The sequence below is a fragment of the Vipera berus genome, assembly GCF_964194415.1.
Source record: "Vipera berus genome assembly, chromosome: Z".
Classification (NCBI taxonomy): domain Eukaryota; kingdom Metazoa; phylum Chordata; class Lepidosauria; order Squamata; family Viperidae; genus Vipera; species Vipera berus.
In genome coordinates this window covers 18,969,329-19,113,507 of record NC_138205.1, presented here as the reverse complement: position 1 = coordinate 19,113,507, position 144,179 = coordinate 18,969,329, and the positions used below count along the sequence as shown (strand labels likewise).

Below are 144,179 nucleotides of genomic sequence, written 5' to 3'. Positions count from 1 at the left end.
GAGGAATTCTGGGAGTTGAAGTCCACAAGTCATAAAAGGGCCAAGTTTGAAGACCCACTGATTTAGAAGAAAGAAATTGGGCAAGATACGGAACAAACAGAACCAGAGAGACAGACTGATTTCCCAAAGGTGAGGAAGAATGAGGAAGCTGGTCCCTGAGATCCATGGAACATGCCTCAAGAGGCTGGGTTGTTGTTCTTCTTGTTGTTTTTAAGAATGCCTTTGAGGTTTGAAGCTTGGATGGGTGGAAGAGTGATCACCCTACAGCAGGGGTAGGCAACCTCGGCTCTTTTATAACTCATGGACTTCAACTTCCAGAATTCCTGAGTCAGCTGACTCAGGAATTCTGGGAGTTGAAGTCCATGAGTCATAAAAGAGCCGAGGTTGCCTACCCCTGCCCTAACAGCAATGAGCAGAGAATCAGATGTCAGCTGAATGCCAACACAGCAGTTTTCTGAGTGTAGAATATTGTGTATTTGTTTGTGTGTGTTTTTGTTTTAAATGCCTTCCAGTCAGTTTTGACTCCTGGCAACTGTCTGGACTGGTTTCCCTGGCAAGGTGTTTGAAGTGGTTTCTCATGCCTTCTTCTTCCCAGGACTGACAGATAATGACTGGCCTCCAAGTCTCCCAGATGGCTTTGTGCCTAAAACAGGACTAGAACTCATGCTTTCTCAGTGTCTAATCTGGTGCCATGGCAAATCTAGACAGCACACTAAAAAGCAGAGACATCACCCTGCCAACAAAAGTGCGGTATAGTCAAGGCTATGGTCTTCCCAGTTGCAATGTATGGCAGTGAAAGTTGGACCATAAAAAAGGCTGAGTGCCAAAGAATTGAGGCCTTTGAACTATGGTGCTGGAGAAGACTCCTGTGAATCCCTTGGACTGCAAGGCGATCAAACCGGTCAGTCCTAGAGGAGATCAACCCTGACTGCTCTTTAGAAGGCCAGATCCTGAAGCTAAAACTCAAATACTTTGGCCACCTAATGAGAAGGAAGGACTCACTGGAGAAGAGCCTAATGCTGGGAAAGGTGGAGGGCAAGAGAAGAAGGGGACGACAGAGAATGAGGCGGCTGGATGGAGTCACTGAAGCAGTAGGCGTGAGCTTAAATGGACTCCAGAAGATGGTAGAGGACAAGAAGGCCTGGAGGAACGTTGTCCATAGGGTCGCGATGGGTCAGACACGGCTTCGCAGCTAACAACAACAATCTGGTGCTTTAACCACTACATCAAACCCCACTTTTTTTTTGTCTTCCCAAGAAAGAAAGAACTGAATATGCAATAAATGATTCCATCTGTACTAGAAATAAGCAGGGTGGGCATCCTAGTACATAGCTGATCACAGTAACTCAAAAGCATACGTATGGGGTATTTTAATATTAATCATTTTAATATTAATTGTATTAATTTTTATTGTAATTGGGTGACATTATTTAATTATTTCTTAACTTTTGTATACTGTATTTTTATTGTATTTGCCCTGTACACTGCCCTGAGTCCTTCGGGAGAAGGGCGGTATAGAAATTAAATTAAATTAAATTAAATTATTATTACTATTATTATTATTATTATTATAATTATTATTATTATTATTATTATTATTATTATTATTATTATTATTATTATTATTATTATTATTATTATTATTATATGACTCGGACCGATACGTGCCCAGCTGCCTCCCTTATACTAAGGATGGGCCAGAGAAAAACCCAAAACAGTCTTCCTGAGTCTGTTGCAAACATGGCCCCATAGCTACTTGTGCGTAAGAAAGGGACCATCATGTTTCCATCTGGCAACGTTATGGGGCCTGGCAAGAGAAATAGGAAGGGTGGTAGTTAAAAGACAGAACCGTGAAGTTGCTTTTCTCATCCCCTCCACTTACTCCATTATGCCAATTGTTTAATTATCAAGCCCGGTGCAACCTAATTGCTATGTTCGTTGAAAACTGTCGGCTGCTAACAGCAGGGGTGGGGAAATTGTCTGTTCCAGGAAAATGCAAGAGAGCCACTTGCACCAAAGTAACATCGCTCTCTTCCTCCCCCTCCCCAATCCTCAATTCATGCTAAAGCAGAGACGGCAGCTAGAACCATGATTGGCAATCTGGTGCCCTCTGGTTGCTCTGGATGACAACTCCCAGAATTTTTTTGCCGGCGGCCATACTGGGTAGGACTGATGATAGCTGAAGTCCCAAACATCTACAGAGTACCAGACTGCCTGTCTCAGTTACATAAAGAAATTCACAAACGCAGCTTGTATTGCATGGAAAGGCACCATCTCCCACATACCCTTTTGGGTGCTGAACAATGGGATCCTACATTTGGCATATACAGCAGGGATCTGCAACCTTGACAACTTTTAAAGACTTGTGGACTTCAGCTCCCAGAATTCCTCAGCCAGCTATTAAGCGAACCACAGCACTTGTCAAGCGAATCACCCAGTCATTAAATGAAATCCAGCTTTCCCCACTGGTGGAAGCCAGCTGGGAAGACTGCAGATGGCAATCACATGACTCCAGGACTCTGCAGCTATAGAAATAAATACATGCCAGTTGCCAAGCACCCAAATTTTGATCACGAGACCCTGGGGAATGCTGCGATGGCCATAAATCACTTTTTTCAGGACGACTGTAACTTTGAACAGTTGCTAAACGAATGGCACTAAGTCTTTGGGATCTAATCCCAAGCATGAACTTCAAGACAAGCACAAACCTCAAGACAACCAATCAGGTGATGAGAAATAAGGAAATATAAAACAGGAGACGTAGGAAGTAAATGAAGGGTTAATCCAGGGGTAGGCAACCTTGGCTCTTTTATGACTCGTGGACTTCAACTCCCAGAATTCCTGAGCCAGCCATGCTGAGGGGAAAGGAAGAGGTTTCCAAGCTGAGCCATGCTGGCTCAGGAATTCTGGGAGTTGAAGTCCACGAGTCATAAAAGAGCCAAGGTTGCCTAACCCTGGTGTTAGTCAAAAGGACTCAGATATCTATACATTTAATACTTGAAGCATGAGGAACAAACAGGGCAAACCTGAAGTTCTAATACAGATTTACCCAACCTTTCCAGGTTTGCGGACTGGAGGGAGTGGGGGAGAGGGGATAATTCCACACGAGTGGCCAGCAAGCGTGTGTGTGTGCAGCTCCATTTGCATGAGCGGCGTACACGCAAGCCCAAATGGAACACGCATGGATGTACTTGTTCGCTGCTCACGCAAGTGGGGATGAAGATGTGCACTCTCTCCATTTCCACAGCCTGGTTGCAAACAGCTCATAGTTGGGAAGCCCTGTGCTAGTATACAAAGGCAGGTACAATACTGTTGCCATCAACGAAACTTGGTGGGTTGAGACCCACTGGAAGGTACTGCTAGAAGGATTTAAATTGTGCAAAAGAAACCGACCTAATAAAAGAGCACGTGGAATTGCATTATACGTAAGAAATAACTACACCTCTACAGAAATGCAAAAAACAAAAAACAAAAAAACCCCAACAACTCCAAGAATGAAAACCTTCTTGAATACAGTTGGGCTAATATAAAAGAAAAAAAAAGGAATGATGTTGCCATAGATGTATACTACTTACCACCCAAACAAACAGAAGAAATGTCAAGTTTCCGACGTATGGGCTTTTCAAGTGACTCTGAGGCATTGTTTACCTTAAAAGTCCTTTATTTAGCCTCATACACCGGCAACACTTGCTCGAAGGAAGCTGGGATCTGAAATCTCCACCCCTTGCACAATATAAAAAAGTAAAGGTAAAGGTTCCCCCGCACATGCGTGCTAGTCGTTTCCAACTCTAGGGGCCGGTGCTCATCTCCGTTTCAAAGCCGAAGAGCCAGCGCTTGTCCGAGGACGTCTCCGTGGTCATGTGGCCGGCACGACTAGACGCCAAAGGCGCACGGAACGCTGTTACCTTCCCACCGTAGTGGTCCCTATTTTTCTACTTGCATTTTTACGTGCTTTCAAACTGCTAGGTTGGCAGAAGCTGGGACGAGTAACAGGCGCTCACTCTGCTACGCGGCACTCAGGATTCGACCCGCCAAACTGCTGACCATTTGATCGAGAAGCTCAGCGTCCTAACCCACTGAGCCACCGTGTCCCTTTGCACAATATATTAAAACACAATTCTCCACCTTTCTAATGTTGTCATTAATCATATTCTCCAATTAATTTAAAGAATCAGTTTCCCTTCCGTCCAATTTCAGATGGCCTTGAAGGTACAGTCCTCCTCTTCCCCCCTCCCAACCTTAACGCAATCTCTTAAAGCAATACCCAAGTTTAACATATGAAATGGCTACTTCTTCATCTCTTGTCAAGCAATAACATTCGATGTTAGCAGCGTGGACAGGAAATAGGTGACCTTTTTGCTAATCAGCTGAGGTGTGGAGGAAGCACACCGCCGTAGTAATGGGGGGACTTTTAACTACTCTGACATCAACTGGAAGACAAACTGGGCATCAAGTGGAATATCAAACAAATTTGTTCCTGACAAATCTACCAAATAACTTTGTCATCCAGACATGTTTTACTTAGACTTCAGTAGGGCACTTGACAAAGTAGATCATGGCCTACTTCTTGATAAGACGGAATAATGTGGGATAGATAATGCCACCGCCAGATGGCTTCACAATGGCAGACCAATCGCACTCAACGTGAAGCTCTCAATGGAACTACATCAAAATGGAGGGAACCATGCAGGTTCTGTCTTAGGCCCAGACCTCTTCAAAAACTTCGTAAATGGTTTAGATGAGGGGTTAGAAGGGGAACTCATCACATTTCCAGATGACACCAACTTGGGGGAAAAAAAGACAACACTATAGAAAATAGACTCAAGATACAGAAGGATCTTGACCAGACTTGGGCATTTTACAGCCGTGAGCCACATCTGGTCCTTCGGCTATCCCTGTCCAGCTTTTGGCTCTAAGGCAGTGATGGCAAACCTTTTAGAGACTGAATGCCCAAACTGCAACCCCAAACCCACTTATATATCGTCGGGTGCCTGGTGGGCGTGGCCCATTAATGGGTGTGGCCCACTGGGTGGGTGTGGCCCATTGGGTAGGCGTGGCCCATTGGGTGGGCATGGCTGTGGTAGTAATGGCAGACTAGGTGGGACTAAAAAGTTCAATCAGTCAATTCCAACTTTGCGAGATCTTTTTTTCCCCGCAAGAAGTTGAAATTGATTGAACCTTCTTTTTTTTCTTTGGAACACGGTGGTGGAGGCCTAAAGCAAAAAGGTTTTATAAAACCCAGCTGAAGGCCTAGGACTGGGGTGACAGTGTGCGTGCCCACAGAGAGGGCTCTGTGCCACCTGTGGCACGTGTGCCATAAGTTCACCACCACGGCTGTAAGGTTTCTTGCAACCCTATTATTCTATGTTCTATGGTCTAAGTCAGGGGTGTCAAACTCAATTTCATTGAGGGCCGCATCAGCATCGCGGTTGCCTTTAGGGGGCTGGGTGGGTATTTTTTTTATTTATTTATTTATTAGTTTTTATAAACCGCCCTTCTCCCGAGGGACTCGGGGCGGTGTACAGAGGAAGGAATGTATACAGATTGAACAATAAAAATAATAAGAAACACTAATGAAAACAAACTGGGACCCCAATTAACGCTATCATGCCAGGCCGGACTGCTGGAACAGGAAAGTTTTTAAGTCGCGACGGAAGGTACGGAGGTCAGGGGCCATCCGGATTTCGGTTGGTAAGCTGTTCCAGAGGGCTGGCGCACCTACTGAGAATGCCCTCCCCCTGGGGGCCACCAGCCGACATTCCTTGAGCGGTGGCACCCTGAGGAGGCCCTCTCTGTGGGAGCGCACAGGACGGTGGGGTGCTGACATTGGGCGTGGCCTACTGGGTGGGCGTGGCTAGAGTGCATATGGCCTACTCGGTGGGCATGGCCAGCTCTACATCGTTCGCATCAAGGGTGCCTATGGGGGCCAGGGCAGGAGTGGGACAGATCTGAGGGTCTCTGGCAGAAGGAGGGTCTCTGGGCCAGGGCCAAGGCAGTGGGGGCCGTTCCCTCACTGTTTCCAGGATGGCTTCGGGGGCCACATGAAACCACTTCGCGGGCCGGATCTGGCCCCCGGGCCTTGTGTTTGACATGTCTGGTCTAAGTCGAGGACTACCTTTATCTTAACAGCACCATATTGTTTGCATTATAAAACATTTAATATAGTCTGTGATGCATAAGTCCATAAAAGTCATATTCCTGCATAAAGACAAAAACTAGTCTGTGGGGCTGACAGCAGAGAATCGGCAACCATTTTCTGCTCAGGTGATGGTTAGCTATGGGTTACCGTACTGGCCTTGGAGGTGAATTAGTGGATTTTTAGTGAAAAATTCATCATCCAACAGTGCAAATTAAGATGACTAAAGGCCTGGAGACAAAAACATATGAAGAACGATTGCAGGAATTGGTTATGACTCGTCTACAGAAAAAAGAACTAGGGGAGACATGATAGCAGTATTCCAATATCTGAGGTGACAAAGAGGAGGGGGTCAACTTATTTTCCAAAGCACCAGCAGACAAGACAAGAAGCAACGGAGGAAACTTAATCAAGGAGAGAAGCAACCTGGAATTAAGGAGAAACTTCCTAAAAGTGAGAACAATAAACCAAGCTTGCCTTGAAGAGCTGTGGGTGCTTTATCACTGGAGGTTTTTATGAAGAGACTGAACAGCCACTTGTCTGAAATGGTACAGGGGGTGGACTAGAAGACCTCTAAGGTCACCTCCAGCTCTATTCTAATAATAAGAGTACCTGCCCTCCAAAAAAAAAACACCTTCCAATTTTGATTTCTGAATGACTTGTTATTTTTAGACAAAAGTAAAGATTTTTTTCCCTGGATGGTTTTGTGCAATTGATTGACCACTGTGAGAACTGACTGCTGGACTAGACAGGAGAGAGTCCAATCCAGCAGGCACTGTTTATATTCTAAAATTACTTAGTAGGCTTCTTAAATTACTAAGCAAGCTGTCAACTAATCCAGTAAGAATACATTATCATCCTCGTTAGTTACATAATTAATTTTTAATCTTCATCGGCGTGATCTCTCCAGGACAGCTCTGTCTTTTGTCATCTTCCAGAGCGTTTTTTGAAAGGAGAGGCCAATGCAGTTTGTAAGGGCAAATATACAAATCTGGGGCCATCATGAAAAAAGCAGCACCTCTTTGATCAAAGCCTGCATGGAAGCGGAGAATAACCAACAGCCTGTCAGCCCAAGGCAGACCCGACTTGAACACCAGAGATATGAATACTGAAACGACTTTTGTTATACAGGTCGTCCTAAGGTAATCAGGACTGGAAATTTCCATCACTAAGCAACTAAGCAACTTTCTGATCGACAAGCTCAGCGTCCTAACCCACTGCGTCCCTATGAAGTACTGTAGTGACATCCAATCTTTATCACAACAAATATCAACAAGTTTAGTAACTGTAAGTGACTGGCCCAGACACCCAGATGGCTTTCACGACTAGGGAGGGATTTGAACTCATGGACTCTTGCTTTCTAGCCTGGTGCCTTAACTACTAGATCGGGCATGTTCAACTTGTGGTCCATGAGCCACATGCAGCCCTGGGCAGCTAGCACATCCCTACAAGATTGTAAACTTTTATTTATTATGTAATTTACATAGACTTTATTATGCATTTTATATGTGGCCCAAGACAATTCCTCTTTACTCAGTGTGGCTGAGGTAAGCCAAAAGGTTGAATGCCCATGCTCGAGACCAAACTGGGTCTTGATCAAATAAGACAACTTTATATTTCCTCCTTTTGCTTCTAATGGTCTTATTCTAATGCAATCAAATATTGTTAATTTCTCTTCAATTTTTCTTTGTCCCATTGCACAAAAATCCTTCAAGGGTTTTAAGCCTCTTTTGTTCATTTAATAAGAAAATGTTTTCCAGGTCATTCTCTTGGTTTATTATTTATACTTCCCTTTTAAGTTTTAAAACCTCAGTTTCTTTTGTATACCCAATAAAGCATCTTTTCCCACATTATTTTCTTGGCCTGTTATTTGTAGGTCCACTTTCAGTACTTTTTCTGTCTTGTCAGATAAAATTTGCTCCACAACTGTCATTTTTTCACTGACATCTTTTGGACATAATCCATAGAATGAGACATTATTACTGACATTGTTGATTTTGTAGCTACTAACTTCTGGCTTTGTTCTTCAAAGATCTCTCCTTTACTGTTTTTGATATTATAATATTTTGTGTCATTTCATAAATTCCAGGATTAACTGACATCAGTAACAGGCTGGTATTTTTTCCCTTCTGTTCAGAATCTGTAAGCCCCCTTTAAACTGATGTCCAGCTTCTAAAATCCTAAAGCAGAAGTCTTCAAACTTGGCCCTTTTATGACTTCTGGACGCTGGCTAAGGAATTCTGGGAGTTGAAGTCCACAAGTCATAAAAGGGCCAAGTTTGAAGACCCCTGTCCTAAAGTAACTTATGTAAGTTATGACTTACAATAGCCAGAATAGCCAAAATAAGTCAAGTTTCCCATGTGAAACTAATTTTTTATAGTCAATTCCAAAATCTTAGCAATATTCCAAATTTATCTGAATCGTTAATCCATTTATAACTTTCTTAGATCAAATTCTTAGGTCTTTTACTCTTCATTTCAAAGTCTTTTAAGCTCTTACGCATAACTTTTCAAATCTATTGTTCCAAAGATCTCTAATAACTTTAAAATGGCCAATAACCAATTTCTAAAAGTGATTAGAAAGTGAGGCTTGCACATATGGTGTTCTTTAAAAGGCTGTGCAACAGTTGCAAGCCAAGATGGCTGATCCCTTTGTCTCTCAACACTCAAACCCACAGAAACCGCTGTTCTGCAGTGACCTCACCGGAAGCAGCCATTCAGAGGACAATCACTTGTCTATTCTCCAAAGCACCTGAAGGCAGGACAAGAAGCAATGGGTGGACAGTAATCAAGGAGAAAAACAACCTAGAACTAAGGAGAAAAACAACCTAGAACTTAGGAGAAATTTCATGACATTTAGAACAATTAATCAGTCAATGACTTGCCTCCAGAAGTGGTGGATGCTCCAACACTGGAGGTTTTTTAAGAAAAGACTGGACAGCCATTTGTCTGAAATGGTATAGGGTTTTCCTGCCTGAGCAGGGGGTTGGACTAGATGACCTCCAAGATCCTTTCCAACTCTGTTATTCTGTTCTGCTCCTGTCCTAACCTTATCCAAAGAGATTCCAAGGTTCCTATTCACCTATTATTTGGTCTATTTTTTTTCTTAAAAAATATTAAACATATACACTGTCAGAATCCATTTATATCACATTCATAGATGTATGTTTAAAACATTATTCCCCCCCCCTATGGATTCTGCCATCTCCCGAGGAAGGAGGAGCGGATGTGGATTCAGCCTGCCTTAGGTTATTTCAAAGACCAAGGGAACCTTTTGAACTGGGGGGAACAAAAAAAAAGGGAGGGTTAGAGAAGAAGGCATCTGGCTTGTGTCTTCTTTAAATTCTGGAGAGGAAGAAGGCAATAACCATAAAGATTTGAAGTTCTTTTTTTTCCCCACGAAAGGGATGACACGAAGTAGAAGGATGGGGGCTGACCAAATGGGGTTGAGGGAAGGGGGGGGGGTTGAACCGGGTACCCTTTCTAAAATTTCAATTTGTAAAACAATACTAAGTCCTGTCTTGTATTCCCACAACCAAGCATGTCCTAGTAAAGATTCCTTTTGGACTAGAACTGACTCCCAGAGTTTTTATCTTCCTAAGACGTGGATTGGGGTGGGTCCTGACATACGCCCTCCAAATCAGCCTCTTTGCTGCATTATACTTCCTTGGAACCTGTTGTTTTCATAATTTTCAGCCTGGTATAGATGTTTATGTTTCCTCCTCATTTCTTTTTCTCAGATTTCTTCAGGCTAGCTAGCCCCTCCCCGTTTCTTGAACAATCACCTTTCTGGCCCACGTTATCTTACCCTGCTTTGCCACTCTTTATCAAAACGTACCTCAAGATGCTAAAAAAATAGCAGAGACAAAGTCTTTCTTGAGCATAAGAACAGCATCAGGTAACTGAAGAAGTGGAGGGGACGGTAGGAATAGCTTGACCCAGGCCTACCTGGAATTCTTCTTGATTTTTAAGCAGCTGACATCGTTCCCTTAGCAGTTCCTCCAGCGCTAATTCCGGCTCTTGGCACTCTCGCACACCTTGGGGGAAATCTGTTACCAGGCTGGAAAGTTCAAGGTGGGATACCAGTCAAACAGAGGGAAAGAAATAAGCAAGGTTTAGAGGTGGGCAAATGGGAAGTTAACAATCTGTTAAAAACACAAACAACCCCCCCCCCGGGGTGTCCTTTATTCATTTAATAAGTTAACGAAGGAGGGGGGGAAAGAGTAAAAGAAATAGAAGAAAAAGGAATACAGCATATTGTATCATGGTATATATTGATCATATGCATATATGGTACAGACATGGATAAGCAGCCATGTTTTTTTGTTGGCTGGGAGATAACCAAACATTTTTTGGTTTTATTTTGCCATTTATTTGTTTACGGCTTCATATGACCTGCCGACTCGCAAAAAATGGGAGTCTGGGCGGCGTACAATGATAAAAACAAAACTTGAAATAAGAAACAGTCAGAGCTCATCAATCATCCACTTTCCGGGGTGAGCTCCTAAAACATCTTGGGCCCTGATGGTGGAGGGAATAGCCACTTCTTCAGTGTCTTCTTAAAAGTTTAACAGGATCAGGGCCAGTCAAATCTCGGGGTGACTCAAAAGGCTTGTAAGCTAGCAAGGCTGGGCCAGCCGAATCTTGGGTTTTATTTAAAATGAAATCTGGAGCCCAAGAAAACACCAAGGACAAAGCTACATATTCACAATATTGTCTGTTGCATTTAGTAGGTTCTTCATAAAATAATGTTAACATGATGAAAGATCCCTGTGAGCTAATCTTGGATAAAAAAAGCCTAATATCCACGTAATAAATTAACAAACGCAATCAGGGCCTCAAAGAATGGAGAAAGAACGGTTTCCGCTCAATGCTCCTGCCAGCCATTCAACAATCACTAGTCTTTCTCCTACTCAAATGGTAAGCAGTATTTTATAATTGTGCAATTGCATGTTTTTAAATGTATGTATGTATGTATTGCATTTGTAAGCCATCCGGTGTCCACTGGCGTGTGCAGCTACAATAAATTTAAATAAAGAGCCAATTGGGTCTAGTGATGAAGGCACTAGGTTAGGAAGCAGGAGACTGTGAATTCAAGTCCTCATTAGCCAATGAGAGCCAGGTGGATGATTTTGAGCCAGTCACTCTCTCTCAACACAACCCACCTCACAGGGTTGTTGTTGTTGTGGGGAAAATGGGAGGAGGAAAAGTATGTTGGATATGTCAGCTGCTGAGTTATTTCTAAAAATAATAAAAGCGGAATGCATGAATGAATGAATGGATAAATGAATGAATGAATGAATGGAATAAATTTATTTCTATAGCTTCCCAGTCTCAGTCAATGATTCTGGGTGGCTTACAATACAAGAAATATATTACCATTCCAAATATTAAAAACATTTATTAAAACAATAAAAACAGTAATTTAGTTCTCAGCCCTCTAGTCCACTTAGGTTTTATTATTTAAGAGCAGCGTTTTTCGAACTTGGCGACTTTTCAAATGTGTGGACCTCAACTCCCAGAAGGCACCAACCAGCAACCTGGCTGTGGAATTCTGGGAGTTTTGAAAGTCCACACACCTTAAAAGCTGCCAAGTTTGAAAACAACGATTAGAGCAATATCTGGACTTGGGCAAATCTCAGTGGTTCCCCCTTGATGACGATCACCCTAATAACTGCAGCTCTGGCAATTTTATCCTTGTGGCTTTTTTCGGCCCTCTTCCTTGAGCTACCTCTTTTACACAAGATAGTCCTTCACCGGTTCTGCCAGGGACATTTTCCCCACATCCAAATCCCACTTCTAGTTCGCTGAACCTCACTCCTGTTGATACCTGCACAGGGCTCCCAGGACATGCTCATGGAAGGTACTGTGTTCAGATCGGACCAGAGCCACCAGCTGCTGAACCATGCCCATGGAACAGAGAGTCTCTGCAGGGGGACAAATGCAGAAGCTGTAACTCCTCAAATGAAAGTAAAGGTTCCTTTACAGCAAACTAGGTCAAACCCGGTCCAATTTATAGGTAGTCCTCGGCACAGAACCATTTGCTCAGTGATTGTTTGAAGTTACAACGGCACTAAAAAAAAAGGAGGGGGGACTTATGGCCGTCTTTCACACAAACTGTCGATCGTGCTCACGTGATCAAAATTCAGGCACTCGGCGACTGGCACGTATGTATGACAGTTCCGCTACCCCATTGTCACGCGATCATCATTTGTAAACCTTCCCAGCCGGCTTCAGACGAGCAAAGGCAATAACGCAAGCCAGATTCGGTCAATGACCGCCTGATTCGTTTAACAACTGCAGTGGTTCGTTTAAAAACTGTGGCCAAAAAAAAAAAAGGTCGTAAAATGGGGTGCAACTCACTTTAACAGCTGCCTTGCTTGGCAATGGAAATTTTGGGCTCAGCTGTGGTTGTAAGTCGAGGTCTATCTGTGCCTCTTTTTATGTGGCTCATAAGCCAACAATGGACAGGTAGGTGGCAGATCACCAGGTCTGTGTTGCAGTCACTCTTAGGGCAAGGGGCGGGGCTGTGGTGCCCTGGGCAACAGAAGCCTATCAGCAGCCTTTTTGTTGGTCAGCTCGTGCTGTCCAATGGCTACCGTGTTTCTGTCCCTACACAACTAGCAGCTGGGCCTGCAAAGGGAGAGGGGGGGCCGGATGAACCGTGGTGGTGCTGTGGTTAGAATGCAGTACTGCAGGCTAATTCTGCTGACTGCCAGGGGTTCGATCCTGACCGGCTCAAGGTTGACTTAGCTTTCCATCCTTCTGAGGTTGGTAAAAGGAGGAGCCAGATTGTTGGGATCAATATGCTGACTCTGTAAACCTCTCAGAGATGGCTGCAAAGCACTAAGTTTAAGTGCTGTTGCTATTGCTATCTGGCCCTTTACAAAAAAAAAAGCTAGGTGACCCTTGCTTTATGTGAGCATGTGCCGCCTGGCTAAGAATCAGGCTGAGTTTAGACCAGACATGTCAAACACAAGGCCCGGGGGCCGGATCCGGCCCGCAAAGTGGTTCCATGTGGCCCCGGAAGCCATCCTGGAAACAGTGAGGGAACGGCCCCCACTGCCTTGGCCCTGGCCCAGAGACCCTCCTTCTGCCAGAGACCCCCAGATCTGTCCCACTCCTTCCCAGGCCCCCATAGGCACCCTTGATGCCAATGATGTAGAGCTGGCCATGCCCACCCAGTAGGCCATACGCACTCCAGCTGCGCCCACCCAGTAGGCCGCGCCCACCCAGGCCATACCCACCCGTCCCCCCGAGGGCAACCACAATGCTGATGTGGCCCTCAATGAAATTGAATTTGACACCCCTGGTTTAGACAATATATTTAACCTGTGCTGAATTAACCCATTTTAAAGTTCACGCAATAAGATGAATACACAAAAACGATGGAGCTTGGCACAACACAGTAGACCACATAGGTACACTTTAAAAAAAAACACTGATCTGCTTATACGTAAGTGTGGGGAACCAGCTTCTCTTTTCTAATAGGTTTCTATTTTCCAGAAATAAAAATAATCCAGCACAAACATATTCTAGCAACATTCATTTTTTCCTGCCACGTCCCCATGACAGCGTCTTTATGTCATCCTCAACGTCTTTACGTCATCCCCAACACTTGAGGGAGACCTAAGGAGTCTTGACCAGTGTGAAAGCAGCATTTCTCTCCTGATTTTCACACCATCCAAGGGCCACTTCAAGGTGTCCAAAATCCACTGGGCTCAATGACCCATTACCAAACACGAAAGGCTGATCACTGCGGTGATTGGGGACAGAAGCACAAGAAATGGGGCAGGAATTGGCAACCAGAGAAGCACAATGCTTGCTGCCTTACTTTCCCGCTCACCAAGGGAAAGCATTTTATTTATTTATTTTGCTCAGAGCTGGGAAAGACCCTCAGCCTCATATTTCAAAACTCTATTTATAAACAAGTTATTCTAGGAACAGCCAAAGATTGATCCAAACATAGTTTCCCCACCCATGTCTTTCTTTATTAACAATCTCTGTATATGAGAGAGACAAGAGTTGAAAACTACTCAGTCATGAAATTCACGAACTCTGACTAGAAGCAGTCTCCTTCTGTCGCTGATACTACTCTACCAATTGCAGTGAGGACACAAAGAAGTATCTGAATCTAATGTGTACTGTGCTTGCTGATATCAAGAGCAAAGGAATAAAATATGAAGGAATATTGACAATGATGCACATTGGTTTGGAGAAGCAGGAGGACTTCCTAATGCATCCAACAACTGCTAACAGGGCTCTAGAGGGTCTTCACAAAGGTAGTCCTCCTTTAACTATGGCCAGTAACTTGGGCCATAAGTGACGTGGTTGCTAAGTGAAACTATGACTGCATTTACGATCTTCAGCTTTCCTTTGCTTTACAGACTGCAAAGGTTGTAAATGGGAGGATTGGTCGTCACTTGTTCATCATCGTCGTTAACTGTGAACGGTTGCTAAATGAGGCAGTCACTAAATGGGGATTGCCTGTAACCTCCAAGAAGCCGGTCTGTTCCAGGAAGAAATAGAGGTAACACACTCCAAAGGAAATAAAACAGACTTTACTCCCACCAAGAGCGAAGGACTGATTTTCTGGTGATGGCTGGTTTTGTTGTTGGGAGCAATCCTGATTAGAAACTATGGGCTATCAGAACAAGAAACTTTCAACAGTCATGACCATAAAAAACAAAACAGAGCACCAAAGATGGGAATTTTCAGACAGGTAGGTTGAGGAGATCACAAAAGAGGCAATGAAGGATTAAATATTTAAAGGTTGGTTAGATCGACATGATTCTTAAAATGAAGTGGGAGGAAGTCAACCAGACACCCAGCAAATCCTGCTAAGGACAGCTACTCCCTCCCTGCTCTTTGTCACCCATATCCCAATAAAAAAAGACATTCACCTTTCTGCTCTGGGTGGTTTATGAGAAGATTCTGGAGGAGGAAGGCCGACTTCACCTTCAGTTTCTGTACGTTACTCTGCATGGCCCTCATGAGTACAGAGAAGCCGTCAAGGCGTAAGAATTGCTGTAGGCCAGCTTCTTGGGCTCTTACTAAGCCTGGGAGCAGAAGGAAATATGGAAAAAGGATGGGAATGAGCAAATGCAGACTGAACAGTCGACTGGACAATGGTGGAGCAAGATGTGGATGATCCCAAGCGGTTCCCAGTTCATCTCAAGATTCACATCCCATCCACTTATTTCATCCCCTGAGAATATAACCCGGAACAAGAATCCTATTACCCAAGAATCAGGCTCAATACCTATACCTTTACAACATTCGTTAAATACCAAAATGGCCATAAAGGTAAAGGTAAAGGTAAAGGTTCCCCCGCACATGTGTGCTAGTCATTTCTGACTCTAGGGGCCAGTGCTCATCTCCGTTTCAAAGCCGAAGAGCCAGCGCTTGTCTGAGGACGTCTCCATGGTCATGTGGCCGACTAGGCGCCAAAGGCGCATGGAACACTGTTACCTTCCCACCGTAGTAGTCCCTATATTTCAACTTGCATTTTTACGTGCTTTCGAACTGCTAGGTTGGCAGAAGCTGGGACGAGTTAACAGGTGCTCACTCTGTTACACGGCACTCGGGATTCGACCTGCCAAACTGCCGACAATATACAATTAACCAAAACTTTGGTGTGTCCACTCCTGATGTGCCCTCGAAGTGGAGAGGCACTGGCTCATTTATAATAATAAGTCTTTATTGATTAGCCCTTGGGCCATATCAAAGTGCAAAGTTCCAGCAACAAATCATTACTAAAATTTGTTAAAAGGAATTTAAAATGGAATTTGATAAAATACAATTTAAAATGGAATTGGCATAAAATATGATTTAAAATGCAATTGGAATAAAAGACAATCTAAAATGAAATTGGAATAGAGTACAATAATTTAAGATAATAGATAAAATAGGATAAAATTATGTTTTGGAGTCACCCTTGCAATCTACCCCAATCAGTCCCACATATGCAGATCTCAACTGAACCATTTTGTTTAAGTACTGTGCTGCGTTAAATGTTATTTTCAGGTTCTGGCTGGACATAAGGTAAGTTGTTTTGATATGGGGATCCCAGTGGGTCATTCGTTTGATATATAGACCAAGATACCTGTCTCTCACCCTCTTGCAATCTACCCCAATCTACAGGCAACTATCAAATAGGATGTGAGCCAGGTCTTCTACCTCTGCCGCTCTGCAAATGCACAGACGCTCATTGTAGGGTATAGGCCCATGGTGGTGAACCTATGGCATGGGTGCCACAGGTGGCACGCAGAGCCCTCTCTATGGGCACGTGCGCTGTCGCCCCAGTCCTAGGCCTTCAGCTGAGTTTTATAAACCCTTTTTGCTTTAGGTCTCCGCCGCCATGTTTTTCCCTGCTGTAGAGCTAACTTGGAGAAATCTCCTGTATTGCTCTCAGCTTTGCTCTTCGTGGACTAAAGCAGCCACCGTTTTCCACTCACAAGAAATAGCAAAGAGCGCCTTGATCCGAACAGCCTCGCTGGGATCGTGATCCAGCAGCCGTAGCAGCTTCCTCATGCAGCCCAGCGCCAGGGCCTGCTCTTGGACCTTGGGCACATTCTGGGCACAGGTGCCCACCAGATGGGCAGCTCGCCAGCGCAGTTCCTGCTCTTCGTGTTCCAAGTATCGGTGGGCCAAGAGCCGCATGCCCTCCAGTTTGCAGAAATCTGGAAGATGATTGAAAGATTGACAGGTGGTCCTTGACTTACAATCACTTAGCAACAGTTCAAAATTATGACGGTCCACAAAAAAAGTACTTAGGACCTAAATGAAAAGTTCTGACACCCTCCCCACCCCCACGGTTACATGATTGCATTTTGGTGCTTGGCAACCAGACTGCATTTATGGCCATTTGGAGCATCTGATGCTCATGTGTTCAAAATTTGCCCTGTTTTTTTTTGCCAGAAATTGCTGTTTTCTTCCAGTTTCTAGCAAAAAAAACAGCCATTGTGGACAATGGGTTTGTTTAAACTCAGATCTGCTGGATGACCATAGTGATTCACTTAACAACTGAAATAAAAGAGTTGTAAAATTAGGTCAGTCACTTTTCTGAGCCGCTTAAAGACCAACATGACTTATAACAGTAATTCTGGGCCTAAGGAATGAATCCCTCTAACCAAAACAGTGATACTAGCAAAATACCTGCTAACTTCTCCTGGCCCTACTCACTCTGTCGTAGCACAAGGAGAAAGGATACAACTGCTTTCTCAACTTGAATGACCTCCAGATAGGTGGACTTTAACTCCCAGAATTCCACAGTAAATATGCCCATGCTGAGAATTCTGGGAATCTGAAGTTCAAGTAACAGGAATAATTTTGTGATTCCCCAGTGATGTCCATATTTTTGCATATTAAGGATTATATCTGTCAATGAACAGCACCCATGTGTACTTCCCATCCCAAAGTCCTTTGAAGCCCACCCAGATTATATTGCCCCAAACTGGCAGTAGATTGTCCATTTGCAAAGTGCAATTTCTCAGAAACAAAACAAAAGCAAGCCTTTGATTTGATTTTATACGCGCAAAACTATTAAAAACACATCTCTTTAAAAACACCTTTCCCAAACTGGCCTTTTCAATTTGGATTAACGGCATGGTCATGCCCCCAGTAGCCATAAAATCAGTGTAGAGGCTGGCTTTCAAAAAGTTACTCCCTTTTGAATGAAGCCTCCCGTTACATTTTCTTTGGGAGATGCTGATGGAAGGTTTTTTTTTCTTGGAGAAGTGACCATTGGATGGGATGGGGGGGAAAGAATTTTCTTCAGCTCAGTTGGCTTTGAATTCCTTATCTTGTGATAGCTTGGCTTGGTTGCAAGCATTAGGTTAAGTCAAAACTTTCCCAAACTTTTAAGAAGACGTGTAGATTGCAACTACTAGAATTCTTCAGCCATAAGTGCTGGCTGGGGGAATTCTGGGAGTTGAAGTCCACACGTCTTAAAGTTGCCAAGGTTGGGGAAACCCTGTGCTAAGTGAACTACCTTTTAGAAAGATATATCCTTCCTTTGCCTTAAATAGCTGAGTTGGAATCGGGAAAATAGTACTGCAATATGGACCTCTTATGCTCAAACAACCATTTCTCACCACACACACACACACACACACACACACACACATATATATGAGGTTGTTTCTGTACCTGCAGCGTTATCCAAGTTTTCGCACAACTCTGCCAGTACATCGAGGGCACTTTCCCTTCGCTCAAGGTCTGAATGCGTCTCCTCGGAACTTTCCCCACGTTCTGCTCCTGGGCTCAACACTTCCAAAATACGCAAACATTCCTTCATTCGCTCTACTTCATCCATCTGCCCACGAAACGCCTCAACCATGGCTTCCTGCAACCACTGTCTCCTCTGGGAAATTGGCCGTTAGATGGAGTGGAGAGAAGAAGAGGAGAGGAATGAAAATCGGTAAGTAATCTTCTCTTTTCCTGCTTAGGATGCCTCAAATGCCACATTAGAACTTATTTTTTCCCTCAGAGCACCATGCAATATGGTGGTGGCATAAACAGTTATCCCAAAGGCAATATAACAACACAATCAACTAATCAGTAAATTACAAAAAAAACCAAACGAAACTATAATACAACTAAATAAGAACCAGGAAAAAAATCAACAATAATCCTATCATCTAACTTGATTTGAGAGAGTCCAACAGGTCCAAAATTACCATGTCTATGAACAGATTAAACCCATCTTTTCCTAATTGCTAGGAAGTCTCAGTGCTTAATTTAGGATGATAACATCTCATTTCCTTGCTGAGGGCATCAGAAGTGTTTATATGTTTAGCTTTCCCCTTTCCCTCAATGAATTCTATTAAATGTAATTCTGCCATTAATGCATAGGCAAGGTTTGCTAGATATGCATACTTTAATTAATCTTTCTGTAATAATATACTCTGATAATCAACATTACCATCATCATCTAGATCAGGGGTCTTCAAACTTGGCCCTTTTATGACTTGTGGACTTCAACTCCCAGAATCCCTCAGCCAGGCATGCTGGCTGAGGGATTCTGGGAGTTGAAGTCCACAAGTCATAAAAGGGCCAAGTTTGAAGACCCCTGATCTAGATAAATGCTTCTCAACCTTAGCTGTTTTAAGACGTGTGGACTTCCAACTCCCAGAATTCTGGGAGTTGAAGTCCACGTGTCTTAAAACGGCTAAGGTTGGGAGACACTGATCTAAATTTAAAAGGTAGACTTTCCTCCAGAAACTCATACATTCTCTTCTCTATGTTTTCAACAAACAACACAAAACACATGATGTAGATTCCGCTAACTACCTGAAGCCTTCCAGCAAGCTTCCCTGTCTAAGGATGGACTTGAATCCATGCGTCCATTGTCCTTGTCCAACTTCCTACTAGAAATCTAGAACCTCTGCTTCAGTTGCTCACATCCCCAGTTCCTGCTTGGGTAATCAGGAATCCCTTATGTCTAAAGGTTGGACTTGAATTCCCTCTCTTGATGAGCCCAGCTGCACACCTCATCAGACATGGGTTCCATCTCATTGGGTTCATCGTTGCCCGCCATGACTGCCATCTGTAGCAGCCCCTGCAAATTGCGGGGATGCTCGCGCGGTGGCTGGTTCCCATCTGCACCCCCTTCAGCCATGGTTGGAGAACGTGGAGGCAAGTCACCAAAACTGTAAAGAAACTATAAAGAAACAAACAGAAAGAAGAGTAAGTAGAAGGGAGGGGAAAAAAAACACTGGGAGCCCAACCACGCTTTTACAGGATGAGCCATATCTTTGCTCCGGTCCTTTGTTGTTGTTGTTAGTTGCAAAGTCGTGTCCGACCCATCGCGACCCTATGGACAACGTTCCTCCAGGCCTTCCTGTCCTCTACCTCTACTCCAGTCCATTTAAGCTCACACCTACTGCTTCAGTGACTCCATCCAGCCACCTCATTCTCTGTCGTCCCCTTCTTCTATTGCCCTCAATCTTTCCCAGCATTAGGCTCTTCTCCAGTGAGTCCTTCCTTCTCATTATGATGATGATGATGATGATGATGATGATGATGATGTCCTTATTTTTCAGAAATACCACTGTTCTCTTTATAAGTGAAACCTTCACCCAAGTATTGCAATACACGTGTTCTTCACCAGAGTGCCAATTTACCAGCCTTAATTTCTCTCTCGAGTCAGAAGACACAATTCCATTCCTAGTTCTCCCACACAACAATCCAAGCTGCCAGCTAGGGCAGAGATTCCCAATCTCTAGGCAACTTTAAAATGAGAGAAATGACACATGGACTTCAATTCCCAGAATTCCCCAGCCAGCATGGCTGGCTGGAAAATTCTGGAAGCTGAAGTCTATGCATCTTAAAGCTGCCAAGATTGGGAACCCTTGTGTTAGGGCAGGGGTAGGCAACCTCGGCTCTTTTATGACTCATGGACTTCAACTCCCAGAATTCCTGAGCCAGCTGGCTCAGGAATTTTGGGAGTTGAAGTCCCTGAGTCATAAAAGAGCCGAGGTTGCCTACCCCTGTGTTAGGGAGTCAAAAAAGCCACAACCATAGCCATAAAATCAAAGCCCCATCTCTTCTTATGTGTGGTGTGTGATGCACCATCTTAACTTTTTTGACCTTCCCCTGCAGACAACTCTGCCAACAATCTCATGGTACACCTAGTACTTACTTCATGGCCACTGAACAAACTCAGCCCTTAATCAACTATGACACAAAAGTGATCACGGAAGACCAATTTCCTGCTCAATACAGGAATCCAAACTAAATAATCCCAAAGAAGGAAACGAAGCTACCACTTCTCTGAATAGGTAGCAACTCCACTTTTTGGCTGGATTTTTGAGTCAGAAGTTACACATGTTTAACTCTTCTAATTTTCTATTGCTTAGAGAATCATAACTAGCCTTTCCCCACTAGATGTCAGCTGTGCAGACTTTGCTAAAGATAGTTAGGATTTCTTTCATGGGAAAAGGGATGAGAACAGGATACTGTCCATAAACAGAAGTCACACTTTGGAAGATATGAGAATAGGAAGAAGAAGAACACAACACCGATGAGAAAACCCGTTCTGGAAAATGTGCCATCCCACAAGCTCCACCCTATTTATGTATATAACACCAGTGAAGAACTCAGCTCATTTATTCTATCCATTGATTCATTATTTATCCTTTCTTTTATAAATAATTCAAGGTAGCAAATATACCTAATCCTCCTTCCTCTTCCTCTTTTCTCTATAACAACCCTGTGAGGTAGATTGGGCCCAAAGTCACCCAGCCAGCTTTCATACCTAAGGGCAGGACTCGAACTCACTATTTCTTGGTTTCTAGCCTGGTGCTTTAACCGCCAGACCAAAGTCTGGGATAAATCAGGTCAAGTGTAAACTAGTTCCTGTCCCCAGTACAGCATCATATAATAGGAATATTGTCTCCAAATGTAGACCGACAAATTATGCTACTTTGGTTCCTAAGTCATGCATGGATCCAACCTAATAAGTGTAAACTCTGAACTAAGATTTGGGAATTATTGTAGAATCACCACAATGAATCCCAAGGTCAGGGGTAGGCAACCTTGGCTCTTTTATGACTCATGGACTTCAACTCCCAGTTGAAGTCCACGAGTCATAAAAGAGCCAAGGTTGCCTACCCCTGCCAAGGCCACTATTTTATGTACCTGGCGTAGCATAAACTCAAAATTACAGGTAGTCCTCAACTTACGACCACAACTGAGCCCCAAATTTCTGTTGCCAAGTGTGAAATTTATTAAATGAATTTTGCCCCATCTTACGACCTTCCTTGCCACAGTTGTTAAGTGAAGGACTGCAGTTGCTAAGTTAGTAATACCATTGCGAAGTGAATATGGCTTCCCCCATCGACTCTGCTTGTCAAAAGGTGATTGTCGGGCTCGACACGCCCGACACCCGGTGAGGCTGCGGAGTGACTCACCGGGCCCCGTGACCAGCTGCCGGCGTCTGCGGCCTTCCAACAAGCCGGGGAAGAGCGCGGCCGCCGGGACGGCCCAGCAGCCACCCGCGCTTCCCTCGATGCCCCAGCAGCCACCGGGGCCTTCCGGCAGGCCGGGGAGCAGCCGTGGAAACGTGCAGCCGGCCGTCGTCACCCAGCGCCGATGCAGCGGGCCGAGGAAGAGTGCCAGGGCGGCCCAGGAGGCAGCAGGGCCTTCCGGCAGAGCGGAGAGGGGCCAAGGACGCGCACCCGCGCAGCGTTCCCCTGGAAACCCGTCTCCGCAGACAGCTCGCTCCGAAGCCCTGCCGGCCTCTTTGCCTGCCGAGGGACTGCACGGCAAGCACCAACAGCGAATGGCCCAAGCAGCGCAGTTCGCGGCGGTCTGGGGACCTGTGGGGGGTGGCGAGGGTGTGCGGGCCCGAGGGGAAAAGGGGGGTGGTCTGGGCTGGGGGGTGGCTTACCCGCTGCAATGGTGGTGGGACGGGGAGGATACGTACCTGGGGGCGGGTGCCAAAGGGCAGGGGCCAAGGGGGGTGGTGGTTAAGTAGGGTGAGGGGGTGATTAGGCAATTAAGGGCGTGGTGGTGGGTGTCGGCCTTGCCGGCTATTTAGCAGCGTTGATTGTGCTGTGGAATCAACGCTGACTTCGTCTGTCTTCGAGTGACTGTTTATGAAGCAAATAAACGTGGCTCAGGAGAACCAGCTCTTGTTCCGGACTCATTCTTTCTGGTGATTCGACGGACAGGGGCTGAGAGTGATCACACAACCCCAGGACACTGCCAACTAATCATAAGCATGAGTCAGTGTCTGAATTTAGATCACGTGACCAAGGGCATGCTGCAACGGTTGTAAGTTTGAAAAACGGTCGTAAGTCACTTTTTTCAGTGCTGTTGTAACTTTGGTCACTAAATGAAATGTTGTAAGTTCAGGACTACCTGTACTTTGGGCATGCCCCTCCCTCTCAGCTTAATCTACCTTACAAGACTGTTGTTTCAAGGCTGAAATAAGGAAATAGAAGAACCACATACGGAAGAGGGCAGGCTGTTTAATGAAAAAAAAAAAAAATAAACAAAAGCAATAACTCATCCTACGCAGTTCTTGCTCCTAATAAAGGAGAATATTTGTAGCTGAGAGTTGACATGCGGGGGGTCCTTGGTGCTCTCTGTGCTTTTTGTTACCTAAACTAGATAACATCACCGGTGCAGCTTGCTGTCAGTTTATATTCTAATTCTATAGAACATAATTCTGTTCTATAGAATATAAACTGACAGCTAACCCCACTCCATACTGACACTGATGATGTTACCTAGTTTGGTAATGAAACGTCTGCAAGAAAACAAGCAAGCTCGGAGAGCACCAAGGACTCCCGAGTTCTTGCTCCCCTTTTCCAAAAGTCTCCAGAAATCTTTCTCTCCTGAAGCACTAGGAGTCAAAAGCCACAAATCAGAAAAGTCCACAGCTCTGAGCCAACCTGCTACGAAATAACTAGATGGGCCTTAGGCCTTTCTCTCCTTGCCACCCTCGTCTACCCCAGGCCAGGGGTAGGCAACCTTGGCTCTTTTATGACTCGTGGACTTCAATTCCCAGAATCCCTCAGCCAGCATGGCTCAGCTTGGAAACCTCTCCCTTTCCCCTCAGCATGGCTGGCTCAGGAATTCTGGGAGTTGAAGTCCACGAGTCATAATAGAGCCAAGGTTGCCTACCCCTGGCCTAGGCAGCTCCCAGCTTAGGTCAGCTTCTTCCATTTGTACAGAAGCTCCCTGCACTGATGCCCCGCAGATGTTCTAGGACTACAACTCCCAGAATTTCTGAGCCAGCATGGCTCAGCTTGGAAACCTCTCCCTTTCCCCTCAGCATGGCTGGCTCAGGAATTCTGGGAGTTGAAGTCCACGAGTCATAAAGCGGCCTAGGCCAGGGGTAGGCAACCTTGGCTCTTTTATGACTCGTGGACTTCAACTCCCAGAATCCCTGAGCCAGCATGGCTCAGCTTGGAAACCTCTCCCTTTCCCCTCAGCATGGCTGGCTCAGGAATTCTGGGAGTTGAAGTCCACGAGTCATAAAGTGGCCTAGGCCAGGGGTAGGCAACCTTGGCTCTTTTATCACTCGTGGACTTCAACTCCCAGAATCCCTGAGCCAGCATGGCTCAGCTTGGAAACCTCTCCCTTTCCCCTCAGCATGGCTGGCTCAGGAATTCTGGGAGTTGAAGTCCACGAGTCATAAAGTGGCCTAGGCCAGGGGTAGGCAACCTTGGCTCGTTTATGACTCGTGGACTTCAACTCCCAGAATTCCTGAGTCAGCACGGCTCAGCTTGGAAACCTCTCCCTTTCCCCTCAGCATGGCTGGCTCAGGAATCCTGGTAGTTGAAGTCCACGAGTCACAAAAGAGCCGAGGTTGCCTACTCCTGCCCCAGGCGACGTGTTATTATTACGGTACTGATCTACAGTGCAGGGCTGTTGTGATGTTTACAAATAGATAATAATCGCTCTGAACGTTGGGAAGGCCGACACCCATTTAAAGCCAGGCATGGGGGTCGGGGGTGGGGTGGCAGAGGCTTTCAGGAAGTAATTGAGGACTACATGATTTTTTTCTGGAGAAGCTAAAGGCAGTGTGACAGAGGAATGGCGATTTGCCTTTTTGAGAAGCGGGACTGGCATTTCCCTAAAGGCCAGATATAGGTTACAACCAGCTACAGGTTTCCAAGTAATTGACGGATTGAGCTCGGGGCGGCCCCAATTTCCCTGCCATCTTTCTCGCTTTTCTACACCCCACGATGAACCCCTTTTCTCCTGGGGGGGGGCATCTCTCTATTCCCTTCCTTCCTTCAAGCCTCCCCCCTTTTCTAGGGGTGGCCCTTCCTCCCCTGCCTGTCTTACTTGGCCCCGCCCTCCCCTTGTCCCGGTACCTCTCGGGGATGGCCGTTCCCCACGCCGATCTGCTCCCTTCCCGCCGGCCCTGGCCGCGTTTCGCCCTGCAAAGGACGCGCGTCTCCTCTCGCCAGCCCAGCTTCTGCAAGCGGCCATCGGCAACCACGTGCGAGGGGAAAGGGCGGAGACTGGTGGGCCGGAGAAAAAAAGACTCGGGAGCCCCTAGTGGCGGCTTTGGGGGATTACACCAAGGCGCGCCCCCCCCCCCGCTTTCTGCTTTCGCAAGCGGCGCTCTCCTGGCGTGTGACGAAGGCTCTCCGCGGACTCCCGCCCACGAGGAAAGCCGGAGCTCAGGAGGCTAAGAAGGCGGAGGGTGAGCGGACGCGCCCGGTGGGGGTCCCTCAAGTTCCAAGGGGTCCCGAGTTGAGACGCTTTTTTAAAAAAAAAAATTTGCTTCTTCTTTATTATGTTTCTTTATGTGTCCTTAAGCTTCAGCATATGGGACGCGGTGGCTCAGTGGGTTAGGAGGCTGAGCTTGTCGGTCAGAAGGTCGGCAGTTTGGCGGGTCGAATCCCGAGTGCCGCGTAACAGCGTTCTGTGTGCCTTTGGCTCTAGTCGTGCTGACCACGGAGACGTCCTCGGACAAGTGCTGGCTCTTTGAGCACCGGGGGAACCTTTACCTTTACTAGCTTCAGGATACAGGGAGTCCTCGACTTACAGCAGTTCACTTAGTGACCGGTTACAACGGCACTGGGGGAAAAAAGTGACCCGTGACCATTTTTCACACGGATGACCGTTGCCGCATCCCTGTGGTCACGTGATTTACCTTCGGATGTTTTGACAGCTGACTGGCGTGGATGATGCGTCGTGGTGTCCCAGGGTCGCGTGGTCCTCTTTTCCAACCTTCTGACAAGCAAATGGGAAATGGGAAGATCCGATTCACTTAACCATTACTAATGGTTACTAATTTAACAACCGCAGCAATTCACTTGACAGCTGTGGCAAGAAAAGTCGTAAGATGGGTCAAAACTCACTTAACAGATTTCTCACTTAGCAAGAGAAATGTGGGGCTCAATTGTGGTCGTAAGTCGAGGACTACCTGTAACAGAGTTGGAAGGGATTCTGGAGGTCTTCTCGTCCAACCCCCCTGCTCAAGCAGGAGAGCATTGGAGTTCATCACATTTTGGAAATCCAACTTACTTGGTGTGAGTGAAAGAGCATGAGGATAGTGTTATAACAGTTTCTGAAAGCAGCCCTAGAAGATAAGTACCATAGCAAACACAATATTTATTAGATATGTATCCCCCTTTTATTGTTTTTATAAATAACTCAAGACAGCAAATGTGCACAATATTTATTTTTCCTCCTATTTTCAACTTATATTTCTTATTTCCACTGCTCATAAAGTCTGATTAATATTTGTCCAACTGGCTCATAGATTGGAGCCCTATGCTTTGGCAATCCCCCCTCCTCAGATCTGATGCCTCGTTGGGCCCCCAAGCCAGAAGCTATGTAGATTTCCATGGCTATCCCTTACAAGGTGAGTATTGCAACACATTAAGACAAAAGCATCTTGCCTCTGATTGGTGCTATTTTTTAAAAAAAATCCCATAATGTGGGAGCCTTCAACAGGTATTGTTTAGAAAACACGGCATATTAGCTAGCTGTAACACAGATAGTCCTTGACTTACAACCATTTGTTTAGTGACTTCTTGAAGTCATGATGGTGTTGACAAAAGTGACTTACAACCAGTCCTCACACTTGAGACCATTGCAGAATCCCTACCATCATGTGATCAAAATCTGAGTGCTTGGCAACTAGTGTATATATACAAGAGTTGTGGCATCCTGGGGTCATGTGATTGCATAGGTGATCTTCCCAGTTGGCTTCCGACAAGTAAACTCAGTGGGGGAAGCCAGATGCATTTAAGAACTGCATGATTCACTTAGCCGCCATCTTGCTTAGCTATGGAAATTCTGGTCCCAACCGTGGTTGTAAGTCAACCCTAACCCTAACCTGTACAGTGGTCCTGCCTGCGTGGGGGAAGACTGGTAATAGCAGCTGTGTTCCCAAGACACTCACGTGGGGTGAAGATCTTGGGGATACACAGATTGTAAAGAAGCTGGGAAGCTAATAGAAGAGAGGTAAGCATAAGTAAAGGGACGCGGTGGCTCAGTGGGTTAGGACAGTTGGTCGGCAGTTTGGCGGGTCGAATCCCGAGTGCCGCGTAGCAGAGTGAGCGCCTGTTACTCATCCCAGCTTCTGCCAACCTAGCAGTTCGAAAGCACGTAAAAATGCAAGTAGAAAAATAGGGACCACTACGGTGGGAAGGTAACAGCATTCCGTGCGCCTTTGGCATCTAGTCATGCCGGCCACATGACCACGGAGACGTCCTCGGACAAGCGCTGGCTCTTTGGCTTTGAAACGGAGATGAGCACCGGCCCCTAGAGTCGGAAACGACTAGCACGCATGTGCGGGGGAACCTTTACCTTTACCTAAGCATAAGTAAGAGTTGGAAGGTCAATCTTCAGGATTTCAGTTCCACTCCTGTAACTCGCTGAAGAAAATCAGTTCCCCCCTGTACATGTTTAGTCTAGTGTGGTGGTTCTCCACCTGTACTCCGTGGACCCCCCTGAAGGCTTGAAGACATTTCATGATTTAAATCTTGAGTTACATCTTGGTGGTCCGTGGCTATGGTCCGTGGCCACAAAAAATATTGAAAGGGAATCCATGGTGCTGCCACAAAAAGGAGGGGGTCAACTTATTTTCCAAAGCACTAGAAGGCAAGACAAGAATCAAGGAATGGAAACTAACCAAGGAGAGAAGCAACCTGGAATTAAGAAGAAACTTCCTAACAGTGAGGACAATTAACCAGTGGAACAGCTTGCCTCCAGAAATCGTGGGCGCTCCATCGCTGGAGGTTTTTAAGAAGAGACTGGACAGCCATTTGTCTCAAATTGTATAGGGTCTCCTGCTAGAGCAGGGTGGATGGACTGGAATATCTCCAGGGTCCCTTCCAGCTCTATTTTGATTGATTGAAGAAAAGGTTGAGAACCATTGGTCTAGTCTAGTGGATTAAGGCACCAGTTTAGAAACTGTGAGAACTCACCAGTTTAGAGACTGTGAGTTCTAGTCCCACCTAAGACATGAAAGCCAGCTGAGTAACGTTAGGTCAGTCACTCATTCTCTCAAGCCCAACTCATCTCCCAGGTTTGGTACCAAATATGGTAACTGAGACCACATGAATTAATATTACAATTCATGAATTGCATTCCGAACAGTGAGACAATCTAATCAATCATAATTGCATGTTTTCTGGGGTATCCGCTATATTTTCAGTTGTAGTAACTTGATTTTAAATTGAAATGAAATTCATGTGAAATTCATATTTTATGAGCTGCCCAGAGTCTGCTGGAGGACCACCTTAAGGCATTTCATAAAATAATTAAATTAATGACTAGTTTTTCAAAACAACCCCTGCCTCTGATTTCCAAAAACAGGTGATTCAAGTTCGTTATTCCAAAAGTGGCAGAAATAAGATTAAGCAAGAGCATTATCAATCTATATCATTTCAGATATGGGGATAAGCTTAACTCTTCTTGATTTCCTTTGGTCTCTTCCAAATATGATTAAATTTTGAACCAAACCCCAACTTCTGGGGAAAGACAACATGTAATGGAGCTGGTTCTCTCTTGTTACTGTTCTCCAGTAACAAGATACAGGAGGATCTTGAACACTGGGTGCTATCTAACAAAATGAAATTCAATGGTGAACAAAGTAAGGTTCTACATTTAGGCAGGAAAAACCAAATGCACAGGTATAGTATAGGGCAGGGGTAGGCAACCTTGGCTCTTTTATGACTCGTGGACTTCAACACCCAGAATTCCTGAGCCAGCTGTGCTGGCTCAGGAATTCTGGGAGTTGAAGTCCACGAGCCATAAAAGAGCCAAGGTTGCCTACCCCTGGTATAGGGGGTACCTTGCTCAACAGTAGCAACTGTGAGAGGGATCTCGGAGTCCTAGTGGACAATCACTTAAATATGAGCCAGCAGTGTGCTGCAGCTGCCAAAAAAGCCAACACAGTGCTAGGCTGCATTAACAGAGGGATAGAATCAAGATCACGTGAAGTGTTAATACCACTTTACAATGCCTTTACAATCCCACACTTGGAATACTGCACCCAGTTTTGGTCACCACGATGTAAAAAAAGATGTTGAGACAATCCTCCTCCGTTCTCTTCCATTCTCCATTCCTACATAAATACAGAATATTATTAGACTAATGTCTTACATTTTTTAACATCTGATCCAGTTGTCCCAGTTCAGAAATTTGTGTGTATCATATGACAATGATAGTCCAATGTATACTTATAAAGCATCAAATTAGGGGAAAGTGATTTAGCTGGATTAGTGAATAACTCATCTCAAAGACGGTGGATTTGTACTGTATTTTATTTCTTAGTTTTTGTTATCCTGCCTTTTGTTATTTTTATAAATAACTCAAAAGGGGAAAACATACCTAATACTCCTTCCTCCTCCTGTTTCCTGATTCACAACAACCCTGTGAGGTGGGTTGGGCTGAGAGACAGTGACTAGTCCAAAGTCACTCAGCTGGTTTTTCAGGTTTAAGGCAGAACTAAAACTCACAGCCTCCCAGTTTCTATCCTGGTAGCTTAACCACTGGACCAAACTAACTATCTAATGTAGGCTTCTTGATTTCCCTAGCCAATCCAATACAGGTTTCTTGCTACATAACATCTAGCTTTTGCATCTAATACTAAGTACCCAAACTCTAAATTCAGGAACTTGTTCTTATTCTTAAGTTCAGTATTACATGTGTGTTTGGATTTAAATATGTTTGTACGTTAAGAAGAAAAGAGAGGTTCTTCCTTCCAGCAACTTTAGTAAAATTGGTGGCCTAGATTTTTAGGTTGAATTGAATCAAACAATAGTGCAAAGATGAAAGAGAAATAAAAAAAGAAAAACAGGGGTATTTCTGCCTTGCAGTCATCTTGAAAGTTCATTGTATCTTTTCACCAAATGTCAGCTGCTGTTTTTCCTATTTCCCAGATCTTTCCTTTTCCTGTTCCTTTATTTGTAGTTGCAAATACTGTATATGTGTCTTAATGCTCATGTGTGACACAGGATGTAAGGGAGAGTGCCTGTTCCCCCTCCACCCGGTAAAAAAAGTTTCTCCTTGGAGAAGCATTTTTACTTTTTAATTTCATCCTCTTTTTATTTTGCCTTGCCCTTTTCGCTGTAACAGTTTTGGCTGCCAGAATTTAAAAAGAGAAAAGAAGCTGCAGAGGTATTTATTCTGTTTTGTTGTGCATTGTTCCAGGCTTTTCTTTAATAAAAGTGCTTGATTTTTACTTTTAACATCTTATTTACGTTATCTTAGTGTTTTAGTTTGTTATGTTACGGCTACTGTAAAAAGGCAAAGCAGCTATATAAAACCACCACCGCTAGCATCTAATTTGTGGTGGGTAACCTTTTGCAGAATGGCACCATCCAAATGCAGAAAGAAAGTTCGGTATTAACAGGCTTGAATAAACCCTGGGTTAGCAGAGGTCCACGAATAATTCAATAAGCTCTCTAGCCCCAGAATATTGGTGACGAGAGTAAACGGAAAAGTGTGTGTGTGTATGTGTGTGTGTATGGAAGGGGGAAAAATTGAGGTTCCATGAAAGGGTGATTTCAAGATACCTGAAACTATAAACTGAACATACCATATAGCAACATTTGACAGATAAATAGGTAGATAGATAGATAGATAGATAGATAGATAGATAGATAGATAGATAGATAGATAGATAGATAGATAGATGAAGGGATGGAGAATTGATTCAAGGTTCTCACTGATCTCATTTAGGAGTGTACGGCTAGCATGGGAAAAATGATTAGCCTTAATTCATGCAAATACAGAAATATATAATTGAAGGTTAAAGATCTCTTTCCATGCTAGTCACCATCAAATCACCTTTGGCTCAGCAACAAATGGTCATTCAGTGACCATTTGAAGTTAGGAGATTGCCAAATGATAGATGGTTATGACTGGTCCTCAGAGTTCCAGCCATCCCAACACCCCAGTGGTCGTGGGAATGCAATCTGGGCACTTGGCAACTGGCTCACACTATTGGTTGCGGTGCCCCATGATCAGGTGACTGTCATTTCCCAGCTGTCTTCTCCAGAAAGTAAATGGGGAAGCCAGCAGGGAAAGGCTGCAGATCACTGCAATAAATCTTCCCTATCCACATACCTTCCCCCAGACCAGGGGTAGGCAACCTTGGCTCTTTTATGACTCGTGGACTTCATGGCTGGCTCAGGAATTCTGGGAGTTGAAGTCCACGAGTCATAAAAGAGCAAGGTTGCCTACCCCTGCCCCAGACCCTCTGTGCTTACATCAGGGCAGCTGCTTGCACACCCCTGTGAACCCTCCCTGAGCCATAAGGCCACACCTCCCTTGCGTACTTGTGCAACCCCTAGCGCACACCCCCCAAACCTGGCAGCAGCCACTTGTCTGCCAGACTGCTTACAAGCTACCTCTGGCTCGCAACTGATCACATTTTAGATTTAAAAGGGTTGGATTGAAGGAAATAAATTAAATATAAGTAGTCCTTGACTTATGACTGTAATTGAGCCTGGAATTACAGTTGTAAGTTATTGCAGTTATAAGTCAAGCCATCACATGACAACCAGATTTTTTTGATAACTTTTGCGGCATTTGTTAAGCAAATACCACAGTTGTTAAGCAAATCAATTTTCCCCAATGGGCATTTTTGCAAGAAACCCATAAAAAATGTTACAAATCGTGGCGACGTGACTGCAGGACATGAGTGTAAATGGCTGTAAAGGGGAACTTGTTGCAAGCACCCAAAATGTGATCACACGTGTAGGTGTCTGTGTGGGCATCGTAACTTTGAAAATGGGGCATAAGTAGCTTTTGGGGTCTCTCATAATTTTGAATGGCCATCAAGAGACAGGCTGTAAGTCAAAGTACCTGTAAATCTAGGCTGCCAAATCTGTCAATGGACAACAGAAAGAAAGAAAGCAGTAGATAATTTGGAAGGACACCAAACATGAACGTTTGAATGACTACAACTGTGAAAATAGTTCCAAAATTTTAAAAAAGCAAAACACTAAAAGAGCTAACATTTAATTTTAAATTTATGCCTGCTGGATGGAGGACATGGAGGCAAAATGGAAGACATGTTCTCCTTTTGCTGGATGTTCAGTAAATCTAGTTATCCCATGTTACTTAGGAAAAGTCCAGTTAAACCCAGTAAATTCGTTACAGTGCAGGGTGGATCCAATCTTTATTATTATCTTTATTCTCAGTGTTTACATTTGTGATAGGTTAACAGAAAATCATACAAAATAGAATTGAATTTATTTTCAGAAAGAGAAAGAGAGTACCTGTATACAATTGATATGTAGAGATGTATATACTGCATATTGTATATGCATCTATTGTTATTTAAACTTCAGTCTGTTCCATATTTCTCCTTTACTTCACTCAATGTTTGTTCTAATTCTTGTAAACCTATGCCCGTAATGATGAACCTATGACCTGTGTGCAACATTTTGGGTGACATGCCAGTGAACATCGACACCCAACAACAGCTGTTCTTGATTTTTGGAGGCCGCTGAAGGCCAAATATGACTTCCTAGCCTCATGCCCTGATATGCATATTTTCCAATGAAACAGATCGAGACAGGAACATCATTTCATTACGATTTATTCAAAGCACTCTGATTAAAAAAGATTCCCCTCACTCAAAGAGAGCATCTTGATTCTCAGCTTGCATTCTGTTTTACAGTTAACATATTAAAGAAAACTCAAGAGAACAGTTGATTGCACAGGACAAAAGTACCTTCTCCTTTGCATAGGAAACCAGTTACATGTAGTCAAACATGTTACATGTATGTATTTAAATGAGGTCTGACGAAAGCAAGGGCATAAAATTTAAGATGTTCATGAGGGAAATAAAGTCGTAAGGTTGTTTGGAGTTTACAGAGAGAGAGAGACAAACCAGATACAGGTAGTCTTCGACTTTACAACAGCTCATTTAGTGACCTTTTGAAGTTACAAGAGCGCTGAAAAAAGTGGCTTATGACCATTTTTCACACTTACAACGGTTTCAATGTTTTCCCCCATGGTCATGTGATCAAAATTTGGATTCTCCTCTCCTCCCCTCCCCTCCCATTCCATTCCATTCCATTCCATTCCATTCCATTCCATTCCATTCCATTCCATTCCATTCCATTCCATTCTATTCTATTCTATTCTATTCTATTCTATTCTATTCTATTCTATTCTATTCTATTCTATTCTATTCTATTCTATTCTAAAGCTTATTGGCATAAACATGCAATGTATGATGAAAGACGGTATACTAGAGGAAACCAATCAAAAGAAACGTATCAAGGAATTAATAGTTGATTCTTAGGATGTTAACTTCTTTAATCATTGTATAAAAGTTGTATTTGTGTATTTTCCGGGTCCTTGGTTCCTTTAGCTGCTAAGACCCTTTTGCTGGAGTACTTCAATAAAAAAAATGTTGAAAATGCCATTCCTCATGTCTGGTGGTCTTTATTGGCTTCAGTGCCAGGCTAGGACCCATTTTAGGAACAACAGGCTGTGTTGCACAAGGCAACCTTTTTGAGTGGTATCGGTGGCACTAGGGCTGGGGGGGAGAGAGAGAGAGAGAGAGAGAGAGAGAGAGAGAGAAAGAGAGAGAGAGAGAGAAGTCATGGCTATTGATGATAACCCCAAACTGGCTAAGTTTCCCGGAATTACAGTTTACTCTGTTCCAACTGTATTCTGTTTTTCTCTGTCCCTTTTAGCGGTGCCCATTACGAATTCCATCCATTGCCCATGGCTGGGAATTTTTAGAGTTATCAACTCAGTAAATGCAGAGGGCATCTGGCTGAGAAAGACTCTTTTGTTGTATACCCATGAAGTTCTGTGGTTTGCATTCCTGTTCCAACATTGCAATTATAAGGAAGAACTGGGTGACCTCTGATCTCTCCCCAAAACCAAAACAGCAAGAAAGAAAAGCAAGGAAAAGCATAATTAGTCTCCACCTGAGATAGCAGTGCTTTTCAGTTGAGTTGCAAGGTAAAACCAAAGGGAGTTATTAGTACAAAACTATTTTTTTTTCTGTTTTGCTGGCTGACTTCCATTCTAGAGCAATAAGACCTCTTCAAGATACTCTGCTCCGATTGCGTGAGAGCAGTGTGCTTCAGATGTCTTTTTTTCCCCTTAAGTTTCCATCAAGTCATGTTTGATGCCTGGTAGACTATTAGACCGTGTTTTTGTTTTTGGCAACTATGCAGAAATACTGAAATACACCATTGCTTAAATCCTTCAGATTGATTTTTTTTTAGTTCTCAAGCTAAAATTTCCTCATGGTGTTCCATCCAAGTAATTAACTGCTTAGCCCAAGGGTAGGCCTTGGCTCTTTTATGACTCATGGACTTCAACTCCCATAGCTGACTCAGGAATTCTGGGAGTTGAAGTCCATGAGTCATAAAAGAGCCGAGGTTGCCTACCCCTGGCTTAGCCTATCATGGTCAATTAAAGTTAACTACATGCAGTTAATAAAAGTGTTCATCTAAACACCAACTACAGCCTACTTACAAGCCAAACGCACCAGGGACAGACTTGGCTTTCATTTTATTGTTATAAAATAATTGATCCTCTGTGAAGGCCTTTTCATTGAAGGACGTGGACTGTAAACTATCTCCCTGATCCAATGCAGGTTGGCAGAGAGGCAGGTTTTTTTAAAATTTCGTCTTCTACATTAAGACAAAGTGACTGAATCAAGCTGTCATGCCTAAAAGGGGACTGGAACCTGGGTCCCCCCCCCACTACTCTTAGCTCACTATCCTAACACTAAACCATACTGAATCTCAGCTTGTTTATATACTCTCCTTTTTCTCTCCTTCCCGCCACCCCCTCTCCATCTATGACCCCACCTGATTTCTTGTTAATCCCTCTGTCTACCAAACACATGGACCCAAGCACTGCCACCCCCATAAAAATCAGCATTCATCTCTTCCTTGCAAAAACTCATTAGATACAACTGGGTGAGTGCATGCACTCACTTGTGCCCACACCCATGTAAAAGCTTACAGGCGTGCTAGTATTCCCCTAGCAGAACAGGAACCTGCAATCCTCAGCTGAGTACCCTGCTTCCTTCCCATGCTCCTCATCCAGTGCTCCCAACCTTCGCTAAGCCCTCCCACCCCACAGCCCCACGTAGCCCAGCCCGTCAGAAACCTTTCCCCACTCCCTTTCCCCATCCCAACCCCGCCCCTTCATCCCCACCCCTTCCCCCCTGCCTGGGGAGGAGGCGCTGCCTTTGTTCCGCCAAGGGTTAACCTGGATTGTGTCTGTCACCCAGTTGCCCGGATGCTGATGTAAGGGGAGAGCTCGAGAGATCCCTTCAGATTGCAGTGAGAGGAGGCAAAGGACCAGCCCAGGAGAAGAGCCTCGCCAGGAACATCCTTCATCCACAGCATCACCCTTGGCTGGACCAGCTGAATGATGCTGGTACCCGGGCTGTAGCATTCTTCCTCCTTCTCTACCCTCCCTTTCCTGATGCCGAGAGCATCCCCCTCCCGCTAAACCCAGCAGGATGCCGGCCTCGGTATTGTCCCTATAGGGGGGGCCTGGGGGGGCCTTGCCTCGCCTTGCTGTACCCCTTCCCATCCCACCACCCCCTGTTTCTGATTGTTGCTCAGAAGGGCGGCAGACAAAAGCCATGTCCGGTGGCAAAGAAGCAGGTGGGGTCCACCCCTACCAGTCGCAGCAGAGCCAGCAACATGCTCAGTATGTGGGGCCCTATCGGCTGGAGAAGACTCTGGGGAAAGGGCAAACCGGTGAGTCTCTGGTGGGTTTGGAAGTGGGCTATGGGAAGAGTGCACCCGTTTCATGGGGGTGGGCATGGTGTGACAAGCTCAGCAGCTGAGAAAATTGCCTTCATCTTGGCCTCAGATGTATCTAAAAACAGAGGGTAATAAAGGGACATCTGGGGTGTTTTGACCAAACAGTCCAGGTTAATTCGACCCGGTGGGAGGAATAAAATAAATTTTTTTAAAAAAACGTGGTGAGGTGGTAGGTGAGTGGAACTGTTGATCCTATGGCAGACTAAAGGTGGGGTTGAGAGGGTGGGGGAGCGTAGGGCTCTCCTGGAAATTCGTTTGGGGTTTCTGAGTTGAAGGTGTTAAGAGAAGGTTGAGTTCCTACTTTCCTAGAGGTTTGGGTTGTTTTTTTTGGAGGAGGTGGAAGAGAAGTAAATGGGAGCTCTGCTTAGGGCAAAAGGCTTTTGGGGAGGTAGATATGGGGTGGGGTGTGGGGGATAGCATTGGCGATGTTGGAGTGCTCTGAGAAGAAAGATAGTGTTAATTTTATCTGGGCTGGAGTTTGCTGGAGTTAGAGGTGAGCACTAAATGTTTTCCCTGTTCAAGTGTGTTTGGCATGCTCATAACCTGCAAGAAATAGCATTGTAATAGTTAAAAGAGGCATAGGTTTTTAAAAAAGGCCACAGCTATATTACTACTTAGCTGCAAGTGCCCTTAGATTCCTCGAAGACACAATGTGTACATGGTGGTAGAGAGATGTGTGTTCTGTCTTTGTAGGAGAGGGGTGTGTGTGTGTGTGTGTGTGTGTGTGTGTGTTTGTGTGTGTGTGTGTGAGTGAGTGTGTGGGGCACAAGCACTTAAAACAGAGAGGGGAAGGTAAGCCATGGATTTCATGGTTGGGTCACTTTTAAGCCTGCTCTCCGAGCTGATTTGCCAGGCAATTGGGGCCTGAAGGAGAGGAGGTGTCAGAGGTGCCGCTGATCCTTTTTAAAATAATAATAATAATAAAAAAACTGCTGCAATGACCAAGCTTGGTTGGGGAGGAAGAAAAACCCAAAATGGGGGGGGGGAGAGGGGAACCCAGCGCAAAGATTTAGGCTACAAGAATAACCTCTTAGGGACGGGGACCTAGGCATCCTGATCTGTTTGCTCTCTTGTCTCTGTCCTGTGGGGACTCTGGATCTGAGGACTGAAACTAGGGGGGTGGTGAAGACTACTATGGAAAGGCCTATCTACGTTCCTCTCCTCCTCCTCCACCACCGCTTCCCCTGCTGCAGCACTCCGTATGAATGGAACAGGGATTTTTTAAAAAAAAAACTCCGCAGGGATGCTGATTCGACTGTGCAGTTTATCTATGATGGGCTTGGTTACAAGAGGGACCGCTTAAATAAATGCCTAAGAATGGGTTTTATGCAAATCTGTCTTCTTTCTTGGTCAGGCACTGAAGGGAAGACTGGAGGGGAGGTGGGGGGGGGGGCAAATCTATCCATCTCTCTGCAATGATGCAGGAAAACTCAAGACCACAGGCCTCTCTCCCGGGGCCTTTAATTTCTGTGTGTCTGTGGGTAGAATGAGCTTTGAGGCTTCAAAAGGTGTGTGTGGGGGGGGGTGGATTTCTGCAGTGGCAAAAAAAAAAGGAAGACATCCTGTGTTTAGGAGACAGGAGACATTTGCGTATTTTGCCAGTGTATGTCTGTGTATGCATGTTTGGGAGTTGTTATCAAAACCCCCCCCCACCCCACCCCACCCCCGAATCGTTATAATAAAGATCTGGAGCAGATGGATAAAAGAAACCGAAGAGGCAGCAGGGAATAAGGAAGGGCCAATTTTGCTGAATAATCATTTCTTGACTGTGGTGGCGGCAGGCAGTTTATCCAAAGGTGATTCAAGAATATCCCTCTGAATGGGCAGAAGGATGGATGTTGTTGTTGTTTTTTGGCCTGGAGATGGGAGGGGGGGGCATAGGTAAAAACCAGATTGTTTCTGGGGGGGGGCCAGCAACTGGGAAGCAAACGGGGAACACAGGAGTCGCAGGGCAAATGGATGCCTCGTCCGGAGAATAGAGAACTTTACATTTATTTTACCCTGATGGTATTGGCATGAATTCCCATCCGTTTGTTTCCTTGTCTTAAGGAGTTGAATGTTCGGTAGGGAAGGAGATGGACAGGCAATAAGTGAAGCTCACAAACAAGTGACATGCCCAAGGTCATCAAGGAACTATTGGTAGCAGAGATGCGACTAAACAGTGGTAGATTTCTTTGGTGTCTTCCTGATGACCCTGTTTAGTTTTTATGTTAGAATCCCTAACCAAACTAAGCTGGGGTGGTCCAGTTGGACCTGGACTGTATGATGAATGGCTTATCTGTCCGTGCAATGAAGAATCATTCAGATACGGAGAAATCGTCTTGCAAACTTTGCAAAAGAATTTGTGTATGATACGGGTAGCAAGCATGGCTGGGCTGAAAGAGTTGCTCTAAAATTATGGAAATATTCCAATAGTAACCAGAAACCTCACTTTTTTTTTGCAAATAGTATCCTTTAAGTAGGTTGGTAGCATGCTGTCTGGACAGGGATGCAGCTGGTAGCTTGCTGATCTTGGATTTAGGAAATCCATCAGTTACGAAACCGCAGTAGATGAGATGCCACGGAAGTCAGTCATCCTTCAGTGCTACTAAAATCAGTGGGAGCCCACATTATTAGTTATTAACACTTTTTAATACTTCAGAGAAGGCATAGACCAGGTTACTAGCTTTTGTCATACCCATGCCACAGACAGCATTCCTTAGCAACGATAAGGATTATAGAGTTTGGGCCCATACATGCCAGTGCAAGCAAATCTGAAACTAAACTTATCCTGAACATGCTTATGTTGTTCTGTGTAAGCTAAGGTCTTTCATTAAAGAAATTACTTTGCAAGTCAAGATGTTACCACATCCACAAGCATGGACTGACAAGACATACTTGGGCATGTCGATAATGTGCGAAATGTTCAGTTTTGAATTTCACTAGAATTAAAGCATGAACGATGATACTGGAGCAAAACAAGCAGATGTGTATTTGGAAAATCTGGTGGCCTTAGGGATATTTGCTAGATGTGATTTTGAAATTGCTCCTCACTCCCACCCACAAACGAAACTTCTTTCTTGCTCAGAGTATGTCTCCCAGCTATAGATATTTCCCGTGGATATTTTAAGCTACACATGTATGTTCGTGTGCTTTAGAAAAAAATAATGATGACCAACTTAGGTCCCTCTTATTTATAAATTTAGGTTGGAGAGACACTAATAAAGCTAAAAATGAGCTCTAAGTCTTCCTGTTTGGAAACTCTTTTTTTGCCCTAAAAATAGAACATGGGAGATTTTTTTACCATCCTCAAACTTTTGTTTAAATTTGATAAGGTTACTTAAAGATATTTAAGTAGGAGTCTACCATATGGGAAAATGGCCAACCTAGTTCACTGATTTACTCTGAGATATATTCTGTACCTAGTAAATAACAGCTAAATATCTATGGAGATTCCCAAACATCCAGGTCATGGTTGTCCCAAAGGTGCTTTATAAAAGGAAACTGGACTCATTTCGTTTCTCAGTTCTGACAGAAGCTTCTTGGATGACAAGTGAAACGTTTTTAAGAAAGAAAAAAAAACTAAGCAAGTTCAGTTGCCTTTTAAAAGGCACCTTTGGGACCTACAACTAAATAGTTTTAGTCTCTTAACTTATTTAAGATTTATTCTTTAAAAAATATTTATATGGCCACTCATCATAAAACCAGATCCCAGAAGGACTCACAACGATTATATAAAACAATAACAAACAATAAAATCAAATAAACAAAAACCCCTCAATAACTTTTGCCCCTCCCCTCCCATCAGTGTTTACAGGAAAGATATTGTTTGATGATCTGATTTGTTTTGTAGATATATTTGTTATAGGTTGTTGTGTACTGGGTTCTTTGCAGCAAGCAGGAGACGAGGCGAGAGAGTTCAGGCAGGAACATGCTTTATTGAATGCAGGAACTGAACTGTTAACCAAGGCTTCTATGCAGCTATTTATACTGCTGGCCACTAGGCAGCGGCCAATAGGTTTGAAGGAGCCTATTGCTGCCCTAGAGCCAACCAATGGTGGTCCTGGAGACTGTTTGTCTGAGGAGCCAGCAACCGTTATTCAACTCCCTGATTAAGCAATCTCCAACAGCGATCAAGACACTGGTACAGTTCAAGTAAAACAGGCCCAATACATTACATAGGTTATATCCAATATTTCCTATAGGAGCCGAAGGTGACACACATGGTTCTCCTTTACCTCTTTATTTTTACCTTCACAGTAACACTGTCAAGTTAGCTTAGACTAGGGATAGGCAACCTTGGCTCTTTTATGACTCGTGGACTTCAACTCCCAGAATTCCTGAGCCAGCATAGTTGAAGTCCACGCGTCATAAAAGAGCCAAGGTTGCCTACCCCTGGACTAGGATCATACCTGACCCAAGTCAGCAATGAACATCAGGCTGAGTGGGGGAACTGACCTCTAAGTCCTGTGAAGCTCGTTCCACCATTTTTGATTTACGTCCTGCCTTTCAGTGATAAGACCTCCAAGGTGGCCTTTATAAGGTCATCCTTTATTCTTTTCCTCACAGCAACAACTGTGTAAAGTAGATTATGCTGAGAAAAAGTGACTGCTGTAGTTTCCAGTTGCCCACTGAGTTCACTGGGTGATGGAGGATTTCAAACTGAACCTCCATGCTCCCAGTCTAATCCTCTTATACTAGTTGAAAGTCTGGTTCTCTCTTACAAATAATCGCACCAATATTATGTCACAAAATATTATCAAGTCATGGAGTACCGCTGTTTCTATCTTTTTTCCCCCCCATTGTATCTCCTTCTGGCCAACTGCAGTCCGTTTTCCCCCTTCCCTCTTACTGCCTCTTGGAGATGATGCTAGCATGTTGTTAGTTTGAGTCAACTGTGTGCATGTTATCCTTCAGGTTTCCACTGCAAACTTCAACTGAAATCTCACAAAGCAGAACAGATGTGCTTATTTTACATGTGTGCGACGATGTAAATTCTATAGGCTGGAATAGTGCAGTATTGTGCAATGGTATTTCACATGCTGTTGCTGCCAAGAGAAACTATGAAAAGTATAGTGGACAATGTGTTTGCAGGGGTGGGTGGCTTGAACACTCCCTGCACCCAAACATAGTTCAATATCGATAAAGGAGAATATTTGTAGCTCAGGGTTGAAATGAGGGCTGCTTGGTGTTCTCTGAGCTTGATTGTTTTCTTGTAGATGTTTCATTACCCAAACTAGTTAGAAAACAACCAAGCTCGGGGAGCACCAAGGAGCCCTCATCGCTCAAGATATATTGAAGTTCAATTCCCACCACCCAGGACATACTCCAATACACACAGCTACTGTACAAGAATGGGGAAAACTAAAATTATAAAGATGTCCTCAAGCTAACCTCTGATGACTCCATGAAGACAGCCCTTGTTATGGGGATGGGTTTATCACTGATTTTTTGTTATGGTTGTTTTTTACTTCCAAGTATAGTTTATATCCCTGATATTCCCTGTAATTTCCCATCCAAGTACTAAGTCCAAGCCTGCTTAATTCCATCAGCTTCTGCAGGGAAAGGATCTTTATTAAGGCCAATGGAAGTTGCACAGAAGGAAGTTGTATAAAATCCTTACAAACGTTTGAGCCAAGTGCTTCAGTTCGTTTGTGGTTGATATTAGAGGCCACTATATTACTAAATATAGGCTAGATTCAGTGATGGAAAGCCTACAGATACCTAACTTCGGTTTTTAGAGTGTGTTAAGGACTCTATCAAAATATGCTGAGAGGATAAATCCAGAAAATGGTGGTACATTTTGTTTTTTGTTTGTTTTTAATCCCATTTATATCCCGCCCTTCTCCGAAGACTCAGGGTGGCTTACAATCTAAGCACAAATCAATGTGCTTAGCAATAGCCTTCATTCTATGTATATGGGATCAATTCCATCTGTTAAGTGAAAGTCATTTGATAAAGTCAGCGAAAGTTAGTTCTCACATGGTCAAAAGTAAACTACAGTATTAACACTCCAGACTGTTACCAAAACAAAAAAACAGATGGAAACTATATTTCCCATCCCAAGACAACTGCTTCTAGCCCTTTATGTAAAGTTGGAGGGAGAAACAGCACAAGATATTTGATTATAATAAATAAAAGTCGTTTACTAGAATCCATATTATGGCTTCTTATCTTTTGATAAATTACGTATCAGAAGTTGTTAAATTTTCTCAAGTTCCCCTAGAAATTAAACCTCTGGGCAAAGCCAACCCATCTTGGTTAACAAAAATCCAAACAATAATAAGTCTGTAATGATACAGGAAGTAAAACTAACAGATGTTATCAAACAATGAAAAAAATATTTTCCATATAAATGCATGGACATGAATGCTAAGGCGTCGTAGGGAAGCTCTTGGCTTTTATTTCTTACACTGCAGGACTAAGACAAGAAAGTACAAATTTCAAGTGTCTGTTTGCTTTTTCTTTTCATTTGGTTTGGTTTGAAAAATTCTGAGAAAAATTTCCTGTACAAATACAAACGTACGTATAATTTAGCAGAGCCAAATTAACATTGCAGTTGCTCTCCAACAAGATATCGATCCTCTCCCCACTTCCATAAGATATAATTTAAAGTATTTTTAAAACTTGTTACCATCTCTAATGAAGTTGCTTTGGAAGTGGCATTCATTTCCAGGATAAACATTTCCCAAACTCAAGTTCCCAGAATCATTGTACTTCATTAGTGTTGGCGTTGGAAACTTATCTCTCCACCTGGCAAACAGAATTTAGAATGCAACCGTGAGAGAGAAGAGACCCACTTCTTCGGACAGGGCAAATCCCAGAACTGCATCTGCTGTTTCAGAGAAGGATGCCTGGCATAACCGATGATTAGATTCCTAAGGTTAAAAAAAAAGTAAAGCCCCTGTGGATTTTTACTGCACTAGTCGTTGCCGACTATAGGGGGCAGTGCTCATCTCCGTTTCAAGGCCATTGAGCCAGTGCTGGCGGAAGAGGTTTCTGCAGTCATGTGGCCAGCAGGATGTCATGGAGCGCTGTTACCACTGTTACCAAAGTGGTACCGATAGCTAAATCTGGCCCTAGGCTCTGCCTCGGTTTAACTTCCCAATAAGCAACCGAGTCGGGAGATTGTTTAAAAGCAGTTTATTAGGGTACCCTGATAAAGTGGGATCTTCCTATGAAAAGGAGAACCCCGAGATCCATCTTCCATTACATCTTACATTCCTGGGTGTGCAGCTAATGAGTAGGCTGGCTTGGTCGCTCAACAGTGAGACACTGGTGAAGCAGGCACAGCAGCGCCTGCATTTTCTGCATCGCCTGAGAAAAGCTCATCTTCCTTCCCCTGTCCTGACCACTTTCTACAGGGGGACGATTGAGAGCTTCCTGTCGTACAGCATCAAGTCTGGTTTGGAAGCATCACTGCTTCAGACAGGAAGGCGGTGCAGAGAGTGGTGAGGATGGCTGAAAAGATCATTGGCAGTTCCCTCCCTCCCATCCAGGACATAGCACAGAAGCATTGCTTGAGCTGGGTCCGCAAGATTATCTGGACACTACACATCCTCTTCACGACCTGTTTTCCTTGTTACCTTCTGGGAGGAGGGGGCTTCGTGGTATCCATAGCAGAACATCCAGATTCAGCCATAGTTTCATTCCATACAGCATTAACGTTGTGAACTCTCAGGTTTCTTCCTTCCGTTATATACTCAACATGGACAATATTTAATATTTATTTGTTATGTATATGTAGGGGTGGGTCTATACATGTATGTAGGGGTGTGTGGGTCTATACATATGTTGTATATAGTATGTTTAGGTATGTGTCATGTATGTGTTTCAGTTTGAGAGCGGGCAACTAAATTTCATTTTTGATGTGTGCCGTTGTGCCCACAGTAAAAAATGACAATAAAGGTTATCTTATCTTATCTTATCTTACATTCCTTTTTAGAGTTAACAAAGAAAAATGAAAGAGGAAAGTTGGTTGGACAAGATAAGAGTAACCCCTCCTTGCACAGTAAATCAACTACAAAGCTTGTTTGAAGTTGGATAACCAGATGCCAGTTGACACTAAGAAACTTTTTCTTATCAGGAGATAATCTCCAGGACATCCTTCTGTAAATTTATCTTTTCAGTTTAGGAATGTTAAAAGCTATCCAATCAATCCGTACAACCATTGGATGAAAGTTTACCTACATTCCAATCTACAGTCAACCTGAACATTATTTTAAAAGAGAGAATACAAGTCAAGTTAAAATACAAAATAACCGTGTTAGTTAACCAATTACAAAATCCATGTCATGTTCCCCTCAGTACTTATTTATCTACTTGCATTTGCATGCTTTCAAACTGCTAAGTTGACAGGAGCTGGGCCAAGGACGGGAGCTTACCCTGTCACGTGACACTCAGGTCTCAAACCTGGGCTGCCAGCTTTCTTAATCACTGAGCCACCGTGCCACCCTCAGATTCCTAAAGACGGTTTCAATACCACCGCCAGAACAGCCCCTCCTCCTATGAAACACCCACACCAATAAATTTGGCAGTGGTGTCAGTCTTCCTGTTGAGAGCAGGAGGAGGAGGAAGGAGCAGTAGGGCCGTGATAGCGCAGTGGCTAGAATGTAGTACTGCAGGCTACTTCTGCTGACTGCCGTCTGCCAGCAGTTTGACAGTTCCATCCTCACCAGCTCAAGGTTAACTCAACCTTCCATCCTTCCCAGTTTGGTAAAATGAGGACCCAGATTGTTGGGGGCAATAGGCTAACTTTGTAAACCGCTTAGAGAGGACTGTAAAGCGGTATATAAGTCTAAGTGCTGGTGCTAAGTGCTATATCCCACTTTTGTTTTTGCTTTTATAACTAACTCAAGGCGGTGAATATGCCTAATACTCCTTCCTCCTCCTAGTACTCTCAACAGGGAGATTGACACCATAAATAAATAAATAAAACCCTAGCAATAAAATCAAAACAATAATAGTAATAGTTTGGAACTCCCTTGGTGCTTGATAACTGCCAGCATTCTGAGAACTTGCAAGGAAAGAAGTGTTGTCCTCTCCAGTCTTGACTTCCAGCCTAGATAACACCAATGCAGAAACTGGTCTGTATGGGATCCTTCATCTCTCATCCAATACTCCAGTGGCAAGCTGGATGCATGCAAACATGGTTACTGCTAATGCTGCATTGCTGGGAGAGCAGGGGCCACTGCAGCTCTGCAGTTCTTAGGGGTCCAGGACTAGTCCTGGTAGTTTGGGGATGGTGGCAGCAGCAGGGGCTTTCCGCCTAAGCAAGTACAGCTATGCAGATTAAAAAAATAATAATCCAGATATATATTAATCTATTAATAATATAAGGTAAAGGTAAAGGTTCCCCCGCACATGCGTGCTAGTCGTTTCTGAGTCTAGGGGCCGGTGCTCATCTCCGTTTCAAAGCCGAAGAGCCAGCGCTTGTCCGAGGACGTCTCCATGGTCATGTGGCCGGCATGACTAGACGCCAAAGGCGCACGGAACGCTGTTACCTTCCCACCGGAGTGGTCCCTATTTTTCTACTTGCATTTTTACGTGCTTTCGAACTGCTAGGTTGGCAGAAGCTGGGACGAGTAATAATATATTGAAAGATAAATAGGTTTTTCTAGGGTCTTTGAACCAAACAGCTAACATCTCTTTTAATTAGCACGGTTCTGTAACAAACAATAAAAAGAAAAAAAGCAATTCGGAACCATGCATCAGAATTTGCAAAGGGATCCTCAGCAAGAAAGATAAGAGAGTTACAAAGTTGAGCTTGTTTAAATTGATTAAATATTGAAAACTACGTTAATGGGATCTTGACCCCCTTTCCTCTCTTTTCAAGTTTCATTAATGGTATAGGTGGCCCTCATTATTTGTGGGGGCTCTGCTGCAGCCTAGCCCGGAGGCTTCAGCTGGTGCAGAATGCGGCCGTGCAGGTTGTGATGAGAGCATCACGATACTCCCATATTACACCCCTCCTGCGTGAGCTGCATTGGTTGCCGGTTGCCCTCCGGGTGAGGTTCAAGGTGCTGGTTCTTACTTATAAAGCCCTACATGGCTTAGGCCCGGGATATTTGCAGGACCGTCTGCTGCCAGGAACGACTTCCCATCACTCTGTGCGCTCACACAGAGAGGGTCTCCTTAGGGTGCCATCGGCCAGACAATGTCGGCTGGTGACCCCCAGGGGGAGGGCCTTCTCTGTCGGGGCGCCTGCCCTTTGGAATCAGCTCCCCCGAGAACTTCGGATGGCCCCGGATCTCTGTTCCTTTCGTCGCAACCTAAAGACATACCTTTTCCTACTGGCCAACCTGGACTGACGTTGGGAGTTTTAATTATGTTTTTAATTTTTACTGGTTTTTAGTGGGGCTTTGTAAAATTTAATTTCTTTTAATATTTGTATTTATTGTTTTATTGTTGTTTTTATTGTTGTTAGCCGCCCTGAGTCCTTCGGGAGATAGGGCGGCATATAAGTCCCATAATTTAAATTAAATTAAATTAAATAACCACAGAACATGAACCCATAGATCATGAGACTTTGCAAAAACAACCTATGGGCAGGGACGTCTGCCATTTTTTTACCCCTGCAGAAAATACACAGAAACTCATCCAACAGCATCCTCTAAACACAACTCTGCCGAAACCCATTGATGGATGAAACACTTTACCATAGTTGATGAGAACTGGTTTGCATGTACAGTATTTGTTTAGTTTGATTTTGCAATATTTTAGCCTACCCCCCATCCAAAGTCAACTGCAAATATGCAAGGCCAACGAGGACCACATATCCTAATAAAAAGATAAATATTTAATCCAGCCTCACCTCCCAACCGTAACTTCCCCACATACCAATGCCTGGGAGATCTGGGAACTATAATCCAAAATTTATATAGAAGGGACCAGATGGAAGGAAGGCTGTTCTAATGTGTTTACTTATGAAGATAGCAAAAGGCACCAAAGCAATATTTAGCACACACAAAAATTCCTTTATCCTGATATTTGACACTGACCAGTGCCTTCAAAGGCAATAGGATCATTGGCAAACATTAAAAATTAATCCCTACCTCAATTTAAACTCAAGTTACATATAGCTTTTTTTTGGGGGGGGGGAAGTGGATTGATACTGCTTTATTCAAGCATTTTTTTGAAAAAAAAATCCTATTATGGTTCACAGCTTAGTTTTTTGGGATCATCCATTTTTGGGCTAACAGTTGCCATCTGCAATAGCAAACTTTTTTTTAAGTATCCATAATTTACTTTTGAGTGTAACCATCTGTTTTTCTGTTCTGACTATTCTGCAATGGTTCCTCACGTCCCTCTCCCTCCATATTGCAAAGTTTCCAACCATGGGCCAGTGCGATGTGGGGAAAGGGCAGACACTAATGTCTTGGCAAGTTGCAAAGCATGGCTGCTGGATTTCATGTGACAACAAAGTACGCAAATGTAAGATCACACTTGGAATATTGCATTCAGTTTTGGTCACTGCCATATAAAAAAAGATGTTGAGACTCTAGAAAAAGTGCAGAGAAGAGCAATAGAGATGATTAGGATTCTGGAGGCTAAAACCTACAGTTGCAGGAATTAGGTGTGTCTAATTTAATGAAAACAAGGACTGGGGTGACACAATAGCAGTGTTCCAATATCTGAGGGGCTGCCATAAAGAAGAGGGGGGCCAACCTGTTCTCCAAAGCACCTGAAGACAGGACAAGAAGAAATGGATGGAAACTAATCAAGGAGAGAAACAACCTAGAACTAAGGAGTAATTTCCTGACAGTTAGAACATTTAATCAGTGGAACCTGTCTCCAGAAATTGTCGGTACTCCAACACTGGAGGTTTTGAAGAAGAGATTAGACAACCATTTGTCTGAAATAGTGCAGGGTTTCCTGCCTGAGCAAGGGGTTGGATTAGAAGATCTTCAAGGTCCCTTCCAACGCTGTTATTTTGTTACTCTGTTACTCTAGGGCTTTTCAACCAGTGGTACGGGTACCACCTGTGCTACATTGGCACCTGGCAGATGGTACGTGACCATCCTAGAAAAGTGGTAGCGGGGGAGGGGAATAGCAGCACCACACAAGCCTGAGGGAGAGACAGCTGGAGCTGCAGGGCTGTCAGGGCTCAGCGGAAGCACCAGGATCAGCTCCAGGCTCCAGCTGGAGCTCGGCGCTGATCCTGGCGTTTCTGCTGAGCCCAGAAGAAGCGCCAATCAGCTGGAATGTTACAGCATCTCCAGGGTCTTGTGATTTACATTCAGATGCTTGGCAACTGATTCATATTTATGATGGTCACAGTGTCCCAGGATCATGTGAAGTGACCAAAACCTGCTGTAACCAGCCAGCAGATGGGGGGAATAAAAACCAAACACCTTCCCCACCCCACCCCCGCTGCCAATCCTCAACAGAAATGCTCACAACAATGAAAACCTCGGACAGGAGGAAGAGCGCCGCCAGGCAGGCAGGCAGGTGTCTTGCTCGGCTGTGGCTTGGGGGGCACTTTTTTCAGTGCCATTGTAACTTCGAACAGTCACTAAGCGAACTGTTGTAAGTCGAGGACTACCTGTACTTCATCACTTTTTTCCTTTTTTTTTTTTTGGTCATCAAGTTTTTGACACCTTGCTAGGCGACTGGTGGTACTCGGATGTTGCCATATCCTAAAAGTGGTACAATGGGTGAAAAGGTTGAAAAGCCCTGCTCTAGATCAATACTTCTCAAACTTGGTGGATGGTGTGGAGAGGGTACTGTTTTTACCATTTGTATATTGGGTTTTTATTTTTTGTAAGCCTCCAAGAGTCACTGAGGGTAAGTGGGTGGCCATACAAATTCTCTTAAATAAAATAAACAGTAAATAAATAAACTTGCTCTGCTGGCTGGGGAATTCTGGGAATTGATGTTCACATACCTTAAAGTTGCTAAGATTGAGAAAAACTTTGCTCTTGATTAAGTGTTGGTTGCCCTTCTTTTAGCCTTCCTGTGATTTATTAAGGCTGTTTATTTTAGACAGCACCATCACAGTCTGAGAGCCGATCTAACTAATTGGATAGCACTGGTATGATATATAGATGTTTTACACTAAGAATCATAAAATCATACAACTGGAAGGGGCTATTTAGGACATTTTGAGTGCAATCCCCTGTTCAGCACAGAAACACAAATTAAAACATCCTTAATGATTGCCTATCTTCTTTTCTCATATACAAGTTATGTTAGACAATTGTCTGTCTGTTTGTCTATCTGTTTATTTATTTGTTAACTTTATTTGCCGCCTATCTCAACCATGGGGTACTCTAGGCAGTATGTATTAAGAGATTGAAAAAAATAGTGAATGTGGAAATCCACCCTTCCCATTTCTTTATATCCCAGTGATGTGAACTTGAACATCAAGGTCATTTAGCTAATATTGAAAAAAGTTGATTTTATGGGCTTGCTATAAAATTCAGTGTCCGTCAACTGGTCCAGTTTTGCCACCAAAAAACAACTTATTCCTGGAATGTTTTCTAGTTGCCTTTTTGACAAGCTATATTAATTTATTTTTAAGATGAGATTGTTTTTCTTTTCATTATGTTGGTAAACAAAGCCGTAAAGAGGAATATATCTTCAGAGTTTCAGAAGTCAATGTATGAAACTGTGTTAGGTATTAAATGACGTCTTCAGCTCAAATTAAGATTTTCACTTGTCCTTTTCCCAGTAAGTGTGAGCATGTATTGTGGGCATATCCCAAAGATGCTTTTTTACAAGGCAACTGGACTTTCTTATTTTTTCTTTGAAGACAATTCACTTCTCATCCAAGAAGCTTCTTCAGCTCAGAAGCTTCTTGGATGAGAAGCAAAACGTCTTCAAAGGAAAACAGTCCAGTTGCCTCGTGAAAAAGCATCTTTGGGATTTACTATGACCTGGATGACTGAGAATCTCCATAGACATTGGGGGCATAATTAAATTGCAGCCTTTAGCAGATAATTTATTTTTGTCGGTATTGTTATCAAAACCACAGTTAAAAGATCTAGCGAGAAATTCTTTTTGATGGCCCTGTGTGTAGCTAGCAGATCTTTTTTAACAGTTGAAGAAAAAGAGAAAGCAATATCAACATAAGTAAAACATACTTAAAAATGGAATGCATGGGTGTAAATGCTGTCATCGCAAGACGCTACATGTCATGGTAAAAAGAAATCTGGTTGGGCAATCAAGGTATTTCCAATTTCCCTTTCAGAGAGGCTTTGACATCAGTAATGGCCGGGGATTATGGAAATTAAAGTTGGACACGTATGGGGGGATACGTGGTTGGGAATTATTGGTATAGATCTGAAGAAACACTCAGTTCTGACAAGGAATAACCAACCTAGTGCCATTTAAGTATTGTGGCCCATTAGTGTGACTAAAAGGTCCCCAAAAGGTAGACAGTATCAGGTTGTCTTCTGTAAGTTTTGCGAAGTTGGAGTTATCTCAGTTGTTTATCTGCCAAAAAGATTTGAAGAGACTAAGGGATTTTCTTCTGCTCCCTAACATTCCCTCCTTTTCCAATTTGGGAGGAGAGAATCTGTTAAGAAGACTTTTAACCAGGGCAGGTGCGGACAAGCAAGTGTCCTACTTTTGTTTTGGACCAACTCCCATCAGCTCCATCCACCAAGATGAAGGGAAGGGAAATTTTAGTTCAAATATCTAGAGTCTGCTGGACTGTCTAATTCTGCTACAGGGATTTGCACTGACTCCATTCCAGAAGGATCTGGGTCCCTGCCAACACATACTCATAGCGGATGTATCCAAGGCCTCTGAGCTTTAGGATGCCAGGGAGTGAATGCATAGTTTGCAAATCTGGACTTGATGCACAAAACAGCCTGGAAGGGAAGATCTGTGATGACCTAGGAAAAATGCAATCTGAGCACTTAACTATTGATGCCAGTGCGTTGAGGGACAAGCTAGGTCTGTGGGCTAATTCTGCACAAAAAGGAGCAACAGAGAGAGAAGTAAGAAGTACTCCCTCTCCGGCCTAATCCCAAGGCCCTCTACAGTGGCAATATTCACACTGAACCGATAAATCAGCTAACCACATTTTAGTTTAGCATGCTGTGTGAATGCAGCCTATGTAAATGGTGCATGCATATGTTCATGCTCCAAATGGCTGTATCACAAACATCAAGTTTTAACCACAAGACCTCTGGCAGAGATCCAGAAAGGAGCAGAGCCAATAAACTGAAAATGTCTGGTCTGACTTAATTAATATTTCTCTCCGGCTTTATTTGTAGACTGCAAAAATATATATGTGTACATGATTTTGCGTGATGGGTTGAGTTACTTTCCAGGTTGGGAACCCAAGTTCTTTTGGGTCAACAGCCATGATTTTGTTTCTGCTAGAGTACTCTGTTGGCCTGTATTTTGCAATCTGTAAACTCTACAGTGGATATGGTAGCTAAACACAGTAGCAAAAATAGGGATGGTTAGTTCAGGAAAGGGGGATGCGGTGGCTCAGTGGGTTAGGACGCTGAGCTTGTTGATCAGATGGTCGGCAGTTTAGCGGGTTGAATCCCGAGTGCCGCGTAACAGAGTGAGCGCCTGTTACTCGTCCCAGCTTCTGCCAACCTAGCAGTTCGAAAGCAGGTAAAAATGCAAGTAGAAAAATAGGGACCACTACGGTGGGAAGGCAACAGTGTTCCGTGCACCTTTGGCATCTAGTCATGCCGGCCACATGACCACGGAGACGTCCTCGGACAAGCGCTGGCTCTTCGGCTTTGAAACGGAGATGAGCACCGGCCCCTAGAGTCAGAAACGACTAGCACACATGTGCGGGGGAACCTTTACCTTTACCTTTCGTTCAGGAAAAACCGAAAACATGATTAAGGCAAAATAAGGTAACACTGTTCAAAGTCAAGATCTGTTTTCTCTTGTTCCAGAATTCAGTGCAGAACAATGGCCCTGAATTTCACCAAGGTAAATTCTATAAACCATTAGGAAAATGTCCCTAACAGTAAACATAGTTTGACAGAGGAATCGATGATAAAGAGATTTGTGGGTCTCTTTCCTGGATGTATTTAAGAAGAGGCTAATCGTTCACCTATCAACAAGCCTTTAATTTGGGTCCCCACCCTGAGTAAAGGGATGGATTGCATGGCGTAATTCATCCAATGCTGTGTGGCTCCTTGTGGGGTATTCCAACTTGGGCAATAAAACTAACTTGGTAAAGTGTAGTTCAGTGAAGCATTTTCAGTGACTCAGAATTATAGAATCATAACATAAGAGTTGGAGATAATATAGTTCAAAATTTCCCAACCTTGGTAACTTCTTGAGGAGTGACATCCAGTACCCAGAATTCCCTAGCCAGAATGGCTATTGCTGAGAATCCTGGGAGTTGGAAGTCAACATATCTGAATTTTTCATGGTTAGGGAACACTGATCCAGTCCAAGCCCTTACCGTATGTAGGAATGTGTACCAACAGATGGCTATCCAGTCTTTCAAATACCCCGACCTAAGAGTGTCATCATCACCTCCCAAGGCAATCAAATTCATTCTTGAACAGAACATACCAATACAAAATAAAAAGAAACAACAAGCTTTTTCTTTGCGGCTGTATTCATGTTGTGTAGCCGTGAATACAGCCTATACAAATTGTTGATTCCTGTCTCCCTTAGTACATTGGCTAAACATGCAGCTAGTGGCAGATTATTGCTAACTGCTAGTTATGTCCTGGACTGGAGACATGAATTATCCATTCCTTGTCCCCAAATGTCATGTTTTCTTCTACAAGATAAGAGAATATGGCCGAAAAGGATTCCATGACAGCATCATCCTTGGTTAAATGCAGCGAACCTCCCCTTCTTTATTAGTTTAAAATTTGAGTCAAATATTTTTTAGTGGAAGGCTCTATAAAATTCATTGTCATCCATTTAGTTGTGTGTTGTTGTTTTTAAAAAAAATATCCTAGGAGCAATTTTGGCTTTAAAATCTCCACTCAGCCTTTAAGTCCATGGGATGATTTTCTGACAGACATGGTTACTCTCAGCCTAATCTAACTCACAGGATTGTTGTGAGGAAAAATGATGGGAAGAAAAGAGTAGAATCATATATACCACCTTGATTTCCTTAGGTAAAGGGTGGAGAGAAATGGAATCTATCTCACTTATATATTTACTATTTTTATGGATTTGCTCAAAATATTGTGGACTAATAGCTGGTGGGTTTATTTGCAGAGTTGATACCTAAATACAAAAGCACAATAGCAACTAGGTTAGGGATAGTTGAGGGTTTGTAGGTTAGATCCAGTCCAATTTTATAATATGATTTTGACATTATATCTGAAGCCGGTTTCGTTATATTTTAAAGCTAGAGAATTTGGTTTGATTTATGGTAATTTCAGGAAACAACTGCCTTTAATTCATAGAATACGTTTGATGTCTTTAGCCTTTAAGTGTTTACAGCATTGCATTCCTTGAAAAGAGAAGAAAGAGGCAGGGAATTTAAATCGATCGAAGATCCATTCATAACCTTCCAGAACGTAAGAAATGTGACAGCATTTCATCTCTCTTTTGTGAATGTTAAGGCACTTATCTCTAACTGCCATCGTGCTGTGGCCAGCTTTAAATACAAGTAAGAATGTTGGAAATCCTCCTGCTCATCAAAAGAAGCACAAACCCAGACATAGAGATTATGCTATTGAGTAGAACTTGGATTTTAAATTTCTATTCTCAGTCAGGATATTCACATTTTTGTTTTTGCTACTCTGGTCCTGCAACTTCATTTAATGTCTGAAGGATCTATGGCTACCATCATGCTATAGATAGAAATTTCTCTATCCATGTCAGATCATTATTGCCTATACCAGGGGTTTTCAAACCTGGCCCTTTTTATGACTTGTGGACTTCAATTCCCAGAATTCCCCACCAGGTGTTTCCAAAAGTCTTTTGGATCTGGAGGCTTCACATACCTGTCATAAATAGCAGCTATATTAACATCCACTGGTAGACCCTCACACTATGTTCCTTTTAAAGTTGGATGGCTGGATGAATAAATGGATGGCTGAATAAATGGATGGATGATATACCATCAAGTTGGTGCTCTTAATAACTACTTAGATAGCTTTTCTCTGGGACGGTAAGTGATCCTAGATCAGGAGTCTTCAAACGTGGCCCTTTTATGACTTGTGGACCTCAACTCCCAGAATCCCTCAGCCAGACACGCTGGCTAAGGAATTCTAGGAGTTGAAATCCACAAGTCATAAAAGGGCCAGGTTTGAAGACCCCTGGCCTATACTGAAGACTCTTGTCAAAAACAGAGAAATACATGTATAAAATAGGGGACTGGGGAGGTTTTCCACAAGTTTTTTATTTCACAATTTTCTTTATGGTAAGGGAGTAATAGTGACTTATTGTCAATACCTCATGCAGTTGATTAAATTAAACATTTGTGCCATTATATGCATGGTAATCTTTGTAATTACAGGTAGTCCTTGACTTACAACAGTTCATTTAGTGACCACTTGGAGTTACAATGAAATTGGAAAAAAAGTACTTATGACCTTTTTCACACTTACAACTGTTGCACCATCCCCATGATCAAGTGATCAAAATTCAGATGTTTGGCAACTGACTCATATTTATGATGGTGGCAGTGTCCCGGGTCATGTGATCACCTTTTCAGACCTTCTGACAAGTAAAGTCAATGGGGAAGCCAGATTCACTAAACAACCCTGTTGGTAACTTAACAACTGCAATGATTTACTGAACGACTGTGGCAAGAAAGTCATAAAATGGGGCAAAAGTCACTTAACAACTGTCTCACTTAGCAACAGAAATGTTGGGCTCAATTGTGGTCGTAAGTCAAGGACTACTGGTATTTCTGTTATTATCACAGAGGGTGTCGTGAAAATGAGATAAAATGTTTAGTATGTTTGTTTTTTGTGCTTATTCTTCACCAACCTCCCCCATTTTACTGGTTCTTCAGATGTGCAGTCTCCAGCTCTAAGACGTTGGTTGTACCTAAAAATTCTGGGAGATGAAATCCACACATAAAGTAAAAAGCTGCATTATTCTCCTTCCTACTTTGTAATTTGCATAAGTAGATTTCAACCACAGGAATTGAGTTACTTCAAAGAGGAAAGAAACATAACTGAAGTGGAGTTTAGGACCTGGTTGTTGTTTTTCCCACCTTTATAATTCTGCTGCAACTTTTTTTTAAATGGACAAGGTTTTTCATTTTTAATCGCTTCTTTTATCTCTACTAGAGATATAAAGCACCAAGCTGCCAAATGTAAGGACAATAGCTCGGTGCCATTATCATAACATGTAAACATCAATACATATTTCTCCTTTTATAGAGCTCTTAAGAGCAAGCTGATAAACATGAAGACAGCTTTCTATGTAAATGTCTTTCCATAGATTTAATCACTATTCTTGCAGGTTCAATACCTTGAGTCTCTGAGCCTTTCCTTACGTATTTTTGAGTTCAAGTGCTCTCCATCCATCCTTGAGTTGGCAGCAAACTGTACTGATGTTGTTACCCCCTCTGTTCTCTCTCTTCCCAGCCGCTGACAATTATCTGACTTCTCTCCAGAGAAGTCCTTGAGTTACAACAATTCATTTAGCGATCATTTGAAGTTACAATGACTCTGAAAAAAGTGACTTGTGACCAGTTTTTGACACTGTGGGAACATCCTCATGATCACGTGATCAGAATTCAGACACTTGCCAATTGACTCATATTTATGACGGTTGCGGTCTCCCAGAGTTATGTGATCACCTTTTACGACCTTCCGGCAAGCAAAGTCAAGGGGGAAGCCAGATTCCCTTAATAGCTGTGCTGCTAGCTTAACAACTGCAGTGATTCACTTAACAACTGTGGCAAGAAAGATCGTAAAATGGGCCAAAGTTCCCTTAACAAGTCTCGTTCAGCAACAGAAATTTGGGACTCGGTTGTGGTCGTAAGTCAAGGACTACCTTTAAAGGGTTATAAAACCTAACACAATATTTTTCAAACTTGGCAACTTTAAAATGTTGAGGACTTCAACTCCCAGAATTCCCTAGCCAGTGAAAACTACTGGCCTAAGAGATTTAACATACCGTAATACTCATCTTGGACAATGTTGGAATAAGTGGGGAGTGGGAAGTACTTTTACATCACATCAACTGAGACGAACTGGAGATGAGATCATGGCGACAAAGCAGAAGTTGTTACCAAGGCATGCTTGTGCCAGGATGAGATGCAAATAGCAGGGAATGTCCTTTAACACGTAATGGTCATCCTTACCATGTGGATAGCTCAAGACAGAGAAAGTTGCAGTTCCAATTCTGCATCTTCTGCACAGAAGTGGGGAACGTAGAAAAAAAAAGGCTAATAATGAAAAACGCTCCTGTATTTCAGTGGGAATTGGAAGTGTCCTACCTCTAAGTGTCTCTACACTCTGGATTAATTCCAGAGTATGAGCATTTTCCTTGCAAGCTAATAGTAGTATTGTGAAGGGCTTCCTCATTTGCCATGGAGTACTACATGGGTTTAACGGCCCCTGGATGAGATGGCAATGAAGCATTTATGCTTGGAAATACACACAGAAACTTTTTCCATGGAACACACGCATGGATTTGCTTTGTAAATATAGCGTTATTGCTATTTATAGTATCTTTCGTAGATGCTTAATTTACAGGTAGAATAGGCACGAAGAGAGGAACCCTGGCGAAATAGCAGTTTTGAGAAGAGGTCCCTCCACCATTCTTGTATCTTTTCCATTATCCCTCTAACTTCCCAGTTAACTCTGCTTTTGTTTCCTTCTCTTCCAGAGAGCAAAAGTTATTTCTCTGTCTCAAAGCTCTCTGTCCGGTGCTAAACTTACGTAGCTTTGAAGGGGCGTTACATAAAATGCAGGATTTAGTTAGAGTTATCAAATTTCAGAGCAATGACCCAAGAACACCTGGTGGCCGTTTTTTTCAATTTTGCACATGCTCTGGGACCATTCGTGGGTTTTTGAGGGAAGTTGTAAGAATCAATAAATGTAGATAAAGGTAAAGGTAAAGGTTCCCCCGCACATGCGTGCTAGTCGTTTCCAACTCTAGGGGCCGGTGCTCATCTCCATTTCAAAGCCGAAGAGCCAGTGCTTGTCCGAGGATGTCTCCGTAGTCATGTGGCCGGTATGACTAGACGCCAAAGGCACACGGAACGCTGTTACCTTCCCACCGTAGTGGTCCCTATTTTCCTACTTGCATTTTTACGTGCTTTCGAACTGCTAGGTTGGCAGAAGCTGGGACGAGTAACAGGCGCTCACTCTGTTATGCGGCACTCGGGATTTGACCCGCCAAACTGCGGACCATCTGATTGACAAGCTCAGCATCCTAACCCACTGAGCCACCACGTCCCAAATGTAGATACCCAAGGTTTATTTCAATCATAGAAATCAATCCAATGCATACTAACTTGACAGAGAAGAAAAAAAGGAAGACGACTACAGATAGTACTTGACTTACGACCACAATTGAGCTGAAAGTTTCTGTCACTGTGAGATAGTTTTTAAGTAAATTTTGCCCTGTTTTACGACCTTTCTGGCCAAACTGATTAAGTGAATCACTGCAGTTGTTAAGTTAATAACACCATTCTCAAGTGAATCTGGCTTCCCCGTTGACTTTGCTTGTCAGAAGGTTGCAAAAGGAGATCCAGTGACCCTGGGACACTGCAACCGTTATAAATATGAGTCAGTTGCCAAGAATCTGAATTTTGATCACATGACCACAGGGATGTTGAAAGAGTTGCAAGTGTGAAAAACGGTCATAAGTCACTTTTTTAGTGCCATTCTAAATGAACTGTTGTAAGTTGAGGACTACCTGTAATTGGCAGCTCTAATTTAGGGGGTCTCCATCCTTGCCAACTTTTACGACCTATGGACTTCAACTCCCAGAATTCTTCAGCCAGGTTGGCGGGCTGAGGAAATTTGGCCGTTGAAGTCTACAAGTTTTAAAGTTGCCAAGGTCGGAGACCCCCTGAACTAATTCATCCACAGCCTTCTTCTGCTCCATCCTTTCTCTTGCCAGTGCATCTTTTATCTGCCTGAAGTTCCTCATCTCTGAAGCCTACCAAGCATTTGCTATTAAACAGGCACATTTGAAGGAAGCGGCTATTGCAGAGAATGCAATGAATTGATTTCACAAAGCTTTGGTACGTTGCATTACGGTAGAACTCTAGTGCCTTTCTTCTTTCCGTAGGTCTGGTGAAGCTGGGCGTACACTGCATCACAGGGCAGAAAGTTGCCATTAAGATAGTGAACCGGGAAAAGCTTTCCGAGTCGGTACTGATGAAGGTAAGCAAATCAGATGTCTCGGGGTTATAGCAGGGGGTTGAGGGATGGGTGAAGGAGATTGGAGAAGATGGGAGTCCAAAAGAGCGAAGGACTGAATCCACAATCCAGCGAGAAATAAATTGCATGCTATGCTTTTCTAGGCATCTCATCTCTGCCTCTCACTTTCCTTCCCATGGGACGGTTGAAGTCTGATAAAGTCTTAATTGATTCAGTCTGTATTAGTGCCCTGAAGGAATTTGCCAGTCAATTTCTAGCCACTGGGAAATTTGCAAAATTAATGTAGCCTCTCACCAAGTTGTCAAGTTGGCAGCACAGAGTGATGTTACTAAGGTGGCTTCTCCACTACTTAAGAGTTACTTAGAGCAACTTCATAGCAACCCCTAGCTTTCACTGAAGTTATATGCATCCTGTCCTCCTTATTGCAATCCCATCAATTTGGCACAGCAACGGAGGGATGACTATAGAAAGAGTTCTAAGTAACTGATGGGAGTTGGGGGGCAAATTATGATATAAGCATCATGCAGGTGCATGGCTTTTAGGTATTTGTATCCGACATCGTGACTCAAGTACACACTAGTGTCATTTGTGCAATAACCTCATGGTACACATGTCCTTTTGGCATCCTCAAGGCTTTGCTGTGGACACTTGTGGCAGCAAGTTGTTAGTGGAGAAGGAGCAGTAAGATTTTGCTGCCTAACAAAGGATGTGCAAAACATAGACAGATATTCTGAATGTAGATGGTCTCTAAGTGAGACTGGCACAAGCCAGAACAGAATTAGGTTTAAGTTAGACTCCCATGGCTCTAATATCCTGACCCTGGCCCGTTTGTCCAGACTCCAGACGGTCTCAGTCGGCACCACCAGAGCAAATATTTTTCCATGCCTTTGATTTGTTCTGCAAAGTTGAATAATTTCACATGAGTGGTTCAGCTGAAGTATTTTTCTGTACAGTGGCACTGTTTTCCCCTTTCTGAATTTTCTGCTAAAGGGGGGGGGGGAAACACCACTGAAGAGATCCTCCAAATACCAGATAGCTTTAGCCATAACATAAAGCAAATTGGTAATTTCTTTAAAAAAAATTGGGGCAACTGCATTTCTTTTCTTTTTTTTGGGGGGGGAAGAATCTGAAACTGCAATGTATCACAGAGGAGAAGCTTGCTAAATCTTTGCATGCTCTTAATAGACGTTAGGGACGCGGTGGCTCAGTGGGTTAGGACGCTGAGCTTGTCGATCAGAAGGTCGGCAGTTTGGCGGGTCGAATCCCGAGTGCCGCGTAGCAGAGTGAGCGCCTGTTACCCGTCCCAGCTTCTGCCAACCTAGCAGTTTGAAAGCACGTAAAAATGCAAGTAGAAAAATAGGGACCACTACGGTGGGAAGCTAACAGCGTTCCGTGCACCTTTGGCGTCTAGTCATGCCGGCCACATGACCACGGAGACGTCCTCGGACAAGCGCTGGTTCTTTGGCTTTGAAACGGAGATGAGCACCGGCCCCTAGAGTCGGAAACGACTAGCACGCATGTGCGGGGGAACCTTTACTTTTATCTTAATAGACGTTGGGTAAGACCCGATCAATTGGCCAGCAGAAGGAAAGAAAACCAAACCACAGAAAGATGTAGAAGAGGATTTAATACCAAATTGAGCGCCTTGTGTTTGGCAGTTAATGTCCTGGCGAGTACTCGGAGGACAAGCTGATAAAAGACAAGTGGGTGACAGACCAAGATCTTGCCCGGAGGCCCCGAGCAAAGACTAGTTTGCCCATTTTCAGCGGCAGAATGATAGACTCAGAGAAATGAATCTTTGTTTTCATCTGTAGTGCACTGGCTTGTCCTTCTAGCTTCGCCTTAGGAAAGGAGGAGCCTGGGCTGCAATTCCACCCCTGACTGGAAGATGGCTCCTTCTTATAATAACAGCTTTATTTTCAGAGGCCATAGAAAAATCCAACGTAACCTAGTTGGTGGGGGGCTCCTCTGTAACCAGGAGTTTATCATCTTTGGTGCATAACTAGGGAGTCCTCTTAGACCAGGGGTGTCAAACTCAATTTCATTGAGGGCCACATCAGCATTGCGGTTGCCCTCAAGGGGCCGGGTGGGTGTGGCCAGGGTGGGTGTGGCCTACTGGGTGGACATGGCCAGAGTGCGTATGGCCTACTGGGTGGGCGTGGCCAGCTCTACATCGTTCGCATCAAGGGTGCCTATGGGGGCCTGGGCAGGAGTGGGACAGATCTGAGGGTCTCTGGCAGGAGGAGGGTCTCTGGGCCAGGGCCAAGGCAGTGGGGGCCGTTCCCTCACTGTTTCCAGGATGGCTTCGCGGGCCGCATGAAACCACTTCGCGGGCCGGATCTGGCCCCCGGGCCTTGTGTTTGACATGTCTGTCTTAGACTCTTGGCTCCTGCTCGATGAACAGATGGCAGCCATAGCCAGGAGGGCTTTTGCCCAATTCCATGTTGTGTGCTGACTATACCCTTTCCCGGACAGTGAGGCACTGCACTCGGTCACTCGCTCACTCATGCCTTGGATTCATCTGCCAGCTGGACTATTGCAACACACGCTACATGGGGCTACCTCTGAAAAGCATCTGGAACCTTCAACTGGTGCAGAGTGTGTCGGCACGAGCCCTACTGGGTGCCTGAAAAAGGGCACATATATAACATCCTTGCTCTGGATTTGCAGTGGGTACCAGTTTGCTTCTGGGTCCAACGCAAGGCGTTGGTCATCACCTATAAAGCCCTACGTGGCATAGGGTCAGATTACTGACAGCACCGGCTTCATCCCATCTCATCAGCCCATCCCTGCCACTGCCCTCACATTGTGGAGCATCCTGCCCCCACAGGGGAAGAAAGCCCCCGATCTCTTGGCCTTTAGCAATGGGTAAAAACTTGGCTCTGCAGCCTTGAGTGCAGGGCACAGAGGACCACTCAGTTATGGGACTGACTAGTCCCAAGTGAGCCACCTCCACGTCGCAGTAACCAATGTTAAATGTCCATTTTTGTTGTTGTTGTTAGTTGCAAAGTCGTGTCCGACCCATCGCGACCCCATGGACAACGTTCCTCCAGGCCTTCCTGTCCTCTACCATCTTCTGGAGTCCATTTAGGCTCACGCCTACTGCTTCAGTGACTCCATCCAGCCACCTCATTCTCTGTCGTCCCCTTCTTCTCTTGCCCTCAACCTTTCCCAGCATTAGGCTCTTCTCCAGTGAGTCCTTCCTTCTCATTAGGTGGCCAAAGTTTTTGAGTTTTAGCTTCAGGATCTGGCCTTCTAAAGAGCAGTCAGGGTTGATCTCCTCTAGGACTGACCGGTTTGAAAGCCTTGCAGTCCAAGGGACTCGCAGGAGTCTTCTCCAGCACCATAGTTCAATGGCCTCAATTCAAATGGCCATCTTAGTTAGGACTTTTGCCCTTTTGATGTTTAATTGTCATTAGTCTATAATTGATTTTTTTTTAAAAAAAAACTAATTTAATTTTAATATTCATACTTTGTTTTATTTATTGATTACATTACCCCTCTTTGAGAGAGATGGGTGGTTCAGAAATAAATAAACCTTGGTGACTCCTTAATATATCTAATTGTTCCCTAAATAATGCTTTTTGCTCAGCTCAGTCTTCAACCAGCCTTTACAATAAAAAAAAGCACAGTAAAACAGAGAAATAGTTTAACACAACAAATTGTTATTGGGAAAGGGAAAAAATAATAGGGCAACAAAACAATATGCAGCATCGAATTAAAAGTTTTGCGCAGTTGTATAACTCGGTGGAGATATTGGCCCACCTGATCTGTAAGTATGAGGTTAGCATCCTTAAAAATAATAAACATAAAATTTATCTGTGTGGCCCTCGTATTTGGAAACAGTTGGGTGCAGATGTAGTTAGATAACTCAGCTCTTTTCCTTTCCTTTCCTTTCCTTTCCTTTCCTTTCCTTTCCTTTCCTTTCCTTTCCTTTCCTTTCCTTTCCTTTCCTTTCCTTTCCTTTCCTTTCCTTTTTTTTCACCTTTTCTTTTCTTTTTTCTTTTCCCAGGTGTGCTTTTGGGTATGGTGGTCTACTCTAAAGTCCACAGCTAAATCTCAACATCCTATACATTTGAGTAGGATTAACACGCTAAGACTACATAACCCAACACCCAGCTTCTTTGTTATCATGACTGTTTATGAGACATGATTACTTGTGTGGCACATGGGCTGTTCCGTGATGGCTGTTCACTATTCGTACAGAAAATGTTAGTAGTCTGCTCTTGATTACACTAGAATTTTCCCCTCCCAGTGATGAGATTTAGATTGACTTCCAGATGAATATTTAATCCTAAATGATGCAATCAAGATCAGTACCTGATCCAGCATGCTACAATATCCCTGCCTGATTAAAAGACCACTCAAGGGAATAGGCAGTTTGCATGCATAAATTGCTTCCATTTCTTTCCTGTTTGTTTGCTTATCAAATTTACATAGCCACCCATCCCACAAAATTTACTCTACGGGGTGCACAACAAATCTAAAAAGTTTATGAAGAAATATTAGACTATCATTATTGTAAGAAGAGGGAGTCAAGCTATTCTCCAAAGCACCTGAAGGCAGGACAAGAAGCAACGGATGGAAACTAATCAAGGAGAGAAGCAACCTAGAACTAAGGAGAAACTTCCTGTTAGAACAACTAACCAGAAGCGGTGAATGCTCCAACACTGGAGGTTTTTAAGAAGAGACTGGTCAGCCATTTGCCTGAAATGGTATAGGGTTTCCTGCCTGAGCAGGGGGTTGGACTAGATGTCCTCCAAGGTCCCTTCCAACTTATTATTATTATTATTGTAATAATTATTAAAACATAAAAAACTATAAAAATAATTCAACTTAAAATGAAGGAAGAGTAGGTAGAGAGATATTAATACCAGTGTTAGTCTATCCTGAAGGACCCAGAGGTTGCAAGGGAAGCACTGTTTATGCAAAGTAGACCAAGGAAATAGTTTTCCAAACCTCAATTTTATTTATTTATTTATCAAATTTATATAGCTACTCATCTTACCCAAAGTGACTCTGGGTGGCACGCAACAATGAAAAATGAACATATAAAAACAGTGATTTTATTTATTGTCTGTCTATCTGTCTGTCTGTCTATCTATCTATCTATCTATCTATCTATCTATCTATCTATCTATCTATCTATCTATCTATCCATATCGCATCCTGGACAAAAACTTTCAACTTCTCCTCTCAGGAGGCCACTATAGGGCATTGCATGCCAAAACAACTAGACACAAAGAGTTTTTTTCCCCCATGTCGTCACTCTGCCGAACACTTAACTCCCACAGCACTGTTTCATGCCTAAGGATATCTAACCGTGTAGTAGGACTGTATTACTATTACCCTTCTCATCTTTCCTATTACCTGCTTCTGTTGGCATCTTATGAGTATCACTTTGTTGGTTGTATCTTATGAATTATGATTGCATCTTATGATTTATGATTCTGTTGCTTGTATGTATACTGAGAGCTTATGGACCAGAGACAAATTCCTTGTGTATCCAATCACACTTGCCCAATAAAGGCTCTTCTCTTCTCTTCTCTTCTCTTCTCTTCTCTTCTCTTCTCTTCTCTTCTCTTCTCTTCTCTTCTCTTCTCTTCTCTTCTCTTCTCTTCTCTTCTCTTCTCTTCTCTTCTCTTCCCTTCCCTTCCCTTCCCTTCCCTTCCCTTCCCTTCCATTCCACGATTCTATTCTATTCTATTCTATTCTATTCTATTCTATTCTATTCTACTGTATTCTATTCTATTCTATTCTATTCTATTCTATTCTATTCTATTCTATTCTATTCTATTCTATTCTATTCTATTCTATTCTATTCTATTCTATTCTATTCTATTCCATTCCATTCCATTCCATTCCATTCCATTCCATTCCATTCCATTCATCAGATTTTTATATAACCTGTTAGGCACAAGTAACTAGGAACAGGAGTTGAGTTCAAAGCACTAAAAGTTTATTGCATGCTATACATATGCAAAAATCTGATCTACTAACGGGCAAATCGGGGCGCTAGGTAAGAGTTAACAGAATTCACGGGGTGGTGATGGACTTAGGTCTCTTGTGGCTGCGCAAGGATGACACATTTGATCCTGCATTCAGGCTCTGCCTAGTCATCTCTTACATACACCACTCCTTATACATACGGGACTCTGGCTTATTTACAAATAAAAATAATAATAAATACAAATGTTAAAAAATATTGCAATAAATATCATAAAAACCTAAAAATTACAAACTGAATGCCTGAAGGAAGAATAAAAAAAGGACCCCGTCAACAACGGAGGTCTAGGCAACATATAGGCAGGTCTTCCAAATAATTCTTGCTCAGTAAGGATATCATGAAAAGTACAGGTATTCCTCAAATTACAATAGTTCATATTGTTGTTGTTGTTAGCTGCGAAGTCGTGTCCGACCCATCGCGACCCTATGGACAACATTCCTAGTTGTCCATAGGGTCATAGGTAGTTCATATAGTGGCCGTTAAAAATTACAACGGCATTGAAAAAAAAATCCCCGACATGACCATTTTTCACACTTATGACCGTTGCGGCATCCCCATGGTCATGTGATCAAGATTTGGATGATTGGCAACTGACTCACATTGATGACGGTTGCAGTGTCCCAGGATCACACGATCAGCTTTTGTGACCTCCTCACAAAAGGATTGTCAATGGGGAAGCCAAATTCGCTTAGCCACTGTAGTACCGTACTAATTTAACAAGTGCAGCAATTCATTTAACAACGGCATCAAGAGGGGTCGTAACAAATATTTCTCTTAGCAACAGAAATTTGGGGGCTCACTTGTGGTTGTAAGTTGAGGACTACCTGTACTTCCTTTTGGGTCTTGCTCCCTTGGGGTTTTGGCAGATCTGCACACCCCCCCACTTCTGCCATTTCTCTTTGTGATGGAAGACCTTGCTCCTCCTCGCCCCAAGCCTGGTGCTAAACTCTGCTTGTAAGGATCTTAAGTGGGACCTGTCAAGCACCAGTCAGGAATGCTTCAAATAAAACATATAGCTAATCCTCGACTTAAAACAGACCATTTAGTGACCATTCAAGGTTAGAACAGCAGTGGAAAAAGTGACGTGACCGTTTTTCACACTTGTGACCTTTACAGCATCCCCATGATCATGTGATGAAAATTCAGATACTTGGCAACTGGTTCATATTTATGACTGTTGCTGGGTCCCAAGTCATGAGGTCGCCATTTGCGAAGTAAAATCAACACTGAAGACCAAAATCAAAACAACAGCCACTTGCCCTTTAAAGCAGACACGTCAAACACAAGGCCCGGGGGCCAGATCCGGCCCGTGAAGTGGTTTCATGTGGCCCGCGAAGCCATCCTGGAAACAGTAAGGGAACGGCCCCCACTGCCTTGGCCTTGGCCCAGAGACCCTCCTTCTGCCAGAGACCCTCAGATCTGTCCCACTCCTGCCCAGGCCCCCATAGGCACCCTTGATGCGAACGATGTAGAGCTGGCCACGCCCACCCAGTAGGCCATACGCACTCTAGCCACACCCACCCAGTAGGCCACGCCCACCCTGGCCATACCCACCCGGCCCCTTGAGGGCAACCGCAATGCTGACGCGGCCCTCAATGAAATTGAGTTTGACACCCCTGCTTTAAAGTGTCCTATAACTGTCCTAACCATCGAAAGGTATAAACATCCACCACGTAACACATATTGAAGAATCAGCACATATCACTTGTTTTTGATACACAATGGTAATTTTAAAAGCCTCAAAAAAGCTTTAAAAGCTGCCTCAAATAGCAACTTTATCTATCGCAGCAGTGTGTGAAACTATACAGGTGGTCCTTGACTTACAACCATTCATTTAGTGATTGAAGTTACAATGGCACTGAAAAAAAAGTTTTATGACCATTTTCCACACTTAACGACCGTTGCAGCATTCCCATGGTCACTTGATCAAAATTCAGATGCTTGGCAACTGGTTCATATTTAGGACCATTGCTGGGTCCCAAGTCATGAGATCACCCTTTGTGAACTTCTGACAAGTAAAATCAATGGGGAAGCCATGTTCATTTAGCAACCGGGTTACTGACTCACCAACTGCAGTGATTCCCTTAATAACTGTAGCAAGAAAGATCATAAAAATGGGGCAAAACTCACTTAACAAATGTCTCACTTAACAACAGAAATTTGGGACTCAATTGTGGCCGTAAGTTGAGGACTACCCAGGGCTTTTTTTCTCATAGAACGCTCAGAACGGAGTTCCGGCACCTTTTTTGGATGGAACCTTGTAGGGTAGGCAAGGCGGGTTGTATGACATGTGTGAGTTCCGGCACCTTTTTCTTTTACAAAAAAACCACTGGGACTACCTGTAGTCTATCCCAGGGGTGTCAGACTGCCGGCCCACGGGCTGGATGCATCATCGCGAAACCGCGCCCACCCCATTGCCGGCAATGGCAAAAAAGTCGGTATACGTCGCGACATGTCACGTGACATTGCGAGTTTGACACCCCTGATCTATTCCCTTCTGGAGCCAAGGCAGAAAGCAATGGCCATGAATGGCAGTGACCAAAGGAAGGAGGCTGGTGAAGCAGCCTGAAGTGACCAATAGGAGTTGGGGAAATCTTCCCCCTGTCTGCATCAGCGACCACGCTCTCAGTGAGGCATGGATGAAGCATATTGCCTGCCAATTATATTGGGAGAAGAGAGGGAAAAAATTGACTTTAAAACTAAAGCAACTTTACGCTGCTTCAGCTGTGGGTTGTGGGTAAGAGGACATGGTTTTATTAGAAAATAAAAATCCCCGGGGCATGTTTTGTGTCATGCTTAGAGAGAGGCGATGACAAGCTTCAAGGGACACCTTCTCTGATAACGTGTCTCTAACTATTCCTTCAGGACAGTGATGGCGAACCTTTTAGAGACTGAGTGCCCAGACTGCAACCCAAAACCCACTTATGTATCGTCGGGTGCCGGGTGGGCGTGGCCGTTTGGGTGGGCGTGGCCCATTGGGTGGGCGTGGCTGTGGTGGTAACGGCAGACTGGGTGGGACTAAAAAGTTCAATCAACCAATTCCAACTTTGCAAGATTTTTTTTTCTCGCGAGAAGTTGAAATTGATTGATTGATTGAACCTTTTTTTTCTCTTTTTTTTTTGCACACGGCGGCGGAGGCCTAAAGTGAAACAGTTTTATAAAACCCAGCTGAAGGCCTGGGACTGGGGCGATGGTGCCTGTGCCCACAGAGAGGGCTGTGCGTGCCACCTGTGGCACCCGTGCCATAGGTTCGCCACCACAGCTTCCAGATATTGTGGTTTCACAGGCTTGATGAATGCATCACCTGGCAGGACAACACAGCCACTCATGTTTCAAAGAAATTATCATAAAACCAGGGAAAGAAAAACAACAACCTGGCATTTGAAGAAAACAGCAAAATAATGTAGTAGGGAATAAGTGACATGAATATGAACCAGTGGGAAAAATCCTTGTCTCCATCTGCTTCGAGCTCTGCATCCTAGGACACAAAGAGAATTTTTTTTATTGATTTATTTATTAAATTTATATCCCACCCACCTCACTGTGACTCCTCTTATCCCTGTACGTTATAAACACTCGGAATGGGACAAATCGCTGCAGCCAACTCGCCATGGCCAACACATAGTGGGACAACTTGCCCTGGCGGGGCAATTGAACAGTTCAGTGTAATTATTTAAAATAAATTAAAAAAATATTTTAATTTTTGTCATTCACATTTTAGTTTGTCCCTGGTTTTGCATCCCTTCTTTAATGATTCTATTCCACCATTTCTTTGATATTAAGTGTAACTCTGGTCCCGGAGCGTCCCAAATGGCTGTGACTACTTGGCTGCGGCACGTTGGCTGTGGCAAGTTGAGCACAGCAAATTGTCAGAGACCCACAAACACTTTCTCTCTTTTTTCTTCCACTGCAGGTGGAAAGGGAAATTGCCATTCTGAAGTTGATTGAACACCCTCACGTACTCAAACTCCATGATGTCTACGAGAACAAAAAATACTTGTAGGTATTTATTTGCAGATCACCTCCCACTTGCAAACGGAACCCTGGATATTTACCTGCCAGAGTGAAATACAGGTAGTCCTCGACTTACAACAGTTCATTTAGTGACCGCTCGAAGTTACGACGGCAGTGAAAAAAAGTGACTTCTGACTGATTTTCACACCTCACGACCGTCGTAGCATTCCCCGTGGTCACGTGATCAAAATTCAGCCACTTGGCAACTGACTCATATTTATGAGGGTTGCCGTGTCCCGGGGTCATGTGATCAACTTTTGCGACCTTCTGACAAGCGAAGTCAATGGGGAAAGCCAGATTCACTTAGCAACTGTGTGAATAAGAGCTGCAGCGATTCACTTAACAACCGTGGCAAGAATGGGGGCAAAACGGGGCAAAACCTATTTAACAACTGTCTCACTCCGCAACAGAAATTTTAACCCCAATTGTGATAGTAAGTCGAAAACTACCTGTAGGTTCTTTATAGAAATGAGCCACATTCTAACCTGGAGTATTGTAATCTCTTTTTGTGGATTTGCTTGCTAAGGATACTACGTTCAGGAAAAATGTGTAGCCTTCTTTCAAGTCATAGATGTACTTATAGAGATTATAACTCCAGACTTATAATCGTACGAATGGATACATAAATACAATTACACACAGACTGAAATCTACTAATAGCACAGACAACGTGAAAATTGTAGTTTGAGTTTAAAATGCCTTGCAAATAATTGCCACAGGCTACTGATTAATGTGATGAAACAGCCCTTGATTAGCACAATGCGTAAAGTCTTTAAACCAGCCATCTTCCCCAATCAAAGTGGTCAATGCCCCTCTCATGTTCTTAAGCACAATGTTGCCTGAGGCAAACCTACATGAGATACCACTCAGGTACTATTCTACCTTCCCAAAACCTTTTTCCTGATGTTTGACGTTCTCGGGCTGTATAGAGAAGAGTAGGATTGGCCATTGAGGGTTGCTTCAACATTTGCCATGGGATAGTATCACTTCTACACTTGCAACAGAGTAGTTTAGCCGCGGGCTCAGAAAAAAGGGTAAAGCATCCATGGCTCTATTTATGAGGAACAGCTTGATATTCAGGAAGAACAGACAGAAGGCTCCCCTCACAGCTGGCCACCTCCTTAGCGTCTGTTGTCTGAGGCAGTGACCTCATCTATCTGAAGATAGGGCCAGTTTTGGTACTTCTTCTTGAAGCCAGGCCAAGTTAAAGGGTGATAAACAATAGCCAAAGACGTGTGGTTTTACGGAGCTGTTCTGAAGTGAATGAATGAATGAATGAATGAACCTTTATTGTCAAAGTACAACCATGTGTACATTGAGATTGGCTGAGTGGACTCTTTAAGGCTTTCTTTCTCATTTCTCCCAAAACATTTATCAATCCAATTACACACACACACCCTTCACTCCAAACAGATTGAGGCTATCCGCCACCCTCATCCTCGAATTTATCTGCGCTGTTATTTGAATGGGGTGGGGAAGAGAAGATAGCGGAAGACAGGAAATAACCATTTCCTCCAATTTTGCTAAAATAATTAAAATTCAAAAGCTTGGTTTTTGGAAAGGTGCAGGACCAATAAAAAAAGGGAAAGGGTTTGTGTTCCCATCTGCTTCTGAAATTCCTGGCACAAAGCGGTGGTTTCCTGGGTGGAAGATATCTATATTTCTCTTGGGTGTGAATGCGGCCAGAACGGCAGACCCACTGTGAGTTCTCTCTCTCTCTCTCTCTCTCTCTCTCTCTCTCTCTCTCTCTCTCTCTCTCTCTCTCTCTCTCTCTCTCTCTCTCTCTCTGTGTGTGTGTGTGTATGTGTCTCTGTGTGAGTGTGTGTGTGAGTGTGTGTGTGTGTGTGTGTGTGTGTGTGAGAGAGAGAGAGAGAGAGAGAGAGAGAGAAATTGCAGGATAGCTGTGCAGCATACCAGGCGGTGCCAGAGCACTCGGTTCTCTCCACATAAGCTTTCTTTGTCATCCTCTCCTGAATCAATGGGAGGAGATATAAAGAGAGAGACAAAGCCATAGGATAAAGAGAATGCACGAATATATATATATATATATATATATATATATATATATATATATATATATATATATATATATATATATGTATATGTATATGTATATGTATATGTATATGTATATGTATATGTATATGTATATGTATATTTATTTATTTTATTGCATTTATATACCGCCCTTTCCCTGAGGACTCAGGGCGGTTTACAGGGAGTTAAAAATCAACCATACAAAAGTTAAAACCCAATTTAAAAAATATTAAATCAACCCTGTACTATTAAAAACCCCAATTAAAATAAATATCTCCTCAGCCTGGGCCCGAGACCTCAAAGAGCCAGGTCTTCAGGCCCCGGCGGAATGATCGGAGGTCGGGAGCAGTCCTCAGCTCCACCGGCAGCTGGTTCCAGAGGGCAGGCGCCCCCACTGAGAAGGCCCTATCCCTGGGTGTCACCCGCCGGCAATCTCTTACCGGCGGGACCCTGAGCAGACCCTCCCTGTGGGAGCGCACTGGGCGAAGGGCGTTTGATGCCGGCAGCAGGTGTTCCCTCAAATACCCCGGACCCAGGCCATGTAGGGCTTTATAGGTGATAACCAGCACCTTGAATTTCACCCGGAGGGCAACCGGAAGCCAATGCAGCTCGCAGAGTAGAGGTGTTACATGGGAGTATCGGGAAACCCCCATTACAACTCGCGCGGCCGCATTCTGCACCAGTTGAAGCCTCCGAGTGGTCTTCAAGGGCAGCCCCATGTAGAGAGCGTTACAGTAGTCCAAACGGGAGGTCACAAGCGCATGAGTAACTGTGCGTAGGGCGTCTCAGTCCAGATAGGGACGCAACTGGCGCACCAGGCGAACCTGTGCAAAAGCCCCCCTGGTCACGGCTCCTATGTGATCTTCAAAATTGAGCCGTGAATCCAGGAGGACGCCCAAGTTGCGAGCCCTATCAACGGGGGGTAACACCTCACCCCCCATCGTTAGAGGTGGAATAACTTGGTTAACCCGAGATGCCGATATGCACAGCCACTCAGTCTTGGCGGGATTGAGACGAAGCCTGTTTCTCCCCATCCAGACCTGAACCGCCTCCAGGCACCGGGACATCACAGAGAGGGCATCACTGGGTTGGTTCGGGGTGGAAAGAAAAAGTTGGGTATCATCAGCGTACTGGTGATACCCCACCCCGAAGCCACGAATGATCTCGCCCAGCGGCTTCATATAGATGTTGAACAGGAGAGGCGAGAGAACCGACCCCTGAGGGACTCCACAAATGAGAGGCCTCGGGGCGGATCTCTGCCCTCCCGTCAACACCGACTGCGAGCGGCCCTGGAGGTAGGAGGAGAACCACCGTAAAACGGTGCCTCCCACTCCCAACCCCCTGAGACGCCGCAGCAGGATACCATGGTCGATGGTATCGAAAGCCGCTGAGAGATCTAATAGGACCAGGACAGAGGAGCAAGCCCTGTCCCTTGCCCTCCAGAGATCATTCACCAGCGCGACCAATGCCGTCTCCGTGCTGTGTCCGGGCCTGAAACCCGATTGGTACGGGTCCAGATAATCAGTTTCCTCCAGGAACAGAGGGAGCTGATGCGCCACCACACTCTCAACAACCTTCGCCAGAAAGCGAAGGTTGGAGACTGGACGGTAGTTGTCTAAAGCAGCCGGGTCCAAAGCAGGCTTCTTGAGAAGGGGTCTCACCACCGCCTCCTTCAAGGCGGCAGGGAAGACACCCTCCTTCAAAGAAGCAGTTATTACTGCATGGAACCAGCCTCGTGTTCCCTCCCGAGCCGCATAAGCTAGCCAGGAGGGGCACGGATCCAACAAACAGGTGGTGGTGCTCAGTCTCCCCATGATCCTGTCCACATCATCAGGGGAAACAGGGTCGAACTCAGTCCAGATAACGTGCTCAAGACCGCCTGATTCCTCCACATCAGACTCTGCCCAGTCAGAGTCCAGGCCGGTCCGAATCCGAGCGATTTTGTCCGCCAGATGATGACTAAACTCCTCGGCTCGTCCCTGCAAGGGATCCTCTCTCACCTCCTGGTTAAGGAGGGAGCGAGTCACCCTAAACAGGGCGGCCGGGCGATTATCTGCGGACGCGATAAGGGCGGCAAAGTAGTTAGACTTCGCCGTCCTTATCGCCGCAAGATAAGACCTTATAAAGGTTCTTAACTGCAATCGGTCGGATTCGGACCGGCTGGATCTCCAACCGCTCTCTAGACCTCGTCTCCGACGCTTCATCTCCCGGAGCTCCACAGAGAACCATGGGGCCCAACGGGATCTGCGCCGGGTCAGAGGTCGCGTGGGTACAACGCAGTCAAGTGCCCTGGTGGCAGCCGTTTCCCAGGCCTCCACCAGAGCATCGACTGGGCTGTGGGTATATGTGGGTATATGTATATGTATATGTATATGTATATGTATATGTATATGTATATATGTATGTATATATATATATGTATGTATATATATATATGTAAAGTATATGTGTATTAGGAGTTAAATTGGGGAGAGGGATTATTAAATTTCAGAGTTCTCCCTACAGACCAAAGTTTTTTTCCTTTGACCAGAATTTGTTCAGTTAAATAGCCAAATATGTAGATCCAAATGATCCCTGGGAAAGCAAATGCCATATGAATCGGTCCACCCATCTCCCTGCCCTACTGGACATTTACATTTTTAGAAGATTGTTCCCTTTTGGTTGATGTAAAAGCAAATGGAGAACCATTTCGGTGCAGTGTTTAACGCAGCAGACTGGGAGACAATGTCCCTCTTCATACACAAAACCAGCTGAGTGACCTGGGGCCAGTCATTTTTTCTCAGCCCTAGGAAGGTGGCAATGGCAAACCATTTCCAAAAAGCCTTTCCAAGGAAACCCTAGCGACATGTCCGGGCAATCTCTGAGAATCTGACTCGATTGAATGGAATTTTAAAAAAAGAGCAAAATGCCTTCAGCATCTCTTTGTTGGAAAGTATACCTCTGGGTCCATTATCTAGGGCAACTACGCCCCCCATGCTGTCTCAGGAATTCTGGGAGTTGAAGTCCAAAGGTTGTAAAGGGGCCATAATTGCCCACCTTAGTTCTAGGGTCTGTTAGTTTGAAATGATCCCAGCTACTCGAGAAGAAGGACCAGGCTAAGCAAGGAGTGTTCTGTGGGAGGAGGCCAGTAGCATTTGGGTGAATTTATGCTTTTAACTGGTCTTGTCCCCTAGGGGAGCCATTTCTGAATGGGAAATCCTAGCAAGCATTTTGTGACAGCACCCCCCACACAGCATGTTCTTCTGAAAATTCTCAGCATCAAATTCCAGCCCTCAAATTTTGGGGAACCTTGAGATAGGGTGGCAGGCTGGCAGGCTCATCTAGTTGAGGCTAAGCAGGTCCCTTAAGGAAGGGGTAGGCAAACTTGGTTTTTTTATGACTCGTGGACTTCAACTCCCAGAATTCCTGAGCCAGCATGGCTCAGCATGGAAACCTCTCCCTTCCCCTCAGCATGGCTGGCTCAAGAATTCTGGGAGCTGAAGTCCACGAGTCATAAAAGAACCAAGGTGCAAGTGGAACTGCCTGCCACTTCTGCGGTCTGGGTCTGAACTGGGCCATGGCCCAAGGGTTGGGGACCTCTGCGTTAAGGAGGAGAAGAAGGAGATTCCCCTGGAACCTCATTTAGGACAGCAGAACACGATTCAAGAGAGAGGTGATCCCAAGGCGGCAACCCACCGGGAAAGACGTACATGTGTGGAGGGTCCTTGAAATTAACACATGTTCTCTTCATCAAAAAATAAAAATAAAAAATGACTACATAGTGAGAAACTCAGACAACTATATAATTAAGTTTTCTATCTTGGGCACCCAGGTAATTTTGTTTGACTATTTTATATGAATTGTTCAGTATCAGCAGAATCTGTGGACTTTTGCAAGGTTCAAAGGTAAAAATAGACAGATGGCTCCCTTAAAATACCATCAGTTAAAAAAAAAGGATTTTTTGAAAAGTATTTCCAGTTTTCATTTTAAGTCATGTAACTCTCACTGGCTCGAGGTGCATTTTAACACAGCCAATGGTTTTCAAAGCTATGCTAGAGTCTTTATATACTGGTATATATATATATATATATATAAATAAATGTTTATTTTAATAATAACAATATATATATATATATATATATATATATATATATATATATATATATATATATATATATATATATATATATATATATATATATATATATATATATATATATATATATATTGTTATTATTAAAATAAACATTTATTTATTTTATTCATAAAAATTCAGTCAAATAACATTGAGAATGCCACATTTCAGGTTCAATTTTGATATGTCTCTAACTCTCTATTTTATTATTATTATTATTATTATTATTATTACTACTACTACTACTACTACTACTACTACTACTACTATAATTCTTGAAAATTCTCTCTTAATCATAATCCTCGCTACTTATTTACTCCCCTGGAAGTTTAATTGACTTTAATGGGAGTGATTCCCTGTATACTGACATGTCAGTCTTTGGAATTCAGTCCCAGCAACACTGCAGAATTTCAAATTAACTTTCAAATTAAACTCGCCTAACATTACCGTGTTCCAACTGAGGAACAGACTGCTGTCCCAATGGAAAGCTCTTTCTTATCAAAAACAGCACATGACTGTACTATGTGGAACTGCCAAAGGTGAAAGTCATGCTCATGCACAGGTAATCCTTGACTTATGACCAGTCGCTTAATAAACCGTTCAAAGTTACGGTGGATTCCAAAAATGGAACCAATTATCTGGTTTATGAATTTCTGATGTCTGGCCCCAGCCCCTTCCATAAAACAATTGAGCAGCAGCAGCCTGCACTTACAGATGTTTGCAGCACCCTATGCCTATGGTCACGTGACTGAGTTTACGACATTTTTGCTGGAAATCAGGGTTTGCTTCTGGTTTCTGGAGAAACCACCTCACAGTGATCTCAAAGGTGATTTTTCAAAAGGCAGCTGGACTGTTCTTTCCTTGAGGAAGAAGAACAAAACATTTTGTTTCTCATTTTTATTCCATTCCATCCCACCCCCAACCCCCGATCACAACTGATGAAGCATCTTTTTCCTCAAAGGAAAAAACAGTCCAGTCGCCTTTTGAAAAATCACCTTTGAGACAACTGACCTGGATGACTGGGAATCTCTACATACACCTCATAGCAGACAAATGGGTTTGCTTAACGACAGTGGCATTCGCTTAACAACCTTAGCGTTCGCTTAACGACTACTGCAAAAGAGGTCCGAAAACCAGGTCCAGTCACGTGCTTTACGTCCATCATGGATTACGACTGAAATTGTGGGACTCAATTACGGTCATAAGTTGAGGATTAACTGTATTTCGCTGCCTGTGCAGGAAACACTTTCTAGAAAGCCAAGGCCAGGCCGTCCTTTGATCAGAGCACACAGCTGCCACCCAGCCACCCATGTACAGCTAACTTCACACAATATTTATTAAACAGAAGTCTTTCCTATTAAAAACAAAACAAAAAACAATGTAGTCATGGCTTGAATCAGCTCTGCTTGTTCTCTGTTTGGGGCTGTGTAACAGTTGGTGATTCAATCATGGTAAAACAATATAAAATATTTTGAATTCTTCATCTTCTCCACACACACACACACCCTTCTCTTTCCCTTTTTTAGCTCTCAAGATCAAAGTGTTACCTCTCTCTTTCTCTCTTTAATTTCCTTTGCAAAGAAAATGGTTTTTCCTTGGTTGAAACGGATTCTGGGTTTGCTTCCCATGGTGGTCCGATGGATTTTCAATTTCTTTTTAATTGTTGTCCTTGCTTCTTAGTCATGCTGTCTCTGGACTTCTAATGTGTTAGGTACCTCGTCCTGGAACACGTCTCAGGAGGCGAACTTTTCGATTACCTGGTGAAGAAAGGCCGTCTGACCCCCAAGGAAGCCAGGAAGTTTTTCCGACAAATTGTCTCAGCTTTGGATTTCTGCCATAGCTATTCTATATGGTGAGCTGACTGTTGTGTTATTTATGAGCTGGTTACAATATCTCATTTTGTTCCTGCAGGAAAAGAAAGAAAAACATTTTTTTCTTGAGGGGTTTATTTCTCTCTATTGTTTGGGGGAGTTTTCTCTTCCCCCCCCTTTGTTATTTGTGTTCTATTGATTTTTTTTATTATTATTGTGTCTGTAGTTTTTATGCTACCGGCCACTTTGAATTATCATTGATAAAGAAAATCAATACTTATTATACTAATTATTGTTCCTTCTCCCATCCCTGGATCCTATTGATAATTGAAATGCCAATTGACTCTTTATTAAAGAACATCTTTCCCTAGGTCACCAGCTGATTTCCTCATCTTTTGATCATAGCTTGATATATAAAAAAATTGGGAGTGGTTGCTTTTTCTAACAAAATGTAATATCTAATAAATGCAGTGCTTTCCAGGCTTCCATAGTTTAAGTCCCATCCAGTTGAAGTTCTAAAGACTTCATTAACATTTCAATAACATAACATAACATAACAACAACAACAACAACAACAGTAGTAGTAATAATAAAGTTGGAAGGGACCTTGGAGGTCATCTAGTCCAACCCCCTGCTCAGGCAGGAAATCCTATACCATTTCAGACAAATTGCTGTCCAGTCTCTTCTTAAAAACTTCCAGTGTTGGAGCATTCACAGCTTCTGGAGGCAGGTTGTTCCACTGGTTAATTGTTCTAACTGTCAGGAAGTTTCTCCTTAGTTCTAGGTTGCTTCCCTCCTTGATTAATTTTCATCTGTTGCTTCTTGTCCTGCCTTCAGGTGCTTTGGAGAATAGCTTGACTGCCTCTTCTTTGTGGCAGCCCCTGAGATATCGGAACACTGCTATCATGTCGCCCCTCGTTCTTCTCTTCATTAAAGTAGACGTACTCAATTCCAGCAGCCGTTCCTTATATGTTTTATGCTCCAGTCCCCTAATCATCTTTGTTGCTCTTCTCTGTACTCTTTCTAGAGTCTCAACATCTTTTTTACATCATGGTGACTAAAACTGGATGCAGAATTCCAAGTGTGGCCTTACCAAGACATTGTAAAGTGGTATTAACACTTCACGCGAACTTGATTCTATCCCTCTGTGAATGTAGCCTAGCACTGTGTTGGCTTTTTTGGCAGCTGCAGCACACTGCTGGCTCATATTTAAGTGATTGTCCACTAGGACTCTGAGATCCCTCTCGCTTTTCGTACATCCCATTCATGACTTCTTGTCAGGCTCCTGGGAACCAAGAATGACACATGGAGTTACTTCTGAGTAATTTTCTTTCTTGTTCCTCACTTGTAGGCAGAAGTTTTGCCAAACTAAAGCAACTATTTGCAGCTCTATAGATATACTCTGGGAATCGCTAGGGAGGAGTCTTCTTAACTCTCTTCCTTGCTACCAAACTCATCATGTATCCCTCTGGAATTTAGCCCCTCCCTCCTGGGAATCCAGACTACATTCCACTATACTTCTAAATCCCATCTGTGGAGTTTGTGCCGTTGGCTGGGAATCACTGTTGTGCTAGCAGATGCACATCAAGCTTCATTTCAAGCACAGGAACAAGAACCAGTAGATAACAAGTTCTCTTAGACCATCTCCACTCACATCATCGGACATGTTTTGCATCTGCTTGTTGCTCATAGGCTATCAATCAAATCATGGAGAAGATGAAATGCCATCTTCTTGATGGCCCCACAGTTCTACATTCCCATCCTGGTTGAATTAGATCTCGCTTGTTTGGTATAGGCATCTATGTAAGCTTTGAAGTCGCCTCTATTCCTGGCTTCATTTAATTAAGGATATACATACATACATACATACATACATACATACATACATAGTTTAACCTTGTTTATTAGATAATTTCAGTTGACTCATGTTGCTTTGTAAAAACATATCTCTGAAACGTGGGTTATACACTGTTTTGAATTTATGAATAAATCTTTGAAAAGAATATTAGCATACAACCCATCAGAGACAAAAGTTTTCCAAACCAATAAATTTAGTAAAATCACAGTTCTAGTTTGCAGCTTCATTGAGGAGGAAGAATAAATGAGAGGTTGAAATGAGCTAACTGGGCACTCTTGGGATTAATACTTTAAGAAATTGTTAATCCAAATACATCAGACTGCACGGCTTGTTCTATCCATAGAGAATCCTGTTGAATTTTAATGATCCCCCGCCTCAAAAATTAGCAAGGGAATCTAGTGAAATACAGTGAAATATCTGATGTATCAAGGGTATCTTGGCAAGCTAACAGACTTTGACTGTGTTCATGTGACATTCTAATACAGAGCTACCAAATCTGAGTTGCAAAACTCTCGACCGCCACACTTTCTGCTATTTAATATTGTTTAATATCTTAATATAAATGTAAATCTGGTAGCCCTACCCAAACTCATGCTTTTCTTCCCCACGGTTTCCTAAATTTACCAAATTTTATTGGATCATGCGACATAATAAACCATTAACATAAATTATAATACAGATTCGCATGATGCATTAGGATAAACTGAGTTCATTAGTTGTCAACATTGTTATGCAAACAATGTCTTATTCCACTGGGTTCAAATAATGCTAAAGAACATGAGAATGGTTGAGCTCCTTGAGTCTCAATAGATTTCATAATTGTGGAGCCACGTCATATAATATTCAGTAGAGCACTTGCATACCACTTAAGCAAACAAAAAAACCAACCCCTTAATCTGTACTTCAGCAGTGCTTAAAGTGTGTGTGTGTGGGGGGGGGGAGGAAATACTTAATACTGATCCAATATCCCCCCACTGGGTTGAGAGCTATTCATATAATAACTTCAAGGGATTTAGTGGTACAAGTTCATGCATGTTTGTGTATGTGCATGCCCATGTGCTGTGCCACTGATTAATCTCCATGGGTTTTATTTGGACCCCTTCAGCCACCGAGACTTGAAACCTGAGAATTTATTGCTGGATGAGAAGAACAACATTCGGATTGCAGATTTCGGCATGGCCTCCCTGCAGGTCGGAGATAGCCTGCTGGAAACAAGTTGTGGGTGAGCCATCCTCAAAACCGAGTCTTGCTGGTCTGTGATGCTGAGAGAGGTGGGAGGAAGACAGCCACAGGGCTCCTTGCATTGGTTGATTCACACATTATTGCGTGAATACCAGTGTGTTCAATGTAGTGGACATGAAATGGGAAAGAGAGACATGTCCAGGAACCTAGGTAAGCTGTTCCTTGACTTCAGATGGAAATATGTCTTGCTGTCACACATTATTGTTATTGTCATTGAAATGTAAATGAATCAGAAATATCTGCTGTTACTTTATATTTGAAATGTGAATTGCTCCTTTGCTTGCAAGTGGAGAGGAAAATTCATCAAAGATCTGCTATATGCAAGACACAAGCAGTTTTCCCTCAGTGACAATATAAATCTTATCTTATTGGATGTGGCAAGTCTTTACAGAACATCCTCCCATTTAACTCCAAATTTTATGGGTTTATTAACATACGCAGGAGATGGGATTTAGCCAACAGATATAGCCAACTGCACCAACCATGGCTCCTTTGTGTCAGTGATGGCACTTTTTTCTTAAAACAAATGACATCTGTTGAGGAAGTTGATTCCGTAGTGCCAAAACCCCTACCAAGATTTTCCCTCCCCCTCACAGCTATAATTTCCTTTTAAAAAGTCATTCCCACAATTCCTAATTGTGTAAATGTCAAATTTAGCCTGGTCTTCAGATTTCCGGGTTACAAGATAGGAATTTCATTTGATGGCTGCCTTTGACCTCAAAGAAAGGACATATATGTCTCTAGCGGGGAGGAAAAAAAGATTCCCCCCCCATTTCTAGAAATGTGGGGAAGTTGCTGAAGAAGCCACTTGTGCTAGATGTGGAATGGCCTAGAGCGGTCTTCTTCGGACCACATGGGATTGACTACAATTCCCAGAATTCCCATCTAGCAGGATCATTGGCCACTCCCGAATTGACTTCAGGATGCCAAGGAAGGTTTGTCCTGGTGCCTGAAACCCACCAAACATCTCAGTCAAGGATTTCCACAACCCATCCTAGACTGGGGAGGGTTAGTATATCTCGCAGGCTTCTCTTCACATGCTTGTTGAACCCATGGCCCTGTGGGTTAGCTTTCTTTGGCGTTTCACTCTTCCTATCTCTCTGTCTTTCTCTTTCTTTTCTGCCCCCAATGCTGGGCTGCAGTTCTCCTCACTATGCATGTCCAGAGGTGATCAAGGTAAGGATTCAGGCCTAGTGCCCTCCCCTTATCTTTTTTGGTATCTGATTTCCCCCCTCCCTGCTTGTCCAATGGATCAGGGCACGGAGCCCCTCAAAATCTGCTTTATCTTCCCTCAATTGGCCCCTCAATTGGAACAATTTGCTTCAAGAATACATTCAATGGGAAAGATAGTTGCAAGAGAAATTATGGGAAGCAGCAGTTAGAGGGAGTAAGGTTAAGTTATACATTGATATGATATATGATATATGATATGAGATATACATATCAGGAAACGGTAACTTGTGGCCATCCATCCAGAACTACAACTCCCAGCATCCATCCTTCACCATTAGGACTGCTGGGAGTTTTAAGTTAAAAAGATCCGGAGGGTCCCCCAGATTGTAAAGATGAGCATACCTAAGTTTCACAGCATGACACAATATTTCAGACAACTCAAACAAATATTTTTAATAATTTAAATAAGATATATTTGTTTGAGTCGCAATGCACCCGAAGAACAAACGTAGAAGGTAGAAACTAAATCTTTTTAAAGTAATACAGGTAGTCCTTGAATTGTGACCATAATTGAGCCTGGAATTAGATTCATAAGTCACACCAGTCATTAAGCAGGTCACCGTATGACCGTGCCTGATTTTACAATTTTTTCCCGGTGGTTGTTAAGGGAATACATAGTCCACAATGGGCCTTTTTTGTTCAAACCAGAAGTAAATACCTCTTTCCGACAGAAAACTATTGTAAATTTCTGTTATGTGACAGTGGGACTCTGCAAATGGCTTTAAATGCAAGTTGCCAAGTGCCCAGAATGTGATCGCATGACTGCAGGGGGTGGTGACTGTCAGAACTTTGAATCCATCAAAAATTCAACCTGTTATAAATCAAGGACGACCTGTAATCAAATTCTTTTAATTATTCTAATGAGCTTGTACATATATACGTACTTTCATGCACTCTCTCTGTGTGTGTGTGTGTGTGTGTGTGTGTGTGTGTAGGCGGTGGCTCAGTGGGTTAGGATGCTGAGCTTGTCGAACAGAAGGTCGGCAGTTTGGCGGGTCGAATCCCGAGTGCCGCATAACAGAGTGAGCGCCTGTTACTCGTCCCAGCTTCTGCCAACCTAGCAGTTCGAAAGCACGTAAAAATGCAAGTAGAAAAATAGGGACCACTACGGTGGGAAGGTAACAGCGTTCCGTGCGCCTTTAAAATCTGGCCCAGAAGATTTATACTGCTTTCCTTCTCCCAGCTAGTAAGAATATTTTGAAGTTAGAGGAAAGAAACTGTCCATTCTCAAGAACATTGCTGGGGATCTCAATTCTCCGTGTTCAAGTTTGTGTGATTGTTTATGTATGTTTGGGCTGAAATTCAGATTCTGCTGGGCAAGGACACTATCCCAATTTAAAAAAAATACAGGAAAAGCCAGTGGCAGGAAGTTGGAGGAAAAGAAATCTCCAGATCCACATTAGAACACATGGATTTCCAAGGAATGTCAACCTAATATATTGTGATAAGATTTTGCAAACTCTCCTCAGTCAGAATGTAAAGTTTCCCCTGAGTATCTGGAGGTGTCTTCCCCTTATCTGTCTTCCCAAATGGGACACAGTGAAGAACAACTATCATTTTAGGGTTGTTGTTTTTTTAAAAAAAAATTCATGCTATACCCCAGTAATAGTTATCCCCCTTTGCAGTTGCTCTTAATGCTTGGGGGGAAAAAACCTCCCGCCCTCACTTCTGATTTATTTTTCATTGTTTCCTGAAATCTTCTCCCTTACCTCCCCAAACCAATTATAAAGCTCCCAATCTCTGCTTCTTGCTCTTTAGGGGGAGAAGTATGACGGACGTCGCGCAGACATGTGGAGTTGTGGTGTCATCCTCTTCGCCCTCCTGGTGGTAAGCTTCTCCCAAGAATTTTTGTTTACTCCTGGCAGGGAGCATTTAACGCCAACACCCCATTTAGTTCTACTGTCTTCTCCCCAAGGGATCCATTTAGAGCAGGGGTGGGGAACTGTGGCCCTTTTATGACTTATGGACTTCAACTCCCAGAATTCCTTGAGCCAGCCACAAAGGGGCCATAATTCCCTTCCTCTGATTTAGACTAACATTTTTATATTTCATAAACAAACATTGAAATGCAAACTTGCATAAGGGGGGGTGGGGGAAGACAGATAATAGGACAAGTTAAAAAGCGTCCTCCCCAAATTACCACCAATATAAAACAAAAGTTTCCTCCAACTTTTTCAGGTACAGAGATAATAATACAGCAACCTTTCTCTAATTTAAATTATTCAATATTTAAATTTATCTTACAATGCTAATAGTCAACATTCTAGAAAACCAATATTCATATTATGTATTCTTCTCCTAATTTTAATTTTAACTGTGAGAGGGATCTAGAAGTCCAAGTGGACAATCACTTAAGTATGAGCCAGCAGTGTGCTGCAGCTGCCAAAAAAACCAGTGCAGTCCTTGGCTGCATCCACTGAGGGATAGTATCAAGGTCATGTGAAGTGTTAATATCGCATATACAGTACTACACCGGTAAGGCCACACTTGAAATATCACATCCAGTTTTGAGTACCATGATACAAAAAAGATGTTGAAACTCTACAAAGAGCGTAGAGAAGAGCAACAAAGATGATTAAGGGACTGGAGGCTAAAACATACAGATGAATGGTTGCAGGAACTGGTTATGTCTGGTCTAACAAAGATAAGGACGGTGGAGTGACTTGATAGCAGTCTTCCAATATTTGAGGCGCTGTCACATATTGAAAGAAGAGGGGGTTGACCTATTCTCCAAAACTCTTGAGGGCAGGACAAGAAGTATAGGATGGAAACTTATCAAAGAGAGATCCAAGCTCCAAAGAGATCCAAAAGAGAAATTTCCTGACAGTGGAAATGGCTTGCCTCCAGAAGTTGTGGGTGCTCCATCACTGGAGGTTTTTAAAATGAGATTTATTTATTTTATTTATTTATTTTAATTCCATTTATATCCTGCCCTTCTCCGAAGATTCAGGGCGGCTTACAAGCTTAGCAGTAGCCTTCATTCTATGTATATGCCTGCTTATTAGGGCTTTCGCCCCCCCCAAAGTGGCATTTTTACAAAGTCAGCTTATTGCCCCCCAACAATCTGGGTCCTCATTTTACCTACCTCGGAAGGATGGAAGGCTGAGTCAACCTTGAGCCTGGTGGGATGCGAACCTGCACTAATTGCAGGCAGCTGGTGTTACTTAAGGAGGCATTAGCCCACTGCTCCACCAAGGCTCCACCAAGGTTGACCAAGATTGGTCAACCATTTGTCTGGAATGGTATAGGGTCTCCTACTTGAGCAGGGGGTTGGACTAGAAGACCTCCAAGATCCCTCCCAACTCTGAATAACCATATATTTTTAATTAACCACAATATTTCTCTAGTCAAATCTGAGTTGATCCTCAAATTCCAGACTCCAAAGTTGATTTTTCTCTTTATCGTGTAAAAAATCCCAACTGTGGTCTCCAGAGTGCAAGGCCAACCCGTTTGACCCCCTGAGGCAAGACATCCAACTGTGTGCATTATTTTTATTAACAGGTTGAGGCAAACCAAATCAATTACCTGAGACTGGATGATCTCTAATACTGTGGCAGCACGTTGTCACTGAGAATATGCTACTTCAGGCTGCCATAGAAAATCACAAGAGAGATAGTACTGGTACTTCTCGACTTACTAGTTCATTTTGTGACCGTTCGGAGTTATGGCACTGGAAAAAGGGACTTGTGATCATTTTTCACACTTATGACTGCTGCAAGCATCCCCATGGCGGCGGGATCAAAATTCAGGTGCTTGTCTACTGACTCATAGTTATGACGGTTGCACGGTCCTGGAGTCATGTGATCCCCTTTTGCATCCTTCTGACAAGCAAAGTCAATGGGGAAGCCAGATTCATTTAACAACCGTGTTACTAATTTAAGAACGGCAGTGATTCAGTTAACAACTGTGGCAAGAAAGTTAAAATGGGGCAAAGTTCACTTACCAAATGTCTCGCTAAGCAACATAAATGTTGGGCTCGGTTGTGGTAGTAAGTCGAGGACAGCCTGCCATAGTTATAAATTTTGTTGTTGTTGTTGTTGTTGTTGTTATTATTATTATTATTATTATTATTATTATTATTATTATTATTATTAATAATTAGATTTATAAACTTGCCAATTCCCAATTATTCTGTTTGTTATCCTGATAATATTTATAATAATAATAATAATAATAATAATAATAATAATAATAATAATAATAATAATAATAATAATTTTATTTATAATTTTATGATTTTATTTGACACGAGGTAGGTGGCAGTGAAAGGAAGAAAGATTAATGAAGGAGATGAGGGCAAAAGGACCAATGTTGCACGCCTTCACGTTTAAACTGTTTTGGCTTTTACGGGTAGTCCTTGACTTATGACCAAGGCAAGGCAGTTGTTAAGTGAGCCGTGCCTGTTTCGATGACCATTTTTTTGCCATGCTTGTGAAGCAAATCACTGCAGTTGTTTTAAGTGCATCACATGGACATTAAGCAAATTTGGTTTCTCCCGCCCCCTCCCCCCCTCCCCCATGACTTTGCTTGTAAAAGCCAGCTGGGAAGGTCTCAAACGGTGATCACATGACCTTGCCATGCTGCACCCATTGTAAATACATGCCAATCGTCAAATGCCTGAGTTTTGATTACACGACCGTGGTTGTAACTTCAAACAAACGGTTGTACGTCAGGGGCTACCTTGTGATGTTAACCAGTCCCAAGGAATTCCTGCAAAACCGTAAATCTGAAGGAGCTTCTGTGGGGGTCTTCATTTCTTTCACCCTTTTCTCCTGCAGGGGGCGCTACCCTTTGATGATGACAACCTACGGCAGCTGTTGGAAAAAGTGAAACGTGGGATTTTTCACATGCCCCATTTCATTCCACCAGACTGTCAGAATCTCCTGCGTGGCATGATTGAGGTGGAGCCAGAGAAACGTCTCAGTGTGAGTCATCCTGTTGTTCCCAAGACTGGAGGAATGGAGGACGGAGCATGCTTGGATGCTGGGGTGGGAAAAGGATGGAAGGTCCTGGATAGCACCGTTGCCCCCTGGGGAGGGGTCACTCTTGAATATAAAGAATGATAGTAGCTGTCATAAATATCTATGAAACAGTGAGAATGGAATGGAATGGAATGGAATGGAATGGAATGGAATGGAATGGAATGGAATGGAATAGAATAGAATAGAATAGAATAGAATAGAATAGAATAGAATAGAATAGAATAGAATAGAATAGAATAGAATAGAATAGAATAGAATAGAATAGAATAGAATAGAATAGAATATTCTTTATTGGCCAAGTGTGATTGAACACACAAGGAATTTGAGAAGATTTGGGTTAAAATTCTTCCCTGATGTGGTCGATTTTCATACGATCTGATTGGCTTGAAATTTAGTTAGGATTTGATTGAAACAAATTACGTGTAGGTAATATTGTTCTGCAAAGGGACGCGGTGGCTCAGTGGGTTAGGACGCTGAGCTTGTCAATCAGAAGGTCGGCAGTTTGGCGGGTCGAATCCCGAGTGCCGCGTAGCAGTGTGAGCGCCTGTTACTCGTCCCAGCTTCTGCCAACCTAGCAGTTCGAAAGCACGTAAAAAATGCAAGCAGAAAAATAGGGACCACTACGGTGGGAAGGTAACAGCGTTCCATGCACCTTTGGCGTCTAGTCATACCGGCCACATGACCACGGAGACGTCCTCGGACAAGCGCTGGCTCTTCGGCTTTGAAACGGAGATGAGCAACGGCCCCTAGAGTTGGAAATGACTGTGCGGGGGGACCTTTACCTTTTTACTATTGCTCTAGAACAGATGTCCCCAGCCTTTCTAGGTTGGCAGCCCAGAGAGAAAGGAAGGGGCAGGTATGGGGCCGCGTGCACGTACGCAACACAAACAGGAGCAGAGCAAGTGGGTGCATAACATTGGGGCGGGGCTAGCACCCGCACAATGCTAGAGACAGGGCTAGTACCTGGATGACACTAGGGCTAACACCCACGAGATGCTCGAGGCGGGGCTAGAACCCACGCGAATCTGGCGGTGGCATGAGCACCCACACAACACTAGCGCCCACACAGCATTCAAAGCACTGCTAGTGCAAGTGGTGGTGGGGAGTGCGCGCACACATGTGTGAGCACTGGCCAGCCATTCATGTGGCCCAGTGGCCAAGAGGCCACAGCCAGGTAGTGGGCCAAGGCCCAAAGGTTGGAGACCCCTGTTCTTGTAATGCAAAAATTATAATTTGGTGGCACCTTCTGGAAAGGCCAAAAGAGATTTTAAAGGTGCCATCTCCAAGATGAGGAATTCTGCCCCGCAGGCTATATTTCTGCCCCTGGCTTTTGAAAGCAAATCTATTTTAAGATTCAGTTAATGTTTATGTTTATTTTATCTACTGAATGTCTGAAGATAAGGGCATCTTATTCTTAACACATGTTTTAATGATGACTGATAGGGCAGTCATAGTTTGTAACTTTTTTAAAAAATTAATTTTTGGGAAAAGGACCCTAATGTTGGTTTATTTTTCTCCATGCGGTGGCTTTAGCTGGAACAGATTCAGAAACATCCGTGGTTCTTGTGAGTATAAGATAAGATAAGATAATCTGTATTGTCATTTTTTTACTGTGGGCACAATGGCACACATCAAAAATGAAATTTAGTTGCCCGCTCTCAAACTGAAACACATACATGACACACACCTAAAACATACTGTATGCAACATACGTATAGACCCACACCCTTACATATACATAACAATAAAATATTAAATACTGTCCATCTTGAATATATAATGAAAGGAGGAAGCTTGAGAGTTCACAAGGTTAATGCTGTATGGAATGAAACTATGGCTGAATCTGGATGTTTTGCTACGGATACTACGAAGCCTCCTCCTCCCAGAAGGTAACAAGGAAAACACGTCGTGAAGAGGATGAGTCGTGTCCCAGATAATCTTATGGACCCTGCTCAAGCAACTCTTCTATTCTGGATGGGAGGGAGGGAACTGCCAATGATCTTTTCGGCCATCCTCACCACTCTCTGCACCACCTTCCTGTCTGAAGCAGTGATGCTTCCAAACCAGACTGTGATGCTGTATGACAGGAAGCTCTTGATTGTTCCCCTGTAGAAAGTGGTCAGGACAGGGGAAGGAAGATGAGCTTTTCTCAGGCGACGCAGAAAATGCAGGCGCTGCTGTGCCCACTTCACCAGTGTCTCACGGTTGAGCGACCAAGCCAGCCTACTCGCTAGCTGCACACCCAGGAATTTGATGCTGGTTCGATTTCCAGCTGATTCTCTTTTCCCTTGTTTGAGGAGCTCTCCGTATTGATCGAGAGCCCAGTATTTTCTGTCTTCACCAACCAGGGGGGGGCAGGTCTCGCAGAGGAGACCAAGGCATGAGCAGAGTTCAGAAATGCCAACGTCCCACTCTACCCTCTCAGCGTTGTCTAGAAGGGGTGAGCCCCACTGTGGCTCTTCAGAAGTCAACCACCTCAGCTAGCATGATCAACAGAGAGGGATGTCCAGAGCTCTTGTTTACTAAAAAAAAATTTTATCCTTAGTTTTTGAGGCTCTGCCTTAAACTGTCTTTTCAACTATCTAAGAGAGCAAAAAGCTTTAATAAACATAAAAAAGGGAATACACATAGTCCTGAGTTTACAGCCATTTGCTCGGTGACAGTTCAAAGATACAGTGGCGCTGAAAAAAGTGACCGATGACCAGTTCTCCCATTTACAACTGTTGCAGCTCTCCAGAGTCACACGGAACAAAATTCGGGCACCTGGCAACCAGCATGCATATATTTACAAGGCTTGCAGTGTCTCGGGATCCTGGGATTGTCATTTGCAATTTCCTAGGGAGCTTCTGACAAGCAAAGTCAGCCGCCAGGTTCACTTCGCAACCTCATGATTCACTTAACTGCAAAGATTCCCTTAAGAAGTGTGGCAGAAAGGGTCATAAAATGGGGCACGGCTCACGGAACAACTTGTTAAGCAATAGAAATTTGGGGCCCCTCTGTGGTCATAGGTCAAGGACTACCTGCAGTTACTGTATATTTGTTTAGCTATATGTGGTGGTGGGGTTTTGGGAAAGAAAAAGGTGCCGGAACTCACACATGTCATACAACCCACCTTGCCTACCCTACAAGGTTCCATCCAAAAAAGGTACCGGAACTCTGTTCTGGGCGTTCTATGGAAAAAAAAGACCTGGCTATATGTGAGCCCTAACAATTCTAAAATGTCACTATGGAATTTAAAAAATGGGTTTTCAATAGATTATGTGTTCACGAAAAGTCTACTAAACAATACATAGACTGATATGATCCATACAGTTATTAACCATTGTAAAAAAACAAAACCAACAACGTACCAAGGGTGCAGACCTGGTCCCACAAGCACAATCTTTGGCAACTTTGCGGTGCTGCATGGTGTTTCCCAATTTTTCCATTAAAACATATCTCTTGAGAAGAATGTAATTCAGGAGCAGAGAGCCAGGGCCTCTGATTCCAGTCTCTTACATCAGGAGTGTGGAACTATGCTATGCTGGCTGAGGAATTCTGGGAGCTGAAGTCCACAAGTCTTAAAGTTGTCAAGGTTGCAGACCCCTGTCTTACCTGATCACTTAAGCCTCAAACCCGGAAGAGTTAAAATAATTAATGCTTAAAATAATTAAAGGTTTCTTATCTTGCTGCTACTTCTATATGCAGATTTGGATTTTTTTTTACAGAAAAGCAAGTTATAAATGTTGGGGCTGAATCGGTAAACCAAACCTATTTATATCCATTTATTAAACAAATTTATATAGCTGCCCAATTCACACACGGTGATTTTGGGCAGTGTGCATAACATTTAAAATTCTCAATTTGACCCTACTCCCTGTGGGAAAAATAGAATCAAACAAGCTACTTGATTGCCTCCAAAGGACAGAACTATGTCTTCAAGGCCTTACAGAAAAGAAACAAGGTGGGGGCCAATCCTGTCTCCGGGGAAATATTGTTCCAAAGGGAGGAAGTCACCACAGAGAAGGCCCTTTTCCTAGGTCCCACCAGATGGACTTCCTTCATAGTTGGAACCCATAACACGGCCTGCCTTTCTGCTCTGGTGGGTTGGTTAGTTGTAAGACTGGGTAGATGGCAAAGAGATATCTTATTTCCAAATCTTTATGAACTTTGTGTTGAGAAACCTACCCATTTATAACACTGTTTCCACTTCCACTGTGAACCCCGGGAAACAAGTCATTTTTGCTAATGGCGTTTGCCAAAGGTCTTCATTCACTTATCCCATTCCTCAAGATTTTAACGGGGCAGCATCTTCCTTCATCTGATTTACACACTACTTCTTCTTCCAGAGGAGGGAAGAATGAACCAGAACCAGAACAACCGATCCCTCGGAAGGTAGCAATCCGACGGATTCAGTCGGTCAGTGAGCTGGACCCTGACGTGTTGGATAGCATGCACTCGTTGGGCTGTTTCCGTGATAAGAACAAGCTAAAGCAAGAGCTGCAGAACGAAGGGTGAGGACCTGTTACCTTAAATTTTGCTCCTTGTGCCGAGGAGATGCATTGTTCTAAGTCACGGGTAGGCAACCTCGGCTCTTTTATGACTCATGGACTTCAACTCCCAGAATTCCTGAGTCAGCTGACTCAGGAATTCTGGGAGTTGAAGTCCATGAGTCATAAAAGAGCCGAGGTTGCCTACCCCTGTTCTAAGTCCTTTCTTGTGGCATTTTGAAAAGGTGATTTGAACTCTTATTGGAGGAACTGTGCTTCTGTAGAGAAGCTGGGACAATCACCTCACCATTGCAGTTCCCATGACTGAAAAAAACTTGCAGAGTGCAATTCAGATGGATGTGTTATATATGTGTGTCTGAAGGTGTCTGATGAGGGAGGAAACAGAATTGAGGTTTGATTTGTGATAGAAATATGGATAACTGGCGGGAAAGATGGGAGTAGAGGCTAGTTAGGAAACGTATGCAAATAGTTGGGGCAGAAAAAAATGGACGGTACCTTTTCTAGAGTCAGGCGATAAACCCATTTTTATTCTAAGCATACGCCCTCATTTTTCTGATCTCCATTTCAGAGAAAATCAGGAGAAAATGATTTATTACCTTCTACTTGACCGCAAAGAGAGATATCCCAGCTGCGAGGATGAGGACCTGCCTCCACGCAACGATGTTGGTGAGATTTTGGGGAAACCTTTCTCCATCAGGACCAGAAAAAGAGCGGAGCAGTGGTGGCGATGACTGCTGATCACTGAAGGCAGTGTTTCCTCAATCCTGGCCACTTCAAGACAGGTGGACTCCAACTTCCAGAATTCCCCAGCCAGCATGGCTGACTGAGGAATTCTGGGAGTTGAAGTCCACCTGTCTTCAGGTGGCCAAGGTTGGGAAACACTGAAAGGGATGGCAAGCATTTCTAAGGTTCTTCTTCCCTCACTATTTCATCCGACTGATACGGAGGAAACACGAAAGATGAGACCAACAAGTAAATACACGTGGACATACCTCTGGTTAAAGCTCTGCTGTTTGTAGACGTCTTCTGCCCATATAAAGGTAATCTTTGACTTACAACTGTAATGTCGCGTGCTTCACATAGAGACGGACACAGAGCTGGGGTAGAGATGAGTTTATTCTGAACAGAATGAACTGGGGAAACAGGGAAGCCTGGCGTCTATTTGTACCTGCCCAGGTGGATGGCATCCAATCAGTTCAAACCTGGGCTTCCTGCCAGTGCAGGTGACAATGGGTGTAGATCCTGGCTTCCCACCAGGCTGACCATGCCTGGGGCTGTCAATAGCTTAAGTCATTAGGCTTATCCTGAGTGAGCAGTCATCGCCCGGAGCTGTCCAGCCCCTCTGCTGATCTGCACCATCAGCCTCCTGCTGTGCTGTCCTTTGTGTATGCTGGGAGGCATACACTGCAACAACCATTGCAGTGTATGCCTGTTCAAAGCTACAGTAGCACTGAAAAAAGGGACTTACAACCCTGTCTGTCAGACTGGCCCCCAACTTGCTCCCTAGGAAAGAACGACCCTCCTCGTAGTAAAGGTACTTTTACTGGAGATGTTGAGTGCAGTCTGAGTGAGGCAAGCTCTGAAGAAAAACGTCCTGAAAATCATATATTGAAAGCAATCCCCAATGTCCAAAATCCTCCCCCGCTGGTAGAGCAGTTCAATCAGGTCTTGTTCCAATGTTTTGGGAATGTGGTGCCTCCTGGTGCTACAGTACATTCCTTTCCCAGGGCTGCTGCTCTTGAAGGCAGGAAAGATGACTTGGTTTAGCACCCGATTTCCCACAAGATTCTTTCACACCTCCAGTGCTCTTCCCCTCTCACGTGCCCCCCTCCCACCTGGTTATGGCGGTTGCTAACGAGCTTCGAAGAAGACGAAGATAGGTCTCAGCTGAGACCGTCCTTGCACTGAAAATTGTTGCAGCATCCGCAGAGTCGTGTGATCAAAATTCAGACACTTGGCAAACCTGCATGTGTTTACAAGAGTGGCCCTGTGCTGGGGTCAGGTCATCTGATTACCAGTCAGCATGTTTGAAATGGGTAGATTTAATTTGGATTTTTGAATCAATTAGGAGAAGCTCCCCCTGCGCCCGTGCAACAGCATCTGGATTGATTCACAGGCGCAGATAAAATCACCTTGAACTCAGTCTCTAAATTCAAAATTTCCAGAGTCCTAGTATCTCGTCTTCATTCCCAAATTCTCTTCTCTTGCTCTTTCAAAACAATGGTCGTACATCCATGGCTGGACAAATGGTTGGGTCGTTTGGAGCTAGCTCCCTCTCTTGTGGCACACTTTGGGAAGTGTGTGAGTGTGAACTAAACAGGCAGCCAAATTACAGGTAGTCCTTGACTTATGACCACAATGGAGCCCAGAATTTATCTTGCTAAGTGAGAAGTTTGTTAAGTAAGTTTTAGCCAATTTTACGATTTTCCTTACCACATTTGTTTGGCAAATCCCTGCAGTTGTTAAGTTAGTAACAGGGTTGGTAAGTGACTCTGGCTACCTCGTTGACTTTGCTTGTCAGAAGGTGACAAAAGGTAATCGTATGACTCCAGGATGCCGCAACCATCATAAAATATGAACCAGTTGTCAAGCATCCAAAAGTAAGTCATGTGACCATGGGGATGCTGCAATGGACATAACTGTGAAAACCAGTGATAAGTCACTTTTTCACTGCTGTTGTAACTTTGAACGGTCACTGAATGAACTGTTGGAAGTCAAGGACCACCTGTACAACTCTGCCTTAGCGCTGTAGTCTCCTATCTAACGTAATATCACCATATGCTAAATAAATAGATATACATACAAGCAACAGAGTCATAAATCATAAGATACAATCATAAAGTATAAGATACAATCATAAAGTATAAGATACAACCAACAAAGTATAAGATACAACCAACAAGAGCCTTGGTGGAGCAGTGGGCTAATGCCTCCTTAAGTAACACCAGCTGCCTGCAATTAGTGCAGGTTCGCATCCCACCAGGCTCAAGGTTGACTCAGCCTTCCATCCTTGCGAGGTAGGTAAAATGAGGACCCAGATTGTTGGGGGCAATAAGCTGACTTTGTAATAATGCCGGTGGGGCAAAAGCCCTAATAAGCAGGCATATACATAGAATGAAGGCTATTGCTAAGCACATTGGTTTGTGCTTAAATTGTAAGCCGCCCTGAGTCTTCGGAGAAGGGCGGGATATAAATGGGATTAAAATTAAAAAAAATAAAAATAAAAAGTGATACTCATAAGATGCCAATAGAAGCAGGTAATAGAAAAGATGAGAAGGATAATAGTAATACAGTCCTACTACACGGTTAGATATCCTTAGGCATGAGACAGTGCTGTGGGAGTTAGGTGTTCAGCAGAGTGATGGCATGGGGGAAAAAAAGACTCTTTGTGTCTAGTTGTTTTGGCATGCAACACCCTACAGCGGCATCCTGAGCGGAGAAGTTGAAATAGTTTTTCTCCAGGATGTGGTGGATGGGCATTAGGTACAAAGGATTTATTATTCTGAGTTTGGAATGTCTCCTATATAAACACCAGCCTCCAAAGTTCACCCAGAAGGGAAGGCCTTATTGCATCCGTCTCCTTTCTATCTTTCAGACCCTCCTCGGAAGCGCGTTGACTCCCCTATGCTGAACCGACATGGCAAACGCCGACCTGAGCGGAAATCCATGGAAGTCTTGAGCGTCACAGATGGTGGTTCTCCAGTCCCAGCCCGACGGGCCATAGAGATGGCACAACATAGTCAGAGGTGAGCTTGTGTCCAACTAAGTGTGTGTGCATGAAAGGGGGTGGGTGGGAAATCTTCAAATCTGGCATTTGGAGATTCTGTTGTCTTTCCACTGTGCTTCCTGGCCACTGAAAATGGAACTTGCAAACATTTTAAGGGTTGGATAATCTCTAAGGCAGCTATGGCAAATCTAGACAGCACACTAAAAAGCAGAGACATCACCCTGACAACAAAAGTGCGTATAGTCAAGGCCATGGTTTTCCCAGTTGCAATGTATGGCTGTGTAAGTTGGACCGTAAGAAAGGCTGAGCGCCAAAAAATTGAGGCCTTTGAACCATGGTGCTGGAGAAGACTCCTGCGAGTCCCTTGGACTGCAAGGCGATCAAACCGGTCAGTCCTAGAGGAGATCAACCCTGACTGCTCTTTAGAAGGCCAGATCCTGAAACTAAAACTCAAATACTTTGGCCACCTAATGAGAAGGAAGGACTCACCTGAGAACAGCCTAATGCTGGGAAAGGTTGAGGGCAAGAGAAGAAGGGGACGACAGAGAATGAGGTGGCTGGATGGAGTCACTGAAGCAGTAGGCGTGAGCTTAAATGGACTCCAGAAGATGGTAGAGAACAGGAAGGCCTGGAGGAATGTTGTCCATGGGGTCGCGATGGGTTGGACACGACTTCGCAACGAACAACCAACAACAAATCTCTAAGGCTGTTCTAGGAATGATAATGTACCTTTAAGGTAAAGATTTCCCAAAATCAAAGTCAGTGCTTGATAACCTCAGGGACATATCCATGTAGCTTTTTTGGCAACAGTATGGAAACCCCACATTTCCATACTGTCTTCTTCTGGGATTTTTCTTCAGCTTTTCAGATTAGCTTGCAGCTTTAGGATTTTCTGGTGTCTTCCATCTAAGTACCAATCAGGTTTGATTCTATTTAGCTTTGGGGGAACCTGCCAGATACTGCCATCAGTAGCACTTATGTATCTCAAACAATGATCAAGCTCCATACCTGGCAACTTCCTGGTTTTATTTATGTTGCTCCCATGGCAACAAAATGGAAGTATGCGGTCTTTGGTGCTGCCTGAGCATGCTCTAGTTTGCCTGATGGTATCACTTAGTCAAGTCATGAAACATCTGCAAACAACAATCAACCTCAGAGAGCCCTTAAGAGAACACAGTTCAGCCCTGAGCTATATATAAATCTCTTCTGTTGGAATATGGAAAGTAGTCCTCGACTTACGACCACAATTGAGGGGGGCCCCCATTTCTGTTGCAAAGGGTGATCACATGATCCTGGAGCGTTGCAACCATCATAAATATGAGTCAGTTGCCAAGCGTCTGAATTTTGATCCCATGACCATGGGGATGCTGCAAAGCATGAAAAATGGTCATGTCACTTTTTCGGTGCCGTTGTAACTTTGGTCATTAAGTGAACTCTGGTAAGTCGAGGACTCTCTATAGTTTGTCACCGCTTTCTTTCACTACTTTTTTCTGATTCCTCATCTAGTCTAAATCACTGGCATATTTTGATAGTTCCTTACTGTGCGGATTTTGATTGCTTGATAATGTCCCATCAAATCATTTTTTATTCTTAGTAACCACATAGACCAAGGCTTTTCAACAAGTGGTACGGGTACCACCTGTGGTACATTGGCACCTGGCAGGTGGTACGCGACCATCCTAGAAAAGTGGTAGCGGGGGAGGGGAAATGAGCTGAACCAGTGACAGCACCGCACAAACCTGAGTGAGAGACGGCTGGAGCTGCAGGGCTGTCAGGGCTCAGCGGAAGCCCCAGGATCAGCACCAGGCTCCAGCTGGAGCTCAGCACTGATCCTGGCGCTTCTGTTGAGCCCAGAAGAAGCACCGATCAGCTGGAATGTTGCAGCATCTGCAGGGTCTTGTGATTTACATTCAGATGCTTGGCAACTGATTCATATTTATGACGGTCAGTGTCCCAGGGTCATGCAACCACCTAGCAGACAGGGGGAATAAAAACCAAACACCCCCCCCACCCCCACTGCCAATCCTCAGCAGAAATGCTCACAACAATGAAAACCTCAGACAGGAGGAAGAGCGCGGCCGGGCGGGCAGGCAGTTGTCTTGCTCGGCTGTGGCTTGGGGGGCACTTTTTTCAGTGCCATTGTAACTTCGAACGGCCACTAAGCGAACTGTTGTAAGTTGAGAACTACCTGTACTTCATCACTTTTTCCTTTTTTTTTTGGTCATTACGTTTTTGACACCTTGCTAGGTGATTAGTGGTACTCGGATGTTGCCATATCCTAAAAGTGGTACAATGGGTGAAAAGCCCTGACACAGACAGATTTTCTCCAGGACAATCTGTCCCAACCTTCAAGTCTTCCATTGGGTCTTCCATCGCTATTGTTACTGAGTCCATCCACCTTCCTGCTGTTTGTCTTTTCCCTTTTCTTCCATCTTTCCTAGCATCAGTGACTTCTTCAGAGAGCTAGGTCTTGGCATAATGTATCCAGAATGCAGACCTACTCTATATAAAATGAAACGTGTGTTGTGTGTTTAGCATATATATATATTGTGTAGCAAGAACAGCAATGAACACTACTGTAGTAATGAATAGCATGTTAAGTTTCAACCCAAGTTTTGCACTTAATGTTGAAACTTAACATTAAGAAAACCAAGATCATGGCATCCGGCCCTCTCAATTCCTGGCAAATAGATGGGGAAGAAATGGAGGTAGTGACAGATTTTATTTTCCTCGGCTCCAAGATCACCTCAGACGAGGACTACAGCCAAGTAATTAAAAGACGCTTGCTCCTCGGGAGGAAAGCCACAACAAATCTAGACAGCACACTATAAAGCAGAGACATCACCCTGTCAACAAAAGTGCGTATAGTCAAGGCTATGGTCTTCCCAGTTGCAATGTATGGCAGTGAAAGTTGGACCATAAGAAAGGCCGAGCGCCAAAGAATTGAGGCCTTTGAACTATGGTGCTGGAGAAGACTCCTGCGAGTCCCTTGGACTGCAAGGCGATCAAACCGGTCAGTCCTAGAGGAGATCAACCCTGACTGCTCTTTAGAAGGCCAGATCCTGAAGCTAAAACTCAAATACTTTGGCCACCTAATGAGAAGGAAGGACTCACAGGAGAAGAGCCTAATGCTGGGAAAGATTGAGGGCAAGAGAATAAGGGGACGACAGAGAATGAGGTGGCTGGATGGAGTCACTGAAGCAGTAGGCGTGAGCTTAAATGGACTCCAGAAGATGGTAGAGGACAGGAAGGCCTGGAGGAACGTTGTCCATAGGGTCGCGATGGGTCGGACACGACTTCGCAGCTAACAACAACAACAAACGAATAGCAAAGAACTTCAGGATATATATTCTGAAATTCTTTGCTGTTCTTTGCTGGTAATGTCCAAAGATTCTTATGCTTATTCATTTCTTTAGGGTATCTTTGATTGGGAAGGCTGAAAACTTTTCATAATGCTATTTTAGACCAAAGTTTAGACCATATTCTTCTCTGTTTCACCACCTTCTTCCTTCCAAGACAGCACTAATCCTCATATATGTCTTTACCCTCCACCCCCACAGGTCTCGATCTGTAAGTGGTGCCTCCACTGGCTTATCTTCTAGTCCCCTCAGTAGTCCCAGGGTGAGTATATGGACTAGGCAAAAAAATGGTATGTTGGTAAAAGAGATGGGTGGGTACGGCAATCAACTGCGGCAGAAGATGACAAAGGCAATGGTGGATAAATTAAATATTAGGCTGCGGGAGGAAGTGTAAGTTGGGGAAGATGACCCTTAGACTCAGCAGTCTTGTTGACATCCCACCCTGCACTTGGTTCCAATTGCTGAAGTGCTGAGGACATTGTGTTAGTTTTCCTGGCAGATGTGGTGTGTACTGTACAGTGCATGAACGATAGCCAGAAAATGCATCTGGAAAAACTCACTTCCCATCCCATTTCCATGACTACATTTCCATGCTAGGGAAAAGCAACACCTGTTGACTTGCATTGGGGGAAGAGCTTTCAAAAGCACCTTGCATCCCTCTGTGGGAAAGGGGGAAGGTACAGAATAGGGAAGGAAGGCTGAGGTATATGTAGATCTTGGATGAAGAAAGTCAGAGAGATATGTTTAAGCAGAGGGTCGGATTAAAGGGCAGGCCATTGCTCAAGGGTTTGGATTTATTTATTCATTTCACCAATCTGTACCCTGCCGATTTGCCAGTGGATAGGTTTTATAAGTAGTCTGGTTGGCAAGAGGCAAGAAAATAAATTAGAGCAATCTCTCTGGTGTTGAACTACACCAGAATGGGATCTTGGGAGTTATAGTTCCATATCCCTGGAAAGGATTAAGCTGGGGAAAGGAGACTCAAATCTGAGCAACCCAGGACATCTGCAGGATGTAGTCAAAAACGTGGTGGTGACCACGATGGTGTGATCAGAGCTTCACCAATTTCTCTTAATGTGCATTGCACATACAAGCAGGTAGAGTTTCAACTATACCATCTTGACTATTTTTAACCATAGCCTGCAGATGCTTGGGGAATAAACAGCAGGCCCCCAAATGCTTGTTTTTGGCTTGTTAGTGGTGTTGGGAAATCCAGGTGAAGGCTATCATGTCAAGGAAAAGGGAATTCACTTTTTCTCCATATCACCGTTCTTTCCTGCCCATAATTTATTCATTTATTCGTCAAATGTCTTAAGGCCATCCAACTCCATAAAAGCTCTGGTGGTGTACAATAATAATAAAAGGAATGTTGGAATTATATATATTATATATATGTTTTAAATGTTTGTTAAGCATTCAGAATACACTTGCTTGGTCCCAGACACGGGACAAATCTTATTTCCTGTTAGGAAATAACTGATGAGAACAAATAAGTTTGAAATGATCATATCGGTCTCCCTTTATTCTTTGTTAGCAAGCCAAAAAATTTACACACACACACACACACACACACACACACACACTGCTCAAAAAAAGGGAACACAAGATAAGGCATCCTACTATTAAATACAGTACATTGTGTTGTTTAAGTGTTCCCTTTATTTTTTTGAGCAGTATACACACACACACACACACACACGGTGGCTCAGTGTGTTAGGACGCTGAGCTTGTCGATCAGAAGATCGGCAGTTTGGCGGGTCGAATCCCGAGTGCCGTGTAACAGAGTGAGCGCCTGTTACTCGTCCCAGCTTCTGCCAACCTAGCAGTTCGAAAGCACGTAAAAATGCAAGTAGAAGAATAGGGACCACTACGGTGGGAAGGTAACAGTGTTTCGTGCGCCTTTAGAAAGCAGCGGGTTTTTAAAGTTTGCTTAGATGAGATTGAGGTAGTGGCTTTCGGGTTCTCTGGGAAGGCCCTGCTTCCTGGGTCCTATCAGACAGCACTGTTTAAACCAGGGGTAGGCAACCTCGGCTCTTTTATGACTCATGGACTTCAACTCCCAGAATTCCTGAGCCAGCTTACTCAGGAATTCTGGGAGTTGAAGTCCATGAGTCATAAAAGAGCCGAGGTTGACTACCCCTGGTTTAAACAATGAGACCTGAAGCATTGGCAGAAACTACAGGAGGCAGATGGTCCTTTTTCCACTAAAGGTTGCAGTCAGGTAACAGAGTCAGCAGAATCAGTAGACAAGTCATTTGTAAACTGCCAGAAATCAAGCTGGTAAATGTCATGAACATTGCCAAAATGTAAATTAGGGTTGTTGGTCATAGAGCAGTCCAAGATTCCATGTAGCAGGGAAATCAAATAGCAGAATGTTACTAGGGGAAATCATGATGATTTATATATATATATATATATATATATATATATATATATATATATATATATATATATATATATATATATATATATATATATATATATATATATATGTAGGTCTAGAGTCTCGGGTTTCTTCCCGCGTTCCTTTCATCTTCAGAAAGTTGTGGCGACGTTTCGACGAAATCCCATCCGTCATCATCAGGCCGGAGTATATATACCATTGAGTCAATCTGCTTCTCCCAGAAATACGTCTTGCTTAACGTTAATTAAGGCTGTCACTCTTCTGTTCCGCTGGAAACATATTAGAAAAAGTTCAGAATCTTTCCTCTTTTCCCCCCCATGCCCTGCACTGGATTCTGAATCTCCGTTTGACTCTCCATGTGTCTTTGCTGTTGTAGATTTAGAGGCGTTTCAGATTATTTCTCTTTTGAGTCAGACTCTTTCCAGACACAGCTGAGATCTCTCTTCTTACTGATAGTTGTTCCTGAGATTGTTATACATCCTGAACCTCTTCATTGTCACCCGATTTTTTTCACTCAGGCAGATTTGTGATCTAGCCTGATCCAGATCAGCCCCGTTGGTACTGGTGTACAAATGGCAGTGTTCCTCCTGTGTTAACTGGGATAAGGATAACATTGGAATGGTGGATTACTTCTGCATATGTACAAATATCTGTTATTTAGCAACCAAACCCATGCGTACAGATTGTCCTTGCCTTATAGCCACAGTTGGGACCAAAATTTCTGTTGCTGAGTAAGGTGGTTGTTACATGAGTTGCACCCAATTTTATGACCTTCCATTATTGTTAAGTGAATCGTGAACCATGCAGTCGTTAAGTGAATCCAGCTTCCTCCACTGACTTTGCTTGTCAGAAGCCAGCTGGGAAGGATACAAATTGTGATCATATAACGACGGGATGCTGCAACTGTTGTAAATACACGCCGGTTGCCAATTTTGATCACATGACCTTGGGGTTGTTGTGTGTAAGTTCAGGGACTGGTTGAAGGTCCCTTTATTAGTGCCATTGGAACTTTGTACAGTCACTAAACAAATGGCTATAAGTCGAGGACTACCTGTACAATGGTCAACCATGCTTTTGTGTAATCTCTTGTAGCACCCAAAGTGTTAGTTTTATTACTAGCTAGAATTCAGCAATGAACCACGATTACCTCTGCAGTAGAAAACACAGCCTTTTTAAGCAGATAATTATGCCATAAAATGTCAGGTACCCATCCTGCACTTAAACATTAGAAAGGTGCCTTTTTATTACCAGCATAATGTATCTCTGGCAGTTGAGGTCCCAGCATATTTCTGCCTGCCATATAATAAAACCACACAGAAAAGACCAAACAGAGAAACCCCTAAAGGTGGTAGCGTTTCTTTATACGGCAACAGTTTGAGTTTTCAGATTTATCTGGGGGAAAAGTTTAGAGTTGACAGTAGCCGTTCCGTAGGGAAAATGGCCAATTGGGAGAGGTTTCAGAAAGTTGGTCTCGTTGAAAGGCAAACTCAGTTTGGGAAACAAGTGATATAGGAAAAAAAAATGAAGTGGCAAAGTCTAGACCTACTTCAGGGGGGCAATTATATATAGTTTTGAGGGGGAATCACGGATGTTGCCCTTGCCACAGCATGACTGAACCGGATGAAGACATGTAGACAAGACAGAGTAGGTGAACAAAGAGCTTGAAGCAAGCTGATTCCTTAAAAAAAAGAGTAATGTGTCCAAGCGACAGTAGGGGAAGCTCAAAATCTGGGCCATGTTGTGAAACTCTGTTTGGGAGTAGACTATGAGATTGTCACCTGCCATTGCTCACTCCCATCTCACGGCTCTCCCCTCCTCACCTTTCTCCCCTCCCATTTCTTCCTACACCCAGAGCCCCATCTTCAGCTTCTCTCTCCCATCACCTCCCCCTGCCCCTGTGAAGACTCAGACGCTTCCTGCCAAGGGCAGCCCAGCAAGGGAGGGGGCCCTCCAGAGTCGATGTTCCACCCCCTTCCCTCTGCCTCCCAACTCTCCACCCCCTCACCCACCCTCCTCTCCCCATTGCTTTTTCCCCTCTACTAAACCCCCACCCAAATCTGTGCTGCAGGTCACTCCCCACCCCTCCCCTCGGGGAAGCCCCCTCCCCACTCCGCTCGGCACTCCTGTGCACACGCCTAAAGAGAGCCCCAGCGGCACTCCCTGTGGGACGCCCCCCAGCAGTCCTGGCGTGGCCGGCGTGGCATGGAAAACTCGCTTGAACTCTATCAAGAACAGCTTCCTTGGTTCCCCACGCTTCCATCGTCGGAAACTGCAAGGTGAGTATATTGTACTTTCCCTGAGATGATAGGCGTGCAAGGCACGTTTAATTACAGTCAGCATATAGTTGTGGTAAATGTCAATTATAATCAGTGCTTTTTTTGTAAAAGAAAAAGGTGCCGGAACTCATACATGTCATACAACCCGCCTTGCCTACCCTACAAGGTTCCATCCAAAAAAGGTGCCGGAACTCCGTTCTGAGCATTCTATGAGAAAAAAAGCCCTGATTATAATGAAGCATAACTTCTCAGCTTGCCTAAGACAAGCCAAAACAGCCCATTCTATCTGGGGAAGTGCTGGAGTATAAAGAGAGAGAGCTGCATTGGAACGGAGCATGGTTGTAGACCGGTGGTTCTCAACTTTGAGCATTTTAAGAGGTGTGGACTTCATGCTGGCGGGGGCATCTCTGGGAGTTGAAGCCCACACCTCTTAAAATGCCCAAAGGTGAGAAGCATTGCTGTGTAGATAGTGAAGAAGAAAGCCAGGAGTGCAGTCAGGAGTGCAGAAGTCGAGTTTGAATGAGGACTGCCTAAAATATGTATAAAGAATGTGTTCAATGAAGGAACGCAATGTTTTAAAGTTAGGAAGTGGCACCTGGGCACAGTCTTTAGCCAAAATGGATAATAATTCATTTTGCTCAAGGACTATTTATAGAAGAGATGAAAAACTTTGGTGTCTCAACAGATAATGCTGAACTAAGTTCTGAGATGTCCTGGCCAGTGGGATGCAGAGAGTTGTAATATATCGATATCTGATTTTGTATTAGTTAGACCAGGGGTCAGCAACCTGAAACAGTGAAAGAGCCACTCGGAACCGGTTCCCTCACAAAAGGAAAAACTGGGAGCCCCCAAAAATGTGTGCACATGCGCGCATGCGCAGAACAGGGTTTGACTGAAGAGTGGAGCCAAGGCGAGATATGCACCTACCCTGCATATTTGAATTGATTGGTTGAACTTTTTTAGTCCCACTTTTTTTTTGGGACTGCACATGGCAGAGGACTGGGAGCCGCAGGACATGGCTGAAAGAGCTGCATGCGGCTCCGGAGCCACGGGTTGCAGACCTGTGAGTTAGACAGTCTTCCCAGGACTACCTGGAAATGCTTTTAAAAGAACCTGGGAGCTTTTTATGTCTGGAATATGTGGATGTCTGGAAACTAATCAAGGAGAGGACCAACTTAGAACTGAGAAGAAATTTCCTGACAGAACAATTAATCAGTGGAACAACTTGCCTCCAGAAGTTTATTTATTTTATTTATGGGATTTGTATGCCGCCCTATCTCCCAAAGTACTCAGGGCGGCTAACAACAATAAAAACACAAAATACAAACATTAAAATGTATTAAATCAAATTATCCCATAAATAGTCCGATTAAAAACACAATAAAACAAAATTAAGAAAACCTCCCTTCCATCAGTCCAGGTCGGCCTGTTGAAAAAGCCATGTTTTAAGGTCACGACGAAAGGAACGGAGGTCAGGGGCCATCCGGAGCTCCAAGGGGAGTTGATTCCAAAGGGCAGGTGCCCCCACAGAGAAGGCCCTCCCCCTGGGAGTCGCCAGTCGACATTGTCTGGCCGACGGCACCCTGAGAAGGCCCTCCCTGTGTGAGCGCACAGGGTGATGGGCAGTCATTCCTGGCAGCAGACGGTCCTGCAAATATCCCGGACCTAAGCCATGTAGGACTTTATAGGTAAGAACCAGCACCTTAAATCTCACCCGGAGGACAACCGGTAACCAATGCAACTCGCGCTGGAGGGGTGTAATATGGGAGTATCAGGACGCTCCCATCACAACCCGCGAAGCCGCATTCTGCACCAGTTGAAGCCTTCGGGTGGTCTTCAAGGGCAGTCCCATGTAGAGATCATTGCAGTAGTCTAAACGGGAGGTAACGAGCGCATGAGTGACCGTACGTAGGGCATCTTGGTCCAGATAGGGGCGCAACTGGCGCACCAGGCGAACCTGGGCAAAAGCCCCCCTGGTCACGGCTCCTATATGATCTTCTAAACTGAGTCGTGCATTCAGGAGGACGCCTAAGTTGCGCACCCTTTCAACGGGGGGTAACACCTCTCCCCCCATAAGCAAAGATGGAATATCCTGGATTACCCGAGATGCAGAAGTTGTGGGTGCTCCAACACTGGAAGTTTTTAAGAAGAGATTGGACAACCATTTGTCTGAAATGGCATAGGGTTCCCTGCCTGAGCAGTGGGTTGGACTAGAAGACCTTCAAGATCCCTTCCAACTCTGTTACTCTGTCGATTATTCTTCAAACAAGGATGGGAAAAATAAAAGCAATTTTCTATTTTTATGCTTGGCATCTGGTAGCAAATGAGCTGCTTTGAAAAGTTGCAACTAGGAGGAAATGCGACCAGGTTGTTTCCATTTAACACTTATTCCTTTTCTCCTTGCAGTTCCCACACCAGAAGAAATGTCTAGTCTTACACCAGAATCATCCCCTGAGTGAGTATTAGAAGACACCAACAGGAAGAAAGAGAATTCAGTCATTTTTTTTTCTTCCATTCATGGTTCTTACAGATGCTTTTCCAAATGACTATATTGTCCCAGAATTAATGTGCTTAATATGAGGAATCCAGATTTCTCCCTCTTTCCCATGAATGTAAAATACCAACAATGCATCACAAGAACGCGTGTCTTTATAGCTTACAGTGTATGGTAGGAGAAATACTTTGGTCACCTCCTGGGTACTTGTGGCACTTTCAGTGGAGACAAGCAAAGCTTCTTCCAAGATTTCTTTCCAAACTGCCTCGTTTTCCTTGTTCTGCTTTTCTTCCCTCGCAGGCTTGCCAAGAAATCCTGGTTCGGGAATTTTATCAACTTAGACAAAGAAGAACAAATTTTTGTGGTCATCAAAGACAAACCCCTGAGTTCCATCAAGGCTGACATTGTACACGCCTTCCTCTCAGTAAGGGCTCAACTGGAAGAGAAGGCGAGGGCTGGGATTGATTCTGAAAAATTAAATGGAGCTGGCTGGCAGGATGAGGTCCTGTTGATACTGAGGGCAGAAGGGTGGAGCAGGCTAGAGTAAACAGGATACTAAAAGGAAGATCTTTTCCGTTCGACGTCTATGGCTTGACATTGCTTACCTTCACTTAACCTACAGATCCCCAGCCTGAGTCACAGCGTTATATCCCAAACAAGCTTTCGGGCCGAATATAAATCATCGGGTGGGCCCTCCGTCTTCCAAAAACCTGTCAAGTTCCAAGTTGACATCAGCTACTCCGAGGGGGGAGAGGCACACAAGGACAGTGGGATCTACTCAGTGACCTTTACCCTCATCTCAGGTGAGTAGCCAGAAGTCCCACCCTCCCGCTCGGAGTCACCTTTAGGAGCCATAATGTTGGTTGGACTTTACAAACATTCACTTTTCCCAGTTCCGATTAAAAAGCAAACAGAGGCAAAAGAAGCAGATTCCATGTTTGTGAGTGTGGTATGTGTGTGTGTGTGTGTGTGTGTGTGTGTGGTGTACATTGTGCTTTTTGGCTTTAAAGTTCACAGTTTTCTAGCCATTACAGAGGAGATTAAGTAGTGTGAAGTGAGCAGTAACCTCCAGAGGCAAAATATTGCACCTTTTCTAACATCTGAGAAGGCGCTTTGTTCCCCCCCCCTGGCTGTTCTGAAAGTAGTGCAAGCCATAATCCTGGATTATATGTAGTGTACACAATTCTGCAAGAATCTCAATTTTCAAGTCTCCAGACCTCATTAACATAGCACAGACAACGGTCTCTGTTTTCTGGAATCTGTTCCATTTCTGCTCCTGCTTCTGCCTCTCTAGGTCCCAGCCGCCGGTTTAAGCGGGTTGTGGAAACGATTCAGGCACAACTACTCAGCACACATGACCAGCCTTCTGTGCAAGCCCTTGCAGGTAGGTGTTACTGTACATCATTGTTTTGGATTCATACAAATAACTTGACTCTTCCTGCTTGTTTTGCATAAGAGCGAGGTGGATTTCTAAGGCTGCGCAGAGGATTCAAAAGTAATGGGAGTGTCCCGATACTCTCATGTAACACCTCTTCTCTGCGAGCTGCACTGGCTTCCAGTTGCCCTCCGGGTGAGATTCAAGGTGCTGGTGATGACCTATAAAGCCCTAAATGGCATGGGTCCGGATTACCTTAGGGAGCACCTGCTACCAGCATCAGTCTCCCATTGTCCTGTGCGAGCCCACAGGGAGGGCCTCCTTAGGGTTCCGCCGGTTAGAGATTGCTGGCGGGTGATTCCCAGGGGGAGGGTGTTCTCTGTGAGTGCGCCCGCCCTTTGGAACGAACTGCCGATGGAGCTTTGGACTGCCCCCGACCTTCGCTCGTTTCGCCAGGACTTAAAAACCTGGTTGTTTGAATTGTCTGGCCTGGACTGAGGGATTTTAAATTTTAAGTATTTTAATTAAATCATAATAAATTATATTAAATTAATTTTAAAATTTTAATTTTTATTGTTATTATTACTTGTGGGCTTGTACTAATTTAATTCCATTTTATTCTCTTTTTTGTACTGTTTTAACTGCCCGGTGAACTGCCCTGAGTCCTTCGGGAATAGGGCGGTATATAAATTCAACTAATAAATAAATAAATAAATAAATAAATAATTGGGTTGGGGCAAATGGAGCACTCCTCTCTGAAGTGTTGAGGCTCCTGATTCATCTGGAAAGCTCACTGCAGCTGCTTTAACAGTTTTCCTGGGTTATCTGAGATTTAAGGTGCTGGTACTTACCTTTAAAGCCCTACATGGCTTAGGCCCGGGATACTTGCAGGACCATCTGTTGCCGGGAACAAATTCCCATCGTCCAGTACGCTCACACAGAGAAGGCCTCCTCAGGGTACCGTGAGCTAGGCAATGTCGGCTGGCGACCCCCAGGGGGAGGGCCTTCTCTGTGGGAGCGCCAGCCCTATGGAATCAGCTCCCCCCTGAGCTTCGGATGGCCCAAAACCTCCAATCCTTTCGCCGCAGCCTCAAAACACTCCTGTTCCACCAGGCTGACCTGGACTGACAGGCATTTTAATTAATTATATTTAGAATTTTTAATTTATTTTTAATCTTTAATTTTAATTTATTGCACAGATGATTTCAATTTTATTTTTATCTTGATTTCTGTACTTATTATATGTTTTGTTGTTAGCCGCCCTGAGTCCTTCGGGAGATAGGGCGGGATATAAATCCCATCAATAAATAAATAAATAAATAAATAAATAAATAAATAAATAAATAAATAAATAAATAAATAAATAAACAAACAAACAAATAAATAAATAAATAAATAAATAAATAAATAAATAAATAAATAAATAAATAAATCTGTGCTTTTGCTTGTACGTATGTGTATGTGTGTCCATACAGTATTGCTTCACTTCACTTCACTTCACTTCACTGGCATCGTGTTGGGTGTGTTGACTTGTCTGGACATTTCTGTACCTTTGGGACAACCTGGGAAAATTCTTGAAGTTTAAAGATGCAACTTTCCCAAGATGCTTTACAAAATGCCCCTTTGAATACTTTGCCTCGAAATATCTAGGACAGGGGTCTTCAAACTTGGCCCTTCTATGACTTCTGGACTTCAATTCCCAGAATTCCTCAGCCAGCGTGGCTGGCTGAGGGATTCTGGGAGTTGAAGTCCACAAGTCATAAAAGGGCCAAGTTTGAAGACTCCTGATCTAGGATCACTTACCGACCCGAAGAAAAGCTCTCTAAGTAGTTATTAAGAGCACCAACTTGATGGTATATCATCCATCCATTTATCCAGCCATCCTTTTATTCATCCAGCCATCCATCTTTAAAAGGAACATACTGTGAGGGTCTACCAGTGGATGTTAATATAGCTGCTATTTATGACAGCTATGTGAAGCCTCCAGATCCAAAAGACTTTTGGAAACACCTGGTGGGGAAGCAAAATAGGGAAGACTGGTTGCCTTCAGAATCTCCCTGTAGAAGAGATTTCCAGTTGATTTCTTTGGCTATTGGGATGCTGAACTGATCTTTTTCTGATCCAGCATCTTCTGCCTCTACTCTCTGGTCCTGGAATGTTTTCAGCCACAATATATTTGGACTCTGCAAGTGAGTTTTTCCTTTAAGAAATGGACGTAGGTACCAGTTTGAAATCAGCTGTCTTGGGATGTCAGTAGAGGACAAGAAAGACGAGGCCCATTTCTGGACAGTTGGTGTTATGAGGGGATGCTTGGTGGTGAAATTATCCTAATCTTTGATTTTCCTCCAACATTTAGACGAAAAGAATGGGCAGCAGCTCCGTTTCCCAGGCACCCCAACCCGCAGCTGCCAGCCGTCTCGCCGCTCTGAATCAGACATCCCGACCGAACAACATCGACATGGCTCCAAGGACAAGAAGCTCGTCTCCTCTAATGGGACTCAAGTGCAGCAACCACAGACTCCGTCCCCACAGCAGCCATGACAGATGGAGCGGGAGAGCAGCACGTGGGTGGCTGGGGGGGAGGGAAAGCAGGTGAAAGAAGCCACCTCCAGCCCCCTGGAAATAGCTAAAGCCACCCCTAATGGACAGGAGGAGCCAACCAGCCCCATGGATGGGTCAAAGCCCACCAGGGACGCAAGGGACAGGGTGGGAAGATGGAGATTGGTCCAGATTTAATGACCCCCACCTCACCCTGGGGCAGAAAGCGGCCATGTTGGGAGAGGCCCATACTGTGAACTTGTAAATAGCTAACGAAGAACAGAAAACAGAACAAATCCACAGAAGAACACGAGGTGGGCGGGGAAACACAAGATGCAACCGAAAACAAAGACAATGGACTAAACGGGGGGAAAAAACGGAAGACACACACACACAAGGAGAAAAACCGGGCAGGAGCCGGTGGGGGTGAGGGATTTAATCTGATTCCTTTAGTGGGACGGTGGGGGTCTTTATTTTCTTGAACCCTTTCAGGCTACCTTCTCACTTTCTTGCCTTGAGACTTATTTTTTCTCCACCCCCTCCCCCCGCTTTTTTCTTCTGTAGTATTTACAGTATCATGGTGGCATTAAGCTAAAATTGTGAGACAGAGCTAGTAGGAAGATGTCCTTTGTAGGAGAGAAATTATTCCATTCCTGTTTCTTTTTCTTCTTTTTGATTTCTTTTCTTTTCTTTTTCTTTTTTTTTCATTTTATGTAACCGGTCAATGTTTTAAAAACATTTTCATAAGTTGGGGTGAAAATATTTACCAGAATTCTAATAAACATTTTGTTACAAGACAAACTTTTGAAAAATTCTCCCCTAAATCTATATTTAAAAACAACAACAACAACAACAGCAACAAGCCAAATCTAAATGTGAAATGTGGAATCAAATTAGAAATTCAGGATCCAGAAATCCAGACTACGTTGTGCTTATACTATAGTTATTTTACTGGCAGCTGGCATTTTGAAAATTTGCTCAAAAGGGAAACGGGAAAAGTAAGTAAGTAAATAAAAATGCCAAATGCCAAAAACTACCTAAAGCTTCAAGAATAAATACAGTACAGTTTCAAATCGCAATTTTTTTTTCGAAAATCAGCAAATATAACCTGTGCATGGCCAGGAATAGTCAATAGCATTAAATACGAGCCATCTGAGTTTGCAAAACAATTGTAGCGCAGTGTAGTTATATTCTCCATTCTTACTCCAACTTGGGTTCTGAACTGATGTGAATGCTCTTTATTCCGATTAAATGGATTTGGGGAACGTTCAGATTTGGTTTTTATTGTGCACTTCTCCTGCTTCGTATCACAGCTCTTTAAGGAGGGCACTGGCAGATTTTAAATTGTCTCTGCATTAAGGGCAAACGGCTATTTTAAGAGAGGATTTTTTTTCCAGCTCTCCCTGAATTTATAAAAGAAACATGAGTATATTTCATAACATCCCACCCTATTCTGTTTTTGCCTGTGTCCTTTTACTGCCAAAATTAGGGGTTTTTTAAAAAGCATTTCTATAATCTCTGCTGGCTGGCAAAATCTCAACGAATTGAATGACTGGTCTCAGCTTCTCATTGGCTCTGTCTCATGTAATTTTAGCAGCCCTGACAGAATTCTTTAACTCTTAAGCAGGCTATATACGGATCCTTCCCCAAGGCCTCTGTCCTTTTTGCAAAGGGCCCGGTCCCACACACCCAAGGCAGTCCTGTGTAGGTGTCTCTCTCTCTCTCTCTCTCTCTCTCTCTCTCTCTCTCTCTCTCTGTGTGTGTGTGTGTGTGTGTGTGTGTGTGTGTGAGAGAGAGAGAGAGAGAGAGAGAGAGAGAGAGAGAGAGAGAGAGAGAGAGAGAGAGAGAGAGAGAGAGAGAGAGAGAGAGAGAGAGAGAGAGAAGAAAATCCTCAGTGGTGAGTGGAGAGTACTGTCTTATTGATTGAAGGTAGCAGGAATTGGGGGGGGAGGTCTCATAAAACAGAGACAAATTTGGATTACATGGTTGCAGTTGCTATTTTGACTTTTTTTTCTTTTAATTTTGACAAGCCTTTCCCTTCCCCAGGATGCCCCTGGAAGGCAGAGGAGTTTGGGGACACCAGGGTTAGGACTTGCCGCCTCAGCATTGTCAACTTTTGAACAAGGGGGCATTGAACAACATTAGGACCTGCCACCTCAACACTTGGCTGAGGGGCAAGCTTCACAGAAATTACTAACTGGGATGGAGAGATGGGAGTAAAAAAAATAAAATAAAAAATCCTAGGGTTTGATAAATCAATGGGCAGCAAGATATTCATCCTTGATCCTTCAGCTTGGGGCCTCGAGGTAGGGTGGGTTGTGGGAAGTCTCCAAAATCAGTCCTGTTTCTTTTCCCTCCTTCCCATCCTATCTGAGCGGATTCTTTCGGCTGGGAGGGGAAGCACAAGATGTGGGGTAAGGTGCATGTGGGAGTGCGCATGAACTGGAGAGAATCAGATGTGATCTGCATCCCTTCTGCCCCGTTTCCTAGCTGGGTCTGTCCATCTCTTTTGTGAATCCGTTCTTATTGTGTGTATACACACACACAGGCACACACATGAAAATGCACACACATACCCATCTCCTCTTCCCTCTGACAGTCCAACCTTCCAACGTTTTGTCATCTCTGGGAGGGGATCTAAATATTGCTCAGAAAATATATATATATACAATCCCTCAAGTTCCTTTGCTGCTGAGAGCTACGTGGTGCTGTCTTGAGTATGGATAAAATCGTCAACAAGCTCTCTTCAAGGAAAGTGATTCTGGCTATCTTGGGGAAGTGTGGGCGATACCATTTCTATGCTATAAATGCAGATACATTCTGTAATCATTTTGCTAAGAAAAAGCTCACGCACCCATCATTGTAAGAAAAACCTGCCATTATTTCAGGTTTTCAAGGTATGGTCATCAAGAGATGGTGCTACGCAAATCAGAGGGGCACCTGAGTTGAGTTTTAGACAAACCAGGATATTAAATGTACAGGTAGTCCTTACTTAATGACCATAATTGAACCCAACATTTGTTTTAAGTTGTTGCAGTTGTTAAGTGGGTCACCGAGTGACTTTATATTTATGACTGTTTTTACAAGCAAATCATGTGGTCATTAAGCAAATTGATTCTCCTGAATGGACTTTTTTCGGTCAGAAGCTAGCAAAAAATTAGCAAGTTGGAGTCATATGACTGTGGGGCACTGCAACCAATCGTAAAGGCAACTCAGTTGCCAAGCTGCCAAGAAATGTGATCGTGTGGCCACAGGGAGGAGGGTGTGTGTATACGTTAGTTGTAACTTAAGGATGGGTTGTAAGTAACTGGGGGTGGTCCATTGTAACTTCAAACGGTCTTTAAGTGACCTGTCATTAAATGAAGACTGCCTGTGCAGGTAGTCCTCAACTTTTGACCACAATTGAGCCCAACATTTCTGTTGCTAAGCGAGACAATTGTTAAGTGGGTTTTGCCCAATTTTACGATCTTTCTTGCCACAGTTCTTAAATGAATCACTGAAATGGTATAGGGTTTCCTGCCTGAGCAGGGGGTTGGACTAGATGACCTCCAAGGTGCCTTCCAACTTATTATTATTATTATTATCATTGCCTAGTTAGTAACATGACTATAAAGTGAATCTGGCTTCCCCATTGACTTTGCTTGTCAGAAGGTCACAGAAGGTGATCACACAATCCTGGGACAATGCAACCATCATAAATATGAGCTAGTCACCAAGCATCCAAATTCTGATCACATGACCATGGGAATGCTGCAACGGTCTTAAGTGTGAAAACCATCATAGGGCACTTTTTTCAGCACCATTTAACTTCGAAAAGTCATTAAATGAATGATTGTAAATCGAGGACTATCTGTGCAGATGAAACCAATAACCATATCTTCAGGGATTTAAGGATAGATTTAGGTGTTTGCCAGGAAGGAAGAAAGATGGGGTATGTGTATAAAAGTGGACAATGGAAAGCAAGACTGGATGATTGGACTATGTGTTATAAAGGATTGCACCTTTAGAATCGGTGTTGAAAAGTAGTAGATAGTTTATACATTTGTGGCACAAGTAGGGTTAAAGACAATGCAATGATTCATGCGAAGGTTATAGCTGTGAAAGGGGCTGCAGAGTGCCATATACAATCAAAAAAATGAGGCTAAAAATGACAGGTTACCCGCAAAATACCACATTTATGAATTCCATTATTAACAAGAAAAATTCCATTGTTAACAAGGAAGAGCTGGCTTAGGAATTCGGGGAACTGAATCCATAGGTTGTAAAATTGCTATAGTTGTCCACCCATGTTAGAATGTGTCCGCAGAGATGGCATTGTTTGAGGGACAGTCCATTTAGAGAGCACCATGCTTTTTAAAACATTCCCAGCATGCTTTGATTTAAGAATGGTTAATTCTATTTACCGTCCCGTCTCCAGAGAAACATGGAACTATTCATTATCCTTTGATTGCCAGAATTCATTTTCACACTTGCAGAAAACTCACTGTCTGGGAGTTTTCCCCACTTTAGCTAAAAATGTATTGTTATCTTTGAACACTTGTCAATCTTCCGTTGGTTCATCTCCAAATCTTTCTATTTTCTACATAGTTAAACATATTCAATATAATATTAACGCTGCATGCAAATGCACCAGACCTGCTATGATCTAAGAAAAAAAGAGGAAACATTCTTCTCTGAACAAGATAGGAACCAAAAACTTTATATTTATTAATTTTCCATCACAAAAGGACTGAAATTGGGCCAGGAAAAGTTATAAATAACAGCAGTTAAAATACAAGTTGTCAGGGAGGAAGATAGAAGCATTCCCCCCACCCTCATGGTAGAGTATAATTTAGGCAAAGTTTTAAGAAAACATAAAAGAAAGAGGGCAGTTTTCGATTTTCAGATCTGGCCCTCTAATGGGATAACGCACCTTCATTAAATATTAGGAAAAGCAAGTTCTTTTTTGATGAGAGGAAGGACACCCAAATTTGTTCATTTCCAAAAGATGTAAAGAAACTGGATTCACTCTGATGAGCATAACTCTATCTATAAATCAGATATACACATTTTAAGAAGTTGGAGAGTGTTATTATCTTGCAAGTCCGAAAGAAACAGTTCATGCATATGTAGATATAACCATTCTGACTGTTTAAACCGGTTTTAGAATGTAAGTACGTGTGGTTTTAGTCAGTTTTGAGGTAGCAAGATCTACTGTGCAAAATGGCTGTGCTGCTTTGTTTTCTTCCTTTGTTCTTCTGCATGTGGCTCTGCTGGTAAAGAAGAGTGAAGAGGAGGAAAACTATTCATTTTCATCTATATTAGGAAGTCAATACTCCTACTAGGAGGTAAAAAAAAAAAGGCCTCGTCACTTTTCAATTTGTAACGTATTCTTCCATTCAGCTGGTTCGGGCAGGTAAGCTGGCCAAAATTGGGAAGTAGTTTGCAAAGAACAAACACAGAAGTTGACAAGCAGATCTTCCAGTGAAAAACACTGGGGCTAACTTCCCTGTCAGAAGAAAATGGCTGAAGGACACTTAGGATATTTCTCCTCTACCACAGAATTATATGGATCCAAAATAAGGACGGCCAGATAAGAAGACTTTTCAAATGAGAAAATGATAGGTCAGACAATGTTTTAGGCTTTCTTTTCCTCACAGCCAAATGCTGAGGACCTGAGGCAGTGTTTTCCACCAGAAAAGCAGGCCTGGTGCATGGAGAGGTTCATTGAGACACTACCTTCTTCTGTGGAACGAGAAGAATCAGAGCGAAAGAGTCTGCGCCGATGTCTGCATGTTCTGGGAGTTGTCATCTGCACGCCGGTGCCGTACGTGGACTGAGCAGCCACCGATGTGCTGGAAATCCACCGCAAAAAGGCCAAACAGCAGGAAGAGGGCCATGGCCATGGCCCATTCACAGTAGGCCGCCTCAGAGTGCAGTTGCAAGGAAAAAAGAGCAACCGCTGAAGTTGAAAAGTCAAGGCATCATAATTTCCAGCTAGTGAAGCCAAATTCACAACAGAGTTGGAGAGGGCGAGATACATTCCAGGGATGGCTTCAGTTTGATGGGAAGTGGAGGAGGACGGTTGTCCCAAAGGTGCTTTTTTTCAACAAGCAAGTGGACCTTTCTTGTTGTTTCTTTGAAAACTTTTTGCTTCTCATCCAAGAAGCTTCCTTCAGCTCTGACTGGATGGTGGGGAATGGAAGGATTTACACTCCTTGCAGACAGCTGGTCATTTGCATACTTTTGGAGAGTCATTGAGGCCACTTGGAAGTTTATCTGTGTCTTGAAGATCAACTGAGTGGTGCAAACGGCTATGGAGCCTTCTTGGAGCTGCTGAAAGGACTGTGTTGTAGGCTGGAGATAGATGATGTCGTATCCTTCCCCTTCTGTTGAGAGAGGGCTGTTCTATGATGACAAGTGAACAAGCTTCTTGAATGAGAAGCGTAATGTCTTCAAAGGAAAAACAAAGAAAGTCCAATTGCCTTTTGAAAAGAGCACCTTTGGGACATTCCCTAAGGATCTGAAGACTTTTAGGGTGCGTTGATCCTGCAACGCTCCCTAAAACATCTTCAGAGAAAATCTCATGAGGTTCATGCCTCTTCCAAATGAATGTTAGGGCAATAGTAACAAGGATTCTACTTCTCCTGCCCCTTCAACCCTAAAGATTGCTAGCTCCACTTCTGCCATCTCTTTCTGCACACCCCTATTCCGGAATTGAAATTCCTCCCCACCCGCCCACCCACCCCATGCTCCAGCTGTGCCAATCTCTTATTCGGGATACTGGAAATAAACAAGGCAGAGCCACAAAAGCTAAGAAAGAACCGGAGTGGTCCGATCCAGATCCCTCCATGTCTTGGTTTCACTCGGTTGGTCAGAAAAGCCTGGATCCAGAAGTAAAGGATGCCAATCACAAAAGCCAAGAAGGCGCCCGTCACATGGACTTCCAGTTGGTTATATTGCTGAAAAAGAGGGAAAGACAGAAGGGTCATTCCGTGTCCTTAAATACAGAGGAAGAACATAATAGGTAGAACATAATTATTTATATAGATTGTGCAATCAAATACAGGTAGTCCTCGGCTTACCATCACAATTGAGCCTACAATTTCTGTGGTTAAACGAGACATCTGTTAAGTGAGTTTTGCCCCATTTTACAACCTTTCTTGCCAGTTGTTAAGTGAATCACGGCAGTTGTTAAATTAGTAATATGGTTTATAAGTGAATCTGGCTTCCTCATTGACTTTGCTTGCCAAAAGATCACAAAAGGTAATCACATGACGCACACACACCCCGGGACACTGCAACGGTCATAAATATGAGGTAGTCGCCAAGCATCCAAATGGATCATATGGACCATGGGGGTGCTGCGACAGTCCTAAGTGTGAAAAATGGTCGTATGTCACTTTTTCCAGGGCCGCTGTAACTTTGAACAGTCACCGAACGGACTGTGGTAAGTCAAGAACGCTGGAAAAAAGTGCAGCTTCCCAGCTTCAAGAGGCTAGAATTGTCCCAGAGAGAAGAACTTCCAATAGCTTTTCGTGCTAATTTAAATGAAAAGATCTCAGTAATGAGAACCCATTTGGTGCAGTGATTAAAGAGCTGGATTAAAAGCGAGGAGATTATGAGTTCTTCTTAGGTGGGAAAGTTGGCTGACTTTGGGCCAATCACACTCTCTCAGTCCAAGTCACCTCATGGCATTGTCATCATGGGAATAGGACAAGGAATCACTGTGTATGTCACATCTTGACCTGGATAAAATAAAGGTGGGATAAAAAATAATAATAATGCATCAATTAAATAAAAATAATTTGCTCTCTTCTGAGTACTGACCTCTGGCACTGGGCAGGAGAATGGTGCTGTTGTACCAGAAGTCCTCGACTTATAGCCATTCATTTAGCGACTGTTTGAAATTACAACACTGAAAAACGTGACTTACAACTAATCCTCACATTTGCAACCATTGCACCATCCCCACAGTCACCTGATCAAAATTTGGGCATTTGGCAACTGGCATGTATGTACAAGGATTACAGGGTCCCATGGTCATGTGATCTCTATCTGCAACCTTCCCAGCTGGCTTCTGACAAGCAAAATCAATGGGGCAAACCAGACTGACTTAATAAACATATGATTCACTTAACTGCAGCAATTCACTTCACAGCCGTGGCAAAAAAAAAAGATCATGAAATCAACCACAACTCACTTCACTTGCTTAGCAATGGAAATTCTGGTCCCAACTGTGGTCATAAGCCAAGGACTACATATAACAGGGGTGTTCAAACTTGGCAACTTTAAGACTTGTGGATTTCTAACTCCCAGAATTCCTCAGCCAGCCAGGGCTGGCTGAGGAATTCTGGGAGTTAAAGTCCACAAGTTTTAAAGTTGCCAAGTTTGAAGTCCCCTGACCTATAACTTGTTAACCCCTATCCCAAGTATTGGGATGATTCCAAATGGAAATTGGGATGATTCCAAATGGGATGCTAGCTGATGCTTTTTCTTCTGCTCTGCAACCAGTCAGATGGTTTCCAGAGCTTTGAATTAAGCTGTGGGGAGTGGGAATCAATATAGATCGGCTTCAAAGAGTGGAGGGGTTTTTTTAGGTTGAGGATTGAAACTATGTGGCAGTGTAGAAGAATGCTGACTTTCTGTCTATGGAGATTCTGTCTAGATTCCCGTCTATGGGGATTCCCTGGCTTTCTGTTCCCCGTGCTCTGGTCTTTTCTATATCTCAGTGGTAGCTTACCTGGAAATTCCCCACTAATGATGCACCAAAGGCGCAAAGTAGACCTAAAATAAGTCCAATTAAATTCAGACAGGAGTGACAGCCATAATCTCGGACTTGTTGGTACTTTAGAAAGCAAATCACCACACCTGAAAATAACAGTGGGATAAATTTCTATTATTTTGGGGGGGTCAGATAGATTTATAGCTTAATATGCTGATCCACTGTTGTTAAACACATCCCCAAAAGAATCTGCTGCTCTTTGCGTAGGTCGGCATACCTCCCTCCCTCCCTGTATCCCTCCCTCTGCTGCCTTTCACTAAAGATATAAATTCTCCTAGTGTTAACACTTAATTGAAAACATTGGCCCAACTAAAAGAATGCTACAATCAACTGAACTAAAGAGCATTACATTTATCAACCGCAATGTCTGGATTCACCCAACATGCTAAGCCATAACTCTGTGTGAAGCCTGCCGACTGTGCAACACCTTCAATATTGTAAAATCCTTGAGTGTTTCTTTTGGAAAACGAGCTCTCTACAGAAAGAATCGATATGACGAAAAACAGTTTTAACAAGTCACCATGCTTTCTTCTGAAAGGGGTGATGGGTCATCAGGATCCCCAAATTCAGGCGTGTCCGTTGTAAGAGAGGGCACATTGAGCCTGCTTATCTAATGGATTGATGCATTAAGCCTGTGGTGGCGAACCTATGGCACGCGTGCCACAGGTGGCACGCAGAGCCCTCTCTGTGGGCACGTGCGGTGTCGACCCAGTCCTAGGCCTTCAGCTGGGTTTTATAAAACCTTTTCGCTTTAGGCCTCCACCGCCGTGTGAAAAAAAAAATTCAATCAATCAATCAATTTCAACTTCTCGGGGGGGGGGGGGAAAGATCTTGCAAAGTTGGAATTGATTGATTGAACTTTTCAGTCCCACCCAGTCTGCTGTTACCACGCCCACCCAATGGGCCACACCCACCCAATGGGCCATGGCCACCCGGCACCCAAAGATACATAAGTGGGTTTTGGGTTGCAGTTTGGGCACTTGGTCTCTAAAAGGTTCGCCATCACTGCATTAAGCTATTAACTACATGGTCTTGTAGCATTTATAGGATGGGGAATAGATGGAGAGAAATACCTTACCTAAAAAGGCTCCAAGATTAAGAATTTGTCCAAACACACAACTCTGGGGTGGATAAGCACCGCACGTGCTGACAAATGAGGAAATGAGGAAATTTCACATAACTAGATGCAATTTTAGAAGCTGCAGCTATTTTACTCATTGCTTCAGAAGTTCCCATCCCAAGATATCATATTCAAAGAGACCAAAAACTGCCTTTCCACGGGCTGGTGGTTATAGGTTGCATAAGGTTATAATTCTCATTAGCTTACTCCTGCAGCAAAGCTTGATTTAAAAAAAACAACAACCCAACCCAATCCAATACTTGACTTGTCTAGTATGTATTTGGGTGAAGGAATGTTTTCTGGGTAAAAGAAAGTTGACACAGTCTATAGCTTCGGCTAGGGGTCTCCAAACCTGGCAAATTTAAGACTTTGTGGACTTCAACTCCCAGAATTCCCCAGCTAGCGTGGAATTCTGGGAGTTGAAGTCCACAAGTCTTAAACTTGCCAAGTTTGGAGACCCCTAGCTTAGGCTATACATGATGAATGCCCCCTTTTATCCGATGGCCCTGTTTACCCTCCCTCCTGCATCTTTTGAAGGGTTGATATTTTCTACTTCATCTCTGCAATTTTCCCAAGATCAAATGTAAGTGTAAAAGTCAATTACATTTAGACTAGGTTTGCCAGATTCTTAAGCAAATTTGGATGAGCAAGGTGATTAACATGCATGCCATAACTCAACTGGCACGTGTGATTCCCCCCCCCACATATTTATAACAATAAAGTAGAGGTAGTCCTTGACTTACAACTATTTGTTCCATGACTGTTTGAAGTTACAACAGCACTGAAAAAGGGACTTATGGCCAGTCGTCAACTTATGACCATCACAGAATCTCCTAGGTCAGGACACCTTGCTTAGCAATGGAAATTTTGATCCCAAGTATGGCCATAACTCAAGGACGCCCTGTTTTGTTTGTTGTTGGGAGGTGAAACCTTCTTCCACCTTACCTAAAATCTTTTCTTAACCATCGGTCCACCTTATCCTAAATCCACAGTTTTTTCCTTGCTTACCGTTTTGCCCCTTTTGATTTAGGACAGCTATCCCAGTCATGGCAATTTCCAGGTATGTGGACCTCAACTCCCAGAATTCCACAGCCAGCATAGCCACTGAGGAGAATTTGGGGAGTTGAAATTCATACCAGAAATTGCTAAGGTTTGGAAAGACTATCCTAAATCATAAGAAGCAAAAATTATAAGCAGGCAAACAACTTGTAGAGGGTGTTCTATAAAATCGGGGCAACTACAAAAAAAGGTCCTTCATCTTTACCAGGGATAACCTGGCCTTTACGAATTGGGGGGAGAAGAGGATTAGAATGGAACATGATTTGTGGGTTGGTGAGGTAAGTTTTCCTGCCAAAATACCTGAATTTGGAAAAAAATATCCATACCTGATATATGGAAATGCTTCTGTGATGTTGACGGAGCCGTTTGTAACTGCCATGGCAAATCTGGAGAAATGGGAACCTGGTGAGACAACTAGAACAGTCTCATTGAAGCTGAGTTTGTTATTCCTAGTTAACTTAGACACTGTATTGCAGGCCCATCCATGGGAGTGTCAAAATATGCAAGCGATGGGTGTGACATCCCCATGGAAGGCCATTATCCTCAACATGCACTTACTAAAGTAGGCAGAGTTTCATTGTGATGCCATGGCTGCCATCTTCTCCCAGTACATGTCTTTTTTATCATTTGTTTTTTTTATTAATTTTCCACTATTACAATAATATCTTTAAAAAGCAACGTGGTGTCTGGGTTACAATAGTTCCATTTCAGGCAAATACATATTATTACAGATCTCCAAGTTGTTGTAACTAATATTTCCTCTCTCTTATTTCCTTTAATACATATTATCTCTTATCTAAATTAACATACTTCTCATTGCTATCCATCAGTCATTAAATAGTTTTCTTATACATTTATCAATAGTATATTTTATATTTTAACATTCCATTTTTAAGATATCAAAACACCTTATATATTTTTCCAGTTTTAATTTTACATTAATATTAAGATTAAACGTTTAAAGTTTCTCATTTTCATATTTGTAAATAACCTCCTTTCCCTTTACACAGTTTTCTCCAATACCTAGTAATGTAAATACACTTATTTATCTCATTTTCATATCGACAAGTTAGTAGTACAATATGAGAATGGTAGTCATTAGAATACCAATTGCAGGGAGGAGGAAGAGGAGGAGGACAATATAATATTCTTATTTCTCATTTATAATTTCCACATATTGAAAATTAACCAAAATTTCTCCGTTTCAACATTTAACATGTACTTTCATGTTACTACATCCAAGTATATTAATTACATTGTATCATTCTTAACGTATATACATCTTAATCCATTTCACAGAGCCTTGGTGGAGCAGTGGGCTAATGCCTCCTTAAGTAACACCAGCTGCCTGCAATTAGTGCAGGTTCGCATCCCACCAGGCTCAAGGTTGACTCAGCCTTCCATCCTTCCGAGGTAGGTAAAATGAGGACCCAGATTGTTGGGGGCAATAAGCTGACTTTGTAATAATGCCGCTTGGCAGGGGCCGAAAGCCCTAATAAGCAGGCATATACATAGAATGAAGGCTATTGCTAAGCACATTGGTTTGTGCTTAAATTGTAAGCCGCCCTGAGTCTTTGGAGAAGGGCGGGATATAAATGGGATTAAAATAAAATAAAATAAATAAATTTAAAGAGTTCAGTATTTCAATGTTAGTATTCATACATCTGTATTTTATTTTTGTTTTTTTAATTAGTCAATATTTTTATCTACTCATCAAAGCAATCTCTCATAATCCAAGTACAGTCCTATCTATTTTGGTGTTATCTTTTTCAGGCCTCTTAAATATGTCCATATTTCTTCAATCTTATTCTTGCTTTCTTCCTTTGCCATGTCATTTTTTGCTTCTTTGCCTCAAGGTCATCAAAGCATTTTTGTATTGTTGTATCATATTTAAGTCGCCCTCTAGTCTCCGTTTTTGAAGGATTGAGGGGTCTGTTAACAACACCAAATTTTCTCATTATTTTCGCCTCTTGATATAGTTGCGCTGGGCTGAACAAATTTTGTTCCAACTGTTTCTCATTTTTGTCTTCAAAAATCTGTGTTTGTTGAGTAGTTAATTCTTCTGCCAATGTATTTGATTCTTCTGTTAAGTTCTGTCCCGATAAAATATTAGCTGTAGTCACAATCTGAGTTTGTTTCTTCGAGATACTTTCTATTTCTTTTCCAAAAGCTCTTATTTCATCACCAGCTGCAGAAAGGAACTGATAAGTTTGGTAGGATATTTCCCACATAGCATAGATTTGTTTTTGAAACTCTTCCATGGTGGAGTTTTACATCTGGTGTTCAAGGTTAATCTTATCTTATTTTTCTTAAATGTTTTCTTAATTTTTTTTAAAAAGAAAATCAGATTGCAATTTCAGGTTTAGCGACTGGGTGTCCCCCAAGCACTTTGAAAGTTCTTTTTGTTTAGTCCGTTTCTTTTTTCAACCTTTAAAGAAAAAAAAACACACCCCTGAGCTTGCTTGTCGCTTGTTTGAAGGGAGGGTTAAATTTCCCCCTCCCTCTCCACAGGGGGGATGGTACTTAGCAACTTATTTAGGTGAAAAGAAGAAGATTAAGGTATAAGAAAGGAATCTTACCACCGTCTCTTCCACGCTGCTTTAATGTTTGACTTCGGCTGTCTGCAGCCTAGTAACTGGCCATATTACTATGGCCAGTCTTTTGTCCGCTGGTAAGAAGGGAATGCAGGCACTAATGGGGGGGGTTGCAGCTCCCCCACATTTCTGCAAAAGCTCCTTCTGTCTGGTCGCCCCTCCAGGGTGACTCTTCAGCCCTTTTAGAACCCCCCCCCAGCGATGTGAAACTGGACGTGGAAGATGAGAGCCATCCTCCAGATGTCCATGCCGGCTGGCGTGGAAAACCGGAAGCCTCTCCCAGTACATGTTACTGGAACATAATGTGCATTAGACCAGTGCACACCTTAATAGTGGTTTTTTTTTGGGACTGTGTGTGTGAACAGAGCAGCTTGTTCCACATGAAACTTTGCCCCACCATTAAAGTTAGCATGACTCTTAAAACACCAGCACCTTTTTTCACACTCATGCAAAATAAGGCCAGGCCCTGATGAATACAGTACTAGAGAAATTCTCTATTTGAATGAAATCCAAAGCCCTTTTCCTCATCTGTTTTGAACTACAGTTAGTCACCGACTTACAACTATTTGTTTAGTGACTATTTGAAGTTACAACGGCATTGAAAAAAGTGACTTATGAATGTCCGTTTTTCACACAACCCTTTCAGCATTCCATGGTCACATGATCAAAATTTGGACTCTTGGCAACTGGTTCATATTTATGATGGTTGCAGTGTGCCGGGGGGGTCATGTGATCATCTTTTGTAACCTCCTGACAAGCAAAATTCACGAAGAAGCCAAATTCAATTGACAACCGTGTTACTAACTTAACAACTGCAGCAATTCACTTAACAATTGGGGCAAGACAAGTTGCAAAATGGGGCAAAATGCACTTAACAACTATCTTGCTTAGCAACAGATATTTGGGGCTGAACTGTAGTCGAGGATTGGCTGTATATGCAATAGTATATTGTATATACCAGGACAGATCATTCAGCATTTTCCCCAGCAATGGTTTCTCAGATATATGTATTTTTAATGTAAATCAGCTTTCTCTAATGTGAAGCCCTCCAGATATAATGGGATTTCTAAGAATGGATATCTCAGAGTATCTGGACTCCATATGTTAATATTAATCTACCAGATGAGCTGCCAGGAAGAAGTACAAGAACTTGTTACACAGTCAACATTAAATGAAAGACATTTTGACCAAGCATAATGTGTGAATCCTGTTACTTCAAATATCTGGGATTATTAAAGGCAGCACAATTTGAGGCTCAAGCTGTAGCTCTGCTAATGACTGAAGCCCATTCACCCGATTTAAAACTTTGCAAACTTTTTTAAAGTGCTAGAGCAGGGGTGTCAAACTCAATTTCATTGAGGGCCGCATCAGCATTATGGTTGCCTTCAAAGGGACAGGTGGGCATGGCTGGGTGGTCACGGCTGGGTAGCTGTGCCTAGGTAGGCACAGCTACCTAGTTACACACACACACACACACACACACACACACACACACACACACTCCACATTCCAAGTTTGGGGACTTTTATCCACAGAGGAAGGAGAGGTCCTTCTCTCCAAGCCCTGGCATGGTTGGCAGCTTGCCAGCTGAGATGTGGATAAAAGTCTCCAAGCTTGGAACGGTGTGTGCATGCACGCGGCATGCCAAAGTGCTTGGTTGAATTACAAAGATTTCTGGAGAGAATGGGGAGTGGTGGGGAGCTGCATGAGGGAAAGCTGCCCCAACAAGCAAGCATCCTTCTCAGCAAGGATTCCCTTTCGAAAAGGGCTAGCCTCCCTCATGCAGGACCAAGGAGCGCTGCTCCCCTGCCTCCTCTTCTTGTTCTCCAAGAGATCTGTCAAGGCAGAAGTTTGTCTTCGTGCTCCTACACACAATAGCATGGCCCTCTGCCTCTCCTGCTTTGCCAGGAGGGGGCGCTGGAGAACGTCTCCTTTGGCATGCTGCATCCACGCACGCACGGACATACCATTCCAAGTTCAAAGACTTTTATCCACTTCTGAGCTGGCAAGCTGTCAATCACGCTTGGGCTTGGGGAGAAGGTCCTCTCCTTCCTCTGTGGTTAAAAGTTCCCAAACTTGGAATGGGGGCTCTGTGTGTGCGCACGTGCGTGTGTGTGTATGCGCTTGGGTGACAACAGTTTGGGGAAGTGAGGAGCTTGTGGGGCACCGAGTTGTCCCCACATCAAGTTAGCTGGTGCAACTTGTTCCGGGCCGACCCAGCTGACTCAAGTCATCATAGACCCATGCTGCGGTTACCGCTGCCACAGCTCCATGTGTTGTAGAGGCTCCCGCTGCCCGTCCTCTTCTAGCACTGCTGCCACTGACAAAGACACCGGAAGAAGCGAGGAGGTAATTACTCAATCAACTCCTCCTAGTAGTCTGCTTGCGGACCAGATCTAAACACATCACAGGCTGGATCTGGCCCGCGGGCCTCGAGTTTGACATGACTGTGCGAGGGGAAGTGTACTGCCAAACTGATGCAACAACTCCCACAGAACTGTACACTTCCACCAAAGTAAGCCAACTGACTCCAATTATAGAGCCCTTTAACAAAAAGATTCTTTGTGGAAAGATTATTATTATTTATTATTTATTGAACTTATATACCGCCCTTCTCCCGTAGGACCCAGGGCGGTTCACAAGGCAATTAAAACAACATTACAATACAAAAAGTTAATAACAATTAAAATAGATTAAATTGTCCTTGATTAAAAATCTAAAACCCCTATAACTCTGATTTAAAAAACCCAATTACAATAAGTTAAAAATTAAAAATTCTCAGTCCTGGCCGGAAAGCTCAAAGAGCCAGGTCTTCAGGTCCCGGTGGAACGAACGAAAATCAGGGGCAGTCCTGAGCTCTACGGGTAACTGGTTCCAAAGGGCAGGGATGCCCACAGAGAAGGCCCTCCCCCTGGGTGTTGCCCGCCGGCAATCCTTTGCCGGCGGCACCCTGAGAAGGCCCTCCCTGTGGGAGCGCACAGGACAAAGGGAACTTGATGCCGGCAGTAGGTGTTCCCTCAGATATCCCGGACCCAAGCCATTTAGGGCTTTATACGTCATCACCAGCACCTTGAATCTCACCCGGAGGGCAACTGGAAGCCAATGCAGCTCGCGGAGCAGAGGTGTTACATGGGAGTATCGGGAAGCCCCCATCACAACTCGCGCGGCTGCATTCTGCACCAGCTGAAGCCTCCGAGTGGTCCTCAAGGGCAGCCCCATGTAGAGAGCATTGCAGTAGTCTAACCGGGAGGTCACGAGCGCATGAGTGACTGTGCGCAAGGCATCTCGGTCCAGATAGGGCCGCAACAGGCACACCATCATCAAAAGATGATCAAACTGCCTAATTAAAGATTAAAAGAAAACCCTATTTTTGTACCATTAAAACATTAACAACTGGATAAGCCAGGGTGAAGCCATGCTGGCTTTTCTTTGTTAACATATGCACCTTGTTATGCAACATCTTATTATGCTTCATATTGTTCCCTCAACAAAGGCAGTCATCAGGACAACTTACTTAGAGCGGCTGCAGATCAAACTACTGTAATAGTTAAAAGGATGGGAGCTAGCAGATTTAGTTATACCTTGGATACACCTCAATTCAGGGAGGCAAAAGCTCTTCTCCTATAGGAATGTGTCAGGTCTTCAACAAGAATCTCTTTTGCGGGAAAGAACAAAGATTCCCACCCATTGTTATAAATCGTTTTTGCCACGGAGTCTGTCTCAGTAAACCAGTCCAGATGAGCTAATTCCACTTTATTCTACAGCTACTTTGATAGAATCTTGCAAGCCTGAAACTACAATTCTCCAGCCCTTTTACAGCCCAAGAAATGTTAAGGAGGATCTCTTTTGAGCTTTTGCCCCACCCACTATCCAATTGTGGGCTATGCTGTCTCTTCTCTGACCATTCTTGGCACCGTATCTTCAACCAGTTTTCCCCACAATCTTTCTCACCAGGCATTTCAGAGTCCAGGAAATCAATGGGGCTTTCCTGCTGCCTCTGAGCTTCCTGTCCCCGTCCCCAACACAAGATCTAATTTGTGCTTCAGTTCCCGATACCTGCCCCAGCCAGCCCTGAGCCTCACCTATTTGCCCCACCATGCATTTATTACTCACACAACCCAGAAGCCACAAATGCCGACTGCAGCCAGGAACACAGGAAGCAGAGGCCAAAGCCACATGCTGAGAGTACACCTGAAGGCAAAAACAAACAAACAACAACAACAAAACAAACAAGAGAAGACCATTAACTGTGGCCTCAAGTTCCAGGAATCAGGATTAGATGGGGAACAAAAGGGGATCAACCAGACAGGAGCCCGGGACAGAGATCATATTCCTGAATTCTATGGACCCGGGTAATAACCATTAGACAAAATAATTACAAGCCAGGTTTCCTGGGATCTTTAACTAAATCCATTGACAAGGTGATTTCTCCAGTCTGCTAAGTCCAGGAAACCTCATCAGCCCTCTCCAAAAGGCTTCTGACTTGCAAGTAGATGCCACAAGATTTAAAGGGGGAAAGAAGGGAGGCTTAAGTCGCTAGTCAGAAGTATATGGATAAAGGTTTATGGCCATTCCTCTGGCTCAACAGCCAATCAGCAAGGTTAGGCTCCTGCCAAGAATTAAAGCAAAAGGTTTTCTTCCTCATAGTTAGGGACCATGAGAAATTGCACCGAAATCTAGGTATACTACGTGGGGAACTGGCACAGTCCTGTTTACTATGCTGTTAGACAACAGGCAGAGGTGTCCTTGTTGGAGGCTTTGGAACAAATAACGGGAGAATTGGATATTACGCTTGATATTAGCCAAAGGGTTACAGAAGGAACCAGAGGTTCTGGGCTTGGTTTTGTGGGAATAATCCAGAGAAAGAAAGATTTTGGGAAATATTAAAAAAGGCAGAATATATTTCCCCAAAGGTTTTTAAAGGCAGAAACTGCCAACCCCACAAAAGTCTCTCTGCCCCAAACAGAAACCAGGTCTGCAGAAATGGAGATGTGATAATCTTGTCAGAAAGATTGGAGTTAGGAAGCTGGGATTAGGAAGAAAGTTCCCTAGAATCAACAATCCCTCACACCAAAAATCCAACAGTCATCAGCCACAGCCCCAGGGAAGCAGGATATGACTTTTGGGACATAATAGGATTAACCCACCACCATCAGAATACCAGAAAGGCACACTCAGGCTCAGGTCAAAGTTCATGCCACAGGAACAACTCCAAACAAAAGCCCAAGAAGGTATAAAAACCCACTCCCTACTACATGTGGTCACTTTTTTTTCCCCAGAGCCATCTTTCTGTCTGGCTCTCCTCTACGATAAACTACAACCTTCTTTCTAAAGGAGTCTCCGTGTTGTTTATTCCCGGCTTGGGCTGGACCTTGATGAAGACTTTTCCTTCAACAGTTTCTTGCAACTTTGGATTTAAGGAGTATGGAGAATTTCCTTACCCTGGAATTAGCTGCTTGCTGTAATGTTCAAGTTTTTTTTTCTCAGTTCAGGATCAAACTCTCTTGCAAAAGGGATGAAAGTATGTCAGGTTGTTCTCTAATCACCACACCCAACTCTGGGCTCCTCAGTAGGGGCAAAGGGCACTGTGACAATGCTATCAACCTGAGACTTTTGTCCCAGCAAAAGCTTCATTAGTTATGTAACTGATAGCAAAAGCAAAATTTATCTATACTTTATTAAACTCTGGATGCTCCTGTAAGAGTCGGTTCATTTATTTTTTTTCAGGAGGATCCCTCTCCGTACTGGCAGATTTTGGATCAGCTAGAGCAAGCCCTACAATCCTCAGTTAACATAGCCACTGGCTATGCATCCTCAGGATTTGGGAATTAAAGTCCAGAACTTTTAGAAAACTCCTCTGTTGGGAGATTTAAAAATACGTGGGTATGAGAACCCAGACTCTTGCAGAACCTGTTAATTTTGCATAAAGGCATTTCAGCAGCCAGCCAGAGAAAACTCTTACATTCATGAGAAATGAAGTAAATATAGTTTAAAAAACAAACCCGACATAATTTCTCAGGGAAGAAGTTGGGTAGCTTAGTTGACGTCCTCATTCATTGCTACTGTTGAGCTTCTAGCACAGTTCTTTAGAGCCTGGGAACCATACTAGGCCATAGGGGAATTAACCAATCGTGATCCCACAATGCAATCTTAAAGGGCAGCAAAAATGAAACCCAGCCAAGATTAATTTGCATTTGCTTCATTGTGTGTATAATCTACTTTTTGGTTGCACAGCCCTCTCAAAGCCTGGGAATCTGCCTCTTTGGGGGAAAGTAGTATTCTGCTGCCAGAACACACACACAGGTTTGCTAAATTTCTGGGTTTTTTCTACTCTTCTTGACAAATGACTATTATTTATATCTTGAAGAGGTGAAAGGGTGAAATGCATTCAAATAAGCAGGAAGGGAAGGGCCGGTCTTTAAGTTGCCAGATCCCAATTCCACCCTCACCTTCCCTAACCTGGTTCTTAGTAGGTGCCTTGGATCACAATTCTCATTATCCTTGGTAGCAGAATGGAGGGTCTGTGGATTGAAGATGGTGGGCATGGTACTTAGTCAAAGGAGGCAAGAATGCACCAAAATGGAGAAGGCTGCTTTTAGTCCAACCCCACTGCCTTCTGACCAATACCCAAAGAGATCCATGACTTAACCACACTCCCTTTCCTTTGTAGTAAAATTGTGTTCTGAGGACTGACTGGTTTTGCTCAAGGAACGCCACTCACTGTCCTTCGTGCAAGGTGATGTTAGAATTGCTTGGTGCTGGCACAGATGTAATCTGCAGCTTACATGAAGCCAGTGATTTTTTTCTTGAAGGAATGTAGGAATCTTGAATTTAAGAAACTGGATTTGCAGCAACACATGGAAGGCTGATCCAGGTAAAAAGATGGTGGGGCACATTTTGTCACCTACGAATCAAAAGACAGTGGTTTTAGGATCCGAAAAGTGATTGTCTGTGTAACCTGAGAGTAGCCAACTTATCTGATTTTTAGGATGTGTCACTGCAGCTGGGTACTTGCAATGCATTTTTCTGGGGGGGGGGGAAATGGCTGAATTTGTACAGTATGCTAAACGGAAACCAAGTGTTAATACTATAGCTAGAGCTGCATTTTTTTTTTTTGCTAAGGGCAAACAAGCAAGCCATGAGATTCAAGGTACTAGTAATGGTGTTTAAAGCCCTACATGGCAGGGGTCCGGAGTACCTCAGGGAACACCTGCTGCCGGCATCAACTTCCCTTCGCCCTGTGCGTTCCCACAGAGAGGGCCTCCTCAGGGTGCCACCGATCAGAGAATGTCGATTGGTGGCCCCCAGGGGGAGGTCCTTCTCTGTGGGCGCTCCGGAGCTATGGAATCAGCTTCCGGTTGAGCTCCGGATGGCGCCCGATCTTCGCTCCTTTTGCCGCGATCTCAAAACATACTTGTTCGAACAAGCCGGCCTGGCCTGATGGGGGATTGGTGGGGTATTTTATTGGGGTTTTAATATGTATTGATTGTTTTTTAGTGGGCATGTATTTAATCATTTTTTAACTTTTGTAATTCTGTATTTGTATTTTTATTCTTGCCGTGTTCACCGCCCTGAGTCCTTCGGGAGAAGGGCGGTATAGAAATATTATTAAATTAAATTAAAATAAATTATGGTTTTGTTGCATGAACTCAGTCAATTGTGGTTTATTCTATAAATCTGGCCATAGAGATGAGAAGACATGGCTAATACCTACTAAATACCACCAGAACTAATCATACTGATCTTTATTTATTACATTTGTATACTTGCCCAGCTTCTGCCAACCTAGCAGTTCGAAAGCACGTAAAAATGCAAGTAGAAAAATAGGGACCACTACGGTGGGAAGGTAACAGCGTTCCGTGCGCCTTTGGCGTCTAGTCATGCCAGCCACATGACCACGGAGACGTCCTCGGACAAGCGCTGGCTCTTCGGCTTTGAAACGGAGATGAGCACCGGCCCCTAGAGTCGGAAACGACTAGCACGCATGTGCGGGGGAACCTTTACCTTTACCTTTTATATTTGCCAATCTCCCCAAAAGCAATATTGGGAGGTGTACAAATCTTTGCCTTTTCTATCCTTCAATAAAGGAGGAATGAAAGGCTGGATGTTATTAGGCTGTAATGTGATTGGTGTGATTTAGGTCAGTATGTTACAAACCTAATCACTCCAAATTACAAACCATTATTTTGTGTCTTACATTGTTTAGATTAGGCTAATTATATCACCAATGTGTTATTTTATATTATAACACTGATGATAAGGTGATGTTGTTGATATACAATGTTCTTAGTGATGAATCTCAAGTATTCATGTACTTCTCTTCCCCATTATTTGGGAAGCAAGGAGGGAGAATGTGTGTTTTTGGGGAGTTTGGCTAAACCAGATTTCTTTAAATGTGGGAAATTGGGGCTTATTCTAGTCAGCCAACAAAAGAGGATTTGAATCCTCATTTGATTTTGGTTCTTGGACTAAGGTTACCAAAGTAAGGAAGTTGCATAGACAGAGAAGTTAATAAAGGGAGGATGTTCAAAACCATTTGCATATTCAAATAAAACAAACAAGACTTCAAGGAGAGACCACTAACTTCATTTAACGAAGTGTTTTGTAATGTGCTAATTATTCTGATGGACAATGTCTAGACTCCCTATCTTGCAGATTGTAAGATGACAGAGTTCTAGAGAAGCAAGAATCTACTGTACAATATTTCTGAAACTGAGCTAAGGAGAAAAAGTATTGCATAATCTCCCCCCCCACTCCCGTGACCAGCAATAGAGAGAACAGTACAGTAGAGACAAGATCCATTATGTCTAGCAGGCAAAATATTAGGAGCCTGATAGCACCTTTTCCAACTGACACATTTTATAAAAAGTTGTAAGTTTTTGTGAGTTGCAGCTCACTTCATTAGATGCACAGAGTGGCTAGAGACTGATGTGAGATTAACAGGTTTTGTGTGTCAATGCTGCTAACATTGGATGTTCCTGCTTTGACAACATAGGGAGATGTAGCCTTTTTCTTTCGATGCTCTTAGAATTAGATAATACTGGGGAAGGAGAAATGAAATGGGAGTTAATTGGACAAAACAATTCTGGGGCTTTTGAAATAAGAGAGGATAAGAAATGGCGGGTTGGAAACAAGAAGGAAAGCTTGCATTTCAAACTATTTGGAGAATGTGATTTATGACTGCTAATTAGGGGAGGGAATTGTGCTTTGATACTATGTGTTTTGGGGAGGGGAATTCAGATTTCGGCTTCAACTATGTATGTGCCGAAGCTATGCTTTTCTATTAAAGATTCTTTAAGGTAAACAATGCCTTGAAGTTCTTGGAAGAGTTTTGTTTGTCGGAACCATGACATTGTGCTAAAAACCCAACATCTTTATTGAGACTTTCAAAAGCTGCCTGAAAGTTTTTGATGCATTGCTCAACGGTGAAATTAAAGTCTTCCCACCCTCCCCACAAAACACTCACTCTCCGAGGTCTGCCCTAGAATATCCTGGATGGTTAAAAGCAGGGGTAGGCAACCTTGGCTCTTTTATGACTTGTGGACTTCACCTCCCAGAATTCCTGAGCCAGCATGGCTCAGCTTGGAAACCTCTCCCTTTTCCCTCAGCATGGCTGGCTCAGGAATTCTGGGAGCTGAGGTCCACAAGTCATAAAGCGGCCTAGGCCTAGGCCAGGAGTAGACGACCTTGGCTCTTTTATGATTTGTGGACTTCACCTCCCAGAATTCCTGAGCCAGCATGGCTCAGCTTGGAAACCTCTCCCTTTCCCCTCAGCAGGGCTGGCTCAGGAATTCTGGGAGTTGAAGTCCACGAGTCGTAAAAGAGCCAAGGTTGCCTACCCCTGGTTAAAAGGAACAGCTGAAAAAACAAATAGTCAGTACAGGTAGTCCTAAAAAGTTCATTTAGTGACCGTTTGAAGTTACAACAGCACTGAAAAAAGTGACTCGTGACCGCATTTCACACTGTTGCAGCCTCCCCGTGGTCACATGATCAGAATTCAGACGCTTGGCAACTGACTCATATTTATGACGGTTGCGGTGTCCCAGGGTCATGTGATCCCCTTTGGCGAACTTCTGATGAGCAAAGTCAATGGGGAAGCCAGATTCACTGAACAACTGTGTTACTACTTTAACAACTGCAATGATACACTTAACAACTGGGGCAAGAAAGGTCGTAAAATGGAGAAAACTCACTTAACTATCTCGCTTAGCAACAGAAATTTTGGGCTCAGTTGTGGTCATAAGTCAAGGACTAATATATTTCTTTCGGGTAAGCCTCCCAGAGCCAATGAAAGTGAGTGGGCGGCCATATAAATTCTCTAAATAAATAAATAATCCTATTGGCTGCCAAAGTCCGGGGAACATTTAGGACAAGATATTATATTATAATAGGGACGCGGTGGCTCAGTGAGTTAGGACGCTGAGCTTGTCGATCAGAAGGTCGGCAGTTTGGCGGGTCGAATCCCGAGCTCCGCATAGCAGAGTGAGCGCCTGTTACTCGTCCCAGCTTCTGCCAACCTAGCAGTATAAAAGCACGTAAAAATGCAAGTAGAAAAATAGGGACCACTACGGTGGGAAGGTAACAGCGTTCCATGCGCCTTTGGCATCTAGTCATGCCGGCCACATGACCATGGAGATGTCCTCGGACAAGCGCTGGCTCTTCGGCTTTGAAACGGAGATGAGCACCGGCCCCTAGAGTCGGAAACGACTAGCACGCATGTGCGGGGGAACCTTTACCTTTACCTTATTATATTGTAGGAGGGAAAATAAATTAAAATCCATACACAGAAATAATAGCCAGTTCAGTTTTCTCAGATGTATCTTGTACAAATATAAGGGGAGAATTTGGAAAAAAGAGAAAAGCCCAGCTTTCATGTGTTTTATAAAAAAATTATGCTTGCAAAAGCAGAAGTTGAGACTTAAAAAGAGCAGGCATTTTTTTAAATTATCCAGTAATTTTTTTGTTGTTGGTTTCTTTCCTGCCAGTGCAACAATTAAGAGAAGGAGAAGACTGGAGAAATACGGTAATGCCAACAAAGTTACGTCCTCTTTAGTTATGTGATGAGCTGAATGTCTCTGGGGCTGTAACCTCTAACTGACATTTAAAACTTCAAGCTCACTGGGAATTCTGGGAGCTGAAGTCCACCCATCTTAAAATCCCTGAGCTGGAGAAACACTGTTAGGAGTCACACTATCACCACTACAAATAACAGGAACAGATTTCTTTAGTGGCTGAAGGACATATAGCCGTGGTGGTGAACCTAGGGCACGCGTGCCACCGGTGGCACGCAGAGCCCTCTTTGCAGGCACCCGCGCTGTCGCCCCAGTCCTAGGCCTTCAGCTGGGTTTTATAAAACCTTTTCGCTTTAGGCCTCCCCCGCCATGTGCATAAAAGAAAAAAAGGTTCAATCAATTAATCAATTTCTACTTCTCGCGGGGAAAAAAAAATCTTGCAAAGTTGGAATTGATTGATTGAACTTTTTAGTCCCACCCAGTCTGCCGTTACCACCACAGCCACGCCCATCCAATGGGCCACACCCACCCAATGAGCCATGCCCACCTGGCACCTGACGATACATAAGTGGGTTTTGGGTTGCAGTTTGGGCACTCAGTCTCTAAAAGGTTTGCCATCACTGACATCTAAGTTTTTCTCCTTTTGGTCCTAATCCTGGGCCACACATGCTCTGGCAACATTTTTTTTTAATCCCAAGCCTGTGAGTGAAAGGAACTCACTATTTTCAGCTCTATTGCTGTTAAAGCATTATTTCCCCACTCCCTCCTCCCGATTATGACACTGTCCCAAGCTTCATTAAGCTTGGCCACCCATCACCTTAGGAGTGAAGTGGTGATGGCTGGGAAAAAGATTCAGGAGAGGGGTCAGCAACTGGGATAGCAAATGTGATGCCAGTCCAGCTTCTGCCAGCTCCAGGATGGTTGGAGAGGACTTTGACTCATTAATGGAGAAAGACCATAAATGTGACTAGTGAAGAAATGTCCTATGCAAGTCACTAAGAGATGCTGACAGGGATGATGGGGAGTGGCTACGAAATTGAGGTAATATACAGTTTTGCCTACTGCAGGGGTAGGTAACCTTGGCTCTTTTATGACTCGTGGACTTCAACTCCCAGAATTCCTGAGCCAGTCGTGCTGAGGGGAAAGGGAGAGGTTTCCAAGCTGAGCCATGCTGGCTCAGGAATTCTGGGAGTTGAAGTCCACGAGTCATAAAAGAGCCAAGGTTGCCTACCCCTGGCCTAGTGGTTAAAGTGCTGGCCTAGAAACCAGGAGACAACCTCTACCTCACAGGGTGGTGGTTGTGTGGAAAATAGGAAGAGGGAGTATGAGATATTTTCTCTGCCTTGAGTTATTTATAAAAATAATAAAGGTGGAATAAAGAAATGACAGTGATTTAATTCTGCTCTGAGCTGGCTAAATTACATCAACAAACCTCTCTCTAGTTCTTGCTGTATAATATATATGGGATGATAAGTGTGACTTTTTATCATTAAAAGCCATTATTGGAGCTGAGGAACATCTGGCTTGAAGGCTGGATCTGCCCAGCAAACTTCCCCATCTAACTTGTGTGGTTTTAGGAAGCGGAGGGTGGGGGGGGAATGGGGAGAGTAAAATGGACTCGGTGGAGAATGCCTTGAATGCTCTTTGTCATTTTCCAAACATCATAATGGTGGTGGGGGAGAGGGCTAAAGCAGGATTCCTGGGGATTCCTCTGCCCCCTTATATTTCTGTTGGAAAAGTCCCGTCCCATAAAGCTGCCTCTTTGAACAATGTGAATGCATTTGCAGCAAGTTCTCTGGCATTTTCTACAGCCCCATGTATGCTTTCAGAATGATTCAAAAGGTGCTTTGGACTCTGCACGAGCACACAGTGCCTCTTTGCTCTTCATTCAAGCAGCTGTGTGTTGTTTCAGGATTTTATGGAAGCTTGAAAGAAGTTGCTGCAGCTTTAAGAACTACATTAAGTTTAAGGACTCTTTCAAGAGAGCTACATACATGGTCAGCCTGGCTGGGAAAGATAGGTGTAGTGTGGCAAGAACAGCTAGTAAAACACCTGAGGATCTTTCGCAAAACACACACACACACACACACCCGGAGAAATAAAAGCTGAGCAAAGGAAAGAAATTTCTTTCTTAACAATTGTGATTTCACCTATTATAACCAGATGGCAACACCAAACACCAGTCACCTAGCAAGGTGTCAAAAACTTGATGATCAAAAAAAAAAAGGAAAAAAAGTGATGAAGTACAGGTAGTCCTCGACTTACAACAGTTCGCTTAGTGACTGTTCGAAGTTACAATGGCACTGAAAAAAGTGCCCCCCAAGCCACAGCCAAGTAAGACACCTGCCTGCCTGCCCGGCCGCGCTCTTCCTCGTGTCCGAGGTTTTCATTGTTGTGAGCATTTCTGTTGAGGATTAGCAGTGAGGGTGGGTGGGTGGTGTTTGGTTTTTATTCTCCCACCCCCCTCTGCTGGGTGGTTGCAGCAGGTTTTGGTCACTTCACATGACCCTGGGACACTGTGACCGTCATAAATATGAATCAGTTGCCAAGCATCTGAATGTAACTCACAAGACCCTGGAGATGCTGCAACATTCCAGCTGATCGGCGCTTCTTCTGGGTTCAGAAGTGCCAGGATCAGCGCCGAGCTCCAGCTGAAGCCTGGCGCTGATCTTGGCACTTCCGCTGAGCCCTGGCAGCCCTGCAGCTCCAGCCGTCTCTCGCTCAGGCTTGTGCGGTGCTGCCACCGGTTCAGCTCATTCCTCTCCCCCACTACCACTTTTCTAGGATGGTTGCATACCACCTGCCAGGTGCCAATGTACCACAGGTGGTACCCATACCACTCATTGAAAAGCCTTGGCTTAATCTTCAAACCTGCACAAACTGTGGGGCGAAGCCAGAGGGATACGTCAAACAGGGACTTAGTCTGTAATCACTATGTGGACATAAAAGGGCAAAGTCTAAAATCCCCCCCCAAATAACCCTTGAACCTTATTTAGTTTGGCCCAGGTGGTAACTGCCAGTTTGAGAAGATTCTTGTGTTATAAAATAGCTAATTGAACTCTTTGCATGTAGATCTGATTGTGTAGATCTGATTGTTTGTTCCTGACGAACAACAAATCCATTTCCCATTGCCTTCTGTCTGTGTAGGGCAGAATTGCAGATTTGAGATTCTGTATCCATGGTGCCCCCAACCCTCTTTTTTTGCAGCGCCTGGAGATTCTCTAATCAAATGCATTGAACACTTAGTTTCCCACAATGTTTTGAAGTTTAAAAAAAATACTGTAGTCAAGGATATAGTTTAAAAAAGAATACACAGAAATCAAAATTCCTCCCCAAAACTGATCAGGGAAAACAGAAAACAGTAGCCTTGAGAGTCACCCCTCCCCTGCCTTGGTATTTATTGCCTGCCCCTATGTTACATGTACCTCTTGGCTGTAAAAGTGACTTTCCTGTGGCTTAGAGCATACAAGAAAATTGGGTCATTTTCCTGGATGACCACCAACCTGATATTCTAGTTGGCCTTCTTGTGTAGAGAGCCATCGGAGAAGAAATGCTACCTGCTCTAAATTTTTATCTAAGACAAATCACACTGGGGACATAGATTTACCCATCATTAAAACAGATATTTGCCCTGTTACTGTGATGGGTTGAGCACCCTTTCCTCTCGCTCGGAGATAATTAGCTGTTTGATGGGCATTAGGTACGGTCTTTATACTAAGACTGAGGGACGCGGTGGCTCAGTGGGTTAGGATGCTGAGCTTGTCGATCAGATGGTTGGCAGTTTGGCGGGTCAAATCCCGAGTGCCGCGTAACAGAGTGAGCGCCTGTTACTCGTCCCACCTAGCAGTTCGAAAGCATGTCAAAATGCAAGTAGAAAAATAGGGACCACTACAGTGGGAAGGTAACAGCGTTCCGTGCGCCTTTGGCGTCTAGTCATGCTGGCCACATGACCACGGAGATGTCCTCGGACAAGCGCTGGCTCTTCGGCTTTGAAACGGAGATGAGCACCGGCCCCTAGAGTCAGAAGCGACTAGCACGCATGTGCGGGGGAACCTTTACCTTTACCTTTACTAAGACCAAAGAGGTCTACGTGCTTGACTGGGTTGCCCTCTTCATTTTATGACCTATGGGCAGGACCTTTGGGAGACCCAAGGCTGACGCTTCTTTTGAGGATAACCACAAGGTTGTGCTCTCCATTTTATGACCTACAGGTAGGACTCAGGGCTGAAGCTTCTTTGGAGGCTGCTCGCCCATCTTCTCAGAATGTTGTTTTGGTCAACACCTACCGCCATGAGGGAACTCCTGAGGTGTTTTTTTCTCATCTCCCACAGAAGAGACCTGACTGGGGATTAAAAGACCAAGAGGCACATTTTTGATGGCCTGATAAGCAAATTAGACTTGCAACCTGATAATTTTACTTGGTGAACTTCTACAGGTTGTGTATACTTAAGCTTCAGCCTGGAAGATACTCTGAAGATAGCCAGCTTGATTTTTAAGTATGACTATCTATTATTATTATTATTATTTTTGCTTTGAGCCTTTTTTGCTTAGCTACTTGTGCTAAGAGGGAGATAAGGACTAATTTGGGTAACAATAGCAAAAGTGGTGTGTTTTTTTAAAAAAAGAAAGATAAAGCAAAATGAAAGAGAGGTGGGGGACTTGCTCAAATTGCCAAAGGGCGTATTAAGGTCACCTTGACAAAGCAGGACTGCAGAAACCTGCAAACAGGATCTGGATTTTTCCTTAGAATAACTAAAAGCAATGCGTAAAAATAAAGACAAACTATATCACTGTGGGCTTTTGAACTGGCTTTCTATTCCTTAACCTGCTTCCATTCCTTACATTTCAATCTTTTCTGTGAAGATTGTAAACAAGCCTCAACAGCCTGCTGATTTATTTATAATCCCGCCCTTATTACTTTTTGTCAGTAACTCAGTGTGGTGAATATACTTAATACACCTTCCTTCTCCTATTTTGAACAGAAAGAACAACCCTGTGAGTTCAGCTGAGAGAGAAGGAATGGCCCAAACTCATCTAGTTCACTTTCATGATTAAGGTAGGACTAGAACTCACCATCTCCTGGCTTCTAGCCTGGTGCCTAAACCACTTGACCAAAACTGGTTTCTTTATCGTCTATAACCTTATACTTCAAGGTACTGGGAAGAAATCTGGATCTGTCCTGTTACTGGGACCTTTGCGCATTACACTCTTTCCGGTTTTGCTTGAAAATGACTGAAAACGTAACACGGAATTATTGTCAAGACATCTTAGCCTTCTTCCAACCTGGTGAACTCCAGATAAATTTAACTACAATGCCCCTCATCCAAAGCCAGCAAAGGCTAAAGATGAATTTGGTAATCATCCTTGAAACGTTCCTAAAATGCGAAAATAGCACAAAATTGTTTAACTGACACATATAGGAATTTGTCTATTTAGTTCAAAGCTTTAATACTGTAAATTGTATCCATTATTCAATATTTAATTACCTACAGTTGCCGAACACACACAACAAACAAAGCAAAAACTCAGCAAACTACATTATGACAACATATTTGAAATAGGGTTATTTCTGATTTTCTCTCTTTAGCTCTTTTACACTCAATTAAAAGTGACCAAAACCAAGCAAGGTTTGGGAGAGGCAAATGTTTGGGCCTATTTAGCAACGTACCCAATTCCTGCAATGTTTTACCATTTTGGGGCAGCAAAGCCAAAGCCAAACATTGCGTCAGCAATAAATATTTATTGCACCAAAATTACTAATCGTAAAGGCGTCTCACCAGGCTTCAAGTACACAGAAGGAAAATCAAGTGCTTCCTAAAACACGTGAACAATCGATGAATCCCATCATTTCTACTGTCACATCACATTACAAAATGTATATGCTTCAAATATTATTTCTTTTGTTTTGTAAACAAAAAGTAAAACTACTTCAAAGATTGACTTTAAAACTAGTGTTTTATAGAATTCCCTGAAATTTTGCCTAGAAATAGATCCTGTAAGCTACATATAGCTTTGGAACGCACGTTCAATTAAAAATTCACATTATATGCCATTTCATTCAATAAAATTTGTTCCCAATAGAGTGCACTAGAAAGTCTGCAAATAGCATGACGAGCCATCACAACCCAGCTCCACATGCTTCCCATGTAAGTGACATGGGACACCACAGTACTTTACTGTAGTTGTGGTTGATGTTGTTAACTGAAAGAAACACATTTTTTGAGAAACATTTACCCTCCTGTACCTGGGACTCTGGGAAAAGGAAAGGCTGCCTCTGTCAAAGTCTTCTGGAGTGAGGGCCAGCTTGGCTGCACAAAGGATCCCCACCAGCATAAGTTCCAGGCTGCCCCACTGGAAAGCTTTTAAACGTTTCAAATCAAGGTCTTTCTCTGCCCTCCCCACGGCATCTCTCATTGGTTCGCTGCCAAAAGGAATGGTCCTCACTAGCCTTGCCACCATTGGCCACTAGATGGCGCGGGGAGGTGGCAAATGGCCCAGGGGGAATCTGTTTTGTGGATTTGCTCTGGGGCTTCTGTTTGGGAAAACAAGAAAATCTAGTTTGAATGGCAGCAGAATTTGGCTTCTCTTAAAGGCCAGAAGGGCCCTGCATGCTCTAGTCTACACTATATTTTCAGATAGCAAACTTTTTTAAATATATATATATATATATATATATATATATATATATATATATATATATATATATATATATATATATATATATATATATATATATATATATATATATATATATATATATATATATATATATATATATATATATATATATATATATATATATATATATATATATATATATATATATATATATATATATATATATATATATATATATATTAATAGAGTAAAAAACAAATCAAAAGAAAAATATTGTAAGAAATGCATTTATTCTTTGCCCCAGAGAGCAAAGCTTCTGTAATTGTACAACGTTTCCATCATGTCTCTTGGTTCTGTTCTGCCCAGTTTCACCACTGGTTTCTTTGCAGTGAATCACCTCCTCCTCAAACTGAGCTTCTACGAATTTATTGGATTACATTTCCTATAATCTCTGGTTTTTCTCTCAGGCTTTGGATTAGGATAGATGGAGCCTCTCGCTGTGTTTGTACATTACAGATCCCATCTTTTGTTTTCTAATGTGTTTTTATTGTTCAGTGTGTTGTGACCTTCCAGAGTTAGTTGGGAATTGGGTGGTACCTAAACTTGCTAGGAATGATAGCAGCCGTAGAGTTATAAGCACATCTGGAGATTGTGTTTCTTTCTCTCACACACATACTTGCAAGTACAGGCGCATAATTGCCTTTTGTTCTAAGCTAGAAGGCCAGGGAACTCCAGTGGCTTCTCTCATTCCAGTTATTCCAGTAAATTCCTCCATTTAATGACCCCCTCGGGAACAAAAACATTCTTTTGTCAATCTCCTCCCTTTATCATAAAAGAAGTCTGATGAAACTGACAACAATGTGTCATCGGTACCTTCCTTATTCCCAAATACCTGTATTGCTGCTTAATCTATATAGGAAGCTTTTCAGAGGGAAAAAGTTCATTTTGGGGACATCAACCTGGTATCTCAGAAAGAAAGCTGAGATTGAAGTTACCGGTAGCTGTAACTCAGGGAAATTGGTTTCAATAGCTTTGTGTGGAAAAAGCTGAGCTTGCAAAAGAAAAGAGGCAATCCATCTCAAAGGCAGGCAATCAGAAACCTATCTTTCAACTGTAGGGTTTTGATTGCCATTCCAAAAATATTTCACAAACAGATGGGAAGCTTGTGGGTGTAAACAAACAAAACCATTTCTTTGTTTATATTTTACAAAATAAAATAAAAATAGTATATTGTGAGGAAGAGGAGGGTATGAACGGTACTTCTAAGCACGTTTCTCATTATTGTGTACATTCAAAAGGGGAAATATTTTATTTGTGTTGGTTGTTATTTCATAAGTCTGGGCAACAATCCCTGGATCTGTGCTTGGCAAACTTTCACCACCTTCTTTTATAATGTTTAAACTTTAGTATCAGTTCAAGTTAAATATATGTTAAGCAAAAAAAAGGGCATGCTTTAATCTTTATTTGAAGTCTCCCCTTATTAAATCTTTAGGCAATAATTGAGCTAGAACCATTGGGTGCTTGGATGGGGCCTACATCCAGCTGCTTATCCACCTCTGTTTATCCTTGACCTTGTGATCTCTGACAGTTATTTACTATGCTTGTCAAGAGTCCCAGAAATGGAGGTTGTTTTTCAGATCACAACATTTGGCCTTTTTCCCAATCTCCTTGCAGTGAATTTCCCTTGCTTCATTTATTTGATTGATTGGTCTCAGACAGTATTTCTCAACCTTAAAAAGGTAAAGGTTCCCCCGCACATGTGTGCTAGTCGTTAGCAACTTTAAAATGAGGGAGGTGACTATGGAATTCTGGGAGTTGAAGTCTATTCATCTTAAAGTTGCTGTGTTGAGAAACACTGATCTCTGAGCAGCCACAGAAGTTTCACTTGTTTTCCTTGCAAAGGGCTGGTATGGCTACTCGCCTGCAAACAGGAATGTTTGCATGTTATTTACGGTCATTATCCAAGCTATTCCAAGAGTCAACTCCAGTATAATTCTCTTTCTTTGATATCTGCATTCATCCTTCTATTTTGTTCTCACCTTGTTGTTATAGAATATGATTCTATATATTGTGAGATATTTATTTATTTATTTATTTATTTGTTTTTATAAACCGCCCTTCTCCCGAGGGACTCGGGGCGGTGTACAGAGTAAGGTAGGTATACAGATTGCACAATAGTGAAAAACAATAGTAAAAACAAACTGGGACCCCAATTAGAGCTATCAGGCCAGGCCGGACTGCTGGAACAGGTAAGTTTTTAAGTCGCGCCGGAAGGTGCGGAGGTCGGGGGCCATCCGGATTTCGGTTGGCAAGCAGTTCCAGAGTGCTGGCGCACCCACTGAGAATGCCCTCCCCCTGGGGGCCACCAGCCGACATTCCTTGAGCGGTGGCACCCTGAGGAGGCCCTCTCTGTGGGAGCGCACAGGACGGTGGGGTGCAGACATTGGCAGAAGGTGCTCCCGTAGGTAGTCCGGACCCATGCCATGTAGGGCTTTGTATGTCATTGTTAGCACCTTGAACTTCACACGGAAGGCAACCGGAAACCAGTGCAGCGCACGGAGGAGAGGTGTGATATGGGAGTATCGGGAGGCTCCCAAGAGTGTCCGTGCCGCTGCACTTTGCACCAGTTGAAGCTTCCGAGTGGATCTCAAGGGCAGCCCCATGTAGAGAGCGTTACAGTAGTCTAGGCGAGAGGTCACAAGGGCATGGGTGACTGTACGTAAGGCATCCAGGTCCAGATAAGGCCGTAGTTGGCGAACTAGTCGAACCTGGGAGAAGGCCCCCTTGGTCACCGCTCCTATGTGATCTTCCAGGGAGAGCTGCGAGTCTAGGAGGACACCCAGGTTGCGGGCCCTATCAACAGGGGGTAGTAACTTGTCCCCGATGTTAAGAGATGGGATGTTCTGAGTATCCTGGCTTGCCGGTACGTACAGCCATTCAGTCTTGTCCGGGTTCAGTTGAAGCCTGTTCCTCCCCATCCATTCCCGGACCGCTTTCAGGCAGCGGGACATCACGTCGAGGGCATCACTGATGTTGTTTGGAGTTGAGATGAAAAGCTGGGTGTCATCAGCATACTGATGGTACCCTACTCCAAAGCTGCGAATGATCTCACCCAGCGGTTTCATGTAGATGTTGAACAGGAGAGGCGAGAGGACCGACCCCTGGGGGACTCCGCAAGCGAGAGGCCTCGGGGTCGACCTCTGTCCCCCTGCCAGCACCGACTGCGAGCGACCCTGGAGAAAGGAGGAGAACCACCGCAGAACCGTGCCTCCCACTCCCAGTCCCCTGAGGCGTCGCAGCAAGATACCATGGTCAATGGTATCGAAAGCCGCCGAGAGGTCTAATAAGACTAGGACAGAGGAATGGCCCCTGTCCCGGGCTCTCCAGAGATCATTCATCAGAGCGACCAATGCCGTCTCCGTGCTGTAGCCCGGCCTGAAGCCCGATTGGTACGGGTCTAGATAAACCGCTTCATCCAGGATCTGAGGAAGTTGGTGCGCCACCACGCTCTCAACAACCTTCGCAAGGAAGCGAAGATTGGAGACTGGACGAAAGTTATTCAAAGAGGATGGGTCCAAGGTGGGCTTCTTGAGGAGAGGTCTCACCACCGCCTCCTTCAAGGCGGTGGGGAAGTGACCCTCACTCAGAGAAGCAGAGATGACCGCCAGGAACCAGCCTCGTGTCCCCTCTCGAGCTGCATAAGCCAGCCAGGAAGGGCACGGGTCCAGTAAGCATGTGGAGGAGCTCAACCTCCTCATAATCCTGTCCACTTCCTTAGGAGTCACAGGATCAAATTCCTCCCAGATGAGATATGTAGAGAGAGGAAGATTTTATATGTGCATGTATAGAGAAATCATGTAGTCTTGCTCCCTCCCCACTGTAGAAATCTACTGGTTCAGCATTCCCAAGAGATAACCATCCAGTGTTTGTTTAAACAAGGGTGTCCAACCTTGGCAACTTTCAGACCTATGGACTTCAATTCCCAGAATTCCCCAGCCAGCCTTCTCCACAGGTCTGAAAGTTGCCAAGGTTGGACCTCCCTGGTTTAAACACTTCCAGCAAAGGAGATCCTACAACTCCCAAGACTTGAGGAATGGCTCTTTGAAGTTAGGATTTTATATTCTGACATTCCACTAAAATTTTATTTCTTGTACTGTCATTCAACTCAGTGTTGTTTCTCAACCTCAACAGCTTTAAAGATAGTATGATTGTAAGCCGCCCAGAGTTAGCCTGAGGTAAGAGGGATAGCCAATAGATTTTATAAATAAATATTTATTGTATATTTTATAGATAAGTAAATAGATTTCATTTCCTAGAATTTTCCATCCAGTTTGGGGAATTCTGGGGTCTGGAGGCCACACATCTTAAAGTTGCTGAGATTGAGAAATATTAAGTCCATTGTTTCTTGATCTGCATTCTGCAACAACTGTGAAGAATTCTGTTTCATAGGGATTATGGCTGTCATCTCATTTTTTTTATATTCCCCCTCCCCACCCCCCCAAAAAACCCCTGCTGCCTCACATTCAACCTGACATGTTTTTAGTTGTTTGAAGGCAGATGTCACCTCTTCCCACAGTCTCTACTTCTCCATGCTAAATGTATTTCTAGGTCGCTTATCATCTTGCTTGTTTAATGAACAGCCTCCAATCTCCTGGAATCATTATAGAATCATAAGGTGGAAGGGACCTTAGAGGTCTTTGAGTCCAACCCGATTGTTTGCCAATATCCTTCCTAAGATGGGGTCACCACAATTGGATACACTATTTTAGATGTAGCTGAGCAAAGTGTCTGGGATTGGAGCCCCGAGTTTACGAAAGCATCCATCTCCTGGCTCTGTTGGCATTGTGGACAGTGTTGTTGGCTATTATGAATTTTAATTTATCTATTTAATTTTTTTGTACCCATTTTATAATTATTTTTATTTTGTTTGTTGTTTTTCATTG

The 144,179-nt window shown here is 43.5% G+C and overlaps 3 protein-coding genes across 5 annotated transcripts in view; 1 reads left to right on the top strand and 2 right to left on the bottom strand.

Annotated features, from left to right (window-relative positions):
• Positions 1–25,097, bottom strand: part of LOC308677115 (hsp70-binding protein 1-like) — a 29,208-nt gene extending 4,111 nt beyond the window's left edge. The window contains exons 1-7 of one of the 2 annotated variants that reach the window (XM_081343279.1): positions 24,969–25,097; positions 19,628–19,798; positions 18,286–18,499; positions 16,593–16,817; positions 15,039–15,194; positions 11,966–12,062; positions 10,084–10,195 (exon numbers count right to left, since the gene is read on the bottom strand). In XM_081343279.1, coding sequence (XP_081199405.1) covers positions 10,084–10,195; positions 11,966–12,062; positions 15,039–15,194; positions 16,593–16,817; positions 18,286–18,499; positions 19,628–19,756 — 933 coding nt within the window. In that variant the 5' untranslated portion in view covers positions 19,757–19,798; positions 24,969–25,097. Of the gene's footprint in view, positions 1–10,083; positions 10,196–11,965; positions 12,063–15,038; positions 15,195–16,592; positions 16,818–18,285; positions 18,500–19,428; positions 19,555–19,627; positions 19,799–24,968 lie in introns of those variants that run through there. The other variant, XM_081343280.1, reaches the window with a different exon arrangement.
• A 10,601-nt stretch (positions 25,098–35,698) lies between these two features.
• LOC308677516 (serine/threonine-protein kinase BRSK2-like) lies at positions 35,699–109,117 on the top strand (the record flags this gene model as incomplete). Of its 2 annotated transcripts, none has more annotated exons than XM_081343985.1 (19): positions 35,699–35,816; positions 58,017–58,111; positions 68,029–68,114; positions 75,992–76,132; positions 79,055–79,171; positions 80,334–80,367; positions 82,183–82,251; positions 85,203–85,349; positions 86,940–86,971; positions 89,735–89,899; positions 90,465–90,562; positions 93,492–93,642; positions 97,184–97,244; positions 101,455–101,662; positions 104,069–104,117; positions 104,457–104,580; positions 104,779–104,959; positions 105,451–105,540; positions 107,888–109,117. In XM_081343985.1, the coding sequence occupies 19 exons, from the start codon at positions 35,699–35,701 to the stop codon at positions 108,070–108,072; spliced, it is 2,151 nt and encodes a 716-aa protein (XP_081200111.1). In that variant the 3' UTR covers positions 108,073–109,117. The 2 variants fall into 2 exon arrangements, with proteins under 2 accessions (XP_081200111.1, XP_081200112.1); XM_081343986.1 differs by having other exon boundaries at positions 105,451–105,552.
• A 4,693-nt stretch (positions 109,118–113,810) lies between these two features.
• LOC308677149 (modulator of macroautophagy TMEM150B-like) lies at positions 113,811–125,784 on the bottom strand (the record flags this gene model as incomplete). The annotated part of the gene is made up of 6 exons (XM_081343314.1): positions 113,811–114,010; positions 114,833–115,010; positions 116,792–116,919; positions 117,912–117,979; positions 119,339–119,398; positions 125,720–125,784. The coding sequence occupies 6 exons, from the start codon at positions 125,782–125,784 to the stop codon at positions 113,811–113,813; spliced, it is 699 nt and encodes a 232-aa protein (XP_081199440.1).
• Positions 125,785–144,179: the final 18,395 nt, after the last annotated feature.